We start from the raw sequence: 144,179 nt of genomic DNA on the forward strand, positions 1-144,179 counted from the left end.
AGTGGTTGGGAACGCTTTTGTGTCCTTTTTTCTTCCTTAAACGTTATATATATATATATATATATATATATATAGAGAGAGAGAGAGAGAGAGATAACAGCCTACGGCCACCCTATATGCATTTACTAAAAATTGACTGCATGCATAAATTATATGTATTTTTATATAATTTATGCATGAATTTCATTGATTTTAATGTTAAAATACCCATGGTTGATGAATTTTGGTGTTTTTGTATTCAAGAAGCTTTTGGTGCGAATTTTGTTCAAATTAAGTGCAATTCAGGTATTTTAGAATTATTTCAAAGCAGTTGGAGTGAAGATCCAAAGTCAAGATCCAAATCCTACATGCTCTAATCTCAAATCTACAAAGGTTAAAAAATCCAAAATAGCCCTCCATAGGGGCGCCACCTTGGAAGTGTTATAAAATAATGGTACTTGTAGTGTAGTTTTAGAAATAAGTATTACTTTTGAGTGGTTTTGAAAATAGGAATGTTAGAAGTGTTTTTAAAATTTTTAAAATTAATAAAGTTACATAATAAATATATTAGAAAACCTAAGGAGAAGCTGATTTTTCCTTTAAGAACTGCCCCCCACCCCCACACTCTTTCATCCTTTTCTTTTTCAACATGGGGAACTCTCTCTCCTTCTTTCTTCTTCTCTTTTCTTTTGTTCTTTCTTCTTCCCTTCTTCCTCTCTATGTGAGTTTCATGTGTAGTAGCCAAGAGCTTGACGTGGCATCACTCTTTACGTTGTAGGCAACCTCTGAGATGCAACACCATCATAGGAGAGATTTGCTCTTTTCTCAACCCAATATAAAATCAGGAACCACCACCGGTAAGTTCCTTCTTCTACCCCTTCTTTAGATTTTTAGGGTTTCTTGTATATAGATCAGATTTTATTTTATTCTTCTTGCATATTTAGATCTACTCTTTGTGATTTTTGTATATTAGGATTGTTTAGGATCGCTTAGACACATTGTTTTAAATCTTAGAATTTTTATTTTGGCCAGAAAGCTCTTTTCTTCATCGACCGAATTTTTTGTGTCAGACCTGAATTTTCCGATCTAATAAACAGATTGTTTCGGCGGATCCAAAAGTTTAAGACTGAAATTTTAGTATGTGTTAGATGTACGTGCCTAGAGTATTCTTTCCAAATTTCAGCTCAATCAAACTAGGAGTTGGGATTTTATGGCTATTTTATTGAAGCCGGTTTTCTAGCCCTACAGAAATCTGACCTCTGATTTTAGTTCCAACAATTTTCAGAAATGAATTTTTTTTTTATTTTTTTTTGTAAGTAAGTGTCAAGTTTTTCTTGCCTGGATGTGATTAGACATGTTAAGAAAGTGTCTAAATATTTTTCCCTGAGTTGCTTAATTTCAATTTTGGAAGGCTCCAAAAAAGTGAGAGTCCTCCTTTTTTACCTTCTATTCTTAGACTTTTTATTTTTCTAAAATTAGAAAGTCCAACTTATGAATCATTTCCTTCTCCTCTTCCTAAATTTGAATTTTTTTAAGAGGAAGGTTCCCTTGTGTGTGTTAGGCAACTAGAGACCTCCCTTTTAGGAAGAAAAGGTAGTCCCCCACCTGGACCCATCCTAACCAAGCCTAGCTAGGTCGGCTAGATCCAGTGGGTCGATCTAGTCAAGGTGATATAGCCGGGTGGGCTAGGCCCTTTGTTGGTTTATGTTATTTGTCTTTAGTAAGTCAAATATTATGGAGTAAGTTAGGTCACCCAGGTTAGGTTTAGGATACATCCAAACCTAGTCCACGGTCTGTCCAAGCTAAGTTAGGTTAAGTTAAATTTGGTAGAGTAGTTTTGCTACTTTTGTCAAGTTTTCGGTGATTAAGTGTCTTGGGGTGTATGTGGTGAGTTTTTGGTGTCGTAGTTGAGTTACTTTGTACGTGTTATGTGCTGATTTTCATCAAAAAATCAGAACCTAAAATTAAGTTTTGAATGCTTAAGTTAAGTCTAGTTGAGTCTTTGTCGGATCACTAATATAATATATAAATAGTTTTGTCTTTTGTGTTTCCGTTTTGTGTGATTGCATGTGGTGGCCTCAATGAGCACTACGGTGGACAAGGTGGATGAAGTGGACCCACTAAAGTTTCTTGCACACGGGTTGAAGGAAGCTGGCGCGAAATTATATTTGGAGTTTTTATTTTCTTATTTTTATAGTTAGGGCATTAGGTCATTTTTATCATTTTCGGGTTGTAATTTTTATTGTCGTTCGCGCTTTTGTAATAGGTTTTGTGCGTGTTTGCTTTCGTACTCTTTTCTATTTTTGAGGCAATAAATAGTGTGATTTATTTGAAATACTTGTTCTTATCTCGTAACTTGTGGTTCAACCCGGACTTCACCACTTTTGTGTGAGCCGATTATTTAGATTTGGTGTGTGGTTTACACTTGATTTTTATTGAAAATATCTTTTTAAAAAAAAAGTAACACCATTGACACTTAGATCATGCATTTTTTATGAAAAAATGGTATTGTCAACCTCAAAAAATTATGAAAATTGTAGGCCATTGATTTTTGAAACCTTATAAAACTCTGTCAATGTATCAGAATCAAATACTCCAAGGATCGATTCCTATAAAAACAAACGTATAGATTACTTTTAAAAAACACAAAAAAAAAAATTGATAAAATATTTCATTTAGCATCGTGTCATATTTAGCATGAATTATATATATAGGTATATAGAGAGAGTTGAGCGTAGGTACTTGTGATATGATGAGTTTTTCATATCTTTTTTGTTTTACTTTTATATTGTGATCATACAGATATGATCTATATACTTGATTTTATAGGGATCAACTCTTGAAGTGTTCAATTCCGTGGGTTTTTATAAGGTTTGAAAAATCAACTATTCAAAATCTTTGTAAATTTTTTAGGCTCCAAATATCATTTTTTTTATTAAAAACACATGATCATGGTGTGGATTTCTCATAAATCGGTCATTTATAAGGTTGAAACTGTAAAAAAAAATACCAAAAGAGCATAAAAACTCATTAAACATGTATCGCAAGCACCTAATGTTCAAGTACCTATGCTCTACTCTCTCTATATATATTCATTTATTTATATGAGAACGTAGCAACTACTAACTACTTTTCTAGCTAACCAGGCTTTCAAAAGGTTTTTTTCATGTATTACTTAAATCTAACTATACAAATGTGTTGGATAATGTTTTTCGATAAAAAAAACATGATTTTTTAGGCACTAAATATTTTAAAAAATCTTATACCATCAATTTTTTAAACCTTATAAAAACCTACCCGTATATAAGAATCAATTATCCAAAGAGTCTGTTTTTATAAAAATAAAGCATCTAAATCACATTCATACAGTGAAATTTAAGAAAAAAAAAAAACAAAAAATTCTTGATTCATACCAATCACAAATATCGATATCAGCTATATCTCGACAAGGATATTTATCGTGATACAAATGAAGGCTCCTCTTGTCTGGTAGGAGCAGCTAGTGCACGTCACTTTGTGTTGGGAAGTTTTACGTTCAAAACCAAATGGCACAATTGTATAACTGGTAGGGGTGGGTCTAACCCCAGCTGAGCTTTCAAAAAAAAAAGGCTATTTATCGTTATATTATAGGTTTGGTGATAAATCTCAAAAAAATCTTGAGGCTTAAAAAATATATAAAATAACAAAAGTAGGAAAATATCATGTTTAGACAAAAATACATAAATAATAAAAGAAATAAGTAAAATGTAAAAGAAAGAAAAAACATTTAAAATGCAAAAATTAAATAAAAGCACTAAAATTAATTGATAATATCACGATATTATCAAATTAATGATATTTTCAAAATATCATGATATTTTACCTATATTATCGTTTTATGAATTTACAGCTATAATATCACAATATTTTGAAAATATCATGGATATCTGTGACTGGTTCATACTCCTTCACATATTGTCAATTAACATCTTATATATATATATATAAACACTTTTTCATGACGAAGGAATCCTCACCAAGAACCGGGTAATTTAATGGGCCTGGCTCCCTGCGATAAGTTTTGGCACGTCTGCCAGAATGGCTCAAGTAACCCTGTCTATGGAAAAAAAAAATGAAGCCCAAATGGATGCGGATGAATGCAAGATGCAAATGTTAATACATGTTATAGATTGAAGTAGCCCGTTCTTCCAAGACTGTCTATCTCGTTTTCATGGCACTTTAACATGAAATCTCCTCCTTCAGCACATGCTCCCAATCGTAAGTGCAGTCGGACTGGGACGAGCTTGCGGCTCCACTGGCAAATCTTTTCTCAGACCCCTTTAATTGTTCAACTGGTTCCTTCTTCAGAGTGCGTTCTCCATTATGCATGAGAGATACGAGCCCATCTTTAGTGCACACAGGAAAAGCTCCGGTTACGTCTGGCTCTTCTGGAGCCATCGTGGAACTCACATTGTACGTGCTGCTGTTGAGCAAAACATGCGTAGCTGGTATAAAAGAACCTCCTGCATGTCGATCTTCTGGAAACTGGACCAGACTATTCTGCAGTGCAGCAGCTATGTATGGCCTCCAGCATTGTTCTGTAAAACCAACGTCAGTAATGATCGGTTCCTCCGTATGCTGGTGGCAATCAATGTCTTCAATATCAATAGAGTCTGGCAATATTGCTGGCCCTTCTTCCTGCATATTGGATTTCTCAATGCGCTCTCTAAGGATTTTAAATCTTAAAATAACTGAAGACTCCAAATCATCAGGAAGACGCAGCAACCGTTTAGCTTCAACCGAGTTCTGATCAATACCATCATCCATGCCATCGTGATTTCCATTTGAACATCTCATTTCTTCAGAATTGGAGCTGGACGTTGCATTTAAAGAACCAGCTGTATCTGCAAAGAAAATACACGTTTATTTCTACAATGCAGAATAAGTGAGTGAAGAGATGAACCCCAAGGGTTGCCAACATGGCCTCGAGCTTGTGGATATAGTGCTTTCCCCCTAGCCCAAGATTGAGTCCCCATGTAGGCAACCCCTTCCACAAGGTGAAGTAGAAGGCTTATTAGGGGGGGCGCACACCCACGGAGTTTTAAGCCTCCAGGGCAGACTGTAGGTACAGTAGGCTGAAGACAAGCGCAACCAGGTCTTCAGTTCCGGATGTGGTTTCTCCGTGTTATAAATTAAATAAATAAATAAATACAGGAAGGGACGTAGATGAAACCCGATTTGGTTAACCTTTTCCACTGTGTGGTTTGTGATTCTCAAACTCAGCTTTCATTGGGGCCTGCATGACTGGCTTCTCTCTATGCTGATCAGAATCGATGTCTTTAATGTCTCTAGAGTTGGGTAATAATGTGGGCCCTTCTTCCTGCTTATGTGATCTCTCAATTCGCTGTTTCAAGATTTTAAATCGTGCAATAACTGAGGAGTCCACATCATCATGCTCACTCAATAAACCTTTAGCCTTATCAGAGTTCTGTTCGATGCCATCGTGTACATTGTTTGATCTTGTTTCCCCAGAACTAGAGTTGGATCTTGTATTTAAAGAACCATGGGAATCTGTAAAAGGAACACATGCTTAGTTCTACAATGCAGAATAGCTGAAGTTTAGAAAAGAAAAGATTAACCCTCCATCGGAATTGGTTAACCTCTACCATGGTGCTGTTTGTGTTTCACAATCTCAGCTTTCATCTCGGCCAGTCTGACCTCATACTTCATTGCACACAGTGCTGCTTCAGCCTCAAGCCACAAATTTCTGTACAGATGAATTTGCGGATGGTTCTCTTCTCCATCATAAAAATTATTCAACAGCTTTTCCATAGCCTATGGACAAACCAACTGAATCAAAAAAAAAGAAGCAAAAGAAAATGACATGATTTCATGACAACGCCATCAAATTTGGAAAAAGAAGGCTTGACAACTGTCAGCAGCTACCAGTTAACATCATTTTTTCACCAAAATCCCATCTTTTAATAATTATAAAACTTCATTTTTACAAAAGTGGCAGCTTGACAATGAAGGCTTGATTTTTCTGCGTTCTTGGCAACCCTATCACCACCACAAAATAAACTGGAAGACCCTGGAAGAAAATTACCTGACTTGTACTATTCTCTTCCTCAAAATGTAGGTCACCACCAATAGAAGCAAATTTATGAGACTGAACAGTGATTGGAGTGCCATTCGTATGAATTGATCTGCCAGTTTCACTGGCTTTCTTATTGCTGCTCTGGCCAACATGGTCAATGAAGTCCAAATGATTGTCCTGACCTGCAGCCTAGGAAACAAAATTGCAGCTTTTGATATAACATTTTCCAATAGTGTCTACATGAACAGTACCTGAATAATATGCAATTAAAGAAAAGGAAACTTCAAAAATTAGGACCTATGAAACCGTCATTTGAAGCTGCCTGTCAAGACAAGAAGCCAAATGCAAATTGGTCTCATGGTAATGAATAAATGAAAGGTCAATAAAAGCAGAGTAACAAAATATAGCTGAAGAACTAAAAGGAGAACCAGGAAAGAGTTAAGACTTGAAATGATAAAAAAGCCAATACTTCTTGTAACGAGTCTTAAGACTCGAGCAAGTAGCAAGAACTCTCTCAACCAACATCCTGCAAATTTATTTATATAGCAAGAGTCCATATCGAAAGCAACAGAGTGTGAACCCTAAGAGTCTCCCAAGAGAACATAAGTGCCAGAATACTAATCACAGCTGGAGACTGCAGAAAAGCCTCAATCATTGGTATAGATTGTCAAACATCTACAGGGATAAAATCTTTCAATAAACAATGAGACCCCTGTTCCCCATAAATGTCTGGACTCTAAGAGAACACAAATTTTCAAAGAAAATTGCAAGAATATAAAGAATAACATCCAATAAACCTAAAGTACTAACGAGAGGAAAGCTTCTAGATTTCCATTCACAAATCGAGTTGTATTTCGACAAAGGTTGTAAGTAGAGCATCCTTACCCATATCGGTCAAGGCCAAAGATACGTATTGTAGCGTATTCTAAAAAATCATAATTTTGTAATAAAAAATTTCAAAAATTCAAGAAAAAAATAGCAAAAAATCTAAAAAATCATAACACATGAAACAATGATGAATTGCACAAAATAAACCATAAAATCACATACGAAGCATTTATGTCTCTATGAGTTGTATAAGTCATCATCAAACATCAACTAATATAGATAATATTGCATGCATATCTCACAAGAACAATGCAAAATATTAAATAACTTGCAACTAACAACATGCTACAAGACTCATACTTTCATATTACACAAACAAAAACAAAATAACCAAGTTTATGAACACTTAAGTGTTAAATAACCAAGTTTTTTTAAAATATAACCTCAATCATCATCATGATCAACATCATTATCTTCATCTTCTTCTCCTCCCTTAGCCCACTCCCTTGAATAAAAAAATGATGGAAATGCACTCTTACGTGAGAAATCCGCAAAAGCCCTTTCGTTCGCGCGCAATTCGGCACCAAAATCGCCCTCATGCCTCTTAGGGTGTGTGGGTTCTCCTAATAAGGCCTCTACACAAATGAGAGAATCGGTCCTAGAGAAGTCTTTAAAACCCAAAATTAAAAAAGTAGAGTTTTGTCCCTTTTAAAGTGTACCAGACACGTATCATATGATACACCCAGCAGTGTACGAGATGGTACGATACAGGGTTGTATCGTATGATATAGCTAATACAGATATGATACACTCATATCGCGTATCAAGTTAGGCTATAGTTATGATATGTATTGTACCGTATCACATGATACGGTACAATACTTACAACATTCATTTCGACAGTACAATTAATATGCCAGTGCTAGCGTCCTAATTAAATTATGATAACTGCCTGATAAAGCTCCTAGTAACTACTGCTCACTCAAATAATCATTAGCATATAAACCAGACAAGAAATATAAGCCATACCCCACAAGAATCAGCTACGTGCTTGCGGATGAAAGAGCTGTCTAATGGAGGACAAGACTTCGATAGATGACCAGATTGTTTGATAATGCACTCATCAAGATTATTAATAACAAGTTGAAGAACCTTGAGGTCATGTTCTTTCAGGCCATTTTGATCTGTATAACAACCTGAAAGAAGCAAAGCTGACAGATTATACATTGCCTTGAGCACTGTATGTGTGTCGGTCCTTGCAGGCAGATGTCCATTTGAATTATCAGAAAACCCATTAAGTTTTTCAGCAGCTTCGGTGGAAATGCTAAATCCAGCAGAAAGTGAATTCTGAATATAGCCAAAAGGTTGAGAGAAAAAATCTGACAACCCATCCTGCACGGGCCTCTTATGATTAGTCGAATTATCTGTTACTATGGCTTCTGACATGATGGCTTTTCCAAGAGAGATTGCATCAGATTTTTCTTTGGCTAAAGAATCTATGCTTGAATTTTTCAATGCAGAGTTGTTTTGATCACAGGTGGAAGAAATGCACTGTTCCCTCTTCTTCTGAATTCCTTCAGAAATAACACTAGTGTAATTCTTACATGCACCTAAATTCATTTCATCTATCATCGCAGATTTAAGGTCTAGATGCAGAGAGAAAGGGTTCATATGGCAAACAGGTAGCGAAGAACCATCAACACATTCATCATCCCTCCTAATCAACGTGTTGGATGCTTTGAAAGATGGAACAAGTCCATCATGCACAGGAAGAAACTGATCACACAATTCAAATTTCTTCAAACAATGCGGTGAAGTAACATCTTTTGCAGCCTCAAATGGAGAATACCGAGAAGCTGGTGCCCCTTTCCAACAGGGTGAATCCACAGCAGAAATGACTTGATCATTCTTCTCATGCAAAGTTTGACCAGAAAAAACAGGCACATCCAAAACCTGTACAGAATTAGCAGAAATTGAAAGATTAGAATGTGGGGACCTTGACTCAGAATTTCCAAATGACTTCTCTTGTGAAAAATAATCAAAGTCACCCCTGTAACTTGAGAAAGAATGTCCCATAACCTGTGAGTAAATAGTGTTGCTATTGTTGCTGACATTGTGTTTTTGTTTCAAATTGTGAACTGCATCACCCTCCGCAGCTGAGTTACTTTTGGATCCCTTAAAAGAAAAAACAGCAGGGCCATTGGAGTTTCTAAATGGATCCGCAGGAAGGCAGCTATTGCAACTTGTATTTCCTGCATTGCCTATCTCATTTGATAGATTGTTGCCAGTTGGTAGCAGTGGTAATGATTGAATAAATGGATAACATGTTGCATCTGGATAAACAACTGTAGAACGTGTGTTACATGAGTCATCTTGACTGAAACATCCATTGGAGACAGAGTCTGAATTCACAAGTGTCCAAGCACTCACATCAGGCAAGATATCTGGTGAAGGGGGCTGACAATCATGCAATGTGACGCAAGGTGATGACACTGATGTCCCTGATGTTCCAATAAAAGGCAACCATGCACTCTGCTCTGAAATTTCAGCTGAATGATTGTCATCAAAACATTTCAAATCTGCAACTTTAGCACCACTTTGGCTTTGCCATGCAAGAGAAGAATTGTATTTTCCCTGATGAATGCTGGAAGTTTCTTTCTTCACTAAAAGATCATCATTGATACAAGTGCCTAAATGAATCAAAAACCAATGTTTATGCACGCCATGTCATAGGAGATAGCTTTTACATTACGATCAAAATGATAGACAAGCAGCACAATTACATCGAACGATATGCTTAACCCACCAGCTTAACTATAGAGATGGTATTTTCCCTCCCTTTAGATGCATCCATCAACATGAATGAGCATCTCCAATTGCAGCATGTACACAAACATTGCACAGATGCAGCCCATCCATGAATGAATTGCAAAAATTTATGAAATATGGACAAAAAAATATGTGCAGTATGAATAGGTGTGGCAAGTACAGTATGGGTGTTTTTTGAGAGAGGGATGCAGGATTATGGCTCGAGCAAACAAAGAAGTTCATCAAAATAAGAAGAGATGGTTTTAAAACGAATATATCATGTACCATTTAATGTAAATACGTGGCAGCACCTAGAACAACTAAGTATTCAAACAGATATGTGTGCATCTCAAGGCCCCTGGAAGAACATACAGAACATTGTCACTTCTTGCACACAGGCATGTAACTTGAAATTGGTGTTTAAACAAGCATATACAGAAGGTGTATGGCAGATTCTGCTACACAAGAATGTAAATTGAATAGGATAGAGATCAAGGCTAAGGTTCTTCACATGCCAATGACAAATTATTACAAATTTTGAATGATAACATACAGCTAAAATATTAAGCAAACAAGAAAAAGATTATGGAGAAAAAAGAAAAGAATAAAATGTGCAGTTGCATTCTCGATGAGTAAAGACATTTATGCTCTATTATGGATTGCATAACACATGGTGAGTGGCCTCAAAAGAATTAGCTTTGATTCACATTGTTTTTGTTTTATTTTGTTGCAGGTGGCTGTGGCAACTTTCCCCTCAGCATTTTTTTAACAATCTTTCCTAATTAAGTTCCTTCTCTTTTATGCTTCAAGAGAAAATGGCAGATTGAAGAACAATAAAAAATTGATCAGTCATAATCTGTTGAACAAATGATAGTCGAGCATATAATTATGGATATTGAGAAAGAATGACACTAACCACAAGTTGATTACCCTACGACTTAGAACTCAAGCAGCTAACTGAGTGACTAGGTTGAATCTTGAAAATTTTTATTTTTGTAAAAAAATAAAATAAAAATGTCATACAAACATTAATAAGATAGGAGTTGAACAAGAAATCTGGACCAGTTAGCATTGCACCATTCTAACCAAGAAGCCTCAGGTTTGAATTCCACCTCGAACTAATTCTCAGTTCGATTATCTAACAACAATGAGAAATTTCTAAGACACCAATAAATAACATTTAACTAAACTCACAATATCCTTGAGCGATTTAACTAGTTATCAAGTACCCACAAACAACTAACGGCTACCATCTGTCACATAGGTGCGGGTGCGGGTGCGGGTGCGGGTGCGGGTGCGGGTGCAGGTACGGGTGTGGATGCGGCAATGTGGCACTTTAATAAAATTTGGGTGCGGGGAGGATATATATATATATATATATATATATATATATATTTTAACAGTTTTAAGTTAACACTATGTGTATTTGTGTGCATTTATGTATTTATATATAATATAGATAAAAATGGACTTGATTAGGGTTAACTGAATCTACTTTTGGATAGAAATGGACGGGTTAACTGAATCTACTTTTGGATAGAAATGGACCTCAGTGTGGTTGACTTCACCTAACATAAAGGAAGTTGTGTCAAAGTGTTGCACTCGTCTGGCTGCGGGTGTGACGCCCTGTTAGAAGAGTCCGTGTGACATAGGCTATCATGTATGTGTTCAAATATGTATTGGTTGTATATATAGGTATATATATATATACACACATATATATGTATATGTATGTAAATACATATATTTAATGTATGTATATATATTTATTTATTTTTCTTTTATTTTAGAATGTATTTTAGGGCAAATGTACTTTTTATTTTTGGTAAGGGTAAAATGGTCTTTTGACTATTATAGTCATTGGCGCCTCCCAACGGCTAGAAAGGCGAGATTATGGTCCCCTCTACTCCTTGTATTGTGTATAAATAGGAGACTTCTTGTGCCTTGTTTACTATGCATTTTTGTGTGCATTTATTATTAATAAATCATTTATTTTTAATTGTTTGAGTGTGCTCTTCTTAGCCCTGAGTGGTTTTTGTGTTTGTGCCTTGTTGTGGCTTGTGTTTGTGCCTCTTGTAAGGTGTGTGGGCTCATTCCTTATTTTATTACATGGTATTAGAGCCTTGGGCTCTTGATTCTTGTAGACAAAGTGTTTGTGTCGACATGAGCTTGTGGATTGAGCGATCGTGAGCTCGTGGTGTCCAAAAGAGCTTTGTTATCCAATACTCTTTTTTCACCTTGTTTTCTTGCTCATTGTGATGGAGGAAAACCGTGAGACAATCACCACCATTCTTGTAATACTCAATGACACCAATTATGTGATGTGGGCTTCTATTGTGAAGCACCATATTTGAAGCAAAGAGCTATAGAGATTGGTTAATTGCTTCGATAAGGAGCCAAAACTTATCCTCACCAATAATGACAACGGAAATGAGGTTGCACTACAAGGAGAAGATACGAACAAAGCAGTTGCCGATTATGAGAAGAGATGGAAAGAATGGAAGATGGGTCATTCCAAAATCATGGCATGGCCCATCCATAGTGTGGATACCAAAAAGTGTACAAGTTTGGCAAAGTTCGACTATACAAGTGATGCATGGAAATACCTTCAAGACATTATTCTTTAAAAGATATTGCAAATGTGTGCAATCTTCAAAACAAAGTGAGGACTATGACCCAAGGGGATATGAGCATACATGAATATTATAATGTTTTATTTCTCTTTTGGGATGAATTAGCCCTACCTGAGCCCAAAAAGCAGTCCTATGAACATAGAGCTCCGTGAGAAGCAAGTAAAGGGAAGCATTACTATCAATTCATCAATGGTCTTAGACTCAAATTTGAAGGTACCAAGCCTACTTTTCTCCATAGAGGTGATGTTTCCTCTATTCTTGAGATACTTGAAGAATTGATTATGGAGGAAAATAGACTAAAAAAACGTACCTCCAAAGATGAGGATTCCATGTTAGCCATGTCTAAGCCTCCTCGTTTTTTAATATAGTAATATATATACATATTGTTATGTACATATTTTTACGTTCATGTATATATGTGTGTGTATTCACTTATATATATAATATTTTTTTTTATCTTGTAAAAGGAAATACCCATTAGGGGTATGATGTCAATTTTGTGCATGTAATAGGCTATGCCCTTTAGGGGCAGAACTGACCTTTTTTGTCCTATAGTCAATATAGCTGTTGGGAATCTCCAACAACTATATTTCTAGTTGTTGGGGCCTTTCCCAACAGTTATATGGGTCCTCTTGGCCCTCTTTTTTGTATATAAATAGGGACCTCTTGTCCCATTAAATGTTATGCTTTTCCTAATGCATTCTTTGTGCATTCCTCTCTCAATAATATCTTTTTTTGTGTTTTTGTTGGCCCTTAGTGACTTATGTGAGTAAACACATTTTGAGTGTGTTTCGTACTTCTTGTGTGAGGTTTGAGTGTTTGTTTTAATTCATTTCGGAGCTTTAAACCTTTGATTCTTGAGGATGTGTTGTTCGTGTGGACGTAAGTTTGTGGATCATGAGCTCCTGGTGTCCAATAAAACTTCACTTCCCCTCTCTTTCTCTCTTCATCATAGTTATTACTATGGAAGAGGAATGAGAGACCATCGTCTCCATTCCCGTGAGACTCGATGATTCAATTATGTTATGTGGGCATCGATCAGCAAACATCAAATTTGAAGCAAGGGTTTATAGAGTTTGCTGGATGGCACCAAGAAAGAGCCAAAACTTGTGCTTACAAAGAATGTCGATGAAAAAGAAGTAGTGTTCCAAGGAGATGTCATGACCAAAGTTGTTCCCGATTATAAGAAAAGGTGGAAAGAATGAAAAATGGGTCATTATAAGATTATAGGATAGTTCATTAATAGTGTTGGTATAAAAAATGTTCTAGTTTGGAAAAGTTTGATTTTGATAGTAATGCTTGGAAATATCTTCAAGATATGTATTCCCTAGAGAATATTGCTCAACCTCCAAAATAAAGTTAGGACTATGACCCAAGGAGACATGAGCATAAAAAAAATTTATAATGCCCTCTCTCTCCTTTGAGATGAATTGGCGCTTTTAGAGCCTAAATGGCATTGTCTTATAGATATTGAGCTTTGTGAAAAATAAATCAAAATAGAGCATTTTTATCACTTTGTTAATGGCCTTAGACCCGAATTTGAAAGAACTAAGTTTGTCATTTTTTGAATAATTAACTATGAAAGAAAATAGAATGAAGAAAATCACTTCATCCAAAGATGAAGATTTGGTTCTTGATATATCAAGACCCAAAAATCATACAAGAACCTATAAGCCTCCACATTTTGGAAGAGGCGCTAATGAGTATGAATCCAAAAAAGATCATATGTCATTTTTATAATGAGTCAGACCATATCAAGCTCTTTTGACCGAAGACAAGGAAAGAAGATAGAAGAGAAGAAAAGAAGGTTGCTTCGTATGACCATCCTTTGAGAAAAGCAATATAGATGAAAGCTCTAAAGGTATTGGATCAATGTCGCTTGCTCAACTTATGGAGGCATTACAACCATTATTCAAGAATCAACCTTCCTCCCTCTCCGGTGCGGTCATATCTACTAGCGTGGACCCTAGTAAGACCTCTTGGATCCTTGATTCCGATGCATCTTTTCATATGACTCCAAATGAGTCCATATTATCTGAATGTCGTGTTAACCCAAATGATTCTTATATTTTAACCACCACTGGAACCTCTCTAAAAATCAAAAGTTTTGGAACATTGCAAAATTCTTTCAAAAATACTCAAAATTGCACTTATTTCCATTTCTCGAAAATTGTAATGAAAAAGATTTTATTTGTCAATATTACATCCTTAGAAAAATAAAAATTTTGCCTTTTGGACCTAGTCACTTTGTCTCTAAAGAACCATTTGACTTAATACATTAAGATGTATGAGGACCGACACCGATTATTTCTAAAGGAGTATCATACTATGTTATTTTTGTGGATAATTATAATAGACATACATGGATATATTTTCTTATAGTCAAATCCGAAGTGTTTGAATGTTTTCAAAAATTTCACAACTATGTTAGAAATCAATTTAAAACAAACATTAAAAAATTTTAAAACTGATTCCAGAAGAAAATTTGTATCAAATGATTTCAAAAATTACCTTGATCATCATGGAATTATTCATCAAAAATCTTGCATATATACTCCCTGATCATGCATGCAATTTACATATTTATTCATCTTAATTTATGCATGATCCATGACAAAATCGCTTTAAAAACTCATTTTTATCGTTAGTTTCAAGAAACCGTATCGCATTGAATTTTATCATAAAATCACATAGTCAGAAGCCTTTCCCTGCGTTTTTTTAGTGTTTTTCATTAGTTTAGGATTTTCTTAAGTTAATTAGATTAGGTTTTTAATTAATTGAGCTTTAATTAGTTTAGGAATGTGAGTTTTATGAAACATGTTTTTCAAAAGACCTTTTTTGGAAATTATTGAAAAATTATCGGACTTGTTTTGAAAAAGGTGTTTTAACCTAATTCTACATTATAAATAGACATGTTGAGAAGGGAAACACGTTTTTCCAGCATTGGAAAACGTGATCCCCTCCATCTTGCCTCCCTCTCTCCCTTGATTTCTCTCTCTGAAAGTCTATTTCTCATTCTCCCTTCCTCTCCTCTTCTTCTTCTTCTCCCTCCTTTTCATCAAGCCTCGGATCCTCTCTTCATCGGCAGCCTCTTCTTTTTTGGTGGGATCGTGTGCACGCAGCTGGAATCACCACCCTCTTCTTCTCAACCCCTCCATCGGAAGCAAATTACGGTTTGTTTCTTTCCCTATCTTTTTCATCGTAGATTTAGGTTTCCATTGCATTAAGCATCGCATAGCATATATTTTTAGTAGATCATAACCTCTGCATATTCATTTAGGTTATTTCGTGTCTACGTCTGAAAATAAACAAAAAATATATATGTTGATTTGATAGTTTAGCCATTTTTTATCTAAGTGTTGAATAATCGCGTTTTATAGATAGATCGTTAGATTTAGAATAGGGGTTTCATATATTTTCATGTTCTGTGATTAGTTTTTTTATTAGGGTTAGGTCAGATCTAGCATAAAATGACGTGTCTCATGTTTTGGTTGGGGTCGATATTCTTTAGATTAAATAAATAATGTTTTCTTCATTAGCCGTTATAGTCATTATTGTTCTTTGATAGCATCGTTTAGATTGAAGTTAGGTAAGTTCTTTGGTCAGTAAGTACTTAGTTTATTTCATTTTATCTACAAAAAATTCCTATCATAGAGTACATTAGAAATAGTCATTTTGTTTGATCATTATAGTTTCGTTTTATTCTTTTGGAATATCGTTTTTACTGTAGCCGATTTTGGCTGTTTGCATCAATTGTTTAATTTTGTGTGAATAGTTAATGATGTCTGTGTTTATTTTTATATGCAGCTTAAATTCACGCTAATTCCTATGTTGATAAGTTTATTAGTATAGTGTGTCAGCAACGTTTTAGTTTTCTTTATTTTATTAGTCGGTCTTGCATACAATTTTTTTTTGTTTCTTGGTTTTATTAGTTCTTTATTTCATTAACCAAATGAGTTCCATTAGTCGTTCTTGTAGTCTTTCGTGCACTAGTTGTATCTGATTTGTTTTACATTAGCCTTCGGTGTGTCATTAGGTTGTTTTCAAGTGTTTAGTAGTGATTAGTAATTTATTCATTTCAGTATGCTAACTTATTTAATAGTTTAGTTGGAAAGTATTTTACTTGATTTTGACATATAGGTTTGGCTATTCATGAATTAATGCATTCAACTTTATTTAGTTGTTCATGTCAAGTTTAGAATAATTAAGTTAATATAGTTTTTCTTAAGTGGTTTTACATTCACGTGTCTTCACAGTTATTTCCCTAGAAGTTGCTTTAGTAGCTGCATTTGATTAGATTGTTAAATCCTCAATTTTAGTTCATGTTTTCCTTCTTGGTTTAGCATTAATCAATTTGTTTTAGTTTAATTCACGTTTAGTTAGATTGCATATAGTTAATGTAGTCATGTTTTATTTACTTCATAATTAGTTCATTATTTGATTAGTTCACATTTTTATTGTTCAAGATTAAGTAGTAGTTGTTACATGGTTTGTTACTCAGATAGTTAGTTTTACTATTGTCCTATAATGGCTTGCTATTTCATGTTAGTTTAATTCATGCTTTTGTGATCTTTGTTTATATTGACCTTCAATTTTTGTGTAGTTCGCTTTCTCGTTTTTCGTGTTTTGTCTTTTGATTTTTGCAAGGAAGCGTCGGAACGTGCAGTAGAGCTATTTTTGTGCCCTAAAAGTACCCTCGGAGGTCCCTCAAACTCTCAAAAGTGTCCTCAGGGAGCCCTCAGAGGGCCCTCAATCAAACTATACAAAAGTTTTCAACCTAAGTACCTAAAGGTTACACAGAGGGAAGGTTAAAGGGAAGCAAAGCAATACAATAGGACAAGGACACAAGCACTGAAGACACTTTTGCTTTTAGTTTTAGATTAGGTGTTCATTTTTAATTCAATTCAATAATTGGGTCTGTAATAAAACCATTTAATTATTTGTTTAAGCCCTCTACGTAGGGCAACACTCTCTTAGTTATTTTATTTAATTAATTCTTTTACTTTTTAAGGCAATAAGCGTAGCTAGATTGTGTGTTGAATACGAAGTATTTTTCGTTCCCTGAGTTCGACCCGGACTCCACCACTCGTGCGAGCCAGTTTTTATATTTTTGGTGTCCGGCTTTCACTTGATTTTGATTAAAAATATTATTTTAAAAAGGGTTTTCATAAAACCCACACCACTCCCCAACAAAATGGTTTGGCCAAAAGAAAACATCTACATATTATTGAAACTACTAGGACTTTTCTCATATTTAAAAATGTTTCAAAAAAGTTTTGGGCTAAAGCCGCTCTTGCAGCGGTTTACTTGATTAATAGGATGCCTTCAACCATTCTTGGAAAAGTGTCTCCTAGAGAAAAATTGTTTAAAACTCCTCCTGATTACAAAAGATTGAAAATTTTTTATTGTAAATGTTTTGTCCTTACTAACAAAAATGATAAACTTTTTTGCAAAAGGAATTCCTTGTGTATTTTGGGATATGCTGAAAATAAAAAAGGATATAGATATTGTTAAATTGTATCTTCTGTTATATACATATATTTTTATATGTATATAACGAGAGATACATATACATATATGTATCATGCATATATGTATATGTATCTATCGTTTTATATATATATATATATATATATATATATATATATATATATATATATATTTTCCTTCATGTAACCCTGAGGGGTAATTTTTGTCTTTTTACTATTTTACGCATATTTACATTTGTAAATATGTTTATAATTTATTTCTCTTTCTTTTCTTTCTTTTTCCTTTTCTCTTTTTCTTTTCCTTTCTTTTTTCCTTTTTGACTTAGTCAACATTGGAGGGGGTCCAACACTAGACGTTGGACCCCTCCAACGGTTAGATTTCTAACCGTTGGAAGGGCTCCAACGTCTAGTGGGAGCCCCTCCAAGGCTTCCTCTTCTCTATAAAAGGGGTTGAACCCCTATTGTAAATTTATTCAATGCTTGGAGCATTGTTCTCCAATTGTTCAATAAAATTCTTTATATTTTTGCATGTGTTCTTCATTTGTACCTCGGGTACATTTTGTTCTAAGCTATGTCACAGGGATTCGGCTAGCAGGGTGCCGCACTCGCATCGACGCAACTCGATGCAGGTGCGGTCAACCCGACCCTGGGTGCGTTGACCGCGCCCAGGGTCATTTCGGTCCATTTTTTGGATTTTTTTTTAAATATTTTTCCCTATGAAATGGGCAGCGGAATTTAAAAAAAAAATCTTTGGGGGAGGGGGGGGGGGGGGCGCTGCCCCCTTATAATCCCCCGCCCGCTGACCGCACAGCAGGACCCGCACCGAGGGCAACCCCCGAACCCCCCTTATATATATATATATATATATATATATATATATATATATATATATATATATATATATATATATATATATATATATATATATATATATATTACATTTTTGTCCCTGCCACACCCCTGCACCCGGGTTTTTTGGAAGTGCCAAATCCCCGCATCCGCACCCGCACCCATGTGACATAGGTTCTAAGTGTTCTTGTGCCTTTGTGCACATATCCCTTTGTGGAGTTGGAGCTTGGGTCGCACACTACCTCTTTTGAGATATTCTCACATGGTATCTGAGCAAGGTTGGTGATAGAGGATCGTAGGCTTCTTCGTTTTTTGAATGACTCGAAAAATGTGCCTTCTGTGTTTTGAAGTTTGAAATGGTTGCTTCTCTAATATTTTAGAAGAATTTTACGTCAAGTAAGATTTGAAAAACTTTTTGTGGTATGTATTTTTTCTTCACTCTTCTCTCTCTAATAGGTGAAAAAGAGTCGCATTTTTCACTTGGTTTTAAATTAAACGGCTCCAACTATCATGTTTGGGCCGGGAATATGGAGGCTCACACTAAGGGGAAAGGTCTTTGGGGATACGTCAAAGGAACCATTCCCGAACCCGAACCTAAGATCACCATTATGGAGAGAGGAGAAATCAAGGTTCTTGATGGTGAAGAGAGAGAAAAAGCCTTTGAAGAATACAACAAAAAGCATGAATGGGAGATGAAGAACTGCAAAATTCTTTCGTGGTTCTTCTCTTCCGTTGAAACAAAAATAAATGCCAATATCTTAAAGTTCAAGAAAGCGTTTCAAGTATGGAAGTATCTTGAAAGAATGTATACTTCAAGAAACTTGTCCCATAAATATTATCTACAAATGAAGGCATTAACTCTTCAACAAGGTGAAATGACCGTTAGAGAATACTTTGCCGAGTTATCCACGGTTTGGGATGAACTTGCTCTCCAAAAACCTAAATGGAGTGAAGAGGCAGTTGAATTAAGAGCCAAACAATTAGAAGAGGATCACTTCTTCAACTTTTTAAATGGGCTTAGACCCGAATTCGAACAAACTAGGTCATCTCTTTTGTCTTCGTTTTCTTCTCCCCCATTGTAAGATGTGCTTACCAAACTAAGTGGAGAAGAAACTAGATTGGGGATAAATAAAACCAATCAAAGTGTGTTGGCCCACCGAGGAATAATGTCATAACATATAAACCCCCTCACTTCAACAAAAATCAAGGAGGAAGAAAAAATGGTGGGCATTATGGAAGAAGAGACTATAGCAAAATTATATGCCACTTTTGTAAAGAACCGGGACACATTAAACCGGTATGTCCTAAATGGAAAAAGATGGTGGCTATGTCTACAACTTTCCAACCAATCAAGGAGGAAGGCCCTTCAACCTCCAACCATGGCACTTTATCTCTAAATCAAATCATGGAAGCTCTTCAACCTCTCCTCAAGGGATCCGTCTCCAGAGCCACCATGACCACCTTCTCTCCTCTCGGTAAGACTCTTTGGCTCTTAGACTCGGGTGCATTCTTTCATATGACTTCAAATGTTTTTGCTTTTTCTAAATACGCAAAGAATTTTTTCCCTTCTTTTGTTTCTACGACGAATGGGGCTTCTCTTGAAACAAAAGGAATTGGAGATTTTGAAAAACAAGGATTTTTTATTCCTAAAGTTAGATTTATCCCAAAATTGAATTTAAATTTGTTTTTCGTCTCTCAACTATCGAATCATTTGTGTAATATCAAGTTCTCATCAAATAAATGTTGGATACAGGATCGCAGGTCCGGGAGGTTGATTGAGAAAGACTTTAGGAAGGGAGATCTATACTTCATGAAATTTCTTCAAATTCCAAAACAACCTTTTTTTTAATATTACCCAACATAAAGATATAAATGTTTGGCATAAATGCCTTGGGCATCCAAATATTGCCAAGCTCTCTCATTTACATTTTGCTAAAACTTTATGTAAAGACAATTTCAATTGTAATGATTGTATTCTTGGTAAAATGAGAAGCTTACCTTTTGGACAAAGAACTATGTTTTCATCTAAGCCTTTTGAAATTGTGCATTCGGATGTATGAAGACAGGCACCCGTAGTGTCTAAAGGAGGTTTTTCATATTATGTTATCTATGTTGATGACTTTTCAAGATATAATTGAATTTACTTCCTCAAGCATAAACATGAGGTTTTTCTACCTTTAAGGCTTTTCATATGATGATACAAAATCAATTCAATAGTAATTATAAATTTTTAGAACCGACTCTGGAGGAGAATACCTTTCAAATGAGTTTAAAAGTTACATTTAAAATAATGCAATCATTCATCAAAGGTCTTGCCCCAAAACACCTCAACAAAATGGACTAGCCGAACGAAAACATAGACATATAATAGAAACTACAAGGACCTTACTCATTTATTAAAAAATTCTAAAAAGATTTTGGGCCGAAGCGGCTCTTGCATCAGTTTATCTCATAAATCGACTTCCTTCGAAAAATTTGAATCAAATATCCCCTTTTGAAACCTTGTACAAAAAGGAACCCGACTACAATAGACTAAGAATTTTTTGTTGTAAATGTTTTGTCCTCACCGATAAGAATGATAAACTATCTCCCAAAGCTATCCCTTATACGTTTTTGGGATATTCTGAAACACAAAAAGGATTTAGGTGTTATGATATTAAAAACGACAAACTGTATGTCTCAAGAAACGTAACCTTTTTAGAAAATATGAGTGGTTTTGAAAAACATAAAACTCATAAAGATAATGCTAACTACTCTTTTTTGTTTGAGTTATTATCTAGGAACGAAGATTTATTTAGTGATGATGAATTAAATGAGGATGAAGACTTAAATGAAAGTATTCCACAACCCATCCAACATGAAGAAGAAATAGCAATTGAACCAATTACCTATACACATAGAGATAAAAGTACTTTTAGAAGTGCAATAGTATAGCGACCTTAGTGAACCTTCCAACCACTCTCGAAGAACTGAAAGACCTAGGAGAAATCCTTCTAGATTTATATCCTATGAATCCTTCTCCCCAAAACATAGGGTATGTCTCAGTGCCATTCACTCATATCAAGAGCCTAGGAATTTTCAAGAAGCTAAAAAAATGATAGAATGGAGGGACGCCATGGATAACGAACTTAGAGCCCTCAACAAAGCTAAAACTTGGACCTTTCAATATCTTCCAAAATGAAAGAAGTTAATAGGATGTAGATGGGTTTTTAAAGTCAAAACCAAGAGTAATGGTACTCTTGAAAGATATAAATCTCGCCTTGTCGCAAAAGGATATAGCCAAGAATACGGTATTGATTACGAAGAAACCTTTGCCCCGTTGCTCGGATGGTCACTGTAAGATGTTTGATCACCATTGCATCTATTAAAAAATGAAATATTTACCAAATGGATGTTAAAAATGTTTTTTTAAATGAGGATCTTAATGAAGAAGTTTACATGGATTCTCCTCCTCGCATGGACATACTGAAGGAAAAAGTCCTTCGTTTGCAAAAAACACTTTATGGTTTAAAACAAGCTCCTAAGGCTTGGTATGATCGATTTAATGAAGTTATGATTCAAAAAGGTTTTACTTCATGTTATACTGACATTGCTCTGTTTGTTAAAAGGTCTAATGCAGGAATTGTGATTTTATTAATGTATGTTGATGACATGTTGATAAGAGGTAGTGACATAAAGGGCATCAAAAGTATTAAAACTACTTTAAAAGAAAGGTTTGAAATGTCAGACTTGGGGTATTTGACATACTTTCTTGGTATAGAGGTAGCCTACTCTCATAGAGGCTATTTTTTGTCTCAAACTAAACTTGCATGTGAGATTCTTAACGGATCAGGTATTTCTGACGATAAAATCTGTGAGACTCCTGAAATTGTGGGATCAAAAAGGAAGATCAATAATGGGATTCCTTTAGAGGATCCTACTCCCTACCGGCAACTTGTGGGGTCTCTAATGTATCTTAGCATCACAAGGCCAGACATCTCGCATGACGTACACACTGCAAACCAATTCCAACATGCTCCTACATTTGTCCATATGGGCATTGTTCTCTGAATTGTCAGATACATAAGGGGAACCTTAAATAAGGGAGTGTTTTTTTCCTCGTCCTCTGAGTTAAATTTAATTGCATATACTGATTTTGATTGAGGAGGTGACCCAAATAATCGTCACTCCACTACAGGTTTTTGCATTTTTTTAGGTGAATCCTTAATCTCATGGAGATGCAAGAAACAACAAAAGGTGTCTCTATCATCCACAAAAGCAGAATATCGAGTCATTGCATCCACAACCATGGAAATTGTGTGGATTGATCAACTCTTACAAGACATGGGGATTCAGATTCAAGGACCCACTAAGTTATGTTGTGACAATAAGAGTGCAATCTACGTTGCCAAAAATCACACATTTCATGAACGTACAAAGCATATTGAGATGGACTGTCACTATGTTAGGGAAGCATACTTGCAAAGAGTTATAGATCTTTCATACGTGACCTCGGAATATCAGTTGGCAGATTTCTTCACTAAGGCACTCTGCTCTCCCAGATTCAACTTTCTTCTTGGTAAACTCTTGGTCATTGCGCCCTAAGTTTGAGGGAGGGTGTTAAATTGTATCTCCTATATGTATATAACGAGAGATACATATACATATATGTATCATGCATATATGTGTATATATCTATCGTCATATATATATATATATATATATATATATATATATATATATATATATATATATATATTCCTTCATGTAACCCCAGGGTATTTTTGTCTTTTTATTGTTTTACGCATATTTACATTTGTAAATATGTTTGTAATTTATTTCTCTTTCTTATCTTTCTTTTTCCTTTTTTCCTTTTCTCTTTTTCTTTTTCTTTTTCTTTTTCTTTTTCTTTTTCTTTTCCTTTCTTTTTTCCTTTTTGACTTAGTCAACATTGGAGGGAGTCCAATACTAGATGTTGGACCCCTCCAACGGTTAGATTTCTAACTATTGGAGGGGCTCCAACGTCTAGTGGGAGCCCCTCCAAGGCTTCCGCTTCTCTATAAAAGGGGTTGAACCCCTATTGTAAATTTATCCAATGCTTGGAGCATTGTTCTCCAATTGTTCAATAAAATTCTTTATATTTTTGCATTTGTGTTCTTCGTTTGTACCTCGAGTACATTTTGTTCTAAGTGGTTTTGTGCCTTTGTGCACATATCCCTTTATGGAGTTGGAGCTTGGGTCACACACTACCTCTTTTGAGATATTTTCATAGATATTATGAGATTGAGAAGGACAAACTTTATGTTTCAAGAAATGTCGCCTTTCTTGAAAAAGAAAATAGTTTTTATCTAATTAGTAAGCATGACAATGTTAATGATAATCTTAATAGTGATATGCATAAGAATAATGACATTGATAGTCATGATGTGCATGAGAATGACAATGATGACACTCAAGATGTACATGAGAATGACAATGAAAGTCAAAATGATGGAACCACACAATGACTCGTCATACCGAAGACCATCCCCCATGTGCCTTAGAAAATAATCTCAAGATCAAATCGCGAATCAGTCTAGTGTTGGAAGATCCATGAAGATCTATAAAGCACCTAGTAGATTTGTATCACATGAATCATTTGAACCCAAGTATAGAGGTTGTCTTATGCCCATTCATTCATAAGTAGAACCATCCTACTATAATGAGGCTAAGAATTGTGAAGAATGAATTCAAACCATGAATAATGAATTACAAGCCCTAGAAAAAGCAAAAACATGAAAAAATCAATCTTTACATATAGGAAAGAAAACGATAGGATATAGATGGGTCTACAAAATTAAGACTAAAAGCAATGGTACGTTAGAAAAATACAAAGCTAGGTTAGTGGCCAAGGGTTATAATCAAGAATATGGAATAGATTATGAGAAAACATTTTTACCAGTAGCTAGAATGACTACAGTGAGAACTCTTATTGTTATAGCTTCTCTTACGAAATGGCTCATTTTTCAAATTAATGTTAAAAATATTTTTCTTTATGATAATCTTAATGAGAAAGTTTATATAAAACCTCCTCATGGACTAAGATTGGCACATGGAAAGGTCTTTCGTCTATACAAAGCCTTATATGGTCTGAAACAAGCCTCGAAGGCTTCATATGGCCGTTTTAGCAGTATGATGATTCAACTAGGCTTTAAGTCATGTTATACTGACACTACATTGTTTTTTAATTCTTCTTATGCAAATAGTCATTCTACTTTTCTATGTGGATAACATGATTATCACAGGAGGTGATAAACAGGAAGTTAGTCATATCAAAAATGTCCTTAAGGTAATTTTTTATATGACAAATCTTGGTTTCCTTCATTATTTTTTTGGAATCGAAGTTGCATATTCACCTCGTGAGTAATTTTTATCACAAACTAAATATGTAGCCAGATAATAGAAAGATTGGGGCTTACTGATGAAAAGAGATTTGGTACACCAAAGGCCATTAATGCAAAAATGAAGAAAAATAATGAAGAACCTCTAAAATATCCAACTCCATACAGACAAATGATTGGAGCTCTAACTTATCTTTCTATTACTCGTCCTGATATTTGACATGTTATTCATTCATTTTGTTAGTCAATTTCATCATTCCCCCACTATGGTACACATGAGTGTTGTAATGAGGATAGTTAGATATATTAGAAATACTGTTAATTAGGGTTTATTTTTGTCATCTTCTTTCTCATTAGAAGTTATTGCATATCCTGACTCTGATTTGGAAGGAGATGTAAATGATTGACGCTCAACCAATTGCTTTGTGTTTTTGTAGGTGACTCCTTGATGTCATGGAAGTGCAAAAAATAGCAAAAAGTGTCTCTATCATCTACTAAAGTTGAGTATTGTGTCATGGTCACTACGACTTTAGAGCTAGTGTAGTTGAGACAATTGCTAGAAAACTTGGGTGTTCACTTAACGGAACCTTCAAGATTATGTTAATGACAACAAAAACACTATTTAAACTGCAGGCAACCATACATTCTATAAGCAAACCAAACATATCGAAATGGATTGCCACTATGTTCGAGAAAATTTTTTGAAAAATACCATTACATTATCATATATACCATCTAAGTATCAACTGACAGACTTCTTCACTAAAGTGTTTCCATCTCCCAGATTCCACTTTCGCCTTGGCAAACTCTCAGTTATCACATCATGAGTTTGACGAGGGTGTTAAACTATGTAGTCAAAAGTGCCGACTAGGTGCCTAGTCGGGCTAGGCGTTAGGAAAACTAGGAATCAATCAGATTCCTAATTTTTAAAAAAAAGGATCTTTTTTTGCCGACTAAGCGCCTAGTCAATGCCTAACTTGTCCTTTGGAGTTCCCTTCTTTTTCATACCATATATGGCTCTCTTTAACCTGCACACGTATCCTTTGGAGTTCCCTTCTGCATACCCAGTGGGTTGCTCCATGTATACTTCCTCCTTCAGAGTTCCATGTAGAAATGCATTTTTCACATCCAGTTGACTGAGCGTCCACTGGTGCTCAACATCCAATGATAGTATGATTCTGATAATGCCCATTTTCACGACCGGACTGAAGGTCTCATCATAGTCTTGTCTTTGCTACTATGTAAAGCCTTTGGCAACCAGCCTAACCATGTATCGCTCGATAGTACCATCCGACTTATACTTTATCTTATACACCCACTTTGACCCAACCACATTTCGATTGTGTGGTTTGGGAACAATATCCCAAGTGCCACATTCATGAAGAGCCTGCATTTCTTCGTTCATAGCTTCAATCCATCTTTTAGAATTTATTGCTTGATAAAATGTGGTGGGTTGATCTTCCTTACCCAAAGAGGTTAAGAAGAGTTGAAAATTCATCGTGAAGTTCTCATAACTAACCCACCTATCAATAGGATGTCGAGGCCAAGTAGACCTTCTGTGAAGAGGTGATTGAATAGAAACAGAAAGAGAATTCAGCTCCTGATTAGAGCTGGAAAATATTTCATTCTCACGTCGAGAGTAAACAATGCCTTTATACCTTTCAAGGGCAAATGATGGTTCAGAGATCACACTTTCCTGAATTCTTTGCACAACAGTAGACACGTTTCCCTCATTTCTTTGGTTACATTCTGAAGAACAAACACCGCCAATACTAGAAAAGAGATCTGAGTTCAACCAAGGGTGATAAATTTCAATTTCAGGAAGAGTGTCAACATTACGACCAAAATTTGATTCATCAAACACAACATTTCTAGATATCTTGATGTGCTTGCTCACGAGATCATAGCATTTGTATCCTTTGTAATCATCAACGTACCCCACAAATCTGCACTGTAAGGCCTTATCCTGAAACTTGTGTCACATTGAACTGTCAACATGAACATTACACACTCGAATACACGCAAATCATGGTAATTTGGATGCACACCATGCAAAGAGAAATAGGGTGATTTGTTTTCCAAGATATTCATGGGCAATTGATTTATGACATAGACTGCTCTATGAAAAGCCTCGGCCCAGAAGGTAACTGGAAGATTACTATGATGCATCATGCTCATTGCACTCTCGACAATATGGCGATGCTTCCGTTCAGCAATCTCATTCTGTTGAGGAGTATGAGGGCAAGACACCTACCTACTTATTCCATTTGTCTGGAGGAAATTAATTAAGTCATTCATTTGAAGAGAACTCACCCCCTCCATCACATTAGAAACAAGTAATATTCTCAGAAAATTTATTTTGAACAAAGGAATAAAAATTCTGAAACAACTTGAAGGTTTTAAATTTACTTTTCATAAAAAAGATCCATGTATATCAAGAATAAAATGAGATAATATCTAGTGTCAGACATGAAAAGAACTAGAACCAGACCCCAAACATCAGAACATATAATTGTAAAAGTATCTTCAACAAGATACTTTAGTCGATAACACAACAACCTTAAGAATAAATGTGTGAACATACACACCCAAGAACACTTGTGCACAACAAACACAACACACCAAATCACAAATGTGCACTTGCACCCATAAGTTTCATAAACACTAAAGAGGTTGGGCTATAATCCCAAATCCCCTTGAAGAAATACAAGAGGAGCTGCCCATATAAATAGGGCTTTGAGGAGGCCTTGGGAGGGGCTCCACATAGTCGTTGGAGGGGTCCAACGACTAGTGGGTTGGGCCCCTCCCAATGCATGTACAATGCATTAAATGCAAAAAAACAAAAATACAAAAAGAAAAAGAAAAAAGAAAATACAAAAAAAACATATTCTTGAAAAAAGAATATGTGTAAAATTCCTAAACTACCCTTACTATGACTATATATATTTTATATATATAATTGGTAAATACATATACATATATTATATATATGTATATGTATTACCTTATATATATAAAATATATATACGAAATTACAAGTTTGATTACATAATTTAACACCCCCCCTCAAACTTAGGGCAAGATGACCGATAGTTTGCCAAGAAGGAAGTTGAACCGCGGAGCGCACAGGGCTTTAGTAAAGAAATCGGCCAACTGATATTCGGACGTGACATAAGGAAGGTCGATAACTCCTCGGAGATATGCTTCACGAACATAGTGACAGTCCATTTCGATGTGTTTTGTCCGCTCATGAAAGGTGTGGTTCTTTGCAATGTAGATTGCACTTTTGTTGTCGCAGCATAGCTTGGTGGGTCCTTCAATTTTGATCCCCATGTCTTCTAGCAGTTGGTGAATCCAAACAATCTCCATGGTAGTAGTGGCCATGGCACGATATTCAGCTTCAGTTGAGGAGAGCGACACCTTTTGTTGCTTCTTGCATCTCCACGAAATTAGTGAGTCTCCTAAGAACACACAAAAACCAGTGGTGGAGTGACGGTTATTTGGGTCACCTCCCCAATCTGAGTCAGTATAAGCAATCAATTTTAAATCAGAGGAAGAGGACAGAAAAACTCCCTTATTTAGAGTACCCTTTATGTATCTTACGACCCGTAAGATGGCACTCATGTGAACGGATGTAGGCGCATGCTGAAATTGACTTGCAGTATGCACTGCATGGGATATATCTGGTCTGGTAATACTCAGATACATCAGGGACCCTACAAGCTGTCTGTAAGGTGTAGGATCCAATAGGGGAACTCCATCATCAATTTTCATCTTTGCTCCTACTACCGCAGGAGTTTCACACAGCTTCTCATCTGTAATACCTGACCTGTCAATAATCTCAGAAGCAAGCTTAGTTTGAGATAAGAAATATCCTCGAAGAGAGTATGCCACTTCAATTCCCAAAAAATAAGTTAAAAAACCCAAGTCAGACATTTCAAATTTATCTTTTAAGATAGATTTTATACTTTTAACCCCGTTAGAATCACTCCCAGTGATGAGCATGTCATCAACATACAGAAGTAAAATAACAATCCCTGCATTGGATTTTCTAACAAATAGAGCAGTGTCAGTAAAACAAGAGGAAAAACCATTCTCAATCATAACAGAGTTAAATCTATCATACCAAGCCTTGGGAGCTTGTTTTAGGCCATAGAGTGCTTTCTGAAGACGAAGCACCTTTCCCTTAGGAGTCTCCATTGCAGGAGGAGCATCCATGTAGACTTCTTCGCTTAAATCGCCATTTAAAAAGGCATTTTTCACATCCATTTGATAGATGTTCCATTTGTTGATAGAGGCAACGGTTATAAGACATCGAATAGTGACCATACGAGCTATAGGAGCAAAAGTTTCTTCATAGTCAATACCATATTCTTGACTATATCCTTTTGCAACCAAGCGAGCTTTATACCTTTCAAGGGATCCATCACTTTTAGTTTTTACTTTGAAAACCCATCTGCACCCTATTGTTTTCTTGCCTTTAGGAAGATTTTGGAATTCCCAGGTTTTGGCTCTTCTCAGAGCCTCAAGTTCATTGTCCATGGCATTAATCCATTCAGGGCATTTACGTGCTTCTTCAAAATTTCTAGGTTCTATATAAGAGTGGATGGCACTAAGGCAGGCTCTATATCTTGGTGAGAAAGAGTCATAGGAAATGAACCTAGAAGGAGGCCTTCTACTTCTCTCAGTTCTACGAGGGATCACTTCATTCTGAGAGGCACTGGAACTGGCATCATTATATCTGTCAAGAGCACTCCTAAAGTTGTTTTGATCTCTATGAGAGTAGGTGATAGGGTCTCTAGGTAATTCAATAGGTTGATGTGACGAAGGAGACAAGGAGATGTTTTCCTCGGTTTCCAGTTCATTTGGGTTACCTTGATCTGACTCATTATCACTAGTATCATCGTCCTTATTCAGTAAATCAAATAAAAAAGAGTAATCCATATTTTCATTATGGGGGTCACAACTTTCAAATCCACTAACATTTTCCAAAAAACTCACGTTCCTGGAAACATACAACTTATCACTTTTGATATCATAACAACGAAACCCCTTTTGGGTTTCAGAATAGCCAAGAAAGGCACAAGGAATGGCCTTTGGAGAAAGTTTGTCATTCTTATCAGTAAGAACAAAACACTTACACCCAAAGACCCTTAACCTGCTATAATCAGGTTCCTTATCATACAGTTTTTCAAAGGGAGAAATTTTGTTTAAATTTTTCGATGGAAGTCGGTTTATGAGATAGACAGAGGTAAGAGCTGCCTCAGCCTAAAGATTTTTTGGAATGTTTTGAGAAATGAGCAAAGTCCTAGTTGTTTCAATGATGTGCCTGTGTTTTCGTTCGGCTAACCCATTTTGTTGAGGGGTTTTTGGACATGATTTTTGGTGAAGAATTCCAAAATTTTCAAGATAACCCTTAAATTCATTTGAGAGGTATTCTCCTCCAGAGTCAGACCTAAAAATTTTTAAACATCCATTGAATTGATTTGAAATCATCATGTAAAAATTTTTAAAGGTTGAAAAAACTTCATGTTTATGTTTAAGGAAATAGATCCAACAAAACCTAGTATAGTCATCCACAAAGATTATTACATAATATGAAAAACCTCCTTTAGACATTACCGGAGCCGGTCCCCATGCATCGGAATGGACAATTTCAAATGGTTTTGTCGTAAACATGGATCTTTGAGGAAAGGGCAAACATTTCATTTTCCCAAGAATGCATTCATTACACAAAAAGTCACTTTTACAAAGATGTTTAACAAAAGGCAAGTACGAGATTTTAACAATATTGGGATGACCCAATCTCTTATGCCATACATGAATGTCTTTGTTTTGGACGACGTTGCAAAATTGACTCTTGGGAACTTGAAGAAAATCTACGTAGTAGAGGTCTCCTCTTCTAGAGCCTTCCCCAATCAATCTCCCGGACTGGCGATCCTGTATCCAACATTTATTAGAAGAAAATTTTATATCGCAACCATGGTCCGAGAGTTGGGAAACGGAAAGAAGATTTAGGTTAAGGTTTGGGATAAAACGAATTTTTGGAACAAAGAAGTCTTGTTTTTCAAAATTACCTATTCCTTTAATCTCAAGAGATGTACCGTCCGCGGTTGATACAAAGGATGGAAAAGCACTTTTAGAAAAATTTGAAAGAGTGCAATAACTAGGGGTCATGTGAAAGGATGCCCCGGAATCTAAAAGCCAGGATGTCTTACCGGGGGAAGAGGATGACATAGCGGCTCCGGAAGTACCTCCCTTGAGAAGAGGTTGTAGGGCTTCCACGATTTGTTGAAGAGAAAGAGACTCACTTGATAAAGGGGGTCTTTCTTCAACTTGAGATGCCATAGCCGTTGCAATCAATTTCTTCCATTTAGGACACAAGGGTTTGATATGTCCAGGTTCTTTACAATGATAGCAAGTTACTTTGCTATAGTCTCTTTTGCCATACCGATCATTTCCTCCTTGACCTTGATTCTTGAAATGAGGAGGTCTATAGGTCCTCATGTTATTTCCCGGTCTTGACACGGCATTAGCCATTTCACCATCTTCTTGAGTAGAAGAAGTAACAAGAATGCTAGGGTTATTTTTGCCAATCCCCATACGGGTTTCTTCACCACTTAGCTTGGTGATAACATCTTCGAGTGAGGGGGATGTGAAGGCGGAGAGAAGAGAGGACCGAACTTGTTCAAATTCTGGTCTAAGGCCATTTAAAAAATTGAAGAACCGGTTTTCTTCAAGTTGTTTGTGCCTTAACTCGATAGCCTCACCACTCCATTTAGGTTCAAGGATTGCAAGCTCGTCCCAAATAGAGGATAATTCGGCAAAGTACTCCCGAATGGTCATGTCATTTTGTTGGAGAGTCAAAGCCCTCTTTTGAAGAAAGTACTTGTGGGATAGATCTCTTGTGGTGTACATTTTCTCAAGATATACCCAAGCTTCGGAAGCCCTTTTAAATTTGATGATGTTGGCATTTATCTTGGTCTCAACGGATGAGAAAATCCAAGATAATATCTTGAAGTTCTTCATTTCTCAATCATCATGTTTCTTAGAATACTCTTCAAGGGCCTTTTGTCTTTCATCCCCTTCAAGAATCTTAATATCACCTCCTTCAACAATGGTAATTTTGGGTTCCGGTTCCGGTTCCGGTATGGATCCATAAACGTAACCCCAAAGCCCCTTTCCTTTAATATGGGCTTCCAAATTACCGGCCCAAACATGATAGTTTGAGCCATTAAGCTTAAACCCAAGAGAGAAATGGGAGTCTTTTTCGCCCATTAGAGAGGAAAGAAAGCAAGAGATAGTATGTACCTTAATTACTTTTTGCGTCTTTCTTGACAAAAGAAGCTCCTAAAATATTGCTCGAAGAAGATGATCCTCTTTGATTTCAAAAAACTTGAAGGCACGCTTCCCGAGGAATGCAAAAGAAGGCGAGTCACAATTCTTCTTCTTCAACGAGGCTCTGATACCATGTAAAAGTATCTTCAACAAGATACTTTAGTCGATAACACAACAACCTTAAGAATAAATGTGTGAACATACACACCCAAGAACACTTGTGCACAACAAACACAACACACCGAATCACAAATGTGCACTTGCACCCATTAGTTTCATAAACACTAAAGAGGTTGGGCTATAATCCCAAATCCCCTTGAAGAAATACAAGAGGAGCTGCCCATATAAATAGGGCTTGGAGGAGGCCTTGGGAGGGGTTCCACATAGTCGTTGGAGGGGTCCAACGACTAGTGGGTTGGGCCCCTCCCAATGCATGTACAATGCATTAAATGCAAAAAGCAAAAATACAAAAAGAAAAAGAAAAAAGAAAATACAAAAAAAACATATTCTTGAAAAAGAATATGTGTAAAATTCCTAAACTACCCTTACTATGACTATATATATTTTATATATATAATTGGTAAATACATATACATATATTATATATATGTATATGTATATGTATTACCTTATATATATAAAATATATATACGAAATTACAAGTTTGATTACATAATTTAACAATAATTCCAAATGGTCTTGAAGCTCTTTTATTAATGGAATGAAATGGAAGAACGTGACTCTTACACTGAAGACAACTAGAACATTTTTTTATTATCGACACTTAAATTCAGACTTGACTTGGGAATAAGACTGCTTAAAACAAGTTTATCAATAAAGCGACTACTACAATAACCCAGACACCATGCCAAAGATTCGGCTCAGTACATTCAGAAATATTAAAGACACTCTCAAGAGGAATTGAAGATGATGATGTGAGCTTCAAGATAGAATCAATAGGTTGAACACGAGATGAAGGATTCTCTTGAAACACGTACATATTCCCTTGTCGTTTTTTCCTTCAGCGAACGTTTCCCTCGTGTGAAGGTCCTTAACATGAACAGAAAAAGGAGTAAACTCAACTGAAGCATTAATGTCATCGACAAGCTTAGAGACAGAAACAATATTTTTCTTGATATTAGGAGCATGAATGACATTTTGAAAGAGCAAGATAATAGTTGGACATAAGAATTACAGAATTTCCAATGTGCGAAATATGGTGATGAGACCCATCTCCAGTGACAATACTATTTCTACCAACATAAGGAACAAGGTTTAGGATCTTACCAGCATCACCAGTGACATGAGTGGCGACACCAGAATCAACATACCAAGTGCCTTGATCATTCTGTTTGATATTCAATTCAGCCAAGGCAGATAATAACAACTCTTTGACTTCTCCAGTATTCTTCAATGAATCTGTTTCCTTTCTTGTCTCCAATTGTTTTGCTCTATTTTGCGGGTTAAATTAGCAATTTGCCTTTATGTGCCCCCTTTTGTTGCAGAGAAAGCAGGTAGGTATTGTCCTTTGCCTTTGCAGATTAGGAGGCATACTGGGAGTAGGTAATATTCCATGAGCTCCTTGTTCATTCTTCTCTTGACCTCCCCTTTCCAGATATTCATACCTGCCACGTCCTCGACCATAAGTAACTCATGTGGCAAGAACGTTGTGTGCTCCAATGGGGTTGTGAATACCTTCAGAGAATCCCTTCAAGGTCATTTCATATTGTAAGAGCTTAGCACGAAGGTCTTCAAATGTAGGTAAGTCCGGCAAACACAGCAAAGAAGTAACCATCATGTGATAATCAGGTCCCAGCCCGCTCAAAGTTTGTTGCACCATATCTTTGTCACTGATCGCGCAACCCACGATGGCCAACTGATCTGTGATAGTCTTCATTTTGTTTAAGTACTCCATGACAGTCATGGAGTCCTTTCTCAGCATTTGAAACTCTTTCTTTAAAAATAAAACTCTAGCCTGAGAAACTTGAGAATATGTTTGAACAAGACGATGCCATAACTGCATAGCTGAGCAGTCATCGGGGATTGCCACAAGCACCTCCTGTGACAGAGTGGAAGTGATGTAGGCAACCAAAGCCTGATCTCGCTTCATCCAAGATATATACTCTGGATTTCTAACAAAAGTAATTGAAGTGTCACCCTCCCCATTCTTTCCTTCTTGTGATATGAACTCTGGAAGAACAGGAACAGTCATCCAAATGCCCAGAAAGATCCTGACTTCTTATGAATGGGATGATTTGTCTCTTCCAGGTTAGAAAATTAGAATTGTTCAGTTTCTCATACACAAGCTGACTGAGAAAGTTGTAAGAAATGTCAGATTGAGAAGAAGAAAATGAATTCATAGTCGATGAGAAGCGGAAACGAAGAATATTAAGAGACCGGAAAGAGAATTTACTTTAGAGCAAACAAAATAAAAATTTTGAACAGATATTTGAATTTCAGAGAACTCGGCTACCTTTTCCTATTTTTTGTAATTTAATAATAACTTGCAGACCCGAGGCAGAAAAACAAACTATGCAGTAAAGCAAAACTGTTCTGAAGAAAAATGAGTATTCAATCAATAAGAACCACGTTAATATGAGAATAACGTGTTTTCTTTTCTAAAAAGGGAAAATTCCAAAGTAGAGAAAAAGATAGATTCAAAGTGATATTAATCAATCAAGGCAGAACTGAGATTGTGTCCAGATCAGATTCTGTTCTGACAGCAATATGGGAAAACAGAAAGAACGAGTTTGACGTGATTCCAATCTTTGAAATCACGCAAACATAAAGTTTGATATTGTGTGGTTAGGTAAGATTATTGTTTGGGTGAAATCACGTGCAGCAGTATGAAAAAAGAACAGCAAGAGAAGGAACAATCAAAGGAAGAAAAGAATGTGAGATTAATGTGCAAATCGAAGATTTTGGATTGTGAAGAAAAAGAAGAAATGATATGAACCAAGAGAGAAATACCTTAGAAGACAAAAAGGCTTGACTGAATGCTCATAGGAGCACACGATCTTCAAGGATGGATCTCTTGCTCTGATACCATGTCAGAAAATTGTATTTCACCATTCAATCACAAGGAGAGGAGTAGAGAGGGAGAGAGGCGTCGATGGCTGCAGAAAACCCAATAATGGTCTGCGGTATTGGCTTTCTATTAAATATGTGCTGATACAACTATTAGGGTACGAAAATACCCATTACATAACAACATAAAATTACATTATGCCATTAATGAGCATGTGTTAAAATAAAACTGAGTTGGATCTGGATCCTGAAGATCCAAACCTAGTTAAAATTTGTGTTTCCATTCAAACTCAAATAGGCATAAGCAGTATGCATAGACTAAAAGTATTCATCATGTATCCAACCTGCATACACCTCGTCAAAATCTAGACATGAGTGAAACTTAAGAATAGCTTTCGCCTTGAATTCTTTAACCAAACTTATTTTCAGGCAATTGACTCAGCCGACCAGTCGGCTGGGTCGGGTATGGGTATGCGGTCAACCCCACCCAGCCGACCCAGTCGACTAGGGCTGACCTGGCCAATATAGCACAGCCGACAGGGGTCAGCTGGGGGCTCAATTACTGAACATAAAGAGACAGAAAACAAATTTATGTTACAAAATATTTTTCCTGATTTTTTTTTTTGACTGTCATAACCCCAATACATGCCCAGTCGACCGACAGTCGGCTGAGGCTAAAGCCAAGCCTGTACCCAGCCGAGCTGAAAATAAAATAAAACCTTTTTTTCTTTTTCTTTTTTAAAGTACCCAGCCCAGCCAACAGTAGGTTGGCTGGGGCTTTTAGACAACCAGATTTTATAAAAAATCTTGTACATATATATATTCTATTTTTTTTAAATTCAGGTATTAATATGTATAAACAGGCAAACTGAATCATATATGTACTAAACAGATTTTCCCTCATACAACAAACAAACATATGCTGATTCACAATTTCACATAAATCAATATGGAGAATGAATAGTCATGAACATGCATCAATACATGCTATTCAAATCATGAACAGTAATTAAAACAAAATTTTTGTTTCACAAGATAATAAGCATAAACAAAAAAATTTCTAGCTATGCAGATTGCATTGAAATTTTTTTCTTTTTCAAAACTTAAGACAAAAAAAATTCTAACTATACAGTAATTTCGTGCTCGTTTTGGCCATAGGACTGTGGTAAGTATATCAATCCATCCCCAATAGTCCCTTTCAGATATCTAAGGATCCTCTTGACCGCTTCCATATGTCCAGTGTGTGGCGCATGCATAAATTGAGACACTTGATTGACTGAATAAACAATATCAGGTCTAGTGAATGTGAGGTATTGTAACATTCCTATTATGCTGCGATACCTCGTGGGGTCATCACACAGATCTCCATCATGAGCACTAAGTTTTTGATGAAGTACACTCGGAGTTCCTAGAGGTTTGCAGTCTTTCATGCCTGCCTTGCTGAGAACATCTACAGTGTACTTGTGTTGAGTGAGTGTCAATCCATGAGCCTGGTTATCAACTTCTACACCTAGGAAATAGCGTAGAATTCCAAGGTCTTTCATTTTGAACCTTTGACCTAATAAGTCTTTTATTTCTTGAATGTGTTCCGCAGAGTTTCCTGTGATGATAATATCATCGACATAAATTAATAATAGAGTGGTCACAGACTGGCTTTTAAAGATAAATAATGAGTGGTCCAGCATAGAATGTGAAAATCCATGTTTCTGAATCTCTGATGAGAAGCTATCAAACCAAGAGCGAGATGCTTGCTTCAGGCCATAGATGGCTCTTTTTAGCCTGCATACATGGGTTTTACAATTTTGTTCTTGATATCCAGGGGGTTGTTCCATGTATACCTCCTCCTTCAAATCCCCATGTAAGAATGCATTTTTTACATCGAGCTGACTCAACTTCCATCAACTTTCATCCATGTTCAACAGTCAGAGAAATGATAATTCGAATTGTTCCCATTCTTACAACCGGACTAAAAGTCTCATCCTAGTCTTGCCCTGCTTCTTGAGTGAATCCTTTTGCTACAAGCCTTGCTTTATATCGTTCAATGGTTCTATCTGGCTTGTACTTGATTTTGTAGACCCATTTGCATCCGACAACATTTTTGTCAGGTGGTCTGGGAACAACTTCCCATGTTCCACATTCATGCAAGGCTTGCATTTCATCATTCATGGCCACTACCCATTTCATAGAAGTTGCTGCCTGGTAATACAAGATGGGCTCTTCGTCCTTATTGATGGCAGTTAAAAACAGTTGAAAATCCAAGGAGAAGTTGTTATAACTAACCCACCTGTCAATAGGATGTCATATGCGGTTTAATTTTCTGACCGCAAGGGTATGAGAAGAAGTAGAATTAGCGACTGAGGCATGATCTGAAAGGCTTGATGTTGTCGGTCTCTGTCTGGAATAGACAATGCCTTTGTATCTGCCCGGTACTTCCTCTGCATTCTGTGACCCTGACGTCCCAGTGTTCTCAAATACCTCTTCTTGTTGCACGCAATCTGAGGAACATGTTTCATTGGATCCAGCAAAAAGTTCTGAGCTTAGCCAAGGATAGTAAATTTCTGGTGACATATTCGTTGTGTCAGCTCCGTGATCAAAATTTTGTTCATCAAATACAACATTTCTTGAGGTTCTGATACGTTTGTTGGTGGGATCATAACACCTATATCCTTTGTAGTCATCTGCATATCCCACAAATCTGCACTGTTGGGCCTTGTCTTGAAACTTGTTTCTCAAGGACTGATCAATGTGCACATAGCAAATACATCCAAAAACACGCAGATCATAATAACTAGGATAAGTTCCAAAAAGACAGTGATAAGGAGACTTATTTTCCAGAATAACCATAGGCAGTCTATTTATCACATGCACGGCAGAATGGAAAGCTTCTGTCCATAGGTTGATGGGAAGATTGCTGTCATGAAGCATACTCATGGCACTTTCAACGATATGCCTGTGTTTTCGTTCAGCAATTTCATTTTGTTGAGGGGTATGAGGACAGGACACCCTTCTTCCTATTCCGTTATTTTGAAGAAAAGAGATAAAATCACGGGATGAGAATTCCCCACCTCCATCACATTGGAAAAATTGAATGGACTCAGAAAATTGATTTTTGATAAGGGAAAGAAAATTTTGAAACAAAGAGAAGACTTCCGACTTATTTTTTATGAAATATATCCAAGTGTATCGAGTACAGCTATCAACAAAGATTAGATAGTATTTGCTCCCAGATCCAGAGGCAACTGGAGCGGGTCCCCATACATCAGAACAGATTATCTCAAAAAAATTTGAAGCTCTCTTATTAATGGAATGAAAAGGCAATACATGACTCTTGCATGAAAGACAACTGGAACATTTGTGACTATTCTCATCCCTATTTAGACTTTCTTTTGGAATGAGATTATTAGATACAAGTTTCTCAATGAAATGACCTCCACAATGACCTAATCGACTATGCCATAAGAATGGCTTATTACATTCAGCAATACTAAAAACATTAGCAGAAGAGGATGAACACGACTTTAATGAAGGCTTTGAATTCAGGTGGACAGGACGAACAACATGACAAGGAGCTTCTTCAAAGACATACATATTGCCTCGTCTCTTTCCTTCAGCGAATGTTTCCCTCGTGCGTAGGTCTTTGACCTGCACAGAGAAGGGAGTGAATTCAACTGAAGCATTATTATCATAAATAAGTTTGGAAACAGAGACAATATTTTTCTTAATATCAGGAGCATGAAGAACGTCAGAAAGAGTGAGAGTGGAATGTGACATAGGAATGACAGTTTTTCCAACATGAGAAACAGGATGGTGGGATCCATCTCCAGTGACAATCTTACTTTTTCCAAAATAGGGAATGGGATTAGAAATCTTACCTACATCACCTGTTATATGAGTCGCTGCCCCTGAGTCGACAAACCAGGTGCCTTCATCACTCTGCTTCAATTTCAACTTTGACAAGACAGCAGATCTTTAATCTCTCCACTACTTGAGAACTTTTTTTTGTTTTCTGTCTGTGGACCCTTTCCTTTATTCTCTGGATTATGCCAACAATTCGCCTTGATATGCCCCTTTTTGTTACAAAAGAAGCAGGTAGGAATGGATCTTGACCCTTGCGCATGAGTTAACATATTTGGAGTGGGAAGCAGACCACGCCCTCCGTGTCCACTTCGCCCTTGTCCTCCTCGTCCTCGTCCTCTACCATAAGACTGTTAGAAAATGACATATATATGTATATACTTGAATATATATACATATATTTATATATATATATACATACTTTTTGTAATACAAGAGTATGTATATATATATATATATGTATATAACTATATATTTAAAGTATATACTTATATTCTTATAATACTTTTTTATTTATTTATTTTTGTAATTTTATTTCTTTCTTATTTTTTGTCTTTTTGTCAAACAGTCATAATTGACTAGAGCTGTTGGACTGTCAAAACAGCCAACAGCCTTTTTGTCAGGTTCTGTCAAACAGTCAAAATGTTGACTGTTTGAATAGAGTTGTTGGGCTACTCCCAACGAGTCTAATTAGAGTTGTTGGGAGTAGCCCAACAGCTATCCCAACAGCTATTTTAATAGCTCCTCTCATGTAACCTCTCTATAAATAAGGGCATGCTGCCCATTGTAATTCATATACAAAGGTAGAGGGTTTTACCTCTTACATATTCAGATTCAAGTGCATTTATGCACTATTCTTATGTTTGTGTTGTGGAGCATTTTGTATGCTATTTTGGTTTACCATATTGGGTGAATGTATGTTTTGTCAAGTTGTTTGTAGACTTGATTGTGTGAAAGACTCTTTACATGGTATCAGAGCTTGGTGTATGATCAACCGTGCATTGGTGAGCTGCCTCGTAAAGCGTGCCTTCTTTCTTTCGTGATTGGTGGTTCCTTTTTTTCTTTGGATTCATCATGGGTGAATTTTTTCCGCACAATACAAGCAACTCCAACTTCATTCCGCCATTCAAACTTGAAGGAAGCAACTATAACATTTGGGCGGGACACTTAGAGACATTCATCAAGGGTCAAGGTTTGTGGGGATTTGTAAGAGGTACTATTCTTGAACCCACTCCCAAAATTACATTAGGTGAAAATGACGTTTTGACTAGTCTTGAAGAAAAAAACAAAGCCATGGAAGAATACTACAAAAAATTAGATGAATGGGAAATGAAAAATGCCAAAATTCTTTCATGGATGCTTAGTGGAGTTAAGACAAAAATTGCCTCAAACCTTTTGTGTTACAAAAAGGCAAATGAAGCATGGGAATATCTTAGAGGTATGTTTACCGAAAAAGATATGGCTCACAAGTATTATCTCCAAGAAAAAGTTAGAAACATTAAACAAGGAGATAAGAATATAAGAGATTATTTTATGGAGTTATCTTCCATTTGGACCCAACTTGCCCAATTTGAACCCAAATGGGAAGGAAAGTGTATAGAAATGCGAAGAGTTCAAGTTGAAGAAGAGAGACTTTTCGCTTTTCTCTATGGTTTGAGACCCGAGTTTGAACAAACAAGGGCCTCCTTGCTATCATCTTCTTCACCTCCTCCTATTCATGAGATTCTCACTAAACTTAGTGGAGAAGAGACTAGGCTAAACATGAGTAAAAATGTTAGTGTGCTTGCTACTTCTAGCAATGGTCAAGAAGAGTATTGCGCATTTGCCGCATCAAAACCAGGACACTATATCAAGCCATATAAACCTCCTCATTTTAATAAGAATCGAGGAGAATCAAAAATCATTTGCCATAATTGTAATGAGCCCGGTCATATTAGGCCTCAATGTCCTAGATACAAATATAGGCCTCAAGAAAAGCGTGTTGCGGCTGCACCATCAAAACAAGATGAAGATACTTTGAATCTCAAAGACCTCACCAAATCATTATCTCAACTGACGGAGGCATTACAACCACTGCTTAAAGGATCTACCTCAGGAGCGGCCATTGCAACCTCTTCTACTCCTGGTATGTGCTCTTGGCTTCTTGATTCAGGAGCTTCTTTTCATATGACCCCACATAGATCTATACTATCCGAATGTCAACCTAATTCAAATGCATCATTTGTTTCCGCTGCCGATGGTACTGCCATGGAAATAGAGGGTGTTGGAATTTTTAAAAATGATTTGTCAAAACATAACAACTTTTATATTCCGAAAATAAGACTTATACCAAAACTTCATCTTAATCTACTTTCTGTTTCTCAAATCTCAGATCATGGATGTGATGTCATTTTCTCATCAAGTAAATGTTGAGTGCAGGATCGCCAGTCCGGGAAATTGATTTGGGAAGGTTCTAGGCAAGGAGATCTCTATTATATGGATTCCCTTTGTATTCCAAAGGAATCATTTTACAACACTGCCCAAACAAAAGACATACGTACTTGGCATCATAGACTTGGGCATCCAAATATAAGAAAATTAAATTTTGTACCTATTACCAAGAATCTTTGTAAAGATAATTTTGAATGCAAAGAATGTTTACTTGGTAAAATGACAGTCTTGCCTTATGGTCAAAGAACTTTTTGCTCCTCAATGCCTTTTGAATTAGTTCATTCGGATGTATGGGGTTCTGCTCCTGTAGCCTCTAAAGGCGGATTTTCCTACTATGTTGTGTTTATTGATGACTTCACTAGATATTGTTGGATTTACTTTCTTAAGTATAAATCAGATGTATTTGCAACCTTCAAAACATTCCATAACATAATTAAAAATCAATTTGAAAGTAAACTCAAAATTCTCAGAACTGACTCTGGAGGAGAATACTTGTCAAATGAGTTTAAACAATTTTTAGAAAATGAAGGAATTTTACATCAAAGATCATGTCCTAGAACCCCACAACAAAATGGAGTTTCAGAAAGGAAACATAGACATATTATGGAAACTACAAGAACTCTTCTTATTGCTAAAAATGTTCCAAAAAATCTTTGGGCTGAAGCTGCATTAACCTCAGTATATCTTATAAATAGGATGCCTTCCAAAACTTTATCTAATGAAATTCCTTTTGAAAAATTATTCAAATATCAACCTGACTATCAAAGACTGAGAATCTTTGGTTGCAAATGTTATGTTTTGAATGATAAAGGAGATAAACTATCTTCTAAAGCTATTTCTTGTGCGTTCATTGGTTATTCAGAAACACAAAAAGGATTTAAATGTTATGATACCAAAAATGATAAACTTCTCATTTCAAGGAATGTTAATTTTGTTGAAAATGAAAGTGGATTTGAAGAAAACATGTCAGAAGACATAAACTCTGATTATTCTTTCTTGTTCAAACTATTGTCTAATGATGAAAATATTTATGTAGAACCTCTTATTGAAAATAGAACAATAGTTGAACCAATAGTATACACTAGAAGAAATCGAAATGCATTCAATGAAGGTGTAAATCAAAGTAATCATGAAGCATCAGAAATTCCTTCAGAACAAACCACTATTCGTAGATCAGAACGAACCTCAAGAATCCCAAATAAATTTGTGTCTTATGATTCATTCTCTCCTAAACATAGAGCATGTCTTATAGCTATCCACTCATATTTTGAACCCTCATGTTACAATGAAGCAAAAAATTTACCTGAATGGATAAAAGCTATGCACATAGAATTAGAAGCTCTTAAAGATGCTAATACTTGAGAAATTCTGGATTTACCTATAGGAAAAAAGACAATAGGTTGTAGATGGGTTTTTAAAGTAAAAACCAAAAGTGATGGATCCTTGGAAAGGCATAAAGCCAGATTAGTTGCCAAAGGATATTCTCAAGAATACGGAGTAGATTACGAAGAAACTTTTGCTCCTGTTGCCAGGATGACCATTGTTCGAATGCTTGTAGCTATTTCAGCTATTAAAAATTGGAATATATTTCAAATGGATGTTAAAAATGCATTTTTAAATGGGAATCTCAATGAGGAAGTATATATGGATATTCCACCTGGATTAATAATTCCTTCAGGTAAAGTGCTTAAATTAAAAAAGGCATTATATGGCCTCAAACAAGCACCTAAAGCTTGGTTTGATACTTTTAACAATGTTATTACAAGGTATGGTTTTAAACCATGCTATACTGATACAGCTTTGTTTATCAAGAACTCTTCTGCTGGTATTATAATTTTACTTTTATATGTTGATGATATGTTAATTACAGGTAGTGACAAGGAGGGAATCAAGAAAGTAAAACAATTTTTGAAAAATTCTTTTGAAATGACAGATCTTGGGTTTCTAACATACTTTCTTGGTATAGAAGTTTCATACTCTAACCGAGGATACATATTGTCACAAACAAAGTTTGCTTCAGATATTATTGACAGGTCAGGACTTTCAGATGATAAAGTTGTTGATACTCCAGAGATTGTTGGAATGAAAATGCGAGCCGATGATGGAGTTCCTTTGGACAATTCAACTCCCTTCAGACAGCTAGTGGGATCTCTTATGTATTTAAGTATTACAAGACCAGACATAGCCCATGCTGTACATATAGCCAGTCAATTTCAACATGCTCCAACATCAGCTCATATGAGTGTAGTCATGAGAATTATTAAATACATCAGAGGCACTATAAATAAGGGAGTCTTTCTGTCCTCTTCTTCCTCCTTAGATCTTATTGCATATTCTGATGCTGATTGGGGAGGAGATCCAAATAACAGGCGCTCAACAACTGGTTTTTGTATATTTCTAGGTGAATCTTTGATTTCATGGAGGTGCAAGAAACAACAAAAGGTGTCATTATCATCTACAGAAACTGAATATAGAGCAATGACAACTACTACTATGGAAGTCGTGTGGCTCAAACAACTGATTTCAGATATGGGGATTCACCTTCAGAATCCTACAAGATTGTGTTGTGACAATAAGAGTTCGATATACATTGCTCGAAATCATACATTTCATGAAAGAACTAAGCATATAGAGATGGATTGCCATTTTGTTCGTGAAGAATATTTGAAGAAGACTATTGATCTTCCCTATGTGACATCAGAATATCAACTTGCTGACTTCTTCACCAAGACACTATGCTCACCAAGATTCAACTTTTTAGTTGACAAACTTTCGGTGATTTCACCATAAGTTTGAGGGAGACTGTTAGAAAATGACATATATATGTATATACTTGAATATATATACATATATTTATATATATATACATACTTTTTGTAATACAAGAGTATGTATATATATATGTATATAACTATATATTTAAAGTATATACTTATATTCTTGTAATACTTTTTTATTTATTTATTTTTGTAATTTTATTTCTTTCTTATTTTTTGTCTTTTTGTCAAACAGTCATAATTGACTAGAGCTGTTGGACTGTCAAAACAGCCAACAGCCTTTTTGTCAGGTTCTGTCAAACAGTCAAAATGTTGGCTGTTTGAATAGAGCTGTTGGGCTACTCCCAACGGCTCTAATTAGAGCTGTTGGGAGTAGCCCAACAGCTATCCCAACAGCTATTTTAATAGCTCCTCTCATGTAACCTCTCTATAAATAAGGGCATGCTGCCCATTGTAATTCATATACAAAGGTAGAGGGTTTTACCTCTTACATATTCAGATTCAAGTGCATTTATGCACTATTCTTATGTTTGTGCTGTGGAGCATTTTGTATGCTATTTTGGTTTACCATATTGGGTGAATGTATGTTTTGTCAAGTTGTTTGTAGACTTGATTGTGTGAAAGACTCTTTACAAAGACACCCCTGTGGCAAAAACTTCCTGAGAATTTGTGTGGACGTGAGATTCCTCAAGGAACCCTTTCAGAGTCATCTCATACTGAATTAATTTTGCTCGTAACTCATCAAAGGTAGGAAGGGCAGGGAGACACAATAGGGAAGTGACGATGATGTTGTAGTCGGATCCCAATCCACTCAGAGTCTGTTGTACCATATCGCTGTCGCTCACCGCGCATCCTATAACTGCAAGTTGGTCTGTGATAGTCTTCATCTTGTTCAGATATTCCATGATGGTCATGGAATCTTTTCTCAACATCTGAAATTCCCTCTTGAGAAAAACCATTCTCGCCTGCGAAACTTGTGAATATGTTTGAACCAATTTTTCCCAAAGTTGCAAAGCAGTACAGTTGTCGGGAATTGCAACAAGAACCTCTTGGGACAAGGTGGAAGTGATGTATACAACCACTGACTGGTCTTTCCTTTCCCAGTTGAGGTACTCAACATTCTTGACATACACAATTGAACTTACTCCTTTGTCGTCTTTTTCTTCTCTCGTAACAAATTCGATTGGGGCGGGAGAGGTTCCATCAAGGTGACCTAAGAGACCTTGACTACTTATAAAAGGAATGATTTGTCTCTTCCAAATCAAGAAATTTGAGGTATTCAACTTTTCATAAACGAGTTGATTAAGAAAGCTTGAAGAAAGATTCGATTGAGAAGAATAAGGATCCATTGAGAAATAAAATTCGACAAGAGTGTTCACGAAGTGCTCAGTCCCTCTTTTTTTCTTTTTTTCTTTTTTTCTTTTTTTCTTTTTTTCTTTTTTTCTTTTTTTTTTTTAAATAAGCAAGAGACCGCAGGCTGTCAGATTCAGAAAAATATTGAGGCTAAACATTGAACTTTTCTTTACACTCTTGGAAAAATTTTGAGATTGACGTGATGAAAAGAAAATTTCACACGTTAAATATGTTTTCAGGTAAATGTAGAAGATGAAAGTCAGGGAAGAGGAACGTACAGCAAAAACTGGTATATCTGGATACGCAAAACAGATACAAAAGAGAAGATCAGACAAAGAGAACAAATCAAGTGATACCAAACAAAGGCAGATCTGAAATAGGTATCGATTTGGTGTTTCACGTGAATCGATTTCAGTGATTCACGTGAAAAAAGGAATCTACCCTTTTTGCACAGTCTGTATTCACGTAAAGAGGGTTTACGTGAATCTCAGATTACCACAAAGAGATCAAGCCCAAGTGAGATGTGGGTCAGGTGTACAGAAAATTTCAGGAAGAAGGAGAAGAAATGAGCCACGTGAATCTCAAGCCCACGTGAGATGTGGGTCGAGTGCACAGAAAATTTCAGAGAACAGAAATAAAAAATGAAAAGAGGGAGAAAGGAAGAAAAGTAGAAGGGGAGGAACGAAAAACCTCAAATCTCCGATCGTCGCACCTGTGGGAAACCCTCTTCAGCCCTCAGATGGATCTCTGCTTTAATACCATGTAAGTTTTCCTTTTTGTTCCTATTTGAGAAAGAGAAGAGAGAGAGCTATATCGGCTGTCACGATTTCTGTAAGAAATCGTGACCTAAATGTATATTTAAGGTTATATTATACAATGGATCCGGGTCTGGTATATCCAGACCCGATAACAAAAAAACATTAACAAAATACATGATCTTCGGGTCGGATCCTGCAGATCCTGCACCTTTTTCAATAGGCTCCTTCATTTTCATCTTGTGAAGGAGCGGCCAACACACTTTGATTGGTTTTATTCATTCCCAATCTAGTCTCTACTCCACTCAATTTAGTAAGAACAGCTTCTAGAAGTGGAGATGTAAAAGAAGATAAAAGCGAGGATCTAGTTTGTTCAAATTCGGGTCTAAGCCCATTCAAAAAATTGAAAAAGTGCTCATCTTCCAATTGCTTATGCCTTAGTTCAATAGCTTCTCCACTCCATTTGGGTTCTTGAAGAGCAAGTTCATTCCAAATGGATGATAATTCGGTAAAGTACTATCTAACGGACATTTCCCCTTGTTGGAGGGTCAATGCCTTTTTTTAAAGATAGTATTTATGGGATAAATCTCTTGAAGTATACATCCTCTCGAGATAATCCCAAACTTGAAATGCCTTTTTAAATTTCAAAATATTGGCATTTATTCTTGTTTCCACCATGAAAAAAATCCATGAAAGGATTTTATAATTCTTCATTTCCCACTCTTCATGCTTCTTATTATATTCTTCAAAAGCCTTTTCTCTTTCTTCTCCATCAAAAACCTTAATTTCACCTTTTTTCAATAATGATGATTTTTTGTTCGGTTGTGGGAATGGTGCCTTTGACATAGCCCCAAAGACCTTTTCCCTTAATATGGGTTTCCATATTGTCAGCCCAAACATGATAGTTGGACCCATTGAGCTTAAATCCCAAGGAAAAGTGAGAATTATTTTCCCCCATGGAAGTGCCTTTAATGAGAAGGAAAGAGTCTTCAAGAGTTGAAATCTTACCACAACGGGTCTTCTTTGAGCTTACTTGATGTATTGCGCTTTACTTGAAATGATTTACAAGAGCTTCTTGTGCCAAAAGAATGATAAAGAGGAATGGGCACGTTCTTCGAGGAGACCACCAAGACGACGCAATATTGAAGCTCTTCTTCTAAAGACCAAGCTCTGATACCATGTGAAAATGTCTTCAAAGAGACAACGTACATAAGAAATAAGAACACTAAGTTCTTAGTGAGAGACACGTGCTCAAAGGCACAATAAGAACACTTGGAATAAATGTGCACAAAGGCACAACACATTCAAGAGAACCCAAATGTACAAAGGCATAAAAAATATAAATCTTTATTGAAGTGTGTGAGCTTTGACTCAAAGCTTGAAACATACAAAGGAGAGAGACCCCTATTTATAATACATATGGAGACCTCGGAGGGACTCCACGTATAGACGTTGGAGGGGCCCAACGTCTATTGTGTGGACCCCCCAATGGTTAAAAAGAAGAAAAAAGAAAAAATAAAGAAAGAAAAAGAAAATAAATTACAATCATATTCTTAAAGTGAATATGCGTATAAACTAGAAATGATATATTTACCCTTATCAAGTATTACAAAAATATATATATCTACATATATATATATATGGACTTTATATTTTAACACTTATATGCGAGTGACTTTTCTAATGTACAACAGTCGGCTACAAATATTGCCGAGTTTTTAAAGACTAGATTTAAAATTGTGGGGCCTTCTAATATAGTGCAAGTGATTACAGACAATGCAGCAAATTGCAAATTAGTTGGCGAAGAATTGAAACAAACATATAAGTATATTTTATGGTCACCTTGTGTTGTGCACACCCTTAATTTGATCTTCAAATAGTTGGCACATGAGTTTCATTGGTTGGGAGAAACATATTTGCAAAGTAAAAAAATTATGAAATATATCACCAATCATTCGAAAGCATTAGCAATCTTTAGAAATAAAAAAAATGAGCTAATAAAGATTGAAAAAACAATGTTTGCTTCACATTATACTACTCTGAAGCGATTGCTTGATGTGAGGGAGAGTTTGAGGCTTACAGTCATATCAGATAGATTGAGTGAGTGGAAGCAATCATGCACTGATGAGACTATGAAAATGAAGGTTATTGGGATTTTGTTCGTTTAGCATTAATGATTACAAAACACATCTACAAGATGATCACATTTTTTTTATTTGCATTTTCTTGTTATAGTTAAACAATTTTTTTTCTGCAGACAAAGACAATGATATCTTAGATGGTGCAATGCTTGTGTTTTAAGTCATATCTGCTAGAAATGAAGAACTCTACACTTTATAGGTCACAACTTGTGGCTTTTGCATCAAGAAGTGAAAGATTTAGTCGGAATGTAGCAAAAATAGATGCATCGAATCCTACAATGATGGTACTTAATCGGTGGCATTTTTATGGTGGTGATACACCCGAATTGAGAGCATTAGCTATTAAGATTTTATCGCAACCTATTAGCATATCTTTTGCAGAAAGAGTATGGAGTACCTATAGCTACATTCATAATGTTAAAAAAAATAGGCTCAATGAGGATCGTGTTGATACCTTGATGTATATTCATTCGAATCTTCGATTGATTTACAGGTATAATTAAAGTGTTTTATACTTTTGTTTTGATATATTGTAAAATATTTATCTATCATTGATTATTTGTTAGCATTCATATTTTGTATTCTTGTTATAAAAAGGTACAACAATCGCTATAAAGGACCTAGTCGAAAATGGGATATCAATCTGGAACTTCTTATTGTTGAAGAAAATACGTTGAGATTAGAGGACATGCGTTGAAGAGATTTGGATGACAGTGCACAACAATCAAGCACTATTTTCAAATCCAAAACCAAAGATGCACAGCTAAGAGCTTCATTGCCTCCGATAATCATACGTACAAATGAGGTTGAAAAGGTTACAAATCAATCTAACAGAGCTAGTAGAACTAGTACAGATATACAAGATCGGCTATCAGTTTCCCAAGGCCGAATTGATCATTTCTTTAGCAAGAGACCTATGCAAAGTATGCGTTATGCATCTTATGTTTTTTATTTTTACTTTACTCTATATATGTATTTTTTATATTTTAGATTAAGGTTTCTGAACATTTTAATTTTTTAACATATTTATTATAGGAAATGAAGGAAGGAACAGAAGGCATGGTCGTGGAGGGCAAGGAGGATGTGATGATGCAGGAAGTTCTGCTCGATCTATTATTAACAGGAAGGGAAAGAGAAAGATGACAGATTATTGATTGTTGACAATGAAATGAACTATTGAATTCTTAATTATTCTTTTGGCTTTGGCCCCTTGTCAATGACTTTTTTTTGTCATGGTCTTGTAATATTTTGTTGGTTTGATTTCGATAATATGTATTTTTGTTTTGAAGCTTGCATGATGAAGTGAAGTAGTAGATTATGTTAATTTTAAAGTTTAAAGTTTAGAACTTTATAGTTCATAATTTAATTCAACTTTGAAATGCATGAAATTAAATTATGTTTTTACTTTTTTAGTACTTAAATATGTAATTTGTTTTGTGCACTTAAAAATTTAACCATATCTCCATGTAATTATTGAGTTTATTGATTTTTCATTTTCTATGTTGCAGAGATCACAAGATTCACAACATCAAATAACAAGTTATTTGATTATTTTGTTGAAAAATATACACTTCTTAATCAAATTTATTAGTTTTCTTAATTCATTATTTATTAAATGCGTGCCTGCATTTGTTAAATGGTTGCAACAGAAACGTGAATTATAATTTTTTCTTGATAAAGTTGCAACATGATGCATTTGTTAAATGGTTGCAATAGAAATGTGAATTATGATTTTTTCTTGATGTATTATTTATTAAATGCTTGAAAGTTGCAACACGATGCATTTGTTAAATAGTTGCAACCGGAATATGAAATTATGAATTATGGATCTTTTTGATGTATTATTTATTAAATGGTTGCAACATGATGGGAGTGTAGTGAAGCTTGGTGAGCACGAAATACTGGTGGATGATTCTTTCAAATATTTGGGATCTATCATTCAAAAGTATGGAGAAATTGATGGAGATGTAAATCATAGGATAAAGGTTGGGTGGATGAAATGGAAGAGTGCAACTGGAGTGTTGTGCGATCGTAGAATGCCATTGCGGTTGAAGGGAAAGTTTTATAGGACGACTATTAGGCCCGCTTTACTATATAGTACGGAATGTTGGGCTGCCAAGAGACATCATATTCAAAAAATGAGTGTAGCTGAGATGCGTATGCTGAGATGGATGTGTGGAAATACAATAAAAGATAAGATTCGGAACGAGTAGATACGTAAGAAGGTAGGCGTTGCACCCATTGAAAATAAGATAAGAGAGAATCGTTTACGGTGGTTTGGACATATTCGACGAAGGCCTAATGATGCTCCAGTTAGAAGGATGGAGAAATGGGAAGATATATTAGTTAAAAGAGGTCGGGGTAGGCCTAGGAAGACATGGATGGAGGTGATAAGAAAGGATATGAATGCTTTGAACCTCACCGAGGACATGGCATTGGATAGAAATGAATGGAGGAGAAGGATTCATGTGGAGGACCCACAATGATTTTCTTTGTTGGTTCATATCGTCGACCCCAATTGTTTTGGGATGAAGGCGTAGTTGTTGTTGTTGTTGTTGTTGGTTGCAACATGATGCATTTTTTAAATGGTTGCAACATGAATATGAAATTATGAATTCTGAATTTTACTTCATTTATTATTTATTAAATGCTTGCAATAAACGTATTTGTTAAATGGTTGCACTTTGCATATATGATTCAGTTTTTAGATACTCATGTTTTATTTTGTCAATAATAACATAAATCTAATTTTTTGATAAATTAAAAATATATAATTACATTTTTGCTTCGCTTTCGATTCTTATTCGCTTCTCACTCGAATCCTAGGTCGCTTCCGATTCGCTTCCTAGGTCGCTTCTGATTCGCTTCCTAGGTCACTTTTGAGACTATTCCTAGATCTCTTCTAAGTCGTCTCCCGCTTCCCGCTTCGTAAAATTTTAGAAGTGCCTCGCTTCCCGCTTCCGCTTTCCAAATCGCTTCCCGCTCCCGCTTCCTTGACTAGTAACTCTGGTTTGGCATATCTTTTAGTGGGTAAGTTTTCACTCCTCTCTCTCTCTCTCTCTCTCTCTCTCTCTCTCTCTCTCTCTCTCTATATATATATATATATATATATATATAGATATAGATATAATTTCTAACAATTTTAAATTAACACTACGTGTCTGTGTTTGCATTTATATATTTATACATATATTATAGATAAAACTCGACTTGGTTAAGGTTAATTGAATCTACTTTTTGACATAAATGGACTTCAATGTGGTTGACTTCACCTGACACAAAGGAAGCCGTGTCCAAGTGGAGTACTCGCATGGATGCGGGTGCGACGTGGGTGTGGTGTCCTGTTAGAAGAATCCATTTTACATAGATATTCACATATATATAATATTTTTTCTATGTTGTAATAGGAAATCCACATTAGGGGCAGGATGGCAATTTTATACTTTAGAGGCAGGATGGCAATTTTATACTTTAGGGGCAAAACTGATCTTTTTTGTCTTTTAGTCAAATATGGTTGTTGAGAATCTCCAACATCTATATTTAGTTGTCTTTTAGTCCATATAGTTGTTGAGAATCTCCAACAACTATATTTCTAGTTGTTGGGGCCTTTCCCAATAGTTATATGGGTCCTCTTGGCCGTCTTGTTTGTATATAAATAGGGACATTTTGCCTTATTAAATGTTATATTTTTTCCTAATGCATTCTTTGTGCATTCCTCTCTCAATAATATATATAATTTTTTAAGTATGTTTTTGTTGGCTCATAGTGGCAGCTTATGTGAGTGCACATTTTTAGTGTGTTTTATACCTCTTATGTGAGGTTTGAGTATTTTTTTAACTTTATTTTTTTTATATAGAAGTAGCATATTCACCTGGTGGTTATATATTGTCATATACTAAATATGCAACAAAGATAATTGCTCCATCAGGAATTTCTAATGAAAAGAGAGTTGATATAGCAGAGGGCATAAATGCAAAATGAAAAAAGATGATGGAGAACCTTCGAAGGATCTAACTCCATACAATTAGATGATTGGAGCATTAACCTATCTTTTTATTATTAGACTTGATATTGCACACGCCATACATTGTTAGTCAATTTCAGCATTCTTCCACTACAGTACATATGAGTATTGTAATGAGGATTATTAGATATATTAAGAATACTATTAATCATGGATTAATTTTATCATCTTCCTCTCTATTGGAAGTAATTGCTTATTCAGATTCTGATTGGAGAGAGGATGTTGTAAAAGTATCTTCAACAAGATACTTTAGTCGATAACACAACAACCTTAAGAATAAATGTGTGAACATACACACCCAAGAACACTTGTGCACAACAAACACAACACACCGAATCACAAATGTGCACTTGCACCCATAAGTTTCATAAACACTAAAGAGGTTGGGCTATAATCCCAAATCCCCTTGAGAAAATACAAGAGGAGCTGCCCATATAAATAGGGCTTGGAGGAGGCCTTGGGAGGGGCTCCACATAGTCGTTGGAGCCCCTCCAACGGTCACATTTGTGACCGTTGGAGGGGTCCAACGACTAGTGGGTTGGGCCCCTCCCAATGCATGTACAATGCATTAAATGCAAAAAAACAAAAATACAAAAAGAAAAAGAAAAAAGAAAATACAAAAAAAACATATTCTTGAAAAAAGAATATGTGTAAAATTCCTAAACTACCCTTACTATGACTATATATATTTTATATATATAATTGGTAAATACATATACATATATTATATATATGTATATGTATTACCTTATATATATAAAATATATATACGAAATTACAAGTTTGATTACATAATTTAACACCCCCCCTCAAACTTAGGGCAAGATGACCGATAGTTTGCCAAGAAGGAAGTTGAACCGCGGAGCGCACAGGGCTTTAGTAAAGAAATCGGCCAACTGATATTCGGACGTGACATAAAGAAGGTCGATAACTCCTCGGAGATATGCTTCACGAACATAGTGACAGTCCATTTCGATGTGTTTTGTCCGCTCATGAAAGGTGTGGTTCTTTGCAATGTAGATTGCACTTTTGTTGTCGCAGCATAGCTTGGTGGGTCCTTCAATTTTGATCCCCATGTCTTCTAGCAGTTGGTGAATCCAAACAATCTCCATGGTAGTAGTGGCCATGGCACGATATTCAGCTTCAGTTGAGGAGAGCGACACCTTTTGTTGCTTCTTGCATCTCCACGAAATTAGTGAGTCTCCTAAGAACACACAAAAACCAGTGGTGGAGTGACGGTTATTTGGGTCACCTCCCCAATCTGAGTCAGTATAAGCAATCAATTTTAAATCAGAGGAAGAGGACAGAAAAACTCCCTTATTTAGAGTACCCTTTATGTATCTTACGACCCGTAAGATGGCACTCATGTGAACGGATGTAGGCGCATGCTGAAATTGACTTGCAGTATGCACTGCATGGGATATATCTGGTCTGGTAATACTCAGATACATCAGGGACCCTACAAGCTGTCTGTAAGGTGTAGGATCCAATAGGGGAACTCCATCATCAATTTTCATCTTTGCTCCTACTACCGCAGGAGTTTCACACAGCTTCTCATCTGTAATACCTGACCTGTCAATGATCTCAGAAGCAAGCTTAGTTTGAGATAAGAAATATCCTCGAAGAGAGTATGCCACTTCAATTCCCAAAAAATAAGTTAAAAAACCCAAGTCAGACATTTCAAATTTATCTTTTAAGATAGATTTTATACTTTTAACCCCGTTAGAATCACTCCCAGTGATGAGCATGTCATCAACATACAGAAGTAAAATAACAATCCCTGCATTGGATTTTCTAACAAATAGAGCAGTGTCAGTAAAACAAGAGGAAAAACCATTCTCAATCATAACAGAGTTAAATCTATCATACCAAGCCTTGGGAGCTTGTTTTAGGCCATAGAGTGCTTTCTGAAGACGAAGCACCTTTCCCTTAGGAGTCTCCATTCCAGGAGGAGCATCCATGTAGACTTCTTCGCTTAAATCGCCATTTAAAAAGGCATTTTTCACATCCATTTGATAGATGTTCCATTTGTTGATAGAGGCAACGGTTATAAGACATCGAATAGTGACCATACGAGCTACAGGAGCAAAAGTTTCTTCATAGTCAATACCATATTCTTGACTATATCCTTTTGCAACCAAGCGAGCTTTATACCTTTCAAGGGATCCATCACTTTTAGTTTTTACTTTGAAAACCCATCTGCACCCTATTGTTTTCTTGCCTTTAGGAAGATTTTGGAATTCCCAGGTTTTGGCTCTTCTCAGAGCCTCAAGTTCATTGTCCATGGCATTAATCCATTCAGGGCATTTACGTGCTTCTTCAAAATTTCTAGGTTCTATATAAGAGTGGATGGCACTAAGGCAGGCTCTATATCTTGGTGAGAAAGAGTCATAGGAAATGAACCTAGAAGGAGGCCTTCTACTTCTCTCAGTTCTACGAGGGATCACTTCATTCTGAGAGGCACTGGAACTGGCATCATTATATCTGTCAAGAGCACTCCTAAAGTTGTTTTGATCTCTATGAGAGTAGGTGATAGGGTCTCTAGGTAATTCAATAGGTTGATGTGACGAAGGAGACAAGGAGATGTTTTCCTCGGTTTCCAGTTCATTTGGGTTACCTTGATCTGACTCATTATCACTAGTATCATCGTCCTTATTCAGTAAATCAAATAAAAAAGAGTAATCCATATTTTCATTATGGGGGTCACAACTTTCAAATCCACTAACATTTTCCAAAAAACTCACGTTCCTGGAAACATACAACTTATCACTTTTGATATCATAACAACGAAACCCCTTTTGGGTTTCAGAATAGCCAAGAAAGGCACAAGGAATGGCCTTTGGAGAAAGTTTGTCATTCTTATCAGTAAGAACAAAACACTTACACCCAAAGACCCTTAACCTGCTATAATCAGGTTCCTTATCATACAGTTTTTCAAAGGGAGAAATTTTGTTTAAATTTTTCGATGGAAGTCGGTTTATGAGATAGACAGAGGTAAGAGCTGCCTCAGCCCAAAGATTTTTTGAAATGTTTTGAGAAATGAGCAAAGTCCTAGTTGTTTCAATGATGTGCCTGTGTTTTCGTTCGGCTAACCCATTTTGTTGAGGGGTTTTTGGACATGATTTTTGGTGAAGAATTCCAAAATTTTCAAGATAACCCTTAAATTCATTTGAGAGGTATTCTCCTCCAGAGTCAGACCTAAAAATTTTTAAAGATCCATTGAATTGATTTGAAATCATCATGTAAAAATTTTTAAAGGTTGAAAAAACTTCATGTTTATGTTTAAGGAAATAGATCCAACAAAACCTAGTATAGTCATCCACAAAGATTATTACATAATATGAAAAACCTCCTTTAGACATTACCGGAGCCGGTCCCCATGCATCGGAATGGACAATTTCAAATGGTTTTGTCGTAAACATGGATCTTTGAGGAAAGGGCAAACATTTCATTTTCCCAAGAATGTATTCATTACACAAAAAGTCACTTTTACAAAGATGTTTAACAAAAGGCAAGTACGAGATTTTAACAATATTGGGATGACCCAATCTCTTATGCCATACATGAATGTCTTTGTTTTGGACGACGTTGCAAAATTGACTCTTGGGAACTTGAAGAAAATCTACGTAGTAGAGGTCTCCTCTTCTAGAGCCTTCCCCAATCAATCTCCCGGACTGGCGATCCTGTATCCAACATTTATTAGAAGAAAATTTTATATCGCAACCATGGTCCGAGAGTTGGGAAACGGAAAGAAGATTTAGGTTAAGGTTTGGGATAAAACGAATTTTTGGAACAAAGAAGTCTTGTTTTTCAAAATTACCTATTCCTTTAATCTCAAGAGATGTACCGTCCGCGGTTGATACAAAGGATGGAAAAGCACTTTTAGAAAAATTTGAAAGAGTGCAATAACTAGGGGTCATGTGAAAGGATGCCCCGGAATCTAAAAGCCAAGATGTCTTACCGGGGGAAGAGGATGACATAGCGGCTCCGGAAGTACCTCCCTTGAGAAGAGGTTGTAGGGCTTCCACGATTTGTTGAAGAGAAAGAGACTCACTTGATAAAGGGGGTCGTTCTTCAACTTGAGATGTCATAGCCGTTGCAATCAATTTCTTCCATTTAGGACACAAGGGTTTGATATGTCCGGGTTCTTTACAATGATAGCAAGTTACTTTGCTATAGTCTCTTTTGCCATACCGATCATTTCCTCCTTGACCTTGATTCTTGAAGTGAGGAGGTCTATAGGTCCTCATGTTATTTCCCGGTCTTGACACGGCATTAGCCATTTCACCATCTTCTTGAGTAGAAGAAGTAACAAGAATGCTAGGGTTATTTTTGCCAATCCCCATACGGGTTTCTTCACCACTTAGCTTGGTGATAACATCTTCGAGTGAGGGGAATGTGAAGGCGGAGAGAAGAGAGGACCGAACTTGTTCAAATTCGGGTCTAAGGCCATTTAAAAAATTGAAGAACCGGTATTCTTCAAGTTGTTTGTGCCTTAATTCGATAGCCTCACCACTCCATTTAGGTTCAAGAATTGCGAGCTCGTCCCAAATAGAGGATAATTCGGCAAAGTACTCCCGAATGGTCATGTCATTTTGTTGGAGAGTCAAAGCCCTCTTTTGAAGAAAGTACTTGTGGGATAGATCTCTTGAGGTATACATTTTCTCAAGATATACCCAAGCTTCGGAAGCCCTTTTAAATTTGATGATGTTGGCATTTATCTTGGTCTCAATGGATGAGAAAATCCAAGATAATATCTTGAAGTTCTTCATTTCCCAATCATCATGTTTCTTAGAATACTCTTCAAGGGCCTTTTGTCTTTCATCCCCTTCAAGAATCTTAATATCACCTCCTTCAACAATGGTAATTTTGGGTTCCGGTTCCGGTTCCGGTATGGATCCATAAACGTAACCCCAAAGCCCCTTTCCTTTAATATGGGCTTTCATATTACCGGCCCAAACATGATAGTTTGAGTCATTAAGCTTAAACCCAAGAGAGAAATGTGAGTCTTTTTCGCCCATTAGAGAGGAAAGAAAGCAAGAGATAGTATGTACCTTAATTACTTTTTGCGTCTTTCTTGACAAAAGGAGCTCCTAAAATATTGCTCGAAGAAGATGATCCTCTTTGATTTCAAAAAACTTGAAGGCATGCTTCCCGAGGAATGCAAAAGAAGGCGAGTCGCAATTCTTCTTCTTCAACGAGGCTCTGATACCATGTAAAAGTATCTTCAACAAGATACTTTAGTCGATAACACAACAACCTTAAGAATAAATGTGTGAACATACACACCCAAGAACACTTGTGCACAACAAACACAACACACCGAATCACAAATGTGCACTTGCACCCATAAGTTTCATAAACACTAAAGAGGTTGGGCTATAATCCCAAATCCCCTTGAGAAAATACAAGAGGAGCTACCCATATAAATAGGGCTTGGAGGAGGCCTTGGGAGGGGCTCCACATAGTCGTTGGAGCCCCTCCAACGGTCAACGACTAGTGGGTTGGGCCCCTCCCAATGCATGTACAATGCATTAAATGCAAAAAAACAAAAATACAAAAAGAAAAAGAAAAAAGAAAATACAAAAAAAACATATTCTTGAAAAAAGAATATGTGTAAAATTCCTAAACTACCCTTACTATGACTATATATATTTTATATATATAATTGGTAAATACATATACATATATTATATATATGTATATGTATTACCTTATATATATAAAATATATATACGAAATTACAAGTTTGATTACATAATTTAACAGATGTAAATGACTATCGCTCAACCACAGGTTTTTATATCTTTGTAAGTGACTCCTTAATATCATGGAAACGCAAAAAAACAACAAAATGTGTCCTTATCCACTAGAGAAGCAGAATACTAAAGTGTGGCAACTACTACTTTTGAACTGGTGTGGTTGAGGCAACTGTCAGTAAGACTTGAAAATTTACATAACAAGACCCTCAAAACTATGTTGTGATAATAAAAGTGAAGTCTATATTGCAGACAATCATACTTTTCATGAAAGAACCAAGCACATATAAATGGACTACCACTATGTTCGAGAAAATTTTTTGAAGAAGACCATTATATTGTCGTATGTGACACCTGAGTATCAATTGGCGGACTTCTTCACTATCCCTCTCCCTCATTGTCACTTTCTCCTTGGCAAACTCTCGTATGTGACACCGTGAGTTTGAGGGGGTGTTAAAATATGTATTGGTTGTATATATAGTCATATATATATATACACGTGTATATGTATGTAAATACGTATATTTAATGTATGTATAAAAATATATATATGTGTTTTACTTTAGAATCTATTATAGGAAAAATATATTTTTTATTTTTGTTAAGGGTAAAATGGTCTTTTGACCATTATAGTCGTTGGAGCCTCCCAACCGTTGGGAGCTCCCCAACAGCTCTCTACTCCTTGTATTGTGTATAAATAGGGGACTTCTTGTTCCTTGTTTACTATGCATTTTTGTGTTCATTTATTATTAATAAATCATTTATTTTTAATTGTTTGAATGTCCTATTCTTAGCCCTTATTGGATTTTGTGTTTGTGCCCTAATGTGGATTGTGTTTATGCCTCTTGTGAGGTATGTGGGTCCATTCCTTATTTCATTAGAGTATGAAACATCCATCCCTCCAAGATCAAAATCAATTGTAATCAAATGATAACTTAGCTACGAACTTGTGACACTAGTTAAGCAAGATTGATCAACAGAAATTATAGAAACTAATGTTATGAAGGCGTTGAGATGAAGGCACCGGATCAAACCCTGCTGGTGCACGGGTGTGTCCGTAGCTTTCGAAGGTGGGCCATGTAAGGCAGGGCCCGGGGTTTGCCTCGCTGGGGGGAGGGTCCATTAAGTCGGTTCTAGGTGAGGGCTCCTCGTCATCAAAAAAAAGTTTCCTAGAAGCTGAGTATGGTTTTCTCAGCCATCAAAGTTTCAATAACCATCGCACCTGAGATACAAGTTTCAAACTTTAGAAATTTTCTTCTTTCCCAATCAGCAACAACCAAATCATGGAAATAAGTTCAGAAGATTCACCAAAGCACACAAACAAAAATAAGTGGCACATCTAACTTCAAAGCGTCCAAACCAACATGATAGGTTTCATGACAGAACATCTTTTTTTTTAAATCTTTTGAATAAGGAAGAAATGAAATGCAAAATACCAGGTGGGTGCAGAGAAAGTTCTTGTCGAGGGGAACTTCTGAAATTCGAAGGTATCAACTTGGTCTTAGGAAAGAAATGGTCACCACCTTGCCCAACATTATTCACTTGCTTTTCCTTGCCCAATTCGTTAGCCTGGTAGGACTCCCACTTGTTTGGAGACTCATAGTTGCCCATGCTCTGATAGAAGCTACCACTCTGAGATGAACCATCCGGCATGATACCAACACCAACACCATGAGAACCGTACCCAGATGGACTATGCAAGTACTCTGATGGAGAGGATCCTTTTGGCACAAACTGTGCATAGAAGGGTTCGCTTGCATCCGGCCTCCTCTCTCCGATCTCCAATTCCTGACAATCGGAGAAATGACTCTCCGAATTCACCGAAAGGCCGGCGAACCCGTATGAACCCGATGGATAACTAAAGCTATCCGAAACTCCGCCGACGGCTGCAGCCGGATAATTTGAGCCACCAACACCAGCACCCACATCAGAGGAATCCCACCGATCGGGCACAAGTGCAGGAGGGTGTAGATGAAGCCAATTATCGAAACAAGGTTCGGACAGGGACGACGGGTAATTGGATAATGGAGGTTCCATCAACGGAGACGAGCTCGGGCTCGGGTTCGCCGAATTGCGTTTCACCGTGAAGGGCAGGGCGAGCGGCGAGAGGGTGGAAGACAACCCATGGCTCAAATTCGACACTTCTTTCTGTCGGAAAGATTCCAGAAGAGGCATTTTTTCTTTTTCTTGTTTCTCCTTTTCTATTTCCAATGGACAAAAGAAACAAACCAATCGAAAAGCACAATCACCTACAAGAGAATTCGATCTGCAGTGAGCAGAAATCCCAAAACACAAATCAGACGAAAACCGGAACAAAAGCAGAGCAGAATCCAAACGGGAAAAGGACGATCACAAGACGATTTCGCACCAAGAAAATCAAGAAAGCTAGTATCTTCCGATCAGAGATGATGAATATCATCGATTTTTTTCCCTTTTTTTCGATTGAAAGTGTGTCGATGAATCGAAACAACCATACTTACCTGAATGAGGAGCGGGAATTCAAAAGAAAGAGGGATGGCTTCTTCTCTGAAGCTCGGCCAAATCCGATTGTCTTCTTCCCTCGATTACAGAAAACGAAGTTTCTGGGAATGGATTGGGGAAAGGAAATCCCCGGCCTTTTTAAAGCACCCACAAGAAGGGAGTTTGCAGTGTTGAGCCTTGACGCTACGATGCGATAACGAAATACAAAACAACGCAACAAATAAAGCTATGTTTTTTTAACGAGTAAATTTCAGGTTAACATTGCATTTTAAAGTAGGAAATATTAAAACATATCATGTTTTGCCAGTAGTATAGCGTTGTCTTAACATGTCACGATAAAATTGGGATATTTTAAATGTGAAATATATTCGTCAGGTAAAAAAGATTGCAGTGAAACCAAAATTGCGTTTGAGAAACAAGCCAATCTAAGCGCCTGCTTCCACCATTATTCTTCCATTTGGCAACCCACTTGGGTGACCCGAGTGGCTACCTGTGGGGTTCGAACTTGTAACGTCCCAACACCAGGTGACGTGCACTAACTACTCCTGCCAGACAAGCGGAGCCCCATTGGTAAGGAGTTCATAAAAATGAAAAAAGGACACGCGCTTGACGTTTGAGTGTTTTGTTTAATCGTTTTGCATCCAAAAGATTTCTTTATAGAAGGGGCAGTGTGGGCTATCGGGTTGTGTGGCAATACTGGCTTGATTTTTGGCTTACTAGAAAGTATTTGAGATATTGTAGAATTTCCATGATTTTACATCTAGAAATTCAAAGGCTAAAAAAAAATTTGATGAGATTACAAGGAATACCGAACCTTTCCTATTTATATCATGATATCATGGTGATGTTAAATTCTTTATAATATTTTTTATGTTTTCATATTTTTAGTTTTTATGTTTTTCCTATATTTATATACGCTATATTTTATGAATATTTTTATGGAAAAAAACAGTATCCCGATCATGGTGGAAAAAAACGCTATAAGAAGACCCGATTCACAGAGAAATGAACTCAAACAATAAGAAGACCCAACCTCCAACAAGCACCACCCCATAGATTAGATAAAGGAAAGGTGTATTCTTATACAGACAAAAAATTGCATGTTTTTTACATTTTTTTTCAATAAAGGCAAAAATAAAAGGACTTGAGCCTTGCCAATAAAGATCATTATGATAGTATTGCCATATGTTTAAAATATGTGAGATTTTGAAATCGAAAAATCATCATCCTGTACGACAAAAATAATGCATTTCAAAAAATGCTTCATAATTTACCAAATTCACCAAATGAACAATTTTGCAAGTTCTCAATTTTTTAAGACCTTTTTACCCTTTTCATGTGCGAATCTCACTAATTTCGCAACCCGTGTGATTTTTCTCAAAAATTTGTAGAACAGACTGTGTTCTCAAATCTATATCTCAATCATCCGACATTGAAAATACACATTTTTAATTATAGTTGTTGAAAGCTGAGACACAAAACTTGAACTTTTATGTTGGACTTTTATGTTTTGGGTCAAAACCTGAAACCCCTTTAGGGTTCTTATTTTTGAGATCCAAAACTGAAAAATAAAACAGTTCTACAAGCCGTTATAACTGAATAGTCTATATTCTAGAAGCATTTCTTTCCAACCATTCATCGGATCAATATGATCTTAGCGGTGTTCGAAAGTTAACGTCTTGATCTTACTTTATTTTTTGTGTTTTCCCAAATTCTGGGCACAAGTGGCCACCAAATAACGTATAATCACTAGTATAGGTGCAACTGCATCTGCTCATTTCTTGTTTTAGGAATGTTCTCGAGGTTGTATTTTAGTGCCTGTTCGACATTTTTTAGTGAATAAAATATCATTGAAAAGATATTTTTTGTCTAGAATTTTTGTTATTTTTTGGATTTTTTCATTTTTGGGGTCAAAAATCAATGACAAGATGAAGTATTGTCGATTTGTGTTTCGCCAAAAATAGTCACAAGAAATTTAAAGTCACATTTAATGCGGCAATAATTTTGCACATTGAAAAGAAATTTTGCATCACCGCATACGAAACTTCATGAATTTTGCAAACATTTCAGGAATTCCATAAACTTTTCAGGAACTCCACTACCAATAATGTGAAACTCTCGACGAACATCAAAAGTAGTGTCATGATTTTTGTACTATAGATATGAAAATCGTTAAGAATTTCATAACCCCGATGCAAAATTCTGAATTTTGCACAAGGGTTGCTAAATTTTTCATGAATTTTGCATGAGGGTTGAGAAATTCCTTTTTCTTGCAAAATTTATTATTCGCCTCTAGCATGCACAAAAAATTCACTGAAAAAATTGTTAGAAGGGAGTCAAAATTTCGAGTTTGCAAAATGAGGGCATCTAGATACAAAAAAGGGGTTGAGAAACAAATGTCATTCTTTAACAAAATAAAGTCGCTCATACTTTGCATTCATTTTATTTTTTTATAAAATGAAGTCGCTCATACATTGCATTTATTCCATTCTTTTACAAAATAAAGTCGCTCATACATTGCATTAATTTTATTCTTTCACAAGAATGTTATTTCTCATTGTCTCTTTGTTGGAAATAAAATAAAGTATGTACAGAGGTACTTTTATCTTTTAAGCCTCAAGAATGATAAATTTCATTCATCTTTGATAGAGAGAAAACACAGTATACCATCGTTGATTATACACTTTCTATTGTTCTTCTGATTTTTTATATCTCACCCATACCATACAATCGAATGAACGATGATTGTGAGATATGTCGACTCTACATCATTATCATCTAATACATCTTTTCGGCTATCACAATTTGTTAGAGCAGATGCCTTTTGCGTCATCATATTTCATATTCTTTATGATGAGAATGTAGCTCTCACGAACAACTCATGTACTTTTTGTTTTCTAACTCACCCATACCATAAGATCTCATCGTTGATGTTTTACCAAAAAACTCATTATCGATGATGTGCAATCGATCTTTTCACCGTCGATACTTTTTTCAAAAAAACTCACCATCGATGAAGTGATGCCGATCTTCTCGCCACTTATGTTTTTATCGAAAAGCTCACGATCAATGAAGTGTTGCCCATACTTTTACAGGAAAAACTCACTATCGATGAAGTCTTGCCCATGCTTTCAGGGTTTTCTACCATCGGTGAATCGCTGCAGATAAAGAATTTTTGCAGAGCCAAATATTGCCTGAATATCATCAAAATGTTGCTGGAAGAATTGGGGACCACTAATTATGGACCAAAAGAACTCTAGGGCTGCAAAAAATAGGGCAATTTGCATGCAAATAATTGAAAATTAAAACATCATTTATATAGATAGAAATTTTGTAAGAAAAAAGAATTTCGCAATACCATTGTGCTACTCCTTGAAAATTTTGCAATATAGGACTTTCACAAGTTTTTAGTAATTTCACAATACTTAGATGCAATATTCCTTAGAAATTTCACAAGGTAAAGTATTTTCACAATAATTTTTAGAATATCGCAATATTAGTTGGGATTTTGTTGACAAGTTTTGCAAGTCTATCAACTTTTAGCGTCATGACCTACGAAAATAAAAAAATCGTAGTTATGAGGGGTAAAAGCATCCAAAAAAATTAGAAACCTTAGAAAATTTTCATTTGACCTATTTTGTAGGGCATTTTGAAAAATGCATCAAATTTGTCGTATAGTACGATCATTTTCCGTTTTAAAATCTAGTGACAAAATCAAGATTTTCACAAACATCTAACTTCCAAATTTTTAGTGACATTTGTCTATGGACCAAACCCCCACTTGGCAGGTGCAGGTCAAAGGATAGGTAGGTTTAGTTTCCTAAATGTTATAAAAGAAGAAGTAAGGGTAATAGGTGCCAAAATTAAACTATCATTACTTTTTAAAATTGGCAGCCTTGCCATGTTTTCCCACATTGTCATTAAAATTTGTTTGCCCATTTTTTAATATAAATTTTCTAAAAAAAAAAGTGTTACATGGCAGCTCGTAAGTTTTTCAAAAACTCTTTACTATATCTCTCTCTCTCTCTCCTAATTGCCATAATAAAATCTATTCACTCCTTATTAATCTAGGCACATGCATAATGCCCTCAACGAAATTTGTTTGAAATACATATATATTTTAATCACATGAGAGAGCATGCTTAGTAGCAATATTGAGTAGGGATGGCAATGGACCGGGCCAGAGGCGGGGGACAAGGTCTCCACCCCCACCCCGTCTCAAAATTCTGCCTTCCATCTCCGCACCAGTTTTGATTTTAACCTCCATACATGTTTCATGTCCACCATCCTCGGTTCAAATGGGGCGAGGCAGGGTGGGGGCCCGTTTCTCTCCGGTCTGTTGCCATCCCTGAAGGTATTTTAGTTATTTTACTAATGGGGATCAGGGGCGGAGTAGGGTGGGGTGGGTTAAAGCGTAAGTCCATCCCTGCCTTCATCCTCGCATGAGTTTTGATTTTAACCTTCATCTCTGCCTCGATCCCCATTTCATGTCCTCTATCCTCAATTCAAATGGGTGTAGGCGGAGCAGGGCCCATTTTCCACGGTCCAGTGCCATCCCTAATATTGAGACAACTTATAAAGCAACTTTCCTTTCTAACATTGAGCACCATTGCATTTTTCTGTTTTTTTGGATAATCTAAGGGCAAAAACCCTCCCCCTCCCCTCCCACCGACCACACATTGGCTGGCTTCCGGTTGGTAAACCCCTTGAGGTTCTCCCTGCCCATCAGGGAGTACACTTAGCTTTGATCTTGCAGCAAGGAATGACACCCATGAATTTGAAACTTGCGACATTCATCAACTTGGTATTTACAAGTAACACCTACCAGGTGAGCGAAGCTCTTGTGGGCAACACTATTGCATTTTTGCTAAAAGACTTGTGGTTATAGGAGGGGGGTTTGGGGGCTTCTCCCAGCGTGGGTAGCATCGTTCAACTTGATTTGTTGTGGAGCCTGATTTAGAGTTTTTGCCCTTACAGGAGGGGGGTCCGAGGGCTCTCCTCTGGCGTGGGTCCCGTTGCGCGGTCAGCGGGCGGGGGTCGGGGGGGTGCCCCTGGCGGGGGGCTCAGGGGGCAGCGCCCTCGGACCAATTTTTTTTGGGGCCTTGTATAATTTTTTTATTTTCTTTCCCTCTTTTAACTATCGAAAAAGAGCAATAAACCATTTTGTTTAATCGTAGGGCTCATGTTTCCTTCGGTTGTTTCTTGCTCGAGGTTTTCGTAACACTCCTTCCCATGATTTTTGTATTTTTCTTTTTCTGTTTCTTTCCCACAATTTTTTCAATGACTCCCCTACAGTGATTTTTAGTGTTGTCGGGTCTCCAATGAGCCCCACAACGATTTATAGTGTTGTCTGGTCTTCCAACAGCGATTTGTAGTGTGGGAAGACCGGACAACACTATAAATCGCTGTGGGGCTCATTGGAGACCCAAAAACACTATAAATCGCTATAGTGATTTGCGGAAGACACTACAAATCGTTGTTGAAAGGCCGGATAACACTATAAATCGTTGTGGGGCTCGTTGGAGACCCGAAAATACTACAAATCGTTGTAGGAAAGCCCGACAATACTACAAATCGTTGTTGGAAGGCCGGATAACACTATAAATCGTTGTAGGGCTCGTTGGAGACCCGAAAACACTATAAATCGTTGTAAGAAAGCCCGACAATACTACAAATCGTTGTTGAAAGACCGAACAACACTATAAATCATTGTGGGGCTCGTTGAAGACCAAACAACACTAAAAATCATTGTAAGGGAGTCATTGAAAAAATTGTGGGAAAGAAACAGAAAAAAAATAGAAAAATCGTGGGAAGGGGTGTTACAAAAACCTCGAGCAAGAAACAACTGAAGGAAACATGAGCCTCACGATTAAACAAAACGCTTTATTGCTCTTTTTCGATAGTTAAAAGAGGGAAAGAAAATAAAAAAACTATACAAGGCCCAAAAAATTTTGATCCGAGGGGCGCTGCCCCCCGAGCCCCCCCGACAGGAGCGCCCCCCCCTGACCCCCGCCCGCTGACCGCGCAGCAGGACCCGCGCCAAGGGGGAGCCCCCAGACCCCCTTCCTATAAGGGCAAAAACTTTAAATCAGGCTCCACAACGAATCAAGTTGAACGATGCTACCCACGCTGGGAGAAGCCCCCAACCCCCCCTCCTGTAAGGGCAAAAACTCTGAATCAGGCTCCACAACGAATCAAGTTGAACGATGCTATAGTCAGTGTGCAGGTCAGTTGGTGTTTGATGGAGCAATGTAGGATCGTCTGCTGTATGTGCACAGAAGTAGAAAGAGAAGGGAGAGATAGTGAGAGGGTTGATGTTATGGCCTTCTCTAGGAGGAATTCTTTGCCTCCCTTGATTTCTTCTCTAGAGAGAGAGAGAGGGTTTTACAGTGTTTTACGGAGAAGGAAGAAGAAGAAGATGACGATGGAAAGTTCAAACAGACATTTTTGATGGCTCAGGTTCGTTTCGCCGGATGACCATTGGATTGCCGGCTCACCATCGGATCGTCGGCTCACAATCGTTTCGCCGGATCACCATCGGATCGTCGGCTAAGGTTCGTTTCGCTGTGTAGACTTTGAAGAGTCAACATCATCCTCGACTTTCTAGGTGAAGGACATGTTTGCCTTTTTTTTGAACCGTTTGTTTTCCTTTTTGAATGAAGGACATTTTTGTCATTTTCTCAAGCTGTCGTTTTATGGCAAGAATAGCAAAAAAGGGTACTTAAGTCTTTGCAACCGAACCAGACTCCAATGTTGAGTGATGTCAACATACACGGGAATAGGAACCCCATGTGCTTATATACCTGGTGCTTTTTGGGACCCCTGAACACAGACGTGGGATTCCATGAATCATCGGGGGTGAACATACACCACTCGTGATACTAACACCCATGCACCAACAACAGTGCTTTCATCTCAGCACCCTCCCAACCACCCTGCTAGCCACGTGGGGGACCCTTGGGGTGGCAGCTTAATATATATTTAAGTTAAAACATGATGTCCATTCATATGTATGGGCGTAGATTATATTTTTTTAAAATTCTAGATATTTTCAAAAATAGGTGTTTTGGACCTGCGACTTTATTTATGCGTGAGCTAGGTTGGTGCATTTGGGTTTGTCGTTGTTCTTTTCTTGAACGTGTCTTCATCACATTTTTTTTTAGCTCACCCAGATGTGTTGGGTCAGTTTCTCTAGGGTCAAAAGGCTTCATCCTCGAAGATTGCGCCTTCCCAGGTGAATTGGCATAGTACCCGCAAAAAGATTCATCAATAAATATTTTGTATTTAATTAATTTTATAAATGAAAAAAAAAACAAAATAATAAGGATCTTATAATATATCCTTAGATGAAAAATGAATTTAGAACTCATCAAAGATGGGATCTCTAAAAATTTTGCAGAGGTTCTTCGTAAGACTCATTAGCAAAAAATGGAGATGGGCTCGTCATCTAATTCACATAGGGGTTCTTCATGAATCTTGTATACGAATAAGACATTTTTTTCATGATCCTTGTGAGGACCACGAACACACAACTCCCTAGACATCTTAAAACTATGAATGGCGTCAAATGAAAAAATTTGCCAACACCCTTGCTCTATACCAAACTGACGCAGCTTATATGACAGGAATGTTGGAAAATGACCTAGCAATGCGTCCTAGTACGGACACAGCCAAAATATGCCTAATGTGGGGATTTCCCTCGATGGATTTGATCTTTCTTAAGGAAATCGTATGCAGGAATTTCAGTGTAATTTCAGCAGTTTTAAATTTTAAATTTAAAATTATGTTATTGCTGATTTTTTCTTGATAGATCTGCCACCCGATTAGGGTGTCACCGGGGCAGCTGAGAAGGGGGGTTTGTGCATAACCGAACCACACATTGGTGTCCCAAAAGGGACTCCCAACTTGTTGTTCTTTGAGTTTAACATTGTGTATGAACTCCAGAAAGGAAACAAGCCCAAAATCTGGTTAGATTGTTTAATGGGACATTTCACCAAACAATTGGTGGGCGCCCCAAAATGCAATTGGACAATGTGGGCTGTTTTGAGATCCACAAGAAAAACAATTTCCTGTTTATTCAGCAACAAAGAATGCATATTTAATATCGATTGAAATCAATCTCATACACAACGACAATTAGATTGGAAAAAAAAATCATCGCACAAACTGGGGTGATGCCTAGTTGGGTTATGCATGCAAGTGTCGTTAATTCAAAACAAAATCCCTATCCTAAACAGTTCTAAATAATAGGCCAACTTTTGCTATTCAGATTTGACATGAATCAGATATAAATTAGATCATTTTTACACAACATAAACAAGTTTAACACATTCAGTTTTTCATACAGTCTTAGTGAATATGAAAACCATATCATATGTTCCTGTCTAAGATACTGCTATTGGGTTTTTATTAGAAAACTCAATAGGTTCAACTCCCTGCAAATAGATTGATGTGCAACAAAGTCTAAGAAAGACATCCACCTGTCCTAACAGCAAATACTAAATAGTATTTAGATTTGCTGCTAACACAGATTTATCCAGAAAATAAAATCTCACACACAAGAGCAGGGACGAAAGAGTTAACAACACAATGGATCCAGTTTCACAGTCAATCAGAAAACATGCATAAAACATTATCTAGAAGGAGAAAGACTAAGAACGACTTAGCTCCGGCATCCACCATGCTGGCTAAGAATTGGTTCACGTCCAGGGCATCCACAACACTCGAACAGGACAACTAATGCTCCAGGCTCAGCCGAGGAACAGGGTCGCATTTTATATTTTTAGGAAACTGCTAGAAGATTCACAACCGGAATATGTGAAGATCCAATTTGAAGAGCTATGATCCTGTTGGAGCTGATCCCTCAATGCTTGGGGGAGGAAAAACATTCAACTTGCAGGCCGAGCACCCACACTTTGGCAAATTCTGATTTCAAAATCTTGTTTCTTTTTTTTTTTTTAACAATTTTTTTGTGAAAAATCAGCACATACACAACGTGTTTGTTCGAAGGCCATTTGGTGAAAGAATGAGGTGTTGCTATCCCCCAATGCAGTCACAACACCTTGGATCTAGGGGTGGTTGGCGGGTCGACCAGACGGGTTGGCATACCCCTAACACGAACCCGACCCGTTTAATAAACGGGTTAGGCGGGTCGACCCGTTTATTAAACGGGTTCATTTTTTCCAAACCCGAACCCGCCTAAGAGGCGGGTTGGCGGGTCGTGTCAGGTTTTGCCACCCCTACTTGGATCATTGGTTCGGGTCAGCATACCTCAACCCGAACCCGACCTGACGGGTCGGCTGTGGCAAACACGAACCCGGCCCGTTTAATAAATGGGTAACCCGACACGACCTGCCAACCCATTTAATAAATGGGTTGGGTCGGGTAAACGGGTTCTCAGGTTTGCGGGTTGACGGGTCAGGTTGACCCACCTGCCTAACCCGTTTATTAAACGGGTCAGCCGGGTTGGCATACCCCTAACATGAACCCGACCGGTTTAATAAACGGGTTAGGCGGGTCGACCCGTTTATTAAATGGGTTCATTTTTTCCAAACCCGAACCCGCCTAAGAGGCGGGTTGGGGGGTCGTGTCAGGTTTTGCCACCCCTACTTGGATCATTGCTTTCATTGGATTTAGTTCCACTATATGCACTCTTTGGTGAGACCCACTAAATGCTCTAATTGCTCGGTGATAGAGGAGTTACGTGTTTGAACAAGGACAAAAAGCAATAAAATATCAACTTCCCATGATGCAATTTTGTGGAATTTGGATATGTTAAAATCTTTGACCTAGATTTGAATCGATGTCCTCTAGGAGTTTAATTTTTATTTTTTATTTTTTTTGTATTCTGCTCTCTTGCCAAGTACAAGAACCGACCACCATTCTAGAATTTTGGTGCCCAGGTGGGGTTTGTGGGTCCACCATTGATCAAACTTAAAGAGCCTCTTAGACTCAAAACCAGGCCCCCATTGGACCACAATCGCTCTATGATCGAAAATGGTCCTCGGTGGCATGAAGCCTGAAATGTCTGATGCAGAGTTGAGAAATTGATTGGAGACCAAGATCCGGTCAAGCTTGCATAAGTAGGGGTTTTCTCTCTTATTAGACCAAGACTACCTTTCACCAATGAGGGGAAGGTCTACGAGCTAAGAAATCCCCTGAAGCCAGTTGCAGATCTTATATAAGTTTCGTGTTTGTTGCATTCATCTTGGGACAAAATGCACTTAAAGTCTTCCGATACCAACAAGGTAGGTCTGAGAGAGTTAAGACTAGCAATAGTTCTCTTCAGAAATCTTGCTTGCACATGGAGGTGGAGGGGGCATACACAACCGAGAGCATGATGGGGGAGTCATTTAAAGCTGAATCTCAGAGCAGAATCACTAAGTATGATCCAATATGTAGAATAGAGATGGCAATGAACCAGGGGAAAATGGGGCCCCACTCTGCCTCGCCCGGTTTGGACCGGAGGTAAAGGGCCTGAAATGGGGATGGACTTACACTTTCCCTCGCCCCGCCCCATCCCTGTCCCGATCCCCACCTTGCCCCATCCCCAATCCTTCTAAGGGATGACAATAGACTGAGGGAAAACGGGGCCCTGCCCCGCCTCACCCCGGTTTGGACCGAGGATAGAGGACATGAAACAAGGATGGAGGTTCAGGTTTTGAGACAGAGTGGGAGTGGAGACCTTGTCCCCCGCGCCCGCCTCGGTCCATTGCCATCCCTAATGTAGAGTGGAGGTTGATGAAGTGTTTTTCCACATTACCAAGATGTCCCTGGATCTTCCCATCGAAGGTTTGAATTGAAACTCGCAACCCCTCTAGGTCTTGTGACAAAATTCATGATCAACAAATGAATTCATGATCAATAGATGACATTTTGGATTCTAGTAGGCCTACCATATCAAACCTGAATTGGCAGATCCAGCTACTAACGGATGTGCGTTTATCAGGACAGTCAAAGCCCCAAACATTCCAAGTGGATATCTTCATGGTGAATGGTTTGCAACACCCCTCAATCTCCTAACAGATTTCAAAGATCATAAGGAATCAATATTGCAGCAGAGAAAATCTTGGCTTCCTTCGGCTGTGAATCCCCAAACTTCGAAAATCAAAAATAGGGTTATCCGAAAAAAAAAGGCTTGGATTCGAAAATTGAATCCGAATATAAGATGAGAGAGTTATTGGGTCCTCTCTTCAAGTTGTGTGCCCTCTTTCATCGAGCAACTATCAGCCACACCAAGAGATTAAAATCTTCAATATTGCGCTTTTAGCTTGAGAGTGATCGTACCTCATATGCAGATCCTAAAAAAAGCCAGCTTAATGGTGTGAACCAAGACCAATGCCTTGGAAAAATATGAAAACACGAACAAGTATATAAAAGTTAAGAAAATCCATGCTTTAAATAATAGATTAAATAAAATAAACATACAAAAGAAGTTGAATCTTACCTCAAACTTAAGTAGCCTTTTTCTACGATGATGATGAGCACGGTGGAACTCAAACAACACTTCGGCTAAGTGTGGGCTCTGAGAGGTTGGGTGAGAAGAGATATGGATCCTAGGCTAGGTTAGATAGGCTTATTTAGGCTAGACCTACTTAAACAAAGCTAGGGTGCTAGGTTCTAGGAGGCTAAGACTAGTAGGGATTTTTGCACATTAAGGGTGCTTCTAGGTATCCAATTTTATATCTCGAATTGAAGAGACTAGACTTCTATTTATAGTTTTTTTGGCAGATAACGACATTATTCTTACATATTTGGGGTATAGAGACCTAGATCTGTCCATAAATGAGATTACGAGATCTAATTGGTTGAGGTCAAGGTGGTCTCTTTCTGATTGGTTGAAGGTTTTCTAGTCTAGGAATTAAGGAAGAGATAAACAAAGGGTTCATTTAGGACTCTAAGAATGAGGTTTGGATCCTATTTCTCGAGTTTAAGAGATAAGGATGAAGACTTAAGGGGCTTATCTTTATATAGTGTATGTTTTTGGACCAAATGAACATCTAACGATACATGCTACTAATGACACATAGTGCTATCAATAATCAATATCTCTTGACGACAATTCATGTGTCGTAAGAGGGATACTAATGACAAATCTTAGTTTTGGCTAGTTGCTAACAACTATCAATGTGTCATTAGTAAAATGTTGATGACACATGCTAATCCAAGTCCATTTTTAAAGACATTTCAAGGTTTGGTAATAACACTTCAAAGTTTGCTAACGATAATTCATATGTTGTTAGAGGCTATTGACTTGTTTTGGCTATAACTTTTGATTCTAATGTCTGATTTACTTGGTTTTTGTCTCATTTGAAAGCTAAGATCCTTTAGTTTTTATATTTTGAACAAAATCTTTAAGGATAATGTGTTAAAGATTGAAAATGGAATTGAAGTTAGCATCACTTTGAAATGAGTCAAAATCACTAGATTTTTTGTAAGATTCTTGTCATAAAATGACTCGACCAAAATTGGGGTGTCTACAGGCATTACAAGGATGAGGGTCAATAGTGGTAACTCTTTAACGGTGAGAAAAAAACTCATCACTATTGATTATGCAATAACGTCAAGAGTTTTTTCTCTGCTAAATGATAGGTAATAGCGGCAACATAAATATCGCATCATTATTACTCTACTACGGCCATGAATCTCGTTGTTATTGCTTAATCAATAATGATGAGCTGGACTGAGCCTTGCACCTACACACATCTCGTCGTTAAAGACAGAACTAAACAATGATCTCTAGATGTCACCGTTAAAGAAATGTTTATAACGACAAGATTATTTATATGTTAAATATTATTGTTAAAACACTTTATTGCCTATATTTAATGGCCAGAAGATCTCTATCTTGGGCTGATCTTTCAGAATAGGACATGTGCAGTGCGAAGCTCTACTGAGTAAAAAATGCATTGAGTGTAGGAATGCGCGGTATGTGTTTGCTTGATCGGTGATGTGCAATGGTAGCATGACATGCGATAATCATCAGTATCATCGTTAGTGCGTCGTTGTGTGGCAGCACAAATGTGGAGCGTTGTTTGGTTAAGCAGTGCCAGCAGATTAGAGGATGTTGCCTTTGGGGATTTGGTTAAAGACCTCTCAGCTTGCAAGAGTGGTCTCATGCGTAGCGGTTGGATGCACGGGGGTGCGTGTGAGTTAGGGCTAATTCCCTAAGAATCACCTTAGGTGATTCCAACCGAGTATGGTGACTCAAAGCTAGGCGAGTGAATGCCTAGGTACCGACAAATGAGTTTGGGTGGTGCTTTTCACTATGGCGTTCAATCATCAATTGGTCTTCGGACTGGGAGCCGCAAGGTTTTGTTTCTTCAGTGGCAAGGTTTTGCTGTGTCGTGCGCATGGAGTCGCAATACACTTCATGACACACAAGGCTAAGGCAAAGTTTGTACCTCTTTCGAAAGTGATAGCTGGTATGGGACGGCTATACACTAAGCAACATGGTCTATATAGAATGCATATTTGAAAATGCGCTTGATCAACTTTCGCTAGGCAGTTGCGCACGCGGTGGTGCGTAGGGCCAATGAAAATGATTCAGCACATGGAAAGATATTGGTATGTGGCCTTTGGCCATTAAGCTGACCAGCTTGGGCAGCTTGACGTGTCGTGGGTTTGCGAAGCATTATATGCTCGTGATAGAGTGATAGAAAGGCATGCGACAATAAGGAAGGACTGTCGCGCCACACTGGCTTATTGAAAGAGTAAGTCCATGATAAATTGGCATCAGAGCAGAAAGATTCACGGAGACCTTGTTCTTCATTGTGTGCAACACTGAAGATGACAATGATGGTTTATCTTGGTTACAAAAAAGTTTGCAGCTGAAGTATGGTTGACCGAGCACAAAAGTAAGATGTTGGCAAAATGATATGGGACATCTTATTGATGATAAGCAAAAATGTAAGGTTGTTGTTTAGTTGGCTAAGAGAACGTAGATAAGCCAAAGATTCTTACCAGTTGTGTGTTAGGCTCATAGGTGAAGAGTGACGTTTGCCTTGTGCATGCAGAGAATACACGTTGGATTCAGCTTGATGAATATGCATCTTTGGGTATAGAAGACTCAATTAAACTTTTAGATTTTCTCCCAAGATTATGGGTTAGTGGAGTGCCCACATTGAGCAAAAAGCTCATTGTTTTGGTCCCTTGAGTTGGCAGATCCTCAAAGGATTGTATGTGTAGAAAAAGATATTGTTCGTGGCTCGTTGGTTCCTGCAGAAACATTTTGCTAACTTTAAGAGAGAGTTACAGTGTGTTGGCTCCGGAAGGAGAGTTCCAGTGTTGAGCTAAAGGTGCCCATGCGAGGATGAGTGTCCAAGAAGATGCTTTGAAGGATCACTTTGGGGTGATACGCAAGAAGACGTCCCCCACTTGAGGACTAGTTTGGATCGTTGGAAAACCGCAAGTTGGTGCTTAAGGGAGTTGGTATCTCTGCGGCACACGTTGGTGGTCGTCTTTCTATGCAAGGTTCACGAAGGGCTTGGAAGGCACTCTAGCCATGTCTATGAAGATGACAAGTTTGTCTTGCGGGCGAGGATGATATGCTTGTGTATGAGACTGCACTGGGGTCTCACGAGCAGAGAATGCTCGATGTTGATAAAGCAAAAGATTATTGTCTAAGTGATCAAAGTCACATTAAAGAATGAGACTTGACGTGTTAAAGGTTGCGGTGATGGTAAATGTAAACTAGAACAAGTTGAGTAGGCTGAAGAAAAAGAGTAAATCAAAGATAAATACAAAGGGAAACTGACATATCAGTGAAGACTGTGTTCTTACCTGCACCAGCATTGTTGATGACGACAATGGTTTTGGGTGGGGGAGAATATCCCGGGCTGATCTTTCAGAATATAACATGTACAGTACAGAGCTCTACTGAGTGGAAAATACATCGAGTGTAGGAATGCGCAATATGTGTTCGCTTGATCGGTGACGTGCAGTGGTAGCACGACATGCGATAGGCATCTGTATCGTCGTTAGTGCATCGCTGTGTGGCGACACAGACATGGAGCATTGTTTGGTTAAGCAATTCCAACGGATCAGAGGATGTTGCCTTTGGGGATTTGGTTAACGACCTATCGGCTTGCAAGAGTGGTCCCACGCATAGTGGTTGGATGCACATAGGTGCATGTGGGTTAGGGGTAATTCCCCCAAGAATCACCTTAGGTAATTCCAATCGAGTATGGTGACTCGGAGCTAGGCGAGCGAATGCCTAGGTGCTGATGAATGAGTTTGAGTGGTGCTCTTTGCTATGGTGTTCAATCATCAATTGGTCTTCGGACTGGGGACCACAAGGTCTTGTTCCTTCGATGACGAGGTTTTGTTGTGTTTTGCGCATAGAGTCACAATACGCTTCATAACATGCAAGGCTAAGGCAAAGTTTGTGCCTCTTTCGAAAGTGATAGCTAGTATGGGGCGACAATGCACTAAGCGTCATAGACTACATGGAATGCGCATTTGAAAATGCGCTTGATCAGCTTTTGCTAGGCAGCTGCACACGGGGTGGTGCGCAGGGCCAATGAAAATGATTCAGCATATGGAAAGGTGTTGGTACGCAGCCTTTGGCCATTAGGCTGGCCAACTTGGTGTGTTGCGGGTTTGCAAAGCATTCTATGCCCGTGACAGAGCGATAGGAAGGCTTGTAACGGTAAGGAAGGACCATTGTGTTGCACTGACTTATTGAAAAAAGTAAGCCCGTGACAATCTTGCTGTTATAGATTAATAACGGCAAGCTCTGAATCTCACTGTTATCAAATTGTATTTAAAAAGGGCCCGGCGAGCCATTTTTATATATTTCTCTTTCTCTCACTCTCTCTCTCTCTTTGCAATCAATGGTCGGTGACGCGCACCGGTGATGGCTTACCTAAAGCCCTCAACGTAGTCCGACTCCCATCTCTCTTGCAAAAGCAATCCCAAACCCAGCACACATCTCCTTCCTCCTTCCCCCCTCCCCCTTCTCTCTCTCTCACATTTCTTGATTGGCTATCTTTGCCATCTTTCCGTGCTCTCTTTAGGCCCACCCCATCTGAATGTAGCCCAAATGGAGGTATCTCTTTCTCTCTCTCATCGGATCGGCTTTGCATGGTGGTCTTTGTCATTGGTGATATCGTTCAAGTTGCATTTGCATTTTTTTATAGGTAGGCTTCCTTCTTTTTGAGTCTCTTTTTTCTCTTACTAATCTGTATTTTTTTCCTTTTTTTGCTTTTGAGGAAGAAATGATGGGATTTCTTTTGAGAATTTAGGGTTTTGAGCAATGATCAGGGTGCATGGTTTTAATATTTTTTTTTTGTCTCCCATCAACGTTTCTTCATATTTTTGAGTTTGAATCAAAAGTTGGGGTCTTGCTTTCTAGTGTGATTTTGGTGTTTTTTCAGATTGAAATTTGGGTTTGTTTTGCATTTTCATTGTCTTTGTGAGTTTTATATTAGCCATTGAGCATGAGTGTCGAAATTCCTGCAATCAAACAAATAGATATGTTCCTGTTCTTTCTGCATTTAGGTTCTTTTTTTTGGTGTTGTCTACTTGGGGATCAGATTTAGATATGTACTCATCAATGTGAATAGATATGTTCTGATTATGTACAAATCAACCAATTTAATCTTATCGTATAATCGGTTGATCTTCGTCTGTTTGGTTCTGAATTATGTTTTTGTGGTCTATTTATTGCTTTGATTTTTATCTGTAATCTAATCTTCTTTTTGGGGTTTTTACCTTTTTTATGTTCTAAAATTCTTGTAGTTGTTAACGTGCTTTATTTGTAGGTTTATTTATTTGATCGCTATGTAGAACCCAATCTCATTTTAGGGGTTTGGCATTGATGTCTTCAAATTTGTTACAACATCATTTTGTGTAGGGATTAAATTACATATACATCGAGTTTGAAGGAAAATTTTCTTTTTCTTTTTTTGTTGAGTAGAAGTGAAATTTTCTTTTTCTTTGCATTTTCTTAGGATATTTGGTGCTTGAGTTTGAGTGTGTTTCTGTGATCATATTCATCTTACTTTGTTCCAATGGTTGTTAAGACTTATACTTACCGAAAGTGAATTAGAGATGAAAGTGAGAACATAATCTATATTTTGTGAAAAGAAAAGAGAAATGAATTAAAGTCATGATCCCGAAATGTTTATTTTTAAATCACAAAATCTTGTTCTTTCTCAACCATTGATTTTTGAATTGCCAAAAAATCATGCAAACAAGTTGGATTTTGGTCATTCATGTGTTGATCTTTACTAGATGAATGATGTAGATCACATCTATGTAGTCCAATTTGATCAAAACAACTTGCATCAATGAATGTTTGATTTTGTTAGAATATTAATGTTTTTTAGGATTTAGGTTATTGATTTAGTTTATTGATTTTTTCAATAAACTAAATGCTTAAGTTGTTTATTGTTTTTTTATCATTGATTAAAGATTTTTTTGTTGAATATAGTGGGGTCGCCGCCTATGAATATGAATAAATTGTTGATACACATTCATGATAGAAGTTTAGAACCTTATATATCTGAAATTGATCAATTCCATAAAGCATCACATACTTATGTTGATTCCGCTAGTAGGATGTGATGCCCATGTCGGGACTGCAAAAATAAAAAATATAAAGTTCTACTATTGGTCAAACTACACTTGATTGAACATGGTTCTACCACAGAATATATTCAATCTCATGCGAGTATGGCCTAAATTCACATAGATGCAGTGCATGTCCACCATGATGAGAGCAATGATATGACAGAGGTTCATGATTGGGTCAAAGAAATGTTGGACGACATTATTATGAGGATAACATTAGATTCAGCTCCAGATCACGAACACATGCCTCTTCAAGATTTACTGGGTGATTCTCAGAGCGATTTATATTGAGGTTGTACAAAGTTAACAAAGGTAGCTTTCATTTTCAAGCTATCACATATAAAAAAAATGAATAATTAGATTAACAAATCATTCAACATGCTTATTGATTTGTTGAAGGAGTCATTGCTCGAGTGAAAAAGATTGTCAAACTTTTGCGATCAGGCAAATAAATTTATGAATATCTCCAACTTTGATAGCGTAAAGATAGATGCATGTGTGAATGACAATGTGCTTTTCTAGAAGGAGCATGAGAAGAACATAGCATGCTCAAAATGCAATGCTTCAAGATAAAAATCATATAAAGGCAAAGGAATAAAAGTCCCTTAAAAATGTTATAATATTTTTTTATAAAGTTGAGGTTGCAGCACTTGTTCATGACAACATTAAATATGAGGTAACATAAGACTCGGCGTGCAAGCAATGAAAACATACTAATTTATCTATCAGATTCTGCAGTGTAGAAGGTGTTGGATAGATAACATATATCATTTACATCAAAACCTCACAATGTTTGTCCCAGCTTAATGACAATTTCAATCCATTCAAAAATATAAGTCAGTCATACAACATGTGTTCCGTAATATATAATGTTGTATAATCAGCCTCCATGGATGTATATGAAAGATCCCTTCATACAACTTTCCCCACTCATTTCTGAACTAAAGGCACTTGAAAATGAAATTGATATTTACATTTAGTCGTTAATCAATGATTTGCAAGAGTTATGAGATGAAAGCATTAGCACGTATGATGCATCAACTAGAGAGATATTCATATGTGAGCGGCGGTAATGTGGACTATCAATGATCTTTCAGCATATGCCAACTTATCTGGGTGATCTATGAAGAGAAAACTTGCATGTCCACTTTGCAACATTGATACAGTTTTAGATAGCTTGAAGTTCAGCAAGAAGACGTGTTACATGACACACCGTAGATTTTTACTAGAAGATCACCCATGATGTCCTCAAAATAAAAAGTTTGATGGTAAAGTAAAGCTTAGAGGGCCACCAAATGAATTAATTGGAGTTAAGCTAGAGGTACAGTTAAGTAACATTAATGTTGATTTCAGAAAAGTATGGGTTGGTATAAAAAAAGAACGTGATGGCAACTAACAATATTTCAATTAGACAAAAAAAATATAATTTTTTTACTACCATATTGGTCATCATTGAAGCTAAAATACATTTTAAATGTAATGCATATTGAGAAGAACATATGTGACAATATCTTATATATACTGCTCGATGTGAAGAAAAAAATAAATGACAACAAAAATGCATGAAAAGATTTAAGACTTAGAAATATACATCATTACTTGCACTTAGACAAAAGCAGTATAATACCGAAAAAACCACATGTACAATACACATTTTCAAGTAAGCAAAAGAAGAAGTTTTTTGATTGGTTGAAGGATATGAAGTTTCTTGACGACTATAATTTAACATTGGGTGATATATAAACATAAACGATGCTAAATTTTCAGGAATAAAGAGTCATGATAGCCACATCTTATTCCAAGCCTACTTTCTATTGTAGTTCGTGGATATCTAAAGAAGATAATCAACATGCCTTTAATCTGTCTGAGCGATATGTTCAGATGGTTGTGTGCAAAAACGTTGAGAAGAGATGCTATAACAAAGATTAAGGAAAATATTTCAGCAATCCTATGCACTTTGGAGAAAATATTTTCACCAACATGGTACACCTAGCTATTAATCTACCATATGAGGCAGAAATTGCTGAACCAATACAATATCGTTGGATGTCGAGAGATTCTTTGATAGATTAAAGCAAACTATGAGGAACAAAGCACGTCCCAAAGCTTCCATTGCTAAGGCATATATTTTAACAGAATGTATGACCTTTTGCCCAATGTATCTTAGTGATATTGATACTAGATTTAACTGTCGGGATCAACATGATAATAGGCTCAGCACGGCAAGGACACCCAATTTGTTTGTATTCTCACATGACATTTGCATGAAAACTGAAGGTAATTTACCCGTTATACTTTTAGATTTAGAATGTGCGGGAACTTATTCGTATGGATTGAACAACTACGTTGAATATGAGTTGTATTTAAGGGAACACATACAGATAATCCACAACTTGTACAACAATGCTAAGGAAGCTACAATATGACATGTCCAGGAATTCACAAGTTGGTTTCTACAGAATCACGAGGATGCTTCTTTAGAATTACAAAGTCTCGTAAGAGGACCTGAGTGGGTATCACAATCCTATCAAACTTGCGATGTGAATGAAATTAGGTTTCATACACAGTGTCGAGGTCAAGACCATAGTTCTCAGAACAATGGAGTAATGGTTATATGTGAAGGCGATGTAGAGGAGCCTGATATAGACTATTATGGTGTTCTAAATGATATTATTTAATTTAAATATATAGGATGACATTGGGTTTATACATTTAGATGTGATTGGTTTGATAATAGGCACATACACAAGACCGGATATTTTACATTTGTCAACATATCACACCGAGCATACCAGGAGGATGATCCCTTTATTTTAGCCTCTCAAGCTATGCAAGTATTTCATATTAGAGATCTCACAAATAGCAAAATGCATATAGCGCATAAGATAATACTAATAAATATATACAAGATTCTATCATCTTCAGTCGAACAGAACGAAGAATAGGACAACGATGCGTATCAGAAAGTCGATTGCAAAAATGTTGATTCATTACCCCCACACCATCGACGAAGATCTTATATCATTACACTAAGATGATTTAGATGATGATTAATAAATATTTCGATGCATAATTTTGTGGAAGATAAAGGTTGACTCTATGACACGACACAATAGAACAACATCCTTCTGAGGGAGTCGACTCTGAAGTGCAAAAAAATTTGGTGAATAAAGCAAAACAAATAGTTCGACATGCCAGTGGATCGTCTTCCTACCTTCAGAGGTATCAAATAAAGGTAAGTTTCTTATTTTCTAATTATATTTATTTTTATATACTATAGTGTTAAATATATTCGATTTAATAAATTCTTAATTTGTTATTTGTAAACTGAAATAGATAGGCAGAAACTAACGGCAAGTGTGTTCTACAAATGAGGGTACATATCTTATTTCTTAGGTTTTGATTTCTAAACTCTTTGCTACAATTAAATTTTGATTTATATAAATTGTAGAACTGTATATATTTGTTGTAGGCTTAGAGAGGATGTAGGGAGTGTAAAGGGTTTGTATTTGAAGTGTGTTTGTTGCATGTTTGGAGAGGATATAATGAGTTTGAAGTTGAATGTTTGAGGATGCATGTTTGAAGCGTATATTTGAAGTATATTTGAAGTTTTTGTTGAATATATGTTTCGATTGCTAATTTTAGTATATTTGAAGTGTATTGAAAGTGTATGTATTTCAAGTGTAAATGTGAATGTAAAAAGAAAATTTTAAAACTAATTTTTAGTTTTAAAGGTTTATAACCTATAACGACGATATTCATTTATAGCAAAGTAGAAAACACATTTTTAAGTAACTCATACTTTCTAGTGTATATGTTTTGATTTCTAAACTCTTTGTTACAATTGCTATAATTAAATTTTGATTTATGTGAATTGTAGAAGTGTATATGTTTGTTGTAAACTTGGAGAAGATGTAGTGAGTGTAAGGAGTTTGTATTTAAAGTGTGTTTGTTGTAGGCTTGGAGATGATGTAGGGAGTGTAAGGGGTTTGTATTTGAAGTATGTTTATTGCAGGCTTGGAGAGGATGTGGTGGGTTTGAAGTTGAATGTTTAATGAAGTATGTTTGAGGTATATTTTAAGTTTTTGTTGAATGTATGTTTCAACTGCTAATTTTAGTATATTTGAAGTTTTCGTTGAAGTATATATAAACATGTAGATGTGATCTCTATGCTTTATTTATTAGAAATCATGTTTTAGTTTAAACATTTTTCATGTTTAGATATGTTTAAAGCAATAAGTTTAGAGTTTGAGCTTCAATGATTAGGTTTAGAATACAAATTTTATTATTTTCAATTAAAAATATAATTTATTTCTAAATGAGCCAACTTGAGCCAAACTCGTATAACTCGAGCTTGAGCCTGGCTTGCTCGCTACAATAAAACCAGCCAAGCTTGAACAACCTGCGTTTGTTTGGTTCGGCTCATTTACCAGTCCTAATGTGAACTACAATTAACCTATTAGAGACTCCTTAAGAGATCCAAATCATACCCACTTCTAACTCATCCATTTGACCAAACCTCCATGACTAATAGAAATTTATATGTTAAAAATACAACTGTGTTGACATATCCGTTTTTACAAATTTGAGATTAAAATTCCTTTACCAGGTCCGACCAGGCTTACTGGTTACAAAAGGTCCAAAACCTTAGAAAACGGATCCCAGTTAGACTAGCATCCAATCCAAACCCGAACCATGGTTCCCTGCTTGCTGGGCATTCAATCATACCTTGGTCGCGTAACGTAATCCTTCCTCTAGATTGGAAAAATCAAGGCTCTGCGGTTTAGCGTCAAAAATATTTCTCTCGGCACGCTTTATCCTGCCTCTGAAACACCACAGCCATCTTGCCGGTTCTCTCTCTCTCTCTCTCTCTCCATTTTATTGCCTCAATTTTTTTCATGTAGCTATTTAGTTACTGTTAGTGGAATACCAACAATCCGGTAGGCCATTGTTTCACTAGTTGGGCTCTGAAGAACGCTCCCCATGGACCTAAAACTATGTTTTCCTGCCTCCAAACCTTCCCTGCCCATGCCCTCAGTGATTCTTCACTACCCATCTCCTCAATTTCTGAAAACCCATCATCTCTCTAAGAAAACCCATATCCCTATTTCATCAAATTGCTCAGCTAACTCATTTCTAGGTCAGAGTCTGGCTCTTCATTACAAACCTTTCCAGAACACCCATCACCCTGTTCCTCGTATAGTTGCTGTTGTGAAGAGAAGAAAGGAGATGGCCTTTGATAATGTGATTCAGAGGGATAAGAAGCTCAAATTGGTGATGAAAATCAGGAACATTCTTGTTAGCCAGCCGGATAGGATCATGGCTTTGAGGCACCTTGGCAAGTATAGGAAAGAATTGGGATTAACTAAGAAGAGGAGGTTTATTGCCCTTCTCAGGCGTTTTCCGTCGGTTTTCGAAATGGTTGAAGAAGGGGTTTACTCGTTGAAGTTTAGGTTGACACCGGAAGCCGATAGGATTTACATGGAGGAATTGAAGGTTAGGAATGAGATGGAGGGGTTGGCTGTAGTGAAACTGCAAAAACTGTTGATGATGTCGATCGATAAGAGGATCCTTCTCGAGAAAATAGCGCATTTGCGAACTGATCTCGGATTTCCTGCAGACTTTAGGATGACTACTTGTCGGCGGTATCCTCAGTATTTTACGGTTGTTTCCACAGATTGTGGGCCGGCATTGGAATTGACACACTGGGATCCCGAGCTTGCTGTTTCAGTGGCTGAGATCACAACTGAAGAGAATAAGGCTAGAGAAATTGAGGAGATGAACCTGATTATAGATAGGCCCCCTAAGTTTAATCGAGTGAAACTACCAAAGGGACTGAAACTTTCAAAAGGTGAGATGAGAAGACTAGTTAAGTTCAATGAGATACCTTACATATCACCATATGCTGATTTTTCGGATTTGAAGCCCGGTTCGCCGGAGAAAGAGAAACATGCTTGTGGAGTTGTTCATGAGATTCTCAGTATGTGCCTGGAGAAAACAACACTTGTTGATCACTTTACACATTTTAGAGAGGAGTTCAGGTTCTCTCAGCAGTTGAGGGGTATGCTTATCAGGCATCCAGACATGTTTTATGTGTCACTGAAAGGTGACAGGGATTCAGTTTTCTTAAGAGAAGCCTATCATGGCTCACAATTGATTGAGAAGGATCGGTTGTTGATCATCAAGGAAAGGCTCCGGGCACTTGTTGCAGTACCTAGGTTTCCAAGAAGAACGGTCCAGCCTGAAACAGATGTTGGCAGTGAGAAACTTGAGGCCTCTGAAGAAGTGGATGAAAGCGAAGGTGATGATGACTGGTCTGAAATTGAAAATATCATGGGCGACGAATTGGGGGATGACTTTGATGGCATTGACGATGACGATGATGAGAATGACACAAATGCAGAAGAAGATGGTGACGATGGTTGGAGTGATGAAGAACATGACTTGCCACCTGATTTTGATGACAGCATCAGTACAAGTTTTGAACAAGTGAAAACATTAAACCGTGCCAAGGCTTCATCTAAGCCAGAAGAGAAAGTTCTTGTCCCTGTTTTCCCTGATGGCAGACCACGGGACCGTTGGTGAGAATCGGTTAATAGATTATCTTTCTGCTGCGGATGAGCTCGTGGTTCAATTCATACTTTCAGACAATTTTCAAACAAGAGGATTGGCTTCTCTCAGCAAACTCTTTTGGCTCATCCAGACATCTTCCATTTAGATTAGTGATAATTCTGATGTGATGCTGAGTATATTTGACTTTTAAATTCTACCTGTCATGGTGATTGTAGTGCCTGTAATTTTCTTGACTGTAGCAGTGCTCGGTTCATGCATGGTTTCCCCCACCAGTTCCTCATCTTGTAGCATTACCAGTTAGTGTGGCTCATTGCAATCCTCCAGTGAAGACATGATACACTTTTTCTTATTCATTTCTCTCTGGATTGTATTTTTCTCAAATGATTAGTTGAAGCAGATGAAAGGAGTCTGGAATTTATTCTGCAGGGTCTCTCTCTCTGCTTTCTCTCTCTGTGCTTTTGTGAAGATGGCTAATTAGCTGACTCTTAAAATTGACTCTCCTGAATTCTTAGCAAGGAGATTTTGTTTTTTTACCATGCACTGCCTTCTGATTTCAAGCTTCACGACAGGAGCAACCAATACTTGAAGTTGATTCCACAATTACACATTTCAAGCACACTGTTCTCATCAAGAATCTGAAAAGGTACACAGTATATGAATTAATATAGTAGAGCTAATGAATTATTAATTGCAAGAGGTCATGCAGTATATGTTCATTTGTCTACCAGTAACCATCTTTCTTTTTCTTATGCTATTGTTCACATAAAAGGTAATCAAAGGTCTTTCATTAAAGGAGCATGTTGACTTTTCTGGGCTAGGAATTTAGAAGAGTTCTCTGGGATTTGCTTTAAGGGGAATTAAGAGTTGAAAGACATTGCTTGAAATGAGATAGTATTGCCATTGCTTATGAAGTAAATGTCACTTATGTCACACATGACCCCAAACGTAAAAGATTGCCAATTATGTGGAATGTATTAAGATTATTTCTAGTATTCTCAATTTACTCACTCTAAAGTTGTTTGCTTTTCTTATTCTATGTTGATTATATCGTTATCACTTAGGATGATTTATGCCATCAACATGGTAAAACAACACTAAGTGACTGAATTAAAGATTTTGCTTTTCTTTGATGCAGGGTTCTTACTCCTTCATGGCAGTTCCTTTATTTTAGGCTACACTCTGAGTTTTGCTTAATCCATGCCAAAATGATAGTTTTCTGTTCAATGGAGCTTTTTCTACTTTTATCTTCCTTGTTGGGGCCTTACCCTACTTTCACTGCAACTACGCTGGCTCATTATTAGGCTGAATTTCTTTTGTTGGTTCAGCAATACTGTTAAGGAATATCCACTCACAAGCACAGTTGCATCCACTTATAAGCATACTTCTGTGGGCCCAAACTAGTGCAGAGTTTTTGTGGATCACTGTTGCAACCATATATGAATCCTATTTAAGTATCTTGTGCACTGCAGAAAATTCAGAATTTCATACGTGTGCTATATTTCTTTTGTTTTTCAGATTTAGGACCTCTTCACAAAGTCTGATCTAGTACCTGGATTTTGTGAACTTTCCCCCAAAATTCTTCTTGCTTTGTTTTCAGGCGTCTCTAGTTTTGAATGACTGCAATATTTTATGTACATTTTGTTAAATGTTAATGGAGGGTGTATTTGTCTGCTACAAAGTCATGGAATTTTTCTACAGGTGCATAGAGCTGACTGGTGTGGTGATTATCTTTCTTGTATGAATTTATTGTGATGTACTGTCTAATCTTTTATTTCAGTCTCTGAGAAACTGCATCATTCTCTCATATACTTGCTTGAGGGGAAGCTGATCTTTTGGGAAGGGCTGATATGCTTGTTTGCTGTCGGTTTTAATGTTTTATGACATGTCAGAGTATTGAGCATCAATTACAACCTAATAACCTGGGGCTTGAATCTCCTCAGCCTGTCAATCTGTCCAGGCACCTGGTGAATTGCAGAACTACCTTGAACGATGGCTGCTTAAATTCTGGCCTATGTGAGTTGGATCTCCTTTCACATATACTGAACTTTAGTTCACCTCGCATGATCAAATCACAGTATTTTGCTCATTCAAAAGTTTGGAATATTAATGCATGAGAGCAAAAGTTTGGAATATTAATGCATGAGAGCAAAAGTTTGGATGGGATCTTTGGAGTGTCCTCTTATTTGGTGACATTTAGCATGAGTTCTAACCTATGGGTCTTTGGAGTTGATGATGCTTTCCTGACCAAACCTGCAAACCTTGACATAGATAAGTTATATATTCTTATTCTAACGATTCGGTACAACTTTGGAAGTGTCGTTTGGCCAATCGGCTGCCTCTTCATCAATTTTAAGGAGTAATTATTGTAATACTAGATGATGCTGTGAATGCATTAGATGAAAGTAAATTTTCAAAGCGCACCTTTACAAAATTAATATTTATTTTTCTGGTTGTCAACCTTGTAGAGGTATATAATAAGATGCTAAGGTAGACCAACATTATTTTGCTAGTGTCATCTTCTTAAAGGATATTCAATCCGGGCCATAAACAAAGCCGGAAGCTCCTCATGAGCTTTGAGTCAAATTTAATTTGAAAATCGGATCTCAATACTTTGATCCCATTGTGGTTTATTTGACTCAAACACTTAAATGCATATAAAAATCATAAGTTGACCCATTCAAGTAAAATACTTATCATAGATCCAAATCAACTAAGAAGAAAGGGATGGAACAGACTGACCTGAATTTGTGAAAGCTAAAGTCCAACAGACCTGTTTGCTGGTCCCACATGTAACTCCAGGTCTGGTCCAACAGGTCCAATCTCATTTGATTTGATTCATTCAGGTTCCATTGGTCCATTTGGGTGTGCTAATATGTTAACCTCGATCACCACCATCTGGATCCTATTTGGTTTGACTGGTTCTAAATTGATCAGTTTGAGTATGATCCAACTTGGTCCCTCATATGACTCAACTGGATCCAAATAGTTTGATCAGATGTGAATAATTGGTCCAATCCGAATGATCTGATCTAAAATTGAGCCTTTAGGTCCACATTGTCTCAATCCAAACTGGTGCATGCACTGATCAGATCTGTCATGATTTTTACAGATCTAATCCAACCTGTTCCAAATAATCTTGCTTCATATTGACTCAATCACAATATGAAGCAGAAAATATTACATTCATCACTTTGATCTGAGACATTTGCAAGTGCTCTTGAAGCCTTCAATCAAAATCACAAATTTAGGGTTCCTAAATTCCTAAATCAAACCAGCAGATTAGGAGCTTTGAATGTCCAATACAAAGAGCACGGGTAGGGCTTCTAAAGCCCTCACCTGCCCCACAAAAGGGGTTTTAAAAAAACCTCAAGCATGAGCACAGGGAAGACAACACACACAAGGATCATGCTTATTTGTGTACAATCAATGTTTTCAAGGTATCAATCTTGTGCATCTACATAATCTTTTGGATGTCAATATGTGCACTTGTGTCTTCATGCAAAAAGTTTTCATATTCGTGTGTGTGCACGATTTGTTCATGCTTGCACACAATCATGTTATTCATGCATCATATTATGCACATACATGTATGCAGTGTTTTGTGCATTTGTGCAGGCATGAAAGTTATTTCGTCTTTCTCATTTAAAATGAACCAAGTACAGGGCAGTGTGTGTGCGTGCAATTTCTTGCACAACTTTAGATGTAACATACTTAAAAATGATTTCATGCTTGCATAGATTTCATTGTGATATGCTTTCGTTTTATACCCATGTATAGCAGGCTTGCATACAATTCATGTTATACAGACACTACATGCATGCATAAGAAATTTCATTTTAGGTGTGCCATCCTGTGGTATAAACAGTAGATATTATGTGACTGCATACCAGTCACTGTGCATAAAAGATTTAAGTTTTCATGTGCAGAACTATGATCTGCACACATGATTCAAAGGAGAAAAATGGGTATTTATTTATAGTGCCTCTTCTGTGTTTGCAGATCCAAGTGGGAGGATAGACTTGATACAACAGTGAAGTAAGACCAGTACACATTCAACCTCACTCAGATCGATTGATCGATTGTTGGTGGTTCTGATACCAATGTTGGAATTAATGGGTTCCTAAACTCGATTTGGTTGGAGTCATTGAATCAAAGGGGCATATCCGCTAAAAGGAGGGTTGAACCTCCAACCTTGTGAAGACACGTGCTCTACCAATTGAGCTGCTCCATCTCATCTCTAAGCATGGGATTTTCTTAACCCTCCTTTTGAGCTCATTGCTTGCTGTGTCCTTGTCATGACCTTGGTCCGTTATATAGGCAACCAAGGAGAGTTGGAATTAACTCCACCATTATCTTGGAGATGATGCCCTAATCCTAGCCATAATCCATGTAGAATAAGTTACATGCAACCACTAAATACTATTGAATCTAATAATTACATTACATGAATGACTCTTAATGGGCCCACCATTTATGTGGCTCATGGGATTCTTCTTGTGAGACCTTGGATCCGATACTTGGATCAGACATAATAGAAGAGGATACCAAGGTAGGTCCCAAGTTCGTGGGTATGGATGATCTCAATGTCATTCTAATTTTCAGCCTTCGCAGTGATAATGCTCCATGTCAAGAAGGAAATTAGGGATTTAATGTTATCTGCCAAGCATGACAAGGTTGGGCAACATTACTGAAAATTAGGGATTTAATTTTCAGTAATGTTGTGATGAAAGTTGGTATCTAAGTTCAGGTGCAATTCACCATGTGACTAACGACCTGAATAATCTAACCTTTAAATATGAATATCAAGTCATAGATTATCTTAAGATAGGCAATGGCTCAAGTTTGTGTATCCTTCATTTTGGTTCATCTCAATTATCTACTTCAAATTTTTTTTTTACATAAGGTGCCACACGTACCTAAGATTACTAGAAATTTGTTTATTTTTTCAAGATAATAATGTATGTTTTGAATTTCATTTGCTTTGTTAATAATTGTCGAAGGTGACGAACCAAAGATGACTTGCGTGAACGAATTCTTGGTAATGCCTTTTGGCTTAACCAATATGCCAACTACTTTCTCAACATTGATGAATAACCTCTTTTATCTATACTTGGATAAGTTTGTGATCGTCTACCTCAACAATATTGTTATCTACAATAGTCAAGAAGGAAGAGCATATTGAACATCTGTGCTTTGACTTTAAGCTTTTACGAGACAATGACTTGTATGTGAAAAGGAGAAGTGCATGTTCGACACATAAGATATTCTGTTCTTGGGGTATTTCGTTGGCATTGGATAAGCATGGACCTTCAAAAGATTCAAGTCATTCAAGACTGGGACCCCCCCCCCCCCCCCCCGCCAAGATTCATAATCTTTGGTCTTTTCTTGGTTTGGCCAACTATTATTGACACTTCATTTTGGGGTACTTGCTCTTGGCCGCTCTGCTTATCGATCTTACTAGAAAGAATTAGAAGTATGTCTGGACAGTAGATTACTAGACCCTTTGACAAGCTTAAGGTGATTGTCATAAGCGAGCCAATTTTTTGATTGTCAGGCCACTCCAAACCATTTGATGTGCACACTGACGCCTTAAATTTTGCCATTGGGGGTGTTCTTATGTAGAAGGGCCACCTCATTGCATTCGAGAGCAGAAAATTGAATGACACAGAGCGGCGCTATTTCGTGCATGAGCGAGAAATGACTGCCATAGTCCACTGCCTCAAGGTATGATGTCACTATTTGTTGGGATCACCTTTTTTTATCTACACGGAAAATGTGTCCACAAACTGTTTTTAGACTAAAAAAAAGTTGAGTCCCAAACCAGCGCGATGGCAAGAGTTCCTTGTCGAGTTTGACATGATGTTACTCTATAATTCAAAGAATACCAACTATGTCATCGATACACTCAGCACCAAGGCCAAGCTAGCGGTCCTGAGTGAAGGAGAGCTCTCTCATGTTCAACTAAATAACGACCTCCTTGATCGAATTTGTGAGGGGATGTGCTATGACCCTATGGTTCTTCAGCTGCATGACTTGACCAAGGCTGATAAAACAACAAAGTACACCTTTGAAGATGGCCTACTCTTGATGAAGGGGTGAGTCTTCGTCCCCAACTGGAACTCACTATGAAAGATGCTCATCAAAGAGTGCCATGATACCAAGTGGGTTGGACACAATGACCAATACTACACTCTTGCTCTCATCGAAAGGGCTTACTATTGGCATCATATGCACAATGACATTGAGAAATATGTGAGGACTTGCCTCATCTGTCAGCAAGGCAAGTCCAACAATAAAAAACCTGGGGATCTTTAGCCTGCTGATCGACAACCATTTGTGACAGAGCATCTCCATGGACTTCATCTTAGCACTTTCGATCGTCAACGAATTTGGCTCAATCTTTGTAGTGGTGGACAGGATCTCAAAATATGCTATCTTTATTTCTGCGCCGCCTACGTGCACCGCAGATGTAAAATTCAAATTTTTTTTTAGAATTATTGAAATAAATAGAGGTGAAATTTTTCAAAATAAATATGATAATATCATATTTTTTGAATGAATTTGGTCTGAATGGATCTTAGATCCAAACAAGATCATATGGATCCAGTAATTGGATTCGAATATAGCGAGTGGATTCAGATCCTAGATAGATTCGAAACCCAATTGGAATTCAATTGGATCTTAATGGATCCAAATATTTTATAACCCCAACTCAAGATCCGAAAGCCAATTAACGGATTCCATAGATGTGTAATATTCAGGAACTCAAAATCCAAAAATTTGAGGTCATTAGCGAAAAACCTAAATAAGAGTTTATTTAAATTAAATTGGACAAAACGTGCAACAAAATGTGAAGTGTTGTAGAGAGGTTCGTTGCCTCTTGGGGGTTTGACGCAAGTTCAAATCCCACCACACCCATGTCCACGACTTAATGAAGAAATGTGGTATGCTTTTTGACAGAGCGCATAAAGCTTACACGTGTATAAATAAAATAAAGACTTTATTTGTAATAAAATAAAATATAGTACAGTGGAGAGGTTCATTGCCTCTATAGGGAAGGACCCGGGTTCAAATCCCCCGTTGCACACAGCTTTTTGTATCTCAATACTATGATTTCTTTAAAAAGATAATTGGTAACTACCACACATTTTCTCTATGTATCTCAAGATAAGAAAAAAAAAAAGAATGGGAAGTTGAAGTTAGCTATTTTCCCTCCCATCCTTCACGAATTTAGGAGTGGATTGTGTGTATAGCTCAACAAAAATAAAATACAATAAAGTTTGAAAAAAAAATCAAATGAGGAAAAGGGGATAGGCGTCCATAGAGGAGAGGGGGAAAACAGTCTTTCATTTTGATAGCTTATCAATAAATAAAAAATGCTAAATCAACCCACACAATCCAATTGATTTGAAAATGCACGAGGGCTTAGCATTGTTCAATCTCACCTCATCATGTATTTTCAAGTAGATCGGAATGTATGAATGATCTTAACATTGTTTATTTTAGTATAGATCATGCTTTTAATCTAACATTTTGGGTGTACAAGGCTTTCTTTTTAATAATTACATTTTGGTGCAATTTTGATCTTTGCATGAAATATATTTAAATATTACAAAAATTAATTCAAAGCATTTTCTAAAGTAAATGATCACCATAATAATCCATATATAACTCAAATATATAAAATAATTAGATATGATATCAATGTTATCAGTATCCATGCCTATCACCAAAAAAATGATACGCTTCACCCCTGAATCAGCTACTTTTAAATAAATGCAAAAATACTAAAAATTAAAATTTTATTATTAATTTAATAGTTTTGACACATGTCACATTATGATTGATATGTAATAGTTTATCATTATTTTTTAACCGATATGATTCAATTGAGTATCGGTATATATCGGTTGATACAGCTGAATCTGTGGCCCAACGATTCAGGGCCGATACTGATCCTGACAACATTGATTGATATCAATTTTGTGGTGCACGTATCAGATTCTGCACTACTACATGGAGACTTATTCACGCAGACAAAGCTGAGTGGTTGTGCATGGTAAAATGTCTCTCTCTCTCTCTATATATATATAGAGAGAGAAATGGGTTCATGCTAAACCCATTTGGTGCTAAACCGCATGCTAAATAATTTTTCAGCTTTTTTGATGCTTTTTATGCGGTTCGGGCCATATAAATGTGTTGGGCATGGTCGATTTACTGAGAATCCAGACATGAATCATGTGTTTTCCATGAAAAAAATGATGTTTGGAGCCTAAAAAATTTACAAAGATTTTGGACTTTATAAAATCAAACGCTTCAAGAGCTGATCCCTATAAAATCAAGTACATCAGCTCTTACACATGGGCGGGTTTTTATAAAGTTCAAAAAATCAACGGTCTAAAATCTTTATAAAATTTTAAGGCTCCAAACATCATTTTTTTGGTCGAAAACACATGATCCATGTGTGGATTCTTAATAAATCGATCATGCCCAACACATTTATAGGGCTGGAACAGCATAAAAAGCACTGGAGAAGCTGAAAAACCCATTTAGCACTCAGTTTAGCACCAAATGGGTTTAGCACAGACCCATTACGATATATATGTGAAAATGGGAATTGTGCTGCCTTTTTTTTTTCGTTAGGTCACCGTTAAGACCCTTCAAAAATCATAGTTTTAGGTGTTTTACCTCAGATCTAAACCATTAAATGTGTTTATCATTGTTTATTTATCATAAAATTTTAGTACAATATCAACCATTGATTTTTTTACCTTTAAAATACACATATAAGTATAAAGATGCTTAATCAAAAACATGTTTTCTATTGAATAAACAAAGATAAAACACATCTAATGGTTCAGATCTAGCATAAAATACTTAAAACTATGGTTTTTGGTGGTACTAATGGTAACCTAACAAAAAACTATGTTTTTTGGTAGTACTAATGGTGACTTAACACACACTACAAGAAAAATGTGAAATAGTGATGGACTTTTGCGACGTAATTTTTCCGTCGCAAAGTTGTGATGGATTAGCGAGAGAAAAACATCCGTCACTAAGTTCGTAAATATTTACGAAATTAGCGATGGACAAACATCTGTCGTCAACTCCATCGCTAAGTAGCGACGAAAATTTTATGTCGCAAAACCTCACACACTTAGTGACAGATATAACGACGAAATAACTCCATCGCTAGCTAGCGACGGAGTTTGCGATGGAAAAATTCCGTCGCAAACGTCCATCGCTAGTTAGCGACGGAGTTTGCGATGGAAAAATTCCGTCGCAAACGTCCGTCGCTAACTGTCGATGTAAATCCCCCTAGGGCACGAAATCAAAATTTTTTTTGACTCTCACCCGTGCCACTCTCTCTCTCTCTCTCACCCGCACTGCTTTCCGTCCTCTCTCCGGCTACTGCCCCCTCCCTCTGTCCAGCTACCGGTGACCGCCCCTTTCACGCCCTCCGGCTACCGCCCCGTCCCTCTCTCCGGCTACCGGTGACCGCCCCCCTCACGCCCTTCGGCTACCGCCGACCGCCCCTTTCACACCCTCCGGCTACCGCCCCATCCCTCTCTCTGGCTACCGGCGACCGCCCCCCAATCTCTCAGGTAACTCACTCCCCCAGTCCTCTTCTTCTTCTTCTTCATCTCCTTCTCGCCCTTCCTCTTGTTTCGGCAGGGGTGTCGCTCCTGTCGCCTGTCGTTTTTAGCAGACCGGCAGAGGCATCGCCCCTGCCGCCTTTCTTTTTAGTCAAGCAGGGCCGAGCCCTCCTGCCTCCTGCCTCTTTCCTCTCTATCAGGCAGGGGCTTCCCCCCTATCGCCTTATTTTTTAGCAGGGGCGATGCTCCTGCCCCTCTCATTTTTATGGTAAGCAAGGGCAGAGCCCCTGTCTATCGCTATTTTTTTTGGCAGGTAGGGGCAATGCCCCTGGTGCCTTTGCAGTTTTTGGCAGGGGCGAAGCCTCTGCCCCCCTTATTTACCAAACAAGCAGGGGTGAGAACCCCTGCCACCTTGGGATGTCTGGCATGGGCCCTGTCCCTACCCATGTTTTTTCCTCATCTGGCAGGGGCGATCCTCCCTGCCACCTCTGGATTTTTCTGGTAGGGGCCTCGCCCCTGCCTCTATTTTCCTTATGCATGCAGAGGTGAGCCCCCCTGCCGCCTTTGGATTTCTGGTAGCCTTCTGCCTCTTTCCTCTTGGTCAGGCAGGGGCTTTGCCTCTGCCGCCTCGTTTTTTGGAAGGCAGAGGTTCGCCCCCTGCCTTTGCCACCCTCTCCTTTATAAGGCAAGGTCCTTGCCCTTCCCTTGATTTCTGACAGGGAGGGCGAGGCCCTGCCTCCTACAGTCTCCACAGGCCTCGACCCTTGCCGCTCGGGTTTTTTGACAGGCAAGGGGCAAAGCCCCCTATCTCTGTGTGTTTTTAACAGGCAGGAGGGTGCCTCAAATTTTGTTTTGTTTGGTTTTAATCTATTTTAGCATTCAACTAAGTTTCTGGTGTGATTTTCAGCAGGTTTTACTGTTTTCAGTAAATATAAGGAGCTCTGAGCACTGTGCTTGTAAAGGATTTCCGGTGAAAAACAATTCAAATCGGGTAAATACCCGAGGTGAGTAAGTGATGCAAGCACATCACATGTTATTTAATTTATTACATGCAACACTTTTTTGTTCACACACTCACTTAGTTGTGGATATCTGATGGAGTTTGGAGATCATGCTGAGCATGACTTTTATGTATGAGAATAGAAGTATTCTTATTTTTAGAGTACGAATTCCATGCTAGGCATGGTAGTAGTTAGCGAGATATTGAAGTGTATTTGTTGCACGTACATGTTTGATATTGTTTTGATATGAATGAGTTGAATGTATTGCATTGTTTGATGTTTCTGTATCCATGCTTGTATGAAGTTATTTTCCATTAGATTATGCCTTCTATGTGAAATTATATCATGAATTTTTTGTTCAAATGAATATATTTGTGTCATCATAACATTATTAAGATTTTCTTTTAACTAGTGGTGAAAATATCTATAATATTTTAGGACAAAATGGCTGCAAACCGTGAATGGATGTATTGTAGGATAGTTGATAATGAGGTGTCACATGAATATATGGATGGTGTTGACAGTTTTATTGAATTCGCAACGGCAAGTGTCAGTACAATGGATCCTACCGGTCGGATCAGATGCCCCTGCACAATGTGTAAGAACAGTCGATTTGTTGAACCTCATGACGTTAGACATCACCGATACAGGAAGGGTTTTATTAGTGGTTATCAAAATTGGATGCTTCATGGTGAAGAATTTTGGAATAATTATGATGCAAGGGTGGATGTGGTGCACAATAATTCATATGTGGACCTCATATTTGATGTTGCAGGACCGAAAATGGGCTCTGCTTTGAGATATAGTGATGCACCAGCTGGGGTAGATGAAGAAGCAACAAACGATGCAGCTAGTACATTCTATGACTTACTTAGAGATGCTGATAAACCACTGTGGAATGGTTGCGAGAGTCACACTATCCTGTCTGCAGTTCTTCAACTACTAAAATGTTAGGTTAGGTTTATGTACAGATGAATTTAATCCATTTAGGGGTAGATCAACCCCATACTCGTGTTGGCCAGTATTTGTCACCCCATACAACCTTCCTCCAAGCTTGTATATGAAGCGTCAAAATCTTTTCTTGTCTCTATTGATCCTTGGTCCGACGTCTCTCGGCCAAAATCTTGATGTATATTTGAGACCATTGATTGATGAACTGAAAATACTGTAGGATGATGGTGTTCTGACGTACGATGCCCACAAAAAATAAAACTTCAATATGAAGGCTGCTGTTCTATGGACAATCAGTGACTTTCTTGCATATGATATGTTATCTGGTTAGAGCACATATGGGAGGTTAGCATGTCCGTACTGCATGGCAAATACAAAATCGTTTAGATTGACGCTTGGAAGGAAGCCGTGCTGGTTTGATTGTCACCGTCAATTTCTACCCAACGATCATCCGCTCCGACGACAAAAGAATGTGTTTCGAGCAGGCACAACTGAAATGGAAGGTCCACCAACAAGGTTGTCTGGCATAAAGATTTTAAGAAGAGTATTTGTCACCCCATACATTAAGTAAGTACAGTTAATACGTAACATTAAGTTCTATACGTGTGTACATGGTTCGGTAAAATACGTTTATGTTAAGTGTAGATGATTTGATCTGAAATTGCGAAGAAAACTTTCACAACTCACTGATGCAGAGTACAGAAAGAATGTGAAAATAAATTCGTGCCATGGTTGAAAGAGTTGGTAAGGACGATTGTATACATTTTTCCCTTTATACAACAATAAGATACTTGTCATGATCATAGTCCTTGTTTGTACTTGTAGGTCCACCATGGTGATATTAAAGATAAAAAAATATGTGATTTACAGAATGGTCCGTCTAAAGTTGTGCAGTGTTACAACGGGTACATCGTAAATGGTTATCGTTTTCATACAAAATACTACGGTGTCAACAAGTCAACGATGAATAGTGGCGTGTGCGTAAAGGGTAGCAGCTATGGTGAAAATGAATATGACTACTACGATGTTATTGAAGAAATAATGGAGTTGACTTACTTAGGAACAAATAACATGTTAACTTTATTCAAGTGCCAATGGTTTGATCCCACAACAACTAGAGTCGACAAAGTCTCAGGCATTGTGGAGGTAAATGGTAAGTCAAGTTTGGAACATATGAACCATTCATATTAGCCTCACAAGCTCAACAAGTGTAATATACATCATATCCGACTACAAGAAAGTCAGATAGAAATGAATGGTGGGCAGTTTGTAAGGCGAAGTCTAAACTATACCCCGAGTATGATCAATTATAGGAAGACAAGATTGATGAAGAGGATGAATACTACCAATCAGATGATATGTATGACTTCTCTTATGATCACAATGTCGCACATGGTATGCATGTCATATCTCCATTGGCTGATGGCACATGCATGAAAAAATGTGATCCAAATGATATACGAAGTGGATGAACGCTAAATGAAGAAGAAGAAGATGATGACGAGGAGGAGGAGGAGGAGGAGGAAGAAGACTATGAAAGTCAGACAAGTGATGATGAGTCATTCACAAGCTAGTGAAATACAACTAGTAATACAATTTGATCTGAATGATCTAAATGATTAGAATGATTTGAATTTATGAAAATATATTGTATTGATTTGAATATATTGAAATGTGTTGCAATGTTTGAATGTCTTGCATGAAGTTTTTTTCAATTTCATATGAATGATTTGAACGTATTGAAATGTATTGTATTGATTTGAATATATTGAAAAGTGTTGCAATGTTTGAATGTCTTGAATGAAGCTTTTTTCAATTTGATATGAATGATCTGAATGATTAGAATGATTTGAATATATTGAAATGTGTTGCAATGTTTGAATGTCTTGCATGAAGTTTTTTTCAATTTCATATGAATGATTTGAATGTATTGAAATGTATTGTATTGATTTGAATATATTGAAAAGTGTTGCAATGTTTGAATGTCTTGAATGAAGCTTTTTTCAATTTGATATGAATGATCTGAATGATTAGAATGATTTGAATATATTGAAATGTATTGCAATGTTTGAATGTCTTGCATGAAGGTTTTTTCAATTTGATCTAAATAATTAAAATGATATGAATGTATTGAAATATATTGTATTCATTTGAATATATTGAAATGTGTTGCAATGTTTGAATATCTTGCATGAAGTTTTTTTCAATTTCATATGAATGATCTGAATGATTTGAATATATGAAAATGTATTGTATTGATTTGAATATATTGAAATGTGTTGCAATGTTTGAATGTCTTGCATGAAGTTTTTTTCAATTTCATATGAATGATTTGAATGTATTGAAATGTATTGTATTGATTTGAATATATTGAAATGTGTTCAATTATTGAATGTCTTGCATAAAGGTTTTCTCAATTTGATTTGAATGATTAGAATGATTTGAATATATTGAAATGTATTGCAATGTTTGAATGTATTGCCAGTATATTTTAATTTGTTAGAATATGGTTCATGGAGGACACCGTCGTCGAGCACCCAGTAGTAGCCAGTCTGAGCGTTCATCTTCACGGGCTCCTTCGATAGGTATATCATTTAAATAATTATATATTTGATTAGTTGAAATTTACATTATATGAATTTCTAACTCATTATTCTGTAGGTGCTGTTTCGCCTACACATGACCCACATACACCAGATGCAAGGCCTTCTCCGTGTGACCCACGACATATCGATAGTCGACCGTAAGTATTTCATTGTCACTTATTCAATATTTAACTTATAAAAAATGTATATTGGTAGTCGATTGTTAATGTGTATCTTTTCATGTGTAGTGCAAGGTTTGAGCAACAAGAAGTAATATGAGGAATTACGAAGTCATTACTGCATCATCTTCTAGGACTGGTAGCGCAATGAAAAGAGTACCCAAGAGAGGTGTTGGACAACTTAATTTTCTCATTCATGGTATGCAATCATTTATCATAACAAGCACTGTTTTATTGAAATATGTGCTAATGTTCTGAAAATATTTATAGGTCTCCCATCGCTTTGTGAGTGCAAACAAGGAGAATGACGCGAGGGTAGTATGGCAGAAGGTGGCTGCTAATCGATTTGCCGACATGCTGCATAATATGAAGACTGCAACAAAAAAAGCATCTGATGGAATAGATGATCCACTGCAGTGGAAGGGCCATGGGCCTGCTACTGTCAGAAGAGATTATTGGGAGGGCATGTGTGACAAGTGGGTGAGCAATGATTTTCGAAACTGCTCAGCAAAGGCTGCACAAAACCGATCAGCGATGCCCGATGTGCATCTACACACAGGTGGATCTAGGACTTTTGGGAGCCACCAGAAGAAAATGGTAAGTCATCAATATATATATATATATATATATATATATATATATATATATATATATATATATATATATATATATATTGTCAAATTTGTGAGTATTTCTGCATACTTATTAATCAATTTTTTATATCATGTCACATTGCAGAAAGCAGAAAAATGAAGCATTATGCCTTACAAGGATGTGTTTGTTGAAACACATAAACGTAAGAGCATGGGAGATTATGTATCAGAGAAGGGGAGAACGACAACGGTATGTATTTATTATATTAATAAACATTGTAATATACAAGTTACTTTGAATTATGTTATCATAAACATTATAATTCTTAATTATTAATTCATATTTTAATTTTTATTTTGTAGGAGTCATACGAGCAACAAATGATACAACAATATGGTGATGATTCAACTCAGCATCTGTCTTTTAATCATGCAACATGGGTGACTGCTATAGGTGAACCAAAAGAGGGTCGTGTGTTTGGGTTTGAGAGTAACATGAACACCACACCAGTTGTTGCCTCCTGCAGCCCGGGCTCACAGAGTTCTCCCACCAGCATCAACTCCCAACGTCCTATTGACCCTGTTGTGTCTTGAGATGGTGTTTATCAACGTCTTGAGGACAAAATGCAACACTTTTTAAATAAAGTCATTCATAACCTTGTCCGTAATGAGTTGTACAACTCTTTTCAGGAAAGTAGAACTTCATCTGCATTCAACATGAGCTCAAGTACCCGTCAGGTATGCATGATTGAGTTGCTATAATTTTTTCTTATAATTTTGTTAATGTCCTTCAATTTATTACTAGTCTATTTGTCATTCAATCATTTACTTTGTTGCATTAGATTAGATGGATTGCATATAATTTATTTCATTATGTTTTGTTTACAAATACTAACATTTTGGTTCTCTTTTGTAGGATGATGGAAATGATCAGCGTAGAAGAACTGATGGAGGCATGAAGGAGAAAATGAAGAGGATGATGCCAAAATCTTGGCAAGGATTAGATTTTTTTGTTTAATTTGTTTGACAAACTTGTAACTAATTATAACTTTGAAAGGACTGTACTTGGTAGTTAAAGTTTGCTTAACTTAGCATTTTTGTTTAATTTGTATGCATTTTTTATTTGTATTATTTTTTTATAAGCAGGATATATGAATTGTACGAGAATTTTTTTCAATTTTCAAAATATTTTAAAAAAAATATTTAAAATTTTTATAACAAATTAGCGATGGAGTAGCAGCGGATAATATTCGTTGTTGTTCCATCGCCAATTTGAGGTAGTCGTCGGTTTGCAGTGGAATTCAAGTCGTCGCTACTCTGTCGCTAATTAGCAATGAAAATTAGCGACGAATATTCATCCGTCGATAAATGGTAGTGACGAAAATAGCGACAAATTAAATTCTGTCGCTTAACTAAATCGATCTCGGTTTATCGATGAATTCACGACATACATGATCCGTCGCTAATCCATTGCAACATAGCGACGCATTGACGACAGATAAATTTCATCGCAATTTAGTGATTAGGGTTATGCGACGGATGATATCCGTCGCTAGTCCATCGTAAAATTCGTCGTAAACATGTATAATGACAGATTAACGACAGATAGCATCCGTCGCCATAACACATTTTTCTTGTAATGAAAAAGGTAAGAACTCAACCCTATATATATATATATATATATATATATATATATATATATAGAGAGAGAGAGAGAGAGAGAGAGAGAGAGAGAGAGAGAGAGAGAGAGCTATCTGACGGCTTTTGTGCTAGACATAAATGGATGCATGCTGAGCATCCATCATGCGCAATACTCACTAAACACCTTGCGTTAAATGGATCTTTAGTGGCACTTCAAGGGTCCCGTACCTTTAGCGGCACTTCAAAAAATGGATGCATGCTGAGCATCCATCATGTGCAATACTCACCAAACGCCTTGCGTTAAATGGACCTTTAGCGGCACTTCAAGGATCCAGTACCTTTAGCGGCACTTCAAAAATATGGCTAAAAGACCATTTAATCGCGCTTTCATAGTGCATCCATTTGCGTCAGGCAGCTACCACTTTTCCTATATAGAGCCAAGCCAATACAAACATGTGTTGTTCACGTTTGACTTGTAAAGCCTATTTTATGAGTTCATACGAGGCCTTTCAGAACTAAGCATAAACCAAACCATGAGTGGCTTGTCTTGCTTGCCTGCCCTAGCTACATAATTAATCCTAAACTAAAAGGACACAAATAAAACATAACTTGGATTGAATGCATCCCAAGATGTGTATGATAAGAGAACCAATTGATTACATGAATAAACTGAACTGCCATTAAAATTTATATGGAAGGCCACTAGTAATTAAGGGTGTTCTCGGAAAGTAGACCAATGAAAGATTGCACATGGGTTAGGGATGTCAAGGGATTGGCTTTGGCACTTGAATCCCACTGGAATGATTACACTTTAGCAGGAATTTGACTTGGTATCGGATCAGCCGCCACTACAAGAAATTGCGGAAATAGTGGCGGGTTATAGTTCGTCACTATTAAACCTTTAACAGTAATGACGGTCAAAAACCGTCATTAGAAACCCAACTACCAAATTAAAAAAATGGAAAGGTAAAGAACGTGATGAGAGAGGAAATCAACTCTCATGCAGTTCTCTCTCGCTCTATTAGAACCAAAAAACTCTAAGGAGGCAATCGCAAAAAAAAAAAAAAAGTGTGATAACTTTGAACCAACGTTTCTTTTTAAAGCATTCAGGATAATTAACTTGATATTAACCCCCACAACAACCACTTTTAAAATTTGTAAAGGTTTATATTTTTTAAAATATTTACTTAATTTAATGCTTTGTATTTACTAATGCTTTTTCATGATTAAAAAAAAAAATGTTTCAATTTATCGCAGAATTTTGCTTCTCCGAGAAAATCCCGATGCCAAGATCTATCCGGTACAGGTATCATCTGGACGTCTTTTTAAGGTGGGGTCGTTTGAACGAAGTTGATGTGAAGTGTTGTGGAGTTGCATGAAGTGGAGCGTAACAAGTTGGTTGTAGGTCACACCCTAGTGGGTCCGGGTCTGGACTTGATCATGTGGGCTCTTGGATTAGGTTTTGATATGTATCTGATTCAGTTTGGAAGTGAGCTTGATCGCATGGCACCTTGTATTCGATATAGTGGGTCCGGTCTTGTTTCCTTTTTCCCACTTATTTATCTTTTCCTTTTTCTCGATGAGGTTCATATACACTATTTTGATGTTCTTTATATTATTTTTGTATCATAATATTTCAATAAAATTAGACAAGTATTTTATTAATAGGTGACAAAATTTAAGGGCGGTTTCTTCTAAAAAAAAGGGTCATTTCAAAGGCGTGAATCGTGAAAAGCAAGAGAGATTTTTTTTAATTTGATTAAAAGTTTGGTGGGTATTTGAAAATAAACCATTTCTTGGTTCCACCCTCGTAAGTTGTTAGGTAGGGATGGACCAATAATGTGAGTCGGGTTATCTACGTCAACCAGGATCCGTTAACAAAAAAGACTCTCTTTTAAACACGTTTTTTTTTTAATAAAAATATTGAAAACAAAAAAAGAGAGTTTCTTTTGTTTATTAAGTTGCGGTAAAAAACAAAAGAATGGGGTATAGTCTATGTCACAGGGATTCTTCAATTTGCCATCGTGTCGTGTCCCTTTGTATGCTATTTTTAATAAAAACTTTTTATTGTTGTGTTCGAATTGGATTCAGATCAGCATTTAATTGGCTTAAAGTTCAACCACGTTACATCTTTTACATCTAAAGAGCTTGTTTTAAATATTTTTTCCAGCAGATACAGGATTTATATTTGGGATCCTAATTCAATCCTACATTATTGAGTATGATTCGAATCTGGACTCAATACTGTTTGAGTTTTTCGGATTCATATCTTGCATATATAAGCAGGCCCTATCCAATCCATTTGCACACCTAAGTTATAGACAGAAAAAAAAAAACTTAATAAACATACTCAGTAAAACCGTATTGGGTCCAGATCTGGGTCTAATAAGGTCCACTATAAGAAAAACCATACCCTGACCCGATAAGAACTACATGAACCAGACCCGGACCATATTCAGTAAAACCATATTTTTCTATCATTTTTTACATAAAAAATTTGTGGGTCCAAACTCGGGTCGGATCTGGTTCTGGTATAAAATTTCACAAACTATACCTGGGTCCATATATTAATCGAGGCCGGGTCTTAATCGAGTCTTATTATTTGTCACCATACCCGGACCCTATAAGGTTTGGTTCGGGTCGGATTTGGGTAAATCCGATCCGTTGACACCCCTAGAATTTATCCATGGCACAGGGGCAATACGTTGATCTGAAAAGTGAAAAACCAAGGGAGATGAAAGGGGGAAACCGGAAGACCCACCGTTTATTGCTTTTTTCTCTTGAGAGAAAAAAAAAAGAATAAAAAGCCAAAGCTTCCCCAATACAAAACCGGGGGCAGAGACCGCCAGGGGAAAGTTTGCGGTTTGGATAAGAACGGCCTTTCTCACTGACAGCTGTCTGTTTTTCAATACAAAAGGATAAGGATGAAAAAGTCAATTTTGTAAGAATATTTTCCCGTATTTTTTAATCGTCAAATTATAACAAATAAAGAAAATAGGAAAATCTCGTAAAAAGAACTAAAAATGAAAACACACTAAACAATATATGAATGTACAACACTATTAAATCACGGATTTTCCGTTTAAATAAAGCCCCAAATTTTTTAAAACATGACGTTTTTGATATTTAAAAAAAATAGCTGCTGATGGCAAAACTGGGCTCACCTTGGAGGTTTGCCAGGGTTCGAGTAGGGATGGTAGTGGGGCGGGGCGGGGGACAAGGGCTCCACCCCCGCCCCGCCTCAAGATTAGAACCTCCTAGGGGTGGCAATCGGGTCGGGTTGGTGGGTCGGGTTGGCAGGTTGGTGTGTCAGCATACCTCAACCCGAACCCGACCCGTTTATTAAACGGGTCGTCTGTGGCAAACACGAACCCGACCCGTTTAATAAACGGGTAACCCGACACGACCCGCCAACCCATTTAATAAATGGGTTGGGTCGGGTAAACGGGTTTTCAGGTTGGCGGGTCGGGTTGGCGGGTTGACGGATCGGGTTGGCAGGTTGGTGGGTTGACCCACCCGCCTAACCCGTTTATTAAACGGGTCAGCCGGGTTGGCGGGTTGGCATACCCCCAACCCGACCCGAGTTACGTGGGTCGACCCGTTTATTAAACGGGTTGGCTTAAGCTCAACCCGAACCCGCCTAAGAGGCGGGTTGGCGGGTCGGGTCAGAAATTGCCACCCCTAGAACCTCCATCCTCGCCTCCATCCTCGGCAGGGATGGATTTTAACCTCCACCCCCGCCTTCATCCCCGTTTCATGTCCTCCATCCCCCGTTCAAACGGGGATGAGGCGGGGAAAAGTGGCAGGGACGGGGCGGGGTGGGGATGAGGCGGGGATCATGGCAGGGACGGGGCGGGGAAATGGGTACGTCAGCTCCATCCCCGAATGGGTATGGATTTTAACCTTCATCCTCATCCCCATCTCCATCCCCGTTTCATACCCTTCATCCCCACTCCAAACGGAGCGAGGCGGGCCCCGCTTTCCCCGGTCCACTGCCATCCCTAGGTTCGAGTGGGGGTGGGGTGGGCAGTCCACTGGGCCCCACCGGTATGGCGCCGCCACCTACCGGTAACCTCTAGCCAAACCTACAACGTGAACTGAACAGCAGCCTCATTGTATCTGCTGACCCTTCTGGATTTGGGGGCGTGATATAAAAGGTTGCTGTTGGGACTTCTTTTCTCTTTGTGGTCTTTTATCCATAATACTCCTGTGCTGCTTTGGTTTGCGAATTTCTTATTTTTTGGTTGTGCAGCTTTGGTTTTGGAGAGAGAGACAGAGAGAGAGAGGGGATGATATTGGTGGCGATAGTTGCGGAGTTGCTGGAGGAGTACACGATGCTGCTTGCGAGGATGGTGGAGCAGCTGCTTCATGGAGCGCCGCTCCCTAGGAGAGTCAGGCTTCTCATTCTGCGGAGCCTGCCCTTCATTCATTCGCCGCCTCGCCTCACGTTGGCCTCTTAAACGTCAACAGGCTCTTTGTTTTCCTTTTTCTTTCAACTCGTTCCTTATATCTTCCTTTGTAATGTAAATTGAGGGTGCTCTTGTATTTTTTGTCTTGTACTTTTTTTTTTTTTACCTCCCTTTGTTGAGGTGGGTGATTTGGGAGGAAGGAGAAAGGTGTAGAGGAAAGAGGAGGGCATTAGCATTAGGTGGTTGAATACGAATATTGAATATTTAATGTCATAGCTCCATTTTTCCTTGATCTTTTTTTCTCCGTTTGAACATTGAGAGAGAGAGAGAGAGAGAGTTGGGGCCAAGGAATGAATGTGGCTTCTGATTGAAGGGATATAATAGTAATTCTATTGCAATTCTCTTGGTTATTCGGATCCGGGTCAAGGTCCGAATCTCCGACTGTTTTATAGTATTTCACACTAGGTAGCTGTAACCCAATCAGGAACTGATCATCCTTGAATCTTAGGGTTCATAGGGATCTTAGGGTTAATGTGAGCTGGTGGGACTCAACATGACTGGGCCTTGAAAGTCTACCTTTAGTTTGAATACGTGGTCAGCCCAATCAATTTCAAGTCTGATCTTGCTTCCTTAATCAAGACCCGGTTTATTCAATTCATGAGCTAAGCCAAGCCGAATGGCCAGCTGCTTGTCTGGTTTCTCCGCCAATACACCGCCACTTATCAAATATAACATCAGGACGCATAAAATAATTAGTGGAACCCACACTAGGACAGGTGTCATTGTTGTCATGTCACGGACAAAGTCCTGCCTTATCCCAAAGGCAGATCTTTGTAGACGCATGATGCATTGTCCACATCGTTCAGCCTGTTATCTAGAGATCTCCCTGTTGATCTGTCACAGTTTGAGATTATTGAGTTTGAAAAATAAGCGCCACGCGGCCTGTTAGTTCCTGGCTTGATTTTGAGGTCTCCCTTCCCGGTCATCTTATCACTGATTCCCTATGACCCAAGTAATTTGTCACTAAAAATCTAATAGAATTTGATGCAGAGAACAAAAAGATCATTCAAGAAGATTGTTAACGCCAAAATACAAATTAATCCGAGTTAGCTGAAATTTGGCTGTACCAGATCCGAACTGTTTGCATCACTACTTAGGGTGCATTTGATTACCTCGGATTAGAGATATGAGGTTTTCAAAGTAGAGATCCAAGATCCTCAGATCTCTAATCCGAGGTTTTTTTTTTGGGGGAGGGTTGGTCTCAAACTAGGATCTCAAAACCCGTTCGTAAGGAGGTTGGATGAAGTTATGGGCACCATGCCTCGATCAACTAAACCTCGGTTCTCCTTAGAGATCCAGGGTAACCAAACACACCCTTGAAGAAACAATCATTAAATATCCTAACACGTTATATATATATATATATATATATTCGCCGACCCCAATTGTTTTGGGATGAAGGCGTAGTTGTTGTTATATATATATATATATATATATATATATATATATATGAAAACTGAAAATATGAGAACTAATTGTGAACCACTATTTTCATGGATTTTTTGTCATTTTCTCTTGAATCTAACCTTATGGATGTTATGTACATTCTTGAATTTATAAGAACTCTTTCTTGGAACATCCAATTTTGATGCATAAACTTGATTTTTTTAAGGTTTTAAAAGCAATAGCTCATAATCTTTAAAAATATTCAAGCATTCAAAAATCACATTTTTTCATAGAAAATACATGATCCAATGGTTGATTCCTAGCAAATTCACCATGCCAAGCAAATCCACATGGTTGGATTTGCGAAAAAAAAAGGTTGAAAATATTCATATTTCTAGTTCCTATATTCTAGTTCTCATATTTTAGTTCTCATAAACTGCAAAAAAAAAAAACACTAAAAGAGCAGAAACAGCCATTTAGCATGCATCATTTAGCACATATTAATTTGGCACACCTCTCTCTCTCTCTCATATATATGAGAGAGAGAGAGAGAGGTGTGCCAAATTAATATGTGCTAAATGATGCATGCTAAATGGCTGTTTCTGCTCTTTTAGTGTTTTTTTTTTTGCAGTTTCAACCTTAAAAATGTGTTGGGCATGGTCAATTTACCAGGAATCCACACCTAGATTATGTATTTTCCATGAAAAAATTGATATAAAAACCTTATAAATTTTTTGAACCTTATAAAAACCCACCCAATGTACCGGAATCAACACTTCAACAGCTGATCCCTATAAATTCAAGTACATAGATCACATATACTGTCAGTTTAAAAATAAAATGAAAAAAACCCTAAAAACCTTATTTAGCAAGTATCATTTCCCACCTACCCATTACTATATATATATATATATATATATATATATATATATATATATATATATATATATATATATATATATATATATATATATATATATATATAGCTAAGAGTTTCAAATTCTACTTAATTTACATATCCTATTGGATTTTGGATAAACCTGAATCCAAAAATTTGCTATGAGTTTGGATCTACATGGTTAAAGAAATATGGGCCCCACTTTGGCGGGGCGTCTTATTCATGTTCTAGATCAGGATCCGTCAACGATCATATTTTACCATTATGTCTTTCAGACGCGTTAGTTGGTGCAACATCGCCATTGCTTCAGGAGTTTTTAACATATCTCCTTGTCCTTCCTTACCCATAGAAGATAATGGAGTCGGTTGTTGGCAAACAACATCTTACTGTAGGCCTGTTCTGGTTATGAGAATTGAGTAATGGGAAATTTACAGAAGACACACCCAAGTATTCTATAATTCATATTCATACCTGAAAAACTTTACAATTCAAAGGATGCCTCTTTTGTTTGCCATGCATCCAACTAGGGGTGGCAATCGGGTCAGGTTGGCGGGTCAGCATACCTCAACACGAACCAACCCATTTATTAAACGGGTAACCCAACACGACACGGTTAACCTGTTTAATAAACGGGTCGGGTCGACATGACCCGATTACACGACACATCGACCTGTTTATTAAACGGGTTGACCCGATAACATAGACCCGATCTTTCGATAATTCAAGATTCGGAAGAGGCGAAAGGGGTCTAGATAGAACTGAGAGATCAATTCCCATTCAAAATAAAGGAAGAAATCCAAATCCAAAAAGAGAAACGGAAAAGAAGAAAACCTCCACCTGTTGAGAAGAGCAGCAGATTTCGCCCAGAAGAAGATGATCGAGACGAGAAGAAGTAGAACGTTTGCGACGAATGGCAAGAAGCTGTATGCGGCTCTGTCGAAGAGCAGCCAGAAAGGCCGAAGCCGCCACGAGGACCGCAATGCAGACGTTTCATCGCTTCCATAACAGGATATCAACAACTGCAAGAGAAAACCCTATCTCTGATCAACAATCGGGACCCAAAACCACAAAAACTCTGGTTAATTCCATCTCAAATCGAGCGGGAAACCAGCTAAATCAATAAGCACAAGGTTGATTGAAAATCGTGATAAATGCAGGCAAATATTTTGCATATGTGGTAAAGATTCGAGAAAAGAACCTGCTCCCCCCACCGAGGGATTGATGAATGGACTTCTTAGGGTTAGGGTTTTCTGAGGAAGGAGAGGACATCTCGAGGAGAGGGAGACGAGAGAAATGTGGAGAGAGAGAGAGAGAGAGAGAGAGAGAGAGAGAGAGAGAGAGAGAGAGAGAGGAGTAGGCTTCAGTTGGGGCTCGACCAAAACAACGAGAGAGGTCTCGAGCTCTGTGGCTGTGGCTTGTAAAGTTAGGAGTTAGGGTTAGATAAGTTAATAACTTAATATATATATATATATATATATATATATATATATATATATATATATATATATATATATATATATATATATATAAACGGGTTGCGGGTTGACGGGTTCATGTAAACGGGTTGACCCGCTCGCCTAACCCGTTTATTAAACGGGTCAGACGGGTTGGTGGGTTGGCATACCCCTAACACAAACCCGACCCGTTTAATAAACGGGTTAGGCGAATCGACCCATTTACAATACGAACCCGTTTAAGCCAAACCCGAACCCGGCTAAGAAGCGGGTTGGCGGGTCGTGTCAGATTTTGCCACCCCTACATCCAACATATTAGGAGAGTCCAACCAGTTATACATCATACCCTTGGGATTTGAACTTGCAACATACCAAAAGAACACAAGATGATGTGCCACTAACAACTCCTACCAAACAAGCGGAGCCCACGTTGGTAAAACGTATTGATTTTCATTTGGAATAGGTAAAACCTTATGTCACATGGGAACGCCATTTTGGTGGCTAGTCCAAGGTGACATGAGCGGACCAGACACCCGACACGTATGACCAATTTTTTAATATTATTTTATTATTTTTAATGTTTTACAGTTTTATTTCAACAAACATAGATTTTTAACATAAAAATATAAAAAATAGTTTCTTATTGATTAAAAAGTAAAACGAAATTTGTTTTGTTGTGTCATGTTTTTCAAAAAAAAAATCAAACTTGTGACTAGTCCACATCCTCATGTCTACATGTCTTTGTGACATACGGTAAAACAATTGGGTCAGAGCATAGTGACAAACATTTTTATAGGAAAAATCTTGTTTTTCAAAAACTTGTGAGAAATTGAAATGTTTTCATAAATCTCATGTTTTTTTTTGGCAAAATCCCAGTAATAAAAAAATTAATTAAAAATATAAAAATAAATTTTATAAGAAAATATTAATAAAAATTATTTAAAAATAAAAATACATGTTTTTTTCGTAATAAATAGCCATTTAAAATGTAAATTTCATGTTTAAATCATGGTATTTATGTCTTTTTATAAATATCACGATATTTTGAAAATCTTGCAAGAAATTGCCGTTTTAAACTTTCAGGCAATTTCTCACCATATTATCACGAGATTTTAAATCTCGCAATATTTGTCACTATGTGTCACACCAACCAAATTTTCTTAATTACTCACGCAATTCCAACTAGTAAGAATGCAAAGGGATCAGAGTTTCAAATCAGATACAACACATAATGTTTGTTTTAGATTGTATGCTAGAATTCGGGTCCGAGTCAGAGCAAATATGGTCTGGTCTAGCCTGGGTACGGGTCATAACTGATAAGTATGGCATGGATATCAGGCTCGCCTGACCTGAACGAGGATATGACCATTAGCGCCTAACAAGTCTGAACCCAACCCTGGGGACCCAGTTAAACAAGGACTGACCCTTATCTTTAACCTGCTGAAAACTGGAGCTGATCCTCATGGGTTTGGGTTTGACTCAAGTCTTATCGGGCTTGGTCAGCTAAATCTAATTATTATCCGGTTGGCCAGGTTAGACTCCACTTAAATTTTTGTTGCCACTACTTAGTTATGCCGTGTTAGGTCCAAGTACTTCTAGCTCAGGGCTGCACAGGAAACCCAAACCTGGCCAACTCAGGTCCATATCCAATTATCCATACGTAAATATAGTAGGGTTCGTGTCAAAACTAAGTTTAACCTTACACAATTTACCCTTTTCAGTTGAAAATCAACAAACTTTATTCATTTTCAATGGATCCAGTGGGACTAAGTTTTGTACCCAGATCCAGAAAAAAATATATATATATATATATATATATATATATATATATATATATATATAGAGAGAGAGAGAGAGAGAGAGAGAGAGAGAGAGAGAGAGAGAGAGAGAGATGTGATCTATGTAATTGATTTTATATGGATCAGCTCTTGAAGTATTTGATTCAGACACATGAGTGGGTTTTTATAAGGTTTGAAAAATCATCGGTCCACAATCTTTGTAAATTTTCAAGGCTCCAAATATCGTTTTTTTCATAAAAACACATGATCCAGGTGTGGATTTCTCATAAATCGACCACGCCCAACACATTTATGGGGTCGAAACTGCAAAAAAAAAATATAGAAAGATTAGAAAAACCCGTCAAGCATGCATCACAAACACCTAATGTTCAAGCACCTATGCTCTACTCTCTCTCTTTATATATATATATATATATAGTAATGGGTCCGTGTTAAACCCATTTGGTGCTAAATCGTGTGCTAAATGGTTTTTTCAGGCTTTTATTTTATTTTATTTTTAAATTTTGACCGTACAGATGTGATCTATGTACTTGATTTTATAGGAAACAGCTTGTGAAGCGTTTAATTCCAACACATGGGTGGGTTTTTATATAGTTCAAAAAATCAATAGTCCAAAATCTTTATAAATTTTTGTGGTTCACATGATCCAGGTGTGAATTCTTAGTAAATAGATCATGCCCAACACATTTATAGGGCTAAAACTGCATAAAAAGCATTGGAGAAGCTGAAAAACCCATTTAGCCTGTGGTTAGAACAGACCCGTTACTCTCTCTCTCTCTCTCTCTCTATATATATATATATATATATATATATATATATATATATAGTTGGACTTGAATCCGAAACAGGAGTCCTCGAAGAATTGGATCCAATGACAGGTCCAACACGACCCATCTTATAATTAGCCCATTTGCATCTCTCGCAATCAGAATCCAGCCGGTGAGACCTGATATATTTGTTCTTACTTTTAGAAAAATAAATCCAAAAGCAACAATATGATAAGATCTGCTTAGGAACTTTGCTTTGGCCTTTGGAAACTGTATCTCTTTGATACCCAACTTGAACTCTAAACTCTAACGAGACAGCAGTCGGAAAGGGTATATCACAGGGGTGCAAATGGATCTGATTTTGTCAGAGCTCTAATCTGAATTCGACTCTTTACTTCAAAATAGAATAGCATTAGAATGTATACTCAGATCCGATTGAGATTTTCTTTTGGTCTGTAATGCTTGACCCAACCAGCCAAGTGGGCTTGAGCCCACCTGACCCAGCTGGGTCATTAAAGAGGCATTAATAGGGTGTCATCCCTCTCCCACGTTTTTGAAAAGGGAGGGAAAAGGCTCCCATTATAAACCATAATAACGAGGAGACCTTCCCCTTCCCCACGCATGGAGTAGTGGGGGAGAGGGAGAGGTCCGTCATTATTTGGAAGAGATGAAACCCCAATCTCCCATGGGCCTATAAATGCTCATGAGTTTCCTCCCTCAAGCAACTCTTGTTGCAGACAAAGAGAGATTTTGAGAGAAAGAAGAGAGAAGAAGATCCCTTACGCTCCGGCGGCGTGATTCCGGCCAAGATGTGAGTCTTCTTTCTCATGTCCTTTTTTATTTTTGTGTTGAGTTCCTGGCACCGGGAATCATAGTGGTTGCCGGCACCGGTGATATATCTGTTATGACGGACAACCATAATAGTTGTTGGCACTGTTTGTGAGTATACGACCAGCACCAGACCAGCCAGCCTGGGTTCGACCAGACAAAACAGGGTCTGGGAAGTGGCATACTCGACTAGTCTTAGCAGACCGTCTCGGTCTGGGTTACCCAGATTGAGCCTGGTCAAATATATGAACGAGAAGAAGCTCAGATCTATCTGGGTTTCATAAAATTTGTGCAGACAGACTCAGTCTGGGTAATACCAGACTGAGCTGGGTTTAGTGCATTAGTCTTAAAGAAAAGAAAAAAAATAATAAAAGAAATAAATATATAAAAATATATAGATATAAGACTTAGTCTTTCTGGGCTTGACGGGACCGAGTCAGTAGGAGACGGGCCTGGATGCATCCCAGGCTGGGTCAGCAAGGTCCACACTGAGAGTTTTCAAACCCATTGCATATTTAAGAAAAAGAAACAAGGATTTATTTTATATATGTATATGTGTATGTATTTATACACATATTTGGGTGTGTGATAGTATATATATATTAACACACATAATTATGGAAACAACCGAGATAAGGGGATGTCTCAAATTTCAACCATAACACAGATCCAATAGGACCCAAGTCAGATTAGACTAGGTCAGGATTTGATCCAGTTAGCAGAATTGGATCTAGTAGAACCAAACCAGAATAAAGCAAGTTGGATCCAATTTGAATCCAATTCAGACTCAAACCTAGACGATATCGGTTTGGTTTTAATTTTTGGACCAAAGCGAAGAACCAAGGTTTAGATCGTTATATTGGATTTGGACCTTGTAAAGATTGGATCTCTATCCAGTTCAGATCCACAATAAATGGATTTGGATCTAGATTCAAGTCAAGGAATCTAGAATTGAATAAGGAAGGTTCAGGTTCAGGTTCAAATTTAACTTAGACTAGACTAGTTGTGGGTTAGGTTATTGAGAAGTTTAGATTAGTAAGACCAAATCCGTTCGAGAAGTAAAATGGCCATTTTGCCTTTGTCGATAAATTGTGCATAGCCCTTTACTTTGAGCTTGAAACTAGATGAATCTTGATGTGTTGGTTTCGGGATAAGGAGAAGAATTCAACTGTCTTATTTCCATAGTCTAACACACAACACAAAAAAATGAGTATGGATAGACCTTTCTGAGGCAGGGTAGTTTGATGATTTTACAAAGTATGAAATGTTGATTTGAAAATTAAGTTTTATGTATTGAACAGATCCTAATACCTCAACTAGTGATTCAACTGCAGGTTATAAGTTTGGTATGTGCATATCGAGGTAAAGGATATTATAAACATGTTTAGTTAATCATACAAAGTTTGTTTGTTTCTTGTATGAGTTAGCTTAAATGAAATCTTATATATTTAAGAACATAATTGTATCTTGTATTTGATACAATTGTATTTTATAATGTGTTTCATGTCACATGAGAGAGAAAATAAATGCATATAAGTTTTCGGTAATGCCAAGAACGATTTCATGTATTTATAAGTTCTCAATACAAGTTGCATGTTAATGAGCTATACTATTTTAGACAAAAATACATACAGAGAATGTAAAATTGTATGTATGAGAACATAATTGAGTACTTGAGGAAAGTCTTAAGAGTCCCTACTTTCAGTTAGTTTACTAGAAGCTTAAGTCAACTTAGCATGTTAGACTTAATCCCATAAATTTCTGGAAGAGGCGACAGATAGAAAAGGCTACCTGATGTCCGTCAGAGTGAGAGCTGCCATAAGCGTGAGCCACCAATGATTTATTGGTATAGTGTTACTACATTGTCTACATGCTTAGATCTTGGTGATATCAAAACCCTAGGAAAAGCTTGAGAAACTTAGCTAAGTTACAAAAAAAAAAAATAGTGAACTCGAGGTAGTTCATGTGAGAAGGCAATGAGTTGCTTAATATATCTTAGGGATTATATTTCATACAACATTTGGGACTCCAAGCAAACCAGGATGTAGCATGAACCACAAACCTTGGGGAGTAGGTATGGCTCTTTAGTTTGACTTTTCGGCTAGCTACCAGCATATCCTCTTTCACTGCAGTGCAACGTGACTTTCATGAAAAAAATAAAGAGTGGTTTATAGTTTAGCCAACATCGTAGAATTAAGGTATTCTATATGGGTTGCTATGCACAAAGTAGGCTATTACCGGCATAGCCAATTTAGTATAGTAGTTAGCATCGAGATGATGCTAACTTATGAGTTTTGAGAGAATTAATGAGAGGATCTAAAAGAAACAAACATGTGTTATGTGATGTGAAAAACTAAACTAAGAATACAGGCTTAGAGCCCACTATAGTTATAAGTTAAAGTCTTCAGTTGTTTGTAAATATTGCTTATTAAGTTATAGACTCACCCCCCTTTTTAAAATTACAATTATAGCTTCCAAGTTATTGACCAGAGACAAACATGAGTCATCACGGTTCCAGCAGGTGTCCTTAGGCAGCTAATGGAGATGAAGCTTTATTTTATATTTTAATTTTATTGAACTTATGATATGGATGAATGATGTAGCTTGAAAATGTTTTGAGTTATGATACTATGATATGAATTTAGAAAAAAAATTTATGGCATGTTTCTACTGTGCTCACTTTGTACTCTTCCCTCTGGGAAGTAATACCCACGAACCTAGACTCGAGAGGTCCTAGATTGGGGTATTACAAATTGGTATTAGAGCCAAGCTGGCGTAAAACTACATCATTGATTATAGGTTCAATAAAATAATCCAATAGATAGAAACTTATTAACCAGGGTCATTCTGTTGTCAGGAATGAATAATGATAGCCAACTAAATCGTATCGCCACTGTGGTGATACGTCTAATACTAATAATGTTTGAATTGGGGCAAGTGGTTTGAGATATGACAAAGGACCGGTTGGAAGATCCACCAGTACCATCTCTGATGCGAGAAGGGCAACCATGGCCCAATGCTTGGATAAGGCATCTAGATCATCATCAAGTTCCATAGGGGGTCGAAGGGAAAGTCTTGGGAGATGAGACTTCTGCTAAAAGAAGAGGGGCACTTAGAATGCGTGTCCATTGCATGAGAGGCAAGAGACCCATGATCAGTGTCCAGGGACATCCCATGTCCCCTGTCTACTATAGAGTTGCGATGATAGATTCTTTTCAAGATGATCTGTCAGTATACAAAGAAGTAGTGGGGTGTCCAATACCTGTAAGGGGAGGGGTTATGCATAGAACTAGAAGGGCCATGAGGAGGGCACGAGGATGCTATATGTCTCAAGCAAGCTATATAGAAGCCGTGGCTGCTGATGCTAGAGAAAATGACTCGGTTATATCTAGGGTGTCAGTTTTCTAAGGAAGCTCATCAGGCTATCAAGGAGATGATGAGCCCTCCTATACCCCAGAGTCTTTCTCTTCTACCTCAGAGTCCACTAACCATTCTTTGGCTTCACCCTTGTATAACCCAGATTCACCTAACTACACTCTTGCAACTCCCCCTTATCACTTTATATCTAGTGATGACGGTTGTATATGATGAAGTTTTAGTAGAAGTTCTTTTACTAAGTGGTGTCATATGCGTATTGTATGTATATAAATAAAATGCTTGTTAGAGAAAATTTGTTATATGTTGTGTATTTATGCTATGTCTTGAGTTATTATTATTGAATGCAATACATTATGATTACGCATAGAGGAACCTCTTACTTATCAAGATATACTCATACCGCTAGGCGTGAGGCAGAACAATTAGAAGTTGGGGTTGAGAATGAGGAGCGTAGAGGTGCATCATTTAGGAGAGCATCCTTTGCATCTCCCCAAGGTAGTCATACTCTACAGAGATAGGAAGCTCAAAGTCGAGAAGTTTTATATTTGACTCCAGTAAACATTTTCACAAAAAGAAATACTGGAATACCTTCAGAATACACCACAGAGCAGATCCTATATAAACTACTTTAAATCACTCAGGCACAACAAGTACAACTGCATACCATCATCTTGGGTGTCACTTCTTGGGTCGAAAGGTTAAAAAATATACATCCCCCTTTGTATGATGGTACCACAAATGTCATTGTCGTAGAAAACTAGCTAATGCAAGTGGAGAAATACTTAGATGCAACCTAGTGCCTAGAAGATCAGAGGGATTGGGTAGTCGTGTCTAATTTAATGGGGGATGCAAAACATTGGTGAAGATCCATCTGTGACACCTTAGATCCAGACACATATTTGTTCTGGTCCAAGTTCTTAAAGAAGTTTCATAAATAGTTATTGAGAAGATAAAAAAAGAAGAGGAATTCAGAAAGCTATGACAGGGTCACATGATTGTGGCGGTTGAGAAGGAGAAATACAAGCTCTCTAAGAGGGACTTAAGGCTAGAAATTTTAAGGTTGGCAGGGTCGTTGGAAATAAAGAAATACAGTTGGCTTGTAGAATAGGCTTCCAGATATGAGTTTTAGGACAAAGAAATGAAGGAAAACCCCAAGATAAAAGAGAAGCCAAGGACCAACAACCAAGGCTTGCATGAGACCTCTCAAAAAAAGGCTAGGCATAGAGGTCATTACCAGCAAAAGTACAAGAAGTCCCAAAAAAGTTAAAGCAACAAGAATGGCAGCAAGGAGTAGGACAAAGCGGTAGGCAGACAACAGGCAAAGAGGCAGAAGATGCGAGATCAGACTCATTCTGGAGACAAGTGCAAAACTTATGGCCAGAAGAAGCACGAGGGTCCCTATGACGTTAAGAATGTCAAGTGTTATAACTGTAATCAGATGGGTCATTATGTCAATAAATGTCCACAACCTGACAGTAGGGATAATGCGACCAGGAAGTGTGACCAAGAAGTAGAAACAAGCAACACTAGGCCGAGTATATGCTGCCACATTTCAAGAATCCTGTGACAACGCCAATATGGTGGAAGGTACACTCCCTATTTCAGGAGTTTTGACACGTGTTGTTTGATTCAGTTTCACCACCCTATCTTTCGAAAAATTATTACCGATTGCACTATCATAATAATTAGACATTCCTTATCGGGTAGAAACATCTATAGAGGATTCTGTAATAATAAACAAGGAGTATAAGAACTGTGTAGTGTGTATAAACAATTGTGAGTTACCGGTAAACCTTTTGCAATTAGAATTCAAGGAGTTAGACGTAGCCCTAGGCATGAATTGGTTATCCAACTACCATGACAATATTGATTGTAGAAGGAAGTGTGTTAGCTTCTATAACCTTCATGATCCAACGTTCATATTTCAGGGTATTAGGAAACTACCCAAACCAGCTGTCATATCTCATCTTAAGGCTGACAAATACATTCGAGGAGGATGTGTCAGATTTTTGGCCTACATGAAGACTGAAGAAAAAGAAAACTTTGCAACTGAGGACATTGAGATAGTGAAAGAATATGCAAATATATTTTTTGATGAACTGCCAGGTCTTCCTCTCGACAGAGAAATTGAGTTTCAGATTGACCTTGTTCCCAGAACAACACCTATTTCTAAAGCCTCTGACAGAATGAGACCCACAAAACTCAAGGAACTCAAAGAGAAGCTTTAAGAACCATTGGAGAACAACTTCATACGGCCATCTGTATCACTGTGGGGTGCTTCACTACTTTTTGTCAAGAAGAAGGATGGATCATTGTGAATGTGTATTGATTATCAATAGTTAAACACAGTGACTATCAAGAACAAATACCCATTACTATGAATAGATGGTCTATTTGATCAACTGCAAGGTGCGGTGTGTTTCTTGAAATTGGATTTGAGTTCAAGATATCACCAACTAAAGATCAAGGCAGAGGACATAGCTAAGATAGCCTTTTATTCAAGATATGGCCATTACGAGTTTTTGGTAATGCCTTTTGGTCTGACTAATGCACCAACTGCATTTATAGATCTAATGAATAGAATCTTTAGGCCATAATTGAAAAAGTTTGTAGTGGTGTTTGTTGATGACATCCTTATCTATTCGGCTATGAAGAATCAACTCTCAGATCTAGAGTTGAAAAGGACAAGAGTAGAGATCTCAGAGAAGGAAATTTCAGATTATAAGGTAGACGATCAGGGGATTTTAAGATTTCAAAACCATGTATGCATTCCTAAGGACAATGGACTTAGGAAATTGCTACTGGAGGAGGTACATCATTCTATGTATTCTATCCACCTTAGTAGTACAAAGATGTACAAGGATTTTAGAGAAAAAATTCTAGTGGAATGGAATGAAGAAGGATATTGTTGAGTTTGTCAGCAAATGCTTGATATGTTAATAAGTAAAAATCAAACATCAGAGACCTCGAGGATTGTTACAATTGTTGTCCATTCCATTATTGAAGTGGGCATATATCACAGTGGATTTTGTCACTGGATTCTCAAAGACCAAAGAGAAATTGAATGGAATATGGGTTATCGTGGACAAATTGACAAAGTCTACGCATTTCTTCGTGTGCAAGACAACTTGTTCCTTCGAACAATTTATCTATTTCTTTATTCGAGAGATAGTAAGGTTGCACGAAGTGCTAGATTCTATCATTTCTGATAGAGATTCCAAGTTTACCTCCAAGTTTTGGCAAAGTTTTCAGATAGCAATAGAGATGCAGTTAAAGATGAGTACCACATTTCATCCTCCAACAGATGGGTAATCAGAGAGAACCATCCAAACACTGAAGGATATATTGTGAGCTTGTGCATTAGAGTATCATGACTCTTGGCACAAGATTCTTCCACTAATGAAGTTCACATGCAACAACAACTTTCAAGCTAGCATTGGTATGGCTCCCTACGAGGCTATTTATGAATGGCATTGCAGAACACCTCTATGTCGGGATCAGGTAGGCGAGAGAAAGCTGTTGGAGTCGGAATTAGTTCAACAAATAGATAAACAAGTCAAGTTTATTAGTGAGTGTAAACACCCCAAATTTTCTTCGGTCATTTTCAAACACCTCCTCTCACATATGCCAACCTCTGTAGATCAATGTAAGAGTCTAGCCCTAGGTCGATCCCAGTGTAGGTGTCATTTCACCCCATTTTGTCAAAAAATTTACCATTTGACCCTTAGGTCACCCTAGACCCCTATCAATTATACCCAGTCAAGCTCATAATAGTTAGAATGTCAGTCATTTCTAGCTTCCCTGAGCTCACGATGAGCGAATTCTATCATTTTGACCATTTTGACTAAAATCAGTTTATTTCCTGAGAAATGAGCTCATTTCTAGCTCGAATCCAAGCCAATTGTTCTCGAGTTAGTTAATGTCAGTTGATCTTATTTTTTTGAGTCTAACTTGAGCTCACCAGGAGTTTAAGTAGTCCGGTTCCAGCTTAAATCCATTTCCGATATTGTCAAAGCTCATTTCAGCTGAAATTGAGCTGAGTCTTGTAAGTCTAGCTAGTGTTTGAGCTCCAAATTTAGTTCATCTCAGTATTATTGACCTCCATTTTAGCTCAAACCTAGTGCATTTTGTGGTCCACCTCCACTCTAGTGTGCATTTCTCACCATTTCTCTGAGAACTGTACCATTTCTCAATCAGTCAGTCTAGGCGTTTAGTTGAGTCAGTGTCTTTTTAGTTTTTCTGAGTTTAGAAACCCTAAAACCCAATTTAAACCAGTCAAAACCAGTTTAAACCTCATTTTTCAGTGTCACTCTATGCCTTGCAGGGGCAAAATCATTTCTCGAATCATTTTGTCCGAAACACCATTTTTATCATTCTCTAAGCTGGTACAACTGCTAATATGGGTTGAGATAAATTCCTTTCTTGAAATTTTAGTTATATCCGAGACCCAAGGATCGGATCCAACATCGAATCTGATGTTTAATCATCAATTTTTGCCTTCGGGCAGGAATTTCCAATTCCTTGTCTTTGCTAAGGGTCCGAGCCTTCAAATCCCTTACCCAGGGTTCATATTTTGCATCGCATTTTATATATTTTCATATCATTTTGTATCATTTCATGACATTTCTTGTCATTTCAGATCATTTTATCGTATTGCATATCATTGTATGTCATTTTCGAGATCCAGAACTCTCATTTTTCAAAATATCAAATCTAGATTTGATTTTAAAACCTTTCTTTTAAAATTAATTTCAAAAACCTGGGTTTTAAATCAAAATACTGGATGATTTTCCAAAATACCACATTTTCTAATTTATGAAGCATTTCTTGCTATTCTTTCAAAACCCTGGACAATTTTCCCAAATTATCCACTTTTCTTCAAAACTTTAGGTGATTTTCCATCCCTTCATTCTCCTGGATCTCGAATTTCCAGCTTTATTTTTATCTTGCTTGCAATTTTCAAAATTTATGTATTTTTTCTAAGTCTCATTCCAATTTCCCCTGTTTTCCAGTCTGATTGCATCCAGTCAACTCGATTTTGTCTTTCCTAAGGGCCATATCTCCTATGAGATGCGACAAAGTCTTCCTGAGCATCAAACTCTTAGCACCAGATCCTTCATTCTTTGGTGGTATTATTCATGACTCAAGAATTTCTCTTGTATGTTTTTGAACCATCTGAGCGATTGTGGGTTAGAACTGACATCCACAGTGGGGAAGCAAACAATCAACGACAATTTGATCCATGCACTAGCAGAGCGGTGGAACCCGCATACTTGTACCTTATGGTTCCCATGGGGAGAGATGACCCTATTGATGGATGAATTTTCAGAGATCATGAAATTGCCCAAGCTAGCCGGTCAACCTGGAGATCCATTGGAGTAACAATTTTTGATCAATGTCAAGGGTCTGGATCCCTGAGACGCTTTAGCTCGCATGACAGAACGTAAGTCTTGGCCGTTGATCGAGGAAAATAAAAATGAATATATAGATTTGCTCGAGATCTATCAACAATATGGAATATTTGTAGAAGTTAGTTCACTATCTAGAACAACTCGAGAGAGAATTCAACACGCAATGGTCTTATGCACTATGGGACTGACCTTCTTTTCAGACAGACAAAATTATGTGGACATCAGAATAGCCTAACTTCTGTGAAGGTGGGGAAGTCGACAGACCAACCACCTCTCTATAGCCATGGCCACACTTGCTTTCTCGTATCGAGGGTTGACTCATTTCACACTCAAAGAATCAATTCTAGTCGAAGAGTGCACCTATGCCTTGCAGTCTTGGTTCCTCTGGCATGTGCCCACCAGAGCCAGTTCATTCAGATACAACGATGAAAAGCTTCTTTCAGTTACACGATACCGATTCTTGATCGATAACCTTCAAGAGAAAGAGGTCGTGTGGGACTACTTTGATAGTCAGGAGTCACCTTCCAGATACACTTATGCATATGGCAAGCAATTCAAGCTACTTGGTCCATTCTTCTGCACTTACTACAACCAGAGCAATGCATCAGACAATTCTCGCAGAAATAGAAGTGCATTAAAGCTCGGTTATTGTCAGACATCATGCCAGATTTCAATCTAAAGTCTACTTAGTGGTCTGAAACATACCATTCTGCCAAGCATAGTTGGGATTCTTTTGTAACTCTCACTGTTTTTTTTTGGTCTCCTAGTGCCTTCTCACTACCATGAGTGGTGGCAAATTGTTTGTCCGCCCCCTCTTTCTCAAGCTTATTATTAATAAAATCATTCTTTTTCTGCAATATAATCTTTTTGTTATGGTTTGACGACCTCGCCTAGGTAACAAGGCATATTTTAGTTGTTTATCTTTTTCTACAAAGAATATCAATGCAATTATCGTGATTCTAGCGACGACCCAATCCCTGATAATGAAATATTCTTCAAATTGTCAACCTAACCCTCATCAAATGCTTTTCACTCTATTTGCTTCATCCCAAAACTGTTCTTCAAAGCTAATTGCCCATTTCGTTTTGCAGAGAGCACATGCAACTTTACATGGTTCAGACAAGGTTCGACAGGAAAACCGTACTAGTCCAGCACAATAGTTATTCGTCAGCATCTGAACAATAAATGGCCTTCCCACGATCTGTCGAAAACAAAAGCCAACAGGGCAATGATGATATTGACCCTCAGATGTATTCGTTGTTTCAGATAATGATGAACAAGATGCTGTCTGAATAGACAGAGGCCAGCTCAGGAAAAACTCATAATAAGAAAAAGACCAAGGGTCGGATATTGAAAAAGCAAGTAACGATATCAAAGAAGCATATCCAACATGAGGATACATCTGATGAATCAGAATCGGTAGGTGACACCGATGAAGAGTTTGAGGCCCAACAAGCATTTCACAAATCAACCCAAGGGCAGGGGTCAGGCCACAAATTCAAAGATCAATCTGTCAACGATTCTGACCAACCACAACTCAGAGATGTGGTCAAAATGGTCAAAGATCTGTAGGCCCACGATAAGGGCAAGAAAGTCTTTATGAGCAAAGACTTTTATGGTGGTTTGGACGGGGATGACAATCTTGACAATCTCCCCAAAAAATTTATCAAGTTCGATGGTTTTGGCGACCCAAAGGCACACATCGCCATGTTTTTCGCTGAATGTGCAAAATTTAAGTAAGACAATAAAGTCCTCTTCCTTTGTTTCCCTCACAGCTTGGAGGGAATAGCTGCAAAATGGTACTCAGAACACATAAACCCAATAGAATTGAAAGAGTTCGACAAGGTGGTGAATTTGTTCATCAAACATTTTCTTTTCAATGCCCATGCACTTTTGACTCTCAGTCATCTTTGTGGCCTCAAGTAGAAAGAAAATGAGAAGGCTAGAGATTTTATTCACCGATGGAGGTCAGCTTGCAATAAGATGAGGGACCCAATATTAGAGGGGCATGCATTGTCGCCGATCTTAAATATTTTTTTGCAACCCCTGAGAGGTCTTATTTCCACCGCATCGTCCAGGACTTTCATTGAACTGACGAAATGAGCCGAATGGCTCGAGCTGAGCATGAAAAATGGAGTCTATGAAGGCTTCATCTTTACTTGAAATAACAACCAGAATGAGCAGAAGAAGAATGCTCACTTCACTCTTTCTGCCAGTGATGGCAAAGGCAACAAGAAAAATCGCGATAACAATTCAGAGGGATCCAATGGCCGAAAATGAAAGTTTTCCAACAATGATAAGCCTCTTCAATCTAGTCCTCAGCATAAAGAAAAAGATCAAGAAAAATTAAAGGGCAAGGATTGGAGTACTGACTGAAAGTTCACCCCTCTGAACTAGACACTCAAGAGTGTTCTGGAATACATGCTCATGAGAGATATGATCTGTTTGCCTAGCGCAGCTGATCCCCGAGCTATCATGGGTAGATTTAAAGAGCAGTTTTATAAATTTCATCGAGCAGTAGGATACGACACCGAGAATTGTTTCATCCTGAAGAACATCATCCAAGATTGCATCGACAAGAATCTCCTTATTGAAGATGAGGAAAACACCAGTCGACCATCCTGATCAAGTTTTTCTAAGAAATTTACAATGTCAAGGCTATGTCACTTCTATCATTTTGATTTTTTTTGTCATTTTGAAAGGACAATATAGTTCCCAGTTCTTTTATCGATCTGTTATTTCTCTCTTCAATGCATTAATAAATTTATCAATTTTCCTCATGGCTTGGTGCCATCTTTTATATTCCTCCTTCGCAAAAATGTTTAATGTCTTCTTACAAGGAGTGACCTCTTTCAGAGTACCTCCTGAATCAATCAAGAAGCTCACTGTTAGTTTTTACCCTGTTACCTTCCAAGAGCTTTCGTCAAATATCAGTCCTTTAGTTTAACATCTTACACCCCAGTTACACAGGGGCATTTTTCTTGAAAATTTGTTTTCAAAACGTCTTGTATGTAGGCAGAACCAAACAAAATCTTTCATCATTCATTTGCATATATCAACATTCATCTGCATACATTTGCATATATTTGCATTCAAGTGCATTCATCTGTATTCATATGCATCAACTTCATCCTTTCGCTCAAGTTAAGGGATAAACCTGAATCCCCCATTTAGGATAAGGGGATAATTCTGAAAGCAGGCCACGTACGGCTGACTATGATGGTCTATTCAAATCATGAATTAAGAATTTTTCATCAAGACTTTTCATTTCCCAAAATTCAACCGACAAGTTAAACCAATCTCCTTCTTAAATTGTAATCCTTAGGTTGAACCCCTATGGAATTGATAGTTTGTAGGTTGAACTCCTACTAAACCGATGTGATCCTTAGGTTAAACCCCTATGAAATTGATAGTTTGTAGGTTGAACCCCTGCTAAACCGATATGATCCTTAGGTTGAACCCCTATGGAATCGATAGTTTATAGGTTGAACCCCTGCTAAACCGATGTGATACTTAGGTTGAACCCCTATGTAATTGATACTTTATAGGTTGAACCCCTGCTAAACCGATGTGATCTTTAGGTTGAACTCCTATGAAACTAATAGTTTGTAGGTTGAACCCCTGCTAAACCGATGTGATCCTTAGGTTGAACCCCTATGGAATCGATAGTTTGTAGGTTGAACCCCTATGGAACCAATATGATTTGTGGGTTGAACCCCTGTTGAACCAACGTGATTCATAGGTTGCACCCCTACTAAACCAATATGATTTGTAGGTTGTACGCCTGTCAAACCAATATGGCTCATAGGTTGAACCTTTTTGTGGACCAAAATTCCTTCTCAACCCAGTGGTTCTTAGGTTGAACTCCTTTTGAAGCAATTTTATTTTCGAAAATGTGATCTGTGAGTTGAATTTCTACTGATCCGCGGTTCTTAGGTTGAACCCCATTTGAACCAATCTCATTGTCAAAAAAATTTGATTCGTAGGTTGAATTCCTCATGATCCAATATTCTTTACAGTCCTTAGGTTAAACCCCTTTCGGATTGGTGTTTTTCAGAAATGTGATCTGTAGGTTGAATTCCTTCTGATCCAAAGTTTCTTGGGCTGAATCCCTATTGAACCCATGTCGTTCCTAATCAAACCAATGTTGTTCTTAAACAAACCTATGATTGTTCTTAAGTGAACCTACATTGTTCTTAAGTAAACCAATGATGTTCTTAGTTGAACCAATTCGAGTTCGGACTCAAACTTTCTAATTCTCCTTCGGAGATCCAATTTCTGACTCAGACTTTCTTCTCAAAACTCAACTTTTGAGTTGATCTTTTATCAAATACTGAGTTTTTTCAGGGCTCAATCTTGCCACGGATACATCATTTAGATCTCAAGTGATTTCTTTCATCAAGGATTCCAAGAATATTTTGCCAATTTATTGTCAAATACTTGTTGATTTTAAAATCTTCATTGCACAAAATCTTTACCTCAGAATACCTTCAGCATTACTTCTGAAAGAGCAAAGCTTTTGCAAAGAATGATTCAAAATTCAAAATCTTTGTTTTGGTCAACCAAAAGAATGAAAAATAAATCCTCGATATGGCCAACAAAGAAAATACAATGTTGTCGCAAAGCCATAAATGATTGATATTGATCGCAGTCAATGACACATTTTAAAGACCATTCTTGTAAAGACAAGGCAGTCGAAATATCCTGGGTAAGAAAGAAAAATCCACTCAATTTTATATCTCCTCAGTCATTTAAGCTGCAATCAAATATTTGCAAAAGGGATCTCTCAGTCATCGTCAAGTCGAAGACTGGTGGATGAGTTAGACCCCGGGGCCAAAGAAAATTTGGATCATCTCCAAGATGAAGGAGCATGCGACAGATCCTTCTAGGGAAAGTTCAAATTACCGTCAAGTTGAAGGCGAATGCGATGAACCTCCCGACAAACCTTAAAAGATATTTGATTGCTGCTATCGTCAAGAGACCTTCAACCAATGAGACAATATCGTCAGTATAATTCCTAAGACAAAGAAGGCTCGAAACATCTACAAGTTGAAGGAGTTTGTGACGTACCTCTTCTCAGAAAAAAGAAAAGTCAGGATATCTCTAAAATAAAGGATGATGTAATAAACTTCTTGCCAAAAACCCAAGAGAGCTCCAATTCTGTCTCAAAAAGAGCGCAAAAGATCATCATGAGAAAAGAATCCCAGGATATCAAACTGCCAAATCTGCCAAGAATCTTCTTTAATTTTGTGAAATTCTTTTATCAATATCCTTTCACCAATTGCTTTCACAATGTCAATCTTCTATTTTCTGTTCAGATTAAGAAAATTGATAGCTTCCTCGAAGAAAGCCAATGGCAAGCAATTTGAATTTGAATCTTGATTCTACGAAGTTAAGCCCAATTGGAGGAAATACTTTGGGTAGAAAAGAGAAAATATTTTCGCACCAATGTGCATCATTTTCAATTATTTTGAATCAAACAACAAATTTCAACATTTTGACAATATTTTCTAGTTATCTTGGCATGAAGTGAGAACTTGAGGTTCATCTTTGATACATCCTGACACCATTTGTCATCTCTTTTAAGACTTGATAACGAGAGTTTTCAAGATTCCTTCCCTTCTTTTATATAATCCGAGCGCCTAGGCTCTCAGATTTGCACACTTTCCTATGTCTCTACTGTCCCACCATAGACAGTCCAATTTCGGCTCGAGGTTGAGCCAACAATCATTTTCTCGCAAAAGGTCATCAATTTCAAAAGTTATTTAGTCTCAGCAATGACGCACCCAAAATCAACCACTTTTCAAGCTTTAAGGACCCCCATTTTCTTCCTTTTTCAAAACCCTTATCGGATTCATTGTACAGAAGTCTGAAGGTTCCATCATGATCTCTTCTTTCGAGGATTCCATTGTTTCCCGATCAAGTTAAGGGTTAAACTTGAGCCTCATTTTGATGAGGTATTTCGTTTCCCGATCAGGTTAAGGGTTAAACCCGAGCCTCATTTTGATAAGGTATTTCATTCCCCGATCAGGTTAAGGGTTAAACCTCAACCTTATTCTGATGAGGCATCTCATCTCTCGATCAGGATAAGGGTTAAGCCTGAACCTTGTTCTTGCACGAGGCTTTTTCTCGTCCCATCCAGGTTAAGGGCTAAGCCTGATCCTCATCTTGATGAGGTAAAATTTTCTTCTTTATTCTCCATTCCATACCTATCATGATCACCAGAGCAAATCCTTTCACACCCAGTCAGATTCTTCTAACCGAGACATTTTTAATAGTCCAAATTTGGTGTGTTTTTTTTTTGCCACTAAGTTCATCTTTCAACCGGCTTAGTAGCAAAGAGGGGCATCTGTAAACACCCCAAATTTTTACCCTCGTTCACAAACACCTGCCTCCTGCCACTGGGACCCACTCCCTGCAGTCTTCAGGGAACCAATTGGTCGACCTCTGAGCCAGGGCTATCCATGGCCCAAATTTTTATAAAAACTTCAAGTATTCTATCTTACAATCAAGATTCAATCTTTGTTTTGGCTCTATTTCAATTGTCAATTCTCACCCTCAGATGAGAATCTCTAAATTCTTTGTCTCTGCGGGGAGTTCGGGATTCCAAGTCCCTCATCTAGGGTTTACATTTCATATAGTCATTGCATATCACTGCATGCATTTGGCATATCATTTCATTGCATTGCATAGCATAACATTGCATGTCATTACATGTCATTGTCGAGATCCAGCACTCTTGTTTTTCAAAACATTGAATCTAGATTCGAGTTTTAAATTTTTTCTTTCGAAATTAATTTCAAAACCTGGGTTTTGAACCAACACTTTTCATTTGTTAACCCCCAAGATCTTATTTTCTTCAGAAAACAATCTGGATTTGTTTTTAAGCCATTTTTTTTATTGATTTCAACTCTCAAATGAGACCCATCTAGGTGGTGTCGCTTCTGAAATCCTTCATTTATCAAATTTCTCAAAATTTTAGAGTCCCAGTTGGATCAAAACTCTGTCTTTTCATCTTTTTAAACCTTTTCAAAACTCCATTTTGATTTTAAATCAGAGGTGATCGCATCCCCTGTTTATTTCTGACATTTTGGCCAAAATCTCAAAGTCCTAGTTGGATCAAGACTCTTGTTTTAGAGTCCCAATCAGATCAGGACTTTGCCTTTTACTTCTATTTTTACTTTTTTTTTGAGAAAATCTTTCATTTTGGCCAAAACCTTAGAGTCTCAGTCGAATTAGAACTCTTTTTCAGAGTCCTAATTGAATCAGGACTCTATCCCGATTTCATCCTTTGCCCCTATTATTCACCTGTTTCAAAAAACTTCTCGGCAGACTTTCAAAATTGCCAAAATCTTAGAGTCCCAGTTGGATTAGGACTCTTTTTCAGAGTTTTAGTCGGATCACGACTCTATGTTTTACTACCATTTTTATCTGTTTTGATAAAACTTTTCAAATTCTTCTATTTTGGGTAAAAAATCTAGAGTCTCAGTCAAATTAGGACTCTTTTTCAGAGTTTCAGTCAGATTAGGACTCTATCTTTCATTGTTATTTTTACCTATTTTCAACCAAATTCTTCAAAATCTTTCGAAAGGAGTAAAAAACTCAAAGTTTTAGTTGAGTAAGGATTCTATTCAAAGAATCCTAGTTGGATGAGGACTCTTAACCTGATCTCAATTTTGAGAGAATCTTTCAAAAATTTCTTCATTTATCTTTTCAAAAAACAAAACTATTACACTTCTATCACAAAGTTTCAAAATTCTGGGACTCTATCCCAGAGTCTTGATCGAATCAGGACTCTATCCTGATATCATTTTCTGAATCCATTTTCACCTGTTTTCAAAAGTTCTTTTCAAAATCTTATTTTTTATTTTCTAGAAAATAAAAAATTCTTGAAGTTCTAGTCGAATTAGGACTCTTCCTCAGAGTCCTAGTCAGATCAGGACTCTGAACCTGATTTCAATTCCTATCTTGTTTTCACTTGTCTTCCAAAATCTTCTTATTTGTTTTCTCAAAAAGCCAAAATTTTAAGAGTCTGGGTCAAATTAGGACTCTGCCTTCTGAGTCCCGGTTATATCAGAACTCTGTTCTGATTTCACTACTCGTTGCTATTTTTATTGGTTTTCATAAATTCTTTCATCTGTTTTTCAGAAAAGACTCAAAATCTAGAGTTTCAGTCTGATCAGGACTCTCTCTAAGAGTTCTAATCTGATCAGGACTCTATTCTGAATCTTGTTTTTATTTCCATTTTCATTTTCTCTACTTATTTTTCCAAAATTGGTCTATTTTGCAGAGTTCTGGTTGATTTAGGACACTATTTCAGAGTTTCGGTTTAGTGAGGACTTTAACCCCAACTGCATTTTCCAACTTATTTTTACTGATTCTGAGAAAATCCTTCAAAAACCCCTTTATTTGGCTTTCAAAAATCTAAAATCTCTGAGTCCTAATTGGTTCGAGACTCTGGTCCAGAGTTTCAGTTCGCTTAAGACTTTGCCTTCAAAATTTTTGAATTCCATCTGTTGATTTTAACTCTTTTTCAAAACCATTTTCAGTCTTTATTTCAAAATTTTCAAAACCCTGATGTGGGGCCCACTCAGTTGGTGCCATGTCTGTAGGAGTTCTGACTCGGTCTGGACTCTGTATCATTTCAAAACTTTCAATTTCAATTTTACCTTCAAACCTCTTTTGAAAAATCCCTCGTTTTCAAGTTTTAAAATCATTTTGAAAAATCGAATGGGGCCCACTCAGGGTGGCGGCACATTTGCAAAAGTCAGGGTTAGACTAGGGTTAGTTAGTGTCCTAGTTAGATCAGGGGTTTAGAAGAGTCAAAACTAATTTAGAAAATCCATTTTTACTCAGGTTTTTAACCATTGGTTTTTAAAGTTTTAAATTAGGATTTTAAAAATCCAATGTGGGCCCACACTAGGTGGCGCCACATTTGGAAGTCTTTTAGGTTAGCTAAAAGTCCAGTTAGGTGTTAATTAGTTTAGCTAGAGTCCATTTAGGTTAGGGACCTTTCAAAAAATCGCCCCCCATAGGTAGGTAGTTTAGGTAAGTTTTGAAAAGTCAAACTTTAAACCTAATTAGGAGTCTTCTAAATTTTTTATAAATAGGGGCATTAAGGGAGTCTCTCATCTCTCTTTCTCCTCTCAATTTTCGTGCATCTCTCCTCCTTCTCCAATAGCTCTCCCGCCTCCATTGTTGCAGCAACCTCCAAGATAGGTCTCCTATATTTTATTTTATTTTATTATTTTCATTAAAATTTTATGCTTTTTTCCTTAGTTTTCACCATTGTCGCCCTTTCTTTATTGGATTCAACCATGGTTTTCATTCAAGAACCTCAAAATTGGTTCAAGAAGATGATCTAACTCTGTTTTATTATGATTTCCAGGATTCTAATCTATTAGAATCGTTTGAAACTCTATTTTTTATGTTTTTAACCAACGAAAGATGAGATTTGCCCGTTAATTGGGCTAAATCCATCTTTTCAAAGGGTAAATCAAATCTAACCATGGATTCCCTGGATTTTTTCTATTTTATTATCATATTAGTGTTTATTTAACATGTTCCAACATCAATTCAAATTTTGTTATGTTGTTTATATATATATATATATTAATGTCTAAATCATAATTTTTAGTGTTTTAATGGATATTCATGTGTGTCGATCGTGGAGCCATAAAGATCATGTTATTTCATGCTAAAATATTCGTTGGAGCCGTATATTTTATATTCGTTAAATTCAAGTACAGATTGCCGAAACGATATCTCCCTAACCGGAGATGATTTTTCTGATCTGTAAAAGAGAAAATCTTTATTTTTTTGTCTAGTATTCCTCTATACAATTTTATAAATTTCTATGGTGATTTAACCCTGGATTCAGGTTTGACACTGTGACAGGTACGTGCCTACGAGTAAAAATAGCATATTTTAGGGTTTTTATGCAATTTTCGTATCAGAATAATGTCAAAATTAGATTTTTGTGGTTCTAGTTTTATTTTAGGGTTATTAGAAGTGCAGATGTCAATTTTTATTAATTTTGGAATTCATTTGATGCTTGAATTGATTATATTACAAAATAGGGTGCTCGTAGGATCCCGAAACACTGGTAAAATCCTGTTTTTTGTGATATTTTTGATTTTTCTCATAAAAGTTTATATTTTTAGGGTTTGTCAATATTTAGAATCATGCTAGGACATCGCATATTTGATTTGACTTTGGTTTGAATCTTTTTAGACCCTAAATCCAAAGTTTTACCAAAATATTTTATGAAAAACCCTGATTTCAAGGCCATAGTCTTGTTTTTAGGGGTATTTTTATCAATTTTCTTTAAATTCTGATTTTCAAAGTTATTTATTTTTATTATTTCTTCAATTTTACCTCCTATTTTATTATGTTTATATCAGAAAAAACATGGAAAAGGCTTATATCTAGATAAATCCAGAAATTTTTAAAAATTACTTGATAAATCTAGAAAAGCTAACATATCTTCACTAACAAGTTTTCTAGTTTTGCAGGGATGCTCAAGGCTGTATTTTGCTTTATTTTTCTCTATTTAAATTCAATTAGTGATGTAAATTGTAAATAAATTTTGAATAAGAATTTAAATTTCTGCTTAGAATAGGATTGCATTAAATATAGTTTGCTTTCGTAAATTCAATATCTGATGTTTGATTCATGAACATTTTTTTCCAAATCCACTATGGTTGACATGAATGGAACATGCACATGCTCTTAGGGAGTCGACAAACTTGGTGGAATTCGTATTTATGACTATAGTCATAATACGAATGAAACCCAGATTTGTGATCTTCGTATTAGCCATAATCAACCTACACTCTTAGGCTAACTTTAAAGATGCACTGCATTTCTCAAAAATACAAAAGATTTTCTCAATTCCTTAAAAAATATCTTTCAAATCCATATTCATTCGTTTCATTCATTTAGCATCATTTTTTTTCTAACTCAAATCCAATTCCATTTTAGAGAAATCGATTTTCTCAAAAGTTCCTAAGTCTTTCTCAGAAATCAATTTTCTCAAAACTCTGAGTTTTCAAAGGATATTTCAAGCATTTTCCAAGTTCAAATCATGATTTTCCAATGTTTTAACATCCTCAAGTTTCAAAATCCAAAGTTTTCAGAAATCAATTTTCTTAAAATCTTTGAATTATCTCTGAAACTGTTTTTTCTCAGAATTCTCAAATCTCCTTCAGAAATTGATTTTCTTAGCAATAGTATTCAAATCAAATTAAAAAAAAAAATAATTTTCTCAAGGTTCCTATTTTTCTAAGAATCTATTTTCCAAGCAAACATCATATTTCTCAGAATGTGCATCTTTTTAAAATTTCATAGCACATGCCTGATTGTCTGTGCATTTAGAAAATAAAACACGATTCAGACAAGTTGAGCAAAGCAAAGCAAAACATCGGGTTGATCCTTGGTTCAATTACTTTTGGTAAAGGTGCCAGGAATGGTTGAACCTTGTACAGATAGGCGAGTCCCATTCTTCAGAATTATCCTACATTTTAAAACGGAGGTGAGTTATTTTTAAAAACTTTTTCAAAGGTCAGTTTGACTTGCAAAAGTAAAATTTTGCAATAATAACAATATTCTGGTTATAATCAGATCAAGCTGGCCACTCATGATCAGTCTAAGACATCCTTCACCACGCCTTGGGGCACCTTTTATTACACAATCGTGCCATTTGGACTTAAGAATGCTGGGGCAACCTATCAGCGTGCACTGACTGTCATTTTCCATGACCAGATATATAAAATCATAGATGCATATGTCGATGACATCTTGGTCAAATCCAAAGAAGAAGCAGACCATATTGAATCTATTGATCAAGTCTTCAAGCGACTTATTCTATACAAGTTGAGACTTAATCCTTAGAAATGTGTTTTTGGAGTACAGTCAGGTAAGCTGCATGGCTTCATGGTCAGCAAAAAGAGAATAGAAGTAGATCCTGCTAAAGCAAAGTCCATTATTGATATGCCACCTCTAACCAATCTCAAAGAGCTGCGCAGTCTTCAGGGACACATTCAGTCAATTCGATGATTCATATCCAATTTGGTCATGAGGTGTGAACCTTTCAATCATCTACTCAGAAAAGGAGTGAAGTTCGAATGGAGACCAGAGTGTCAGTAGTCGTTCGAGCGCCTCAAGAAATATCTTCTCAATCCACCTGTCTTAAAGTCACCAGAATTAAGAAAGCCTCTTTTGTTATATGTCTCAGTCAATTAAACTGCTTGTGGTAGATTCTTGGCACAATATGAAGGAGACAGTCGAGTGGAGCATGCCATCTACTACGTGAGCAAGACTTTCATCGATTATGAGAAGAAATATTCTTAGATGGATAAGACATGCTTAGCTTTGGTCTGGATGTGTCAGAAATTGAGACATTACTTGTTATCATTAGAAGTCAAAATTCTATCAAAGCTTAATCCTCTCAAGTATATTCTCGAACAACCATCTCTCGGTGGACAGATTGCTAAGTGGCAGGTTCTATTGATGTAATATGACTTAGAATATGTCTCTCAGAAGTCAATCAAAGGCCAGGCCATCGCCGATCAGTTAGCCAATTTTTCTTTGGCAGAGGATGTGAAAGCCGATGATGATTTCCCTGATGAGCGCATCCATAATATCCAACAATCTCCAGTTTGAAGTTTATTTTTTGATGGCTCTAAGAATATGACTGGTATAGGGATCGAGATTTTATTGAACACACCTAAGAAGGAGATGATCCCCTTTTCCCTCAAACTTGATTATCAATGTACTCATAACATGGCCGAGTATGAAGCTTTAATATAAGGTCGAAGAATTCTATAAGACTTCAACATCAAGAGAGTGCACGCCTTTGGCGACTCACTGCTCATCATCAGCCAGGTCAAAGCCGAATGACAGGTGAAAGATCAAAAGCTACTTCCTTATCAGAAGATTGTTTTAGCTCTTATCGACAGTTTCAAGGAATTTTAGCTTTATCACATCAAGAGGGATTTCAATCAAATAGCTGATGGCTTAGCCAACCTAGGCTCCATCATGTTCTTTAAAGATAGAAAATCCTGTCGCTCTTTTGAAATTGGCAGACTCGATCAACCTGCCTTCATTCCAGTTATGCAAATCAACCAGGCAAAGCAAAAGAAGAAGCCTTGGTACAAAGATATCAAAAATTTCATTGAAACTGGTGAGCTTTCACCAGAATTGTCAAAGAGGGAACAACAAGCGATTCAATGCATGTTGCCCGATATTTTATTCTCGCCGATATCCTTTATCGTCGTGGGTTCAATGCTGACTACTCCAGATGCTTGGATAAAGATGAAGCCAAAGAGGTCATTTGAGAAGCGCATGAAGGCATTTGTGGTGGCCACGTCAGTTATTAGACCCTTGTTAAGCAGATCATCCAAGCATGGTACTATTGGAAAACCATGCAACAAGACTGCTATCGTTTTGTGAAAAAGTGTGTCCAATGTCAGATGCACGCACCTTTCATTCATGCGCCAACCACATATTTACAATCAATCGTATCTCTATGGCCATTCTCCATGTGGGATTTCGACGTTGTAGGCCCAATTACTCCTTCTGCTTCTAATGACCACAAGTATTTTTCTTGCCGCAACAAAATATCTTACCAAATGGGTTGAAGCTATTACTTTGCGTACAATGGAAGACCGACATATGGTCTCATTCATCCACAAGAATATTCTTTGTCATTTTGGCATACCACATCACATTATTTCAGATAATGATAGTCATTTCAAGAATGAGAGAATAAAAATATTTTGTTCAAGATTCAGGATTCATCATCATTTTTCAGCTCTCTATTATCCTCAAGGGAACGGTCAGGCAGAAGCCACCAATAAAATCCTGATTTGCATCTTGGAAAAAATTGTTGAGATGGGTCATGATTGGCACGAGAAAATCTATGATACACTCTGGGCGTATCAAACCACCATTCGAATCCCAACCAATGCCACTCTTTCAGAGCTCGTTTATGGAACCGAGGTGGTACTACTTCTTCATGTTCAAAAGCCTGCTCTCAAGTTTGCATCACTTCTAGAGCTACCACTTTATCAGTATCAACAATAGAGGTCGATACAACTTGATCTACTCAATGAGAGAAGACTCAAGGCAGTGGAACACACTCAATCTTATCATCAAAGGATAGTCAGGAAATATGCCAAGTCAGTTATTGAAAGAAGATTTTGAGTTAACGATATGGTCCTCAGATGAACGACTCATCTCAGGCACCGTTTGCATGGCAAATGATCACCAAATTGAGAAGGTCCCTACGTGGTCAAGGAAGCATTACCGCATAACTCATATCGTCTTATCAATACAGATGGGGTAGAATTGCCTGATCCCATCAATGCTTTGCATCTGAAGAAATTCTATGCTTAGAACACCTACTCAATCTTTTGTATTCTTCAATGAGTTTCCTTCAATAATGATCAATTATTCTTTCATCTAACATCCCCCTCCCAGGTTATACTGGGGCATCTTTTGTTCTGAAAACTTGTCTTTTATTTCAAATGTTCGGTATGCAGGCATGATCAATTAAACCCTTTCATTATTAAGCAAATTCTTTCATCAAGCATTATTATCAAACATTATCAAGCATTGTCTTTTTATTTGCCTGATCCACATTCATTTACATTGATCGGTCGTTTATCTGCCTGATCTGCATTCATTTGTATCGATCAACCTCAAATTGCTTGATTGACAATTATTTGCATCGATCAACACCAATTTGCCTTGATCTGCATTGATCAACGCCCATTCGCATCGATTTGCATCATTTTGCATCAATTCAATTCCCATTCAGGATAAGGGATAAATCCTGAGACCCTGGCAGTCATTTATGACAATTCCTTGCAGATGTGGAGTTGGAAATTCCCATCACGATCTTTAAATATCTTCAAAGCGTTGACCTGCTTTTTCAAAATCCAGTGCTAGTACTGGTACCTTTCTAAATCTAGTGTTTGTACTGATACCTTTTCAAATCCAGTGTTCGTGCTGGTACCTTTTCAAAATCCAGTGCTTGTACTGGTGCTTTTTTAAAATCCAGTGTTTGTACTGGTGCTTCATCAAAATCCAATGCTCGTACTGGTTGCACTTTCAGATCCAGTCTGCATATTGGTTTTGCATCAAGATTTGGGATCAATGTCGTTTTTCAGACCTCCAGGTCAATCAATTTTTATCAATCAGACTTTCGGGTCGCCCATTTTATCAGTCATACCTCTGGGTCACCAATTTTATCAAGCAAATCTTCGGGTGATCAATTCTATCAAAGTCATTATTTTCTAACCTCTGGGTTGCATTCGCCAATCATGGTCTTTCGAGGTTCGACATTCATGTCAAACTCATCTGCCAATTGGCTCAATATCAAATATCAATCATTTTTCTTGTGACAGACCCTTTTTCCAGGGAGAGTTCGAGGGAACTCATTCCTTTCACATGCAATTATTGTTTGTTCGCTGAACCTCTTTTTAGGGAGAGTTTGAAGGGACTCGTGTTTTTGCGAACAATTTGTAAAATAATTTTTATTGTCACATAAGGAACTCTTCTTCCATGGAGAGTTTTGACGAAAGCTCATTCTCATTGTGGCCCTCCAATGTTTTTTGTTAGGCCATCTCGTCATCGAGAACCCTTTTCTGGAGAGAGTATGATGGACTCACTCCTCTGTGACAATTCATTGACCTTATCCAATCGGCTACCTTTCCATAAGAGAAGTCTAAAGCTAGGGAGTTTTGACGAAAACTTAATTTCTCTTTGAAAGTCTCATTTTGCAAACACCTCATCTTCAGGGAAGAGAGGAGTATTTTTTTATTACCCATTCAAGTAAGGGTTAAGCCTGAGTCTCTCTTTTGAGGAAAGAAAAAAAGAATCTAGTCACGAATGTGTCACCTGGACGTCAAGCACCTTTCTTTCACCAATGATTTCAAGAAGATTTTGCGAATTTGTCATAAAAACAGTTGTTGATCTCAAACTTTTATTGCACAAAAATTCTACCCCAAGCTACCTTCGCTATTCCTTCTAAAAGGATAAAGTCTTTTGCGAAGAAAGAATAAAATTCAAGCTTTTTCTGTTGGTCAACCAAAAGGATGAAGAAGAATCCTTGATATGACTAGCAAGGAAATTCAATGATGTTGAAATGCCATAAGTGAATTGATATTGATCATAGCTATGACACATTTTTAAAGATTATTCTTCTAGTAATAAGGCAGTGGAAATATCCTGAGTGATAAAAAAGAATCCACTCAATCTCAATATCTCTTCAATCATTCAATTTGTAATTGACTATCTGCAAAAGGGATATCTCAATCATTGTCAAGTTGAAGGTTGATGCGATGAACCTCTCGCCAATCCCTAAAAGATATTTGATCACTGTTACCATCAAGAGATTTCAACCCAAGAGACAATACTATCAACCTAATTCCTGAGACCAAAGAAGACTTAGATCATCTCCAAGTTGAAGGAACATGTGACGTGTCTCGCCAAATCCCAAGAGTGCTCACTTTTCATGTCTCAAAAGAGTGAAAAAGATCATCAAGAGACCTCAATAAAAGAGACAATATTATCAACCTAATTTTTGGGACCAAAGAAGACTCAGATCATCTCCAAGTTGAAGGAACATGTGACATGTCCTTCCAGGGAATATCAGAGCATAGCCGAGTTGAAGGCTGATGTGATAAAATTCTTGCTAAATCCCAAGAAAGCTCAAACTCTATGTCTAAAAAAGAGTGCAAAAAGATCATCATTGGTAAACCCCAGATATCAAACTTCCAAGAATTATCTTTATTCATGTAAAATTCTTTTATCAATATCCTTTCATAAAGCACTTTTATGATGTTGAGAATATCTTTCCTTTGTTTTCATATCAAGGAAATGGATAACTTCCTTGAAGAAACTCAATAACAATAATTTGATTTTGATTCTGGATTCTACGGAGTTAGCCCAGTTGGAAGTAATACTCTAGGTAGAAGATGAAATATTTTTTGCACAAATATGAACATTTCAATTATTTTGAATCAATTATTATTTTTATCTTATTGGCAATCTTTTCAAGCTATCCCGACATGAAGCGAAGAGCTCGATATCCATTTTAATATATCTTGGCATTGTTGTTATCTCTCTTTAGGATTTGATAATAGGAGTTTTCAAGATCCTTCCCTTCTTATTTAATCTGAGCGCTCGAGCTCTCAGATTCACTCACTTCCTTGTGTTCCCCACTGCCTCGCCATAGACAGTTCATTTTTTTTGTTTTCGGTTCGAGGTCGAGCCAACATTTATGCTTTCAGCAAAATGTCATTTCAAAAGCTATTCAGTCTCAGCAGTGAGGCATTCAAGATCAATCCCTTTTCAAAGCTTTAGGGAATCTCATCTTTTTCCTTTTGCAAAGCCCTCTCAGATTTATTGTGCGAAACCTGAAGGTTCCATCATGGTTTCTTCTTTCAAGGATTTCGTTTTTCCTATTCAGGTTAAGGGTCAAGCCTGAACTTCGTTCTTCCATGAGGTATTTTTCCCATTCAGGTTAAGGGTCAAGCCTGAACCTTGTTCTTCCATGAGGTATTTTTCCCGTTCAGGCTAAGGGTCAAGCCTGAGCCTCGTTCTTCCATGAGGTATTTTTCTTGTTCAGGTTAAGGGTCAAGCCTGAACCTCATTCTTCCATGAGGTATTTTTTTCATTCAGGTTAAGGGTCAAGCCTGAACCTTATTCTTCCATGAGGTATTTTTCCCGTTCAGGCTAAAGGTCAAGCTTGAACCTCGTTCTTCCATGAGGTATTTTTCTCGTTCAGGCTAAGGGTCAAGCCTGAACCTTGTTCTTTCACGAGGTAGTTTCCAGTTCAGGTTAAGGGTCAAGATTGAACCTCGTTCTCCCATGAGGTATTTTCCCGTTCAGGTTAAGGGTCAAGCTTGAACTTTGTTCTTCCATGAGGTATTTTTTCTGTTCAGGTTAAGGGTCAAGCCTGAACCTCGTTATTCCATGAGGCATTTTTTTCCCTTCAGGATAAGGGTTAAACCTGAACTATCTTTCGCAAAAAGGCCATCTTTCAAAAGCTATTTAGTCTCAGTCATGAGGCACCCAAGATCAATCCCTTTTCTAAAGCTTTTAGGGAACCCCATCTTAATTGCCTTTTTTGAAGCCCTTCATTTTTTATGAGGTATTTTTCGTGGTTTCCTCAATCTTTTCTCTCGAGGACTCTATTCAAGCCCCTCGTTCAGGTAAGGGTTAAACTTGAGCCTCCTCCGTGAGGTATTTTCCTTCCCGTTCAGGTTAAGAGCCAAGCCTGAGTCTCATTTTGATGAGGTGAATCTTCTTCTCCATTTTCTCCATTCTATATCTGCCATCATCACCGGGGCCAATTCTTTTCTACCCAGTCAGATTCTTCTAACTCGAGCATTTTTATAAATCAAATTTGGTGTGTTTTTTTTGCCACTATGCTCGGCTCTAAACCAACTTAGTAGCAAAGAGGGGCATCTGTAAACACCCTAAATTTTCCTCGGTCATTTTCAAACACATCTTATCACAGATGCCAACCCTTGTAGATCAGTGTAGGAGTCTAGCCATAGGTTGATCCTAGTGTAGGTGTCATTTCACCCTATTTTGTTAGAAAATTTACCATTTTACTTTTAGGTCACCCTAGACCCCTGTCAGTTAGACACAATCAACCTCATTTCAAGCTCAGAACAGTTAGAATGTCAGTAATTTCAAGCTCCCTTGAGCTCATGATGAGCGAATCCTGTTCATTTCTAACCATTTTGATTAAAATTATTTCATTTTCTGAGAAATGAGATTATTTCTAGCTCGAATCCAAGCCAATTATTCTCAAGTCAGTTAATGTCAGTTGATCCTATTTTCTTGAGTCTAACTTGAGCTCACTAGGAGTTTAAGTAGTTTGGTTTCAGCTTAAATCTATTTCCCATATTGTCAGAGCCCATTTCAGCTGAAATTGAGCTGAGTCTTGTCAGTCCAGCTAGCGTTTGAGCTTCAAATTTAGTTCATCTTAGTATTACTGACCTCCATTTTAGCTCAAACTAAGTGCATTTTGTGGTTCACTCTACTCTAGTGTGCATTTCTCACCATTTCTCTAAGAATTGTACCATTTCTCAATCAGTCAGTCTAAGAGTTTAGTTGAGTCAGTGTCTTTTTAGTTTCTCTGAGTTTAGAAACCCTAAAACCCAATTTAAACCAGTCAAAACCAGCTTAAACCTCATTTTTCAGTGCCACTTTATGCCCTACAGGGGAAAAATCATTTCTCGGATCATTTTGTCTGAAACACCATTTTTATCATTCTCTAAGCTGGTACAACTGCTAATATGGGCTCAAATCAATTCTTTTTCTAAAATTTTCGTTATATCCGAGACCCAAGCATCAGATCCAATATCAAATCTGATGTTCAATCATCAATTTTTTGCCTTCGGACAGGAATTTCCAATTCCTTGTCTCTGCCAGGGGTCCGAGACTTCAAATCTCTCACCTAGTGTTCATATTTTGCATTGCATTTTATATCATTTCATACCATTTCATATCATTTCTTGTCATTTCAGATCATTTTATCGCATTGCATATCATTGCATGTCATTCTCGAGATCCAGAACTCTCATTTTTCAAAATATGAAATCCAGATTCGATTTTAAAACCTTTCTTTCAAAATCTATTTCAAAAACCTGGGTTTTAAATCCAAATTTTCCATTTGGCCAACTCCCCAGGGCTTTATATTTCTTTATTTCAAAACATATTCGTTAGAAAAATGATCGGGATTCGTTTTGAACTCGCTTTTTAAACCAATTTTCAATTTTGCCAAATTTCTTTAAGTGGGGCCTACCCTGCAAGGGGGCTTCAACCCTAACTTTTCATTTTTATTCAAATTCATTTTATTTCATGTTTTATCTATTTTAAAAATACAAAAATATTAGTGGGTCTAGGTGTCTTTTTGAAGTTTTTCAAAAAAATCATTTTGACCCCTTTATTTTCCCATTTATTTAAAATCCTTTTTTGAAAATCAAATGGGGCCCACATTAGGTGGTCCCACATTTGGAGATCTTTAAACCTGTGTAAGCCTTTGTTAGAATTCTAATTAGATTAGAATTTCAATTAGGAAAAGTCGAAAGTTAATTTCAATTAGGATTCTTCCATGGAAAATCACCCCCTCTTAATTAGTTTTAATTAAGAGAGTTCCCACTAGATCAGAACTCTCTAAGTTTAAACCTATTTTTTTCTATAAAAGGGGACCTCTAGGGAGGTCGACCCCCATGTTCTCTCTCCCTCAAGCTTTCAACCTGCTCTTTTTCCAGCAGCCCCTCTCTTCAGCCCCAAGGTGAATCTCCTTTCCAGCTTATTTTTTTTATTGCTTTTGATTGTTTATTTCGGTAGAATAGCCATTGCCGCCCCTCTTGCTTGGATTTATTTTTTATTTTTCATTAAAAAAGCATGTTCACGATTCAAGATGATGATCTACAGATCATCTAATGTGTTTTACACATTTTTTATCCGTTAGAATCGTTTGCAATGCATTTATTATGTTAAATACCCAAAAAAAGACTGAGATTCAACCTTTCTATAGGTCGAATTTCTCTTTTAATGGCTAAATCAAAATCTCAACCATGCTTTCCTATTTTTTTTATCTTTATTTCATCATATTCATGTTTATTTTAGTTGTTCATGCATTAAATCATGATCTATTTCATTGTTTACATGTTTTTTTTTATGTTTTTAGCATGCTTAATCAATTTATTTTGTTCTAGGGTTTTAGATTCCATATTTGCAAATTTTGGACATATGTTAATGCAATTATTTTGCCAGTTCATATTAATTAAATAAATCTAAATTTTTTATGGTGAAATCATGCATATGCATATGGTTCTCAATAAAAAAATTAGAAATTTTTGATGTCTGTAACCCTGTGTTCAAAAATCAAAGTCGAAACCTATTTTCTGAGTCAAAAAACACTGTAAAAATCCAGGACCATCTTTCAGAGATCATATCTCTCTTGTCAGAGATTGTATCGATGATCTGTAAAAAGAAACGTACTCGTCAAGATGTCTACTTCAATCTATAAAATTTTTATAATTTCTACGATGAATTTCTATTTTTCTTTAACCCAACAACAACACCTATGTTTCTTGAACTGACAGGCCCGGTTCGGTCCTTGGGTCAACTTGCCAAAGCGATTTCTCCCTAACCGGAGATTGTATCAACAATTCATAAAAAAACACTGATCCGTATGCAAGTCTACTCGCTATGGTGTGATTTATATAAATTTTCACTTTTGATTTTTATTTTCTTAAAGATCTCAATCGGAGTCTATGTTTTCTTGATTGACAGTCTTGATTCAAACCATGGGTCATATTGCCAAAATAATTTCTCCCTCACTGAAGATCGTATTTCTAATCTGTAAAAAGAGTTTTTCTCATTGTAATCTCTAGTTTTTCTTTGTAAAAGTTTATGAATTTTGATGACTGTTTTCTATATTTCCCTAAACCCAAAACTAAATCTGTCTGTTTTACATTGTTATGCGTAGACTAGAATCAGGTACGTATTGCCAGAATTGTATCTTCCTAACCAGAGATCGTATTCCAGATCTGTAAAAAGGGTTATCTTTATTAATCTATCTAGTTTATCTCTGTCAAATTTCATAAATTTCTATGGCTGTTGGATATCCTATTTTGGTCTAACACTATGATAGATACGTGACCGCATGTAAAATCATATATTTTTTATTTATATTCATATTCAAAATAATCCCAAAATTATATTTTTTGATTGCATTTTAAATTTGGGGTTATTAGAAGTGTCCAAGTTGAATTTTATGAATTTTAAAATTCGTTTGATATGTTATTTAGTTATTTTATAAAAATAGGATGCCCGCGGAGTCCTAATTCAACTGAAACACGGGCAAAAATTAATATTTTCCAATATTTCATTTTTTTCATGAAAAGTTTCATATTTTTAGGATTTGATCATGTTCATAATCTTATCACGGTGCCCTCCACCTAATTTGGCATCATTTTGAACCCGTTTGATCCCCAGATTAGGTGTTTTACAAAAATATTTTCTGAAAACCCTATTTTTAACTCCATTTTGCAATAAAGGTCAATTTTCAAGGTTATTTTGGCTATTTTTCTCCAAATTCTGA

The 144,179-nt window shown here is 37.1% G+C and overlaps 2 protein-coding genes and 1 pseudogene across 3 annotated transcripts; 2 read left to right on the forward strand and 1 right to left on the reverse strand.

The window, feature by feature from the left end:
* Window positions 1–4,094: 4,094 nt before the first annotated feature.
* On the reverse strand, window positions 4,095–61,112 carry LOC149829605 (uncharacterized). Its single transcript, XM_090016043.1, has 8 exons — window positions 60,961–61,112; window positions 59,917–60,746; window positions 8,963–9,573; window positions 7,913–8,836; window positions 6,065–6,244; window positions 5,619–5,793; window positions 5,206–5,529; window positions 4,095–4,862 (listed from the first exon to the last, which is right to left on the reverse strand). Exons 2-8 carry the CDS (start codon window positions 60,653–60,655, stop codon window positions 4,198–4,200), a joined length of 3,618 nt encoding a protein of 1,205 aa, XP_089872169.1. The 5' UTR covers window positions 60,656–60,746; window positions 60,961–61,112; the 3' UTR covers window positions 4,095–4,197.
* Window positions 61,113–83,292: 22,180 nt separating this feature from the next.
* On the forward strand, window positions 83,293–85,528 carry LOC149829606 (protein WHAT'S THIS FACTOR 1 homolog, chloroplastic pseudogene; annotated as a pseudogene). Its single transcript, XR_016433731.1, has one exon. The product of XR_016433731.1 is annotated as a protein WHAT'S THIS FACTOR 1 homolog, chloroplastic pseudogene (transcript).
* Window positions 85,529–105,867: 20,339 nt separating this feature from the next.
* On the forward strand, window positions 105,868–106,309 carry LOC149829607 (uncharacterized). Its single transcript, XM_090015595.1, has one exon. It carries the CDS (start codon window positions 105,944–105,946, stop codon window positions 106,112–106,114), a length of 171 nt encoding a protein of 56 aa, XP_089871721.1. The 5' UTR covers window positions 105,868–105,943; the 3' UTR covers window positions 106,115–106,309.
* Window positions 106,310–144,179: the final 37,870 nt, after the last annotated feature.

This window comes from Nuphar pumila, chromosome 8 (genome assembly GCF_984573655.1).
Source record: "Nuphar pumila chromosome 8, dmNupPumi1.hap1.1, whole genome shotgun sequence".
Classification (NCBI taxonomy): domain Eukaryota; kingdom Viridiplantae; phylum Streptophyta; class Magnoliopsida; order Nymphaeales; family Nymphaeaceae; genus Nuphar; species Nuphar pumila.

Coding starts and splice junctions, on each gene's coding strand:
- LOC149829605 (XM_090016043.1), bottom strand. CDS start 60,655: ATGCCTCTTCTGGAATCTTTCCGACAGAAAGAAGTGTCGAATTTGAGC. Junction 6,245..7,912: donor ACGTAGCTGATTCTTGTGGG/GTATGGCTTATA, acceptor TTTGTTTCCTAG/GCTGCAGGTCAGGACAATCA. Junction 5,530..5,618: donor CAAACAGCACCATGGTAGAG/GTTAACCAATTC, acceptor TTCCTTTTACAG/ATTCCCATGGTTCTTTAAAT.
- LOC149829607 (XM_090015595.1), top strand. CDS start 105,944: ATGATATTGGTGGCGATAGTTGCGGAGTTGCTGGAGGAGTACACGATG.